At 39.7% G+C, this 133,975-nt stretch overlaps 1 protein-coding gene and 1 long non-coding RNA gene across 2 annotated transcripts; both read right to left on the reverse strand.

Moving 5' to 3' along the window:
* Positions 1-51,982: 51,982 nt before the first annotated feature.
* On the reverse strand, positions 51,983-112,688 carry LOC106491159 (collagen alpha-6(VI) chain-like). Its single transcript, XM_067292182.1, has 39 exons — positions 112,647-112,688; positions 112,064-112,115; positions 111,152-111,739; positions 108,999-109,598; positions 107,692-108,315; positions 106,012-106,563; positions 104,618-105,166; positions 103,622-104,206; positions 101,052-101,627; positions 96,758-97,107; positions 94,397-94,475; positions 92,782-92,927; positions 92,595-92,687; positions 91,166-91,219; positions 88,699-88,770; positions 88,205-88,231; positions 86,005-86,049; positions 85,715-85,768; positions 85,397-85,459; positions 84,252-84,317; positions 82,975-83,028; positions 81,960-81,995; positions 72,607-72,669; positions 71,730-71,792; positions 70,669-70,731; positions 69,201-69,263; positions 68,702-68,752; positions 64,975-65,010; positions 64,773-64,835; positions 64,391-64,453; positions 62,089-62,124; positions 61,227-61,263; positions 60,635-60,646; positions 60,035-60,522; positions 57,374-57,464; positions 56,065-56,736; positions 55,154-55,247; positions 54,646-54,917; positions 51,983-52,717 (listed from the first exon to the last, which is right to left on the reverse strand). The coding sequence occupies exons 1-39, from the start codon at positions 112,686-112,688 to the stop codon at positions 52,545-52,547; spliced, it is 7,647 nt and encodes a 2,548-aa protein (XP_067148283.1). The 3' UTR covers positions 51,983-52,544.
* Positions 112,689-113,319: 631 nt separating this feature from the next.
* Positions 113,320-121,301, reverse strand: LOC136991401 (uncharacterized). Its single transcript, XR_010883599.1, has 4 exons — positions 121,239-121,301; positions 120,625-120,707; positions 116,913-117,029; positions 113,320-113,860 (listed from the first exon to the last, which is right to left on the reverse strand). It is a non-coding gene; the product is annotated as an uncharacterized lncRNA (long non-coding RNA).
* Positions 121,302-133,975: the final 12,674 nt, after the last annotated feature.

The raw sequence follows: 133,975 nt of genomic DNA on the forward strand, positions 1-133,975 counted from the left end.
TCACCAGGGCACCCACTCCATTCAGCAAAGGGCCCACATTTTCCCTAGTCTTCCTCTTGCTACTGATGTATTTGAAGAAGCCCTTCTTGTTGTCCTTGACATCTCTCGCCAGATTTAATTCCAAACGGGCTTTAGCCTTCCTCAGCGCATGCCTGCATACTCTGACAACGTTCCTATATTCCTCCCAAGTGGCCTGTCCCCCTTTCCACTTTCTGTAGACTTCCTTCTTCTGGTTGAGTTTTGCCAGGAGCTCCTTGCTCATCCATGCAGGTCTCCTACCTCCTTTGCTTGACTTCCTACTCATAGGGATGCAGCACTCTTGAGCCTGGAGGAGGTGATGTTTGAATATTAACCAGCTCTCTTGAACGCCCCTTCCTTCTAGGGCCCTAACCCATGGGATTCCTCCAAGTAGGTCCCTGAAGAGGCCAAAGTTTGCTCTCCTGAAGTCCAGGGTTGCGATCCTACTTAGTGCCCTGCCTGCTCCTCGCAGGATCCTGAACTCCACCATCTCATGGTCACTGCAGCCAAGGCTGCCCCCGACCTTCACATCTTCCACCAGTCCTTCTTTGTTTGTTAGTACGAGGTCCAGCAGCACACCTCTCCTCATTGACTCCTCCACCACCTGTGTCACCTGTGTCAAGAAGTTGTCACCAATGCTCTGCAGGAACCTCCGGGACTGTTTGTGCCTAGAGGCACCACCTATCGTTGGTGGAGGTAATAACTGAAATGAAACCCATTTTCTCTCCTTGTGATTTCCAATGCTCTTTGATTTCTTAAACTGAAGAGGTCAACTTCAAAACAGATACAGACTGTGAGTCAAAACAGATAATTAGCTATAAAACCAGTTATCCATATACAACTGTAAAAGTTGGGCTTTGGAGATGAGATTCAGAGATGAGAAGAAACTGAAATGGAATGATGTTACAAGGCATTTCAGCTTTACACAAGCTAATCTAAAACTTCACTGTTACAATATATCCATAATCCATGGGTAGAAAAAAAGCTGTAGTGACTGGGTCACTGGTCACTGATGTTACAAGAGACCTTGCTAACATAACTAAGAAGAAAGAAATTAACATTCTTGGGCAGACAGAAAAGAAAGGGACTGCCAAGGAAAGCAGGCTTTCAAGGATTTATAGAAAAAAAGAAGACAAGAAGAAGAACATGGCTAGAAATCACAGAGAAGACAAAGAACTGAGAATTATGCAAGCAAGCTGAGTCACAGACATAACTTTGCTCTCACATCCAAAATCAAGGATCGTTGATCTTACTGTTGCAAATGACCATGAGGAGAATATGACATCTTTGCAGGCCACTGGATTAGATGTACTCAAACTATGAACCAAAAGCACTTCATCCATGTACACATTTGGGTGAAAAGACGACACTGAAAGAATAAAACATATCAACTTATTTACCTTATTAAAATAGTGGACCATTGAATCTGAAATGAATTCTTAAATACCCAGATCAAGGTGAGTTACTGTAAATTGTAGAACTTACCATATTCAGGACTGCATATGGCAGAGACCAGTTTGTCTTCTACTGTCTTCAGAATGTCAAAATTTTCAAGTAAAAATACCAAGTCAGGCTTCCCACTAACCTCTTCAAGCTGAGATTTATCTGCACCCAAAATCCCAATAGACTAGATAGCAATGCCTGCTTCTTTTAGGGCTTTAGCTGGACTTTTAACATCATCTTGTGCTGCCCCATCTGTGATCATGATAAGTATTCTGTGGACGTTATGACATGAACCTTTAGAAGGCTGGAAATATTCAAAGATGAACTTCAGTGCTTCTCCTGTCATGGTAGAGGATGAAAGGGGATATATCCTATCAATAGCACTGAAGATATCACTTTTCATGGAATAACTATTGAGCTGGAACTCATCCTTTGGTATCTGGCTGAATTGAACAACTCCAGTCTGCACTCCCTCTGCACCTACCTCTGTTCTGTTCACCAGTTCTTTCATGAACTTTTTAATTTTCTAAAAATTCGCATCTCCAGCACTTTCAGAACTGTCCACTAGAAACATGACATCAGCTTTCATTTCTTCGCAGGCTACACAAGAAAAGAAAAAAGAAAGTTATAAGAAGCCAGACAAGAAAAATGGACTTAGTCTGGATGCAGGTGTTGGGGTGAATGGGTTTTCTCTGGAAAGGTTAGCAGCCTACCCAACATCTGATTTCAGTCTCATATGTATGCACTGCTTTCTCTGACTGCAACCTCTACATTTTTGGTCTGTCAATGTGCATAGATGTGTACAATCCTTGATTTGTCCCAAGCAACTTTGAAGAGAAGTGACTGCAGAGCTGACCCTGGAGCCTAACTCAATACTTGAAGATCTGGCTGGCCTGAAGGCAGCTGTTGTTGGGCTGCCAAGGGCATGTCACACATGAGGCACAATATCTGCTAGCAGTAATAGCATCACTGCACAGTAGCTTGGAATGCTTTGAATGAATTTAGGTATTTTCTTAACAGCAGTGTCAAAGGTCTTATAACAGCTCCCAAGTGCTCAATGGGAATCGGCTCACTGGCTTGATGTGGCTATTTTTTCACCACATTTCTTCGAAGGAGATTGGCTGCAGTGAGTTTCAAGAGTGTCTGAAAAGCAAAATTAAGCTTTTAAATATAGTTTCCAACAAAACCAACTTCCGATATCATCCTGCTAGTTGACATGGATCAGAAGCAGACCCTCAAAAATTATCCTGGCAGTCCTGTGTAAATATCAGATTTGTAGGAGATATGCAGGGTAGAGGGTCCACTTCTGAAACAGTTTATATGACCTCGATGAAAGTTATACTAGTGCCAAGGGGGGAAGAATGTTTAGACAGCCAGTGGAATTGAAAATCAGGCCCTAACAGTCTTTTCTGCTGTCAGATCAATAAGGAGGAGCTTTAGCACAAGCTGAACTCAGACTCTCCTTTGGTGCCTATAACTGTATACAGTGTGCTTTTAAGCATTTAGGGACATGGATTATATTTGGGTTGTTTGGTAAGATTACAGTGAATAAGGTTTAGGACAAAGTTCACAATTAGTTGAACTGCAGCATAAGTTCCATCTCAACCAGAATTCAGTTGCTGAACTGACAGAAAAGAAGGAAAAAAAAAAACAGTTGTTGCCATTAGGAAAAATTTAAGATAGGATATATGCTGTCCCTTTACCTATTCAGCATCTGAACAGAGAAGGTCATGAAAAAAGCCCTGGCAAATGCTAGAAGAGGATCTAAGATGGGAGGAAGATCAATCAGTAATTGGTGATTTACAGGCAGTATAAATGTCAATTCTCTACCTTGTCAAGGATGTATAAACTTGGTCAATGTGTTGTGTATGGTAGGAAAGATTGTGAACTCTCAAATAATCCCTTTAAAACAAAAGAATGGGCATAATAAAGGAAGGCCAGAACATAAACATCTGGAAAAGAGCTTGACTGAATTAAAGTGTTTTTATATCTAAGCTTAGGTATTAAATAATTAGTTTGGATGGGATGTATGAAGGATAGCAAGCACAGAAAGCACTGTCAAGACAAATTTGTTGTCACGGAACTGAGAAAGGGCAATGTGGTATTTGCCTGGTGCCCCAGGGATACTGTTGGTGGTTCTGACAATGACATTTCTGAACATAGAAAATTCCCTGTTTCCTATTATATCAGAGCTTTTCATCAGAATGACAATATCTGTGGAGCGAGGGCCTGAAAAATCAGAATATGAAAAGTTACTACTTACTTTTTTCCCTTACTGTTTTCTGTAACATTCCAATGTTCAAATTAATAGAGGAGAATGAAAATGAGGTACTCAGAAAATAAATTAAAGGTCTTTTTTTCTTAAATCTAGATTCTCTTTTCTTTACATATTTGAGCTTATTTCATAAACATAAGAGTTTATACATAGAAAAGACTAGAATAGAAGCAGTTCCTACAGTTATAACCAGCTTTCATGTAGCAATACCTAATAGAGTCTCCAGTATCAGAAATATCCTTAAGTGCAAGGTCTTTCCTCTTGTGCTACCTGCAACCATGAACAACATAGCCAGGTTCTATATTTACCACAGTTCATCAGACACACGGCAGCATAACTCATGCCAAAGACAAAGATAAATTAGACTCACAGTGAGGTTTTAGATTAGCTTGTGTAAAGCTGAAATACCTTGTAGACTAGAACAGCACAAGACCTCTGTGCTACTTGTCCTGCAGAGGAGCAGGATGGATCCACTGGCCCCTTCCCAGTTACAATATGTAGGACAAAAGAGATTTAACCCATTCAGAATAGCAGCCTGGGACGAACAGGAATGTGGGTTAAGGGAAGAGGCAGCTGCAGCTACCCAGGATGGCTTGAGTCTGGCAGCTGAGTCAGGTGGGGGGATTTCATTTCCTCATAACTTTCCAGGATTTTTTCATAAGCACAAAAATCATGGTGTACTCACAGGAAATGTTTCCAACGGCAGCAAAGGGAACACTCCAATTGGCTAGTGCAGCCTAAAAATGATCATTACTCCAATAACAAAGTTACACAGCTGGGTTTAATTTATCCTCTCTTTGCATTGTCGTAGCAGAAATTAAACCTGCATGAAACCAACATGATTCAGGACAGCACTAAACAACATATCTTTAAATGAAGGGTTTATCTCCATTAATTAAACAGTTTTGGAGGACCATGAACAATCTAATAGCATAGATCATGACTGAAGAGCCCTAAGGGTTTTAAAAGGGAAAATTGGAGATTAATGATTGTATTTAATGAAGCACATAGAATTAGTATTAGAATAATAAGGATATTGAAATACTAGGTGTCTGAGTCATCAAAGTCCGAAGCCAGGTAAATAGCAGGTACAATGTAAGAAGCATCTTCATATTTGCAAGGAAAGCCTTGAGCTTTAATTCTGCAGAAAAGAAAATTAAAACCCATTTATCAAGCACGAAAAGAACAATACAATATTATTTTGCAAAACACCAGCAGAAAGAAACTTACACAGCTGGGAAAAGTGTAATTCACTGTTGGTATGATGTTCTAAGGACCCAGAGGGATATATAGATTTAATAAATATAAAAACTGTAAAAGGTAAGTAAATAGAATAAAAAACATATTACCTCCTTTGTCTATGAAGCCATACTCTCATCGATAACTGTAATCTTCCCTTTCCAATCCCTAAGAACCTCCCAGCACACCTTTTAAAAATAATACTGGGAAACGCATTTGAAATCCTCAGTTCCTCTTTGACCCACTCTGAGGCTTCTACCCCAGTGCTTTTGTGTTATTCTGACTATCAAATCTATTTTCCTATCACATTGTTAACCTTCAGCCTTTGAGTCGGTAGTTGGAGAACTCCCTCTCAGTATCACAGTCGCAGTAGCACAATACCAGTATCTTGTTCTGCACAACTTCTAGAAAGCTCTTAACTTTTCAATCACTGAAATAGAGCACTGAGGAGGTAAGCAGCCGGGTTTGGCAGAGACCACCTTCATATATATGAGACTGCGTGGCTATTGCTTTTTATCAGCTGAATGCAGATCCAGCTTTTCCCTCAAGCAGTATCTAATGCACACAGCACTTTATCTGACATACCTCAGATCCCTTAATTGCAAAAGAAAGTCCCTTCAGCACTGATTACCAGGGACTGGGAAGATATCCTATGGAAAGGCTCACTCAATATATCCTTTTACAGTCTTTCCCCATGTACTCTTAATTGCTCACTGTCACTCACAGACCACTCAGCCAGATAGATTGCTAGTGATCCAAGATGGTATTTCTGACATTCTCATGTTTTAAAGGAAAAAAAGATCAGCTAGGAGATTGTATGAGACTCTCAAGAGCAAAAGGTAGCAAGTCACAGGCTAGAACTAGCTCTATTTTTGAGCTCTGTTCAAATGTCAGACTGACTTAAAGCTGATCAGAATTATTCTTGAGTGTATTTTAAGCTATCCTCAGCTTTTGTTACCTTTCTTTAAATAATCCAGACAGAAGAAAGTAAAAACTGAAAACAAAAGTAGACCAATTATGTGCATTCAGTTTGTAAGCTCTGTTTGGTAGGAAAAAAAGACCAGATTACTTGTCTGAGAGGAATTTAGGGAAATTACTTGATAACATGGCATAATGTTTCACACTTGCTAACCACTGTCCCATTAAATTTACAATGAGAAAAGTATATGAAACAAATTCATTTTGCTAATCCTGGGACATTTTGGAAATTCACTGTAGGTTTGAGTAATTCTAATTATCTGAATATGCCAATTGCAACACTTCCATCATAAGGTGTTGTTCTTGTTTTAGAGAAAGGAAGTTGCTGAATCATGCATGAACTCACTTCTCGGGTGATTTGAAACTATCACAGAAGCACAAAATAGGTGAGATTGGAAGGCACCTCTGGGGATCATCTAGTCCAAACCACCTGCTCAAAGCAGGGGCAGGTCAGGACCACATCCAGTCAGGTTTTGAATATCTCCAGGGATGAAGACTCCACAACCTCCCTGGACAACCTGTTCCAGTATTTAATCACTCTTACAGTAAAAAATTTGTTTCTTATGCTTAAATGGAATTTCCTGTATTTCAGTCTGTGCCCATTGCTACATATCTTTTCACATGATCCTGATCCTTTATTGCTCTAAAATAATGTTTAAGATGAACATAGGAGTTCATGATGATTAGTTCAAAGTGGTGATCTAACAGTTGCAGAGGACTGTTTAATTAAATGGATGCTGCCAGACATAAACAAACTAATTTGGAAAAGGAACAAGATGGCTAAAACACAGTTTAAAACCAAAAAAAAAAAAAAAAAAAGAAAAAGACCTCAAACAGTCAGTTAAGCTTGATGTTACTATGGCCTGCACAGTTTTTAACTAGGAGCACATCAGGTAGGACATACTCCCCACAGGAGTTACAGCACGAGGCAGTAACCTGACTGCAGGACTCTGCTCGCCACAAAACAGCTCTGCTGGCTGCGCTGATGGAAGGAAGAGAAATTTGGGGAGATTTTTCAGGGAAAGAGAAACAATGTCCAAAACAATAGTTAACAATCAGCTACAATATTTATCCTCTGCCACAGAACAAAACGTACGCTCAGGGAACAAACTATTCCTTCTCCAGAAGTGCTCCTATGAAAGTGTCTGGCCTCTGAGGGCACCCACAGGTCTCACTGTCCCTGCCCACCCCCCCGGGCCTCCCCCAGCCTGCTCAGCCCACAGCAATGCTGTGGTGGTGCCAGTCTCCAGCCCTGCTGATCCTGACCCCGACCCTGTCTCTGACCCTGGCCCAGCCTCAGCCTGGCCCAGCCCCAGCCCAGCCATGGCCCTGCCAAGATACCCAATGCCTGGGACTGCTCCTGGCCGCCCCAGCTGCTCTGCTCTCTCATGGGGTAGTGGGACAGGACCTGGCTGCAAGACCCAGCCCTGTCACCAGTGGGAATCCCCATAGCTCCTGGCCCCCAACCCCCAGGGAGCTGCTGGCCCCTGGAGCCCCCTGAGAGTTTGAGAGGTTAGAAGGGACAATGAACGTTAACTGTAACCACTCCATCATCCCCACACACGCTCAGGAGTTATCTTCTCCCCTGTCAGGACCAGGACAAATATGATAATGTAGGCTACTAAATCATGTGTCCATATGTTGTCATCAGCACATTCATGTGCCCTGAATCTGTACTGAAGTAGCCACATTGCATCTGCTCAGGTGTGGAGTGATGCTCCTGCTGAGGGCAACAGGGGCAGTGCGCCAGCATCCTCACCTGTGATTGAGCCTGCCACTCTTGATGTATGGACGCACAGGGAGCAGACCAGGCTTTCTTCCAGAAATGCATGGCTGAAAGAAGGCTCAAGAAGCTTTTGCTTGCTCCCTTTCAGCAAGAAGCTATTGCTGCCTTTCTGAGAGCTGTAACCAGACCATGCAAGGCTTCTAGACTGCCTGAGGACAGAGTTGATAGAGATGACTGAGATACCATAGCAAACACCCAAGAGATGGCAGCTTTCTAGACTACTTCTAGCGGCAATGGACTGTGTGAGCACTTTGGATACACTTTGGAATAAAGTCAGCCAGGTTAACTTTACTTATTCTCACCACTGATAAGCATGCAACATTTTGGGGGGCTTCCAGGGGTTTAGAAACCCTTCAGCGCTCAGCTGTGAGATTCCTCTTGGCACTTGGCTGTAAGCATGTGGCAAGGGCTAGCATGTGCCATGTGCAGGTACATGCAAGATTTGCTCATGGGCAGGCATGAGGGAGGATCAAGTGTTCAACTGCAAAACCATACAGACAAACCCAGAGGTCCTGGTGATCCACCAGGAAGAGGATGTGCCTGAAGCTGGTGCCCTCCAGTCCCATGTGGCAGCATCTCTCTGCCTGTTCAAAGATATCTCAGGAGTTGACAGAGGGGTGGCATTTAACTGGGGAGCAGTGGCTTTGCCAAAAATGGAGTTTTAGTGAGACTGAAACTATTTGTCAATATATGTTGAATTTAGAAAATAGTTTTAGATAAAAAGAAAGCACACTGGAAGAGGGGTGGAGAAAGATTTTAAAATTAATGGATGTTTCATTCAAAATTTTTTTAACATAAAAGTGTTTTTCATGAGAAGTTTCTGCTTCTTCTTCTCTGGCTAAAATAAAACCAGAAATTTCTGTTTCAATTCAATTAAAACAGATTATTAAAACAGATATTAAAAATTTTCAGCTCAGTGCAAATCCATTTTTCACCCTTCTAAAATTTTAGGCAGTACTGAAGGGAAACACTCCTCCCAGATTTTATTATTAAATCTCCTTACAGTTTTAAGGAATATACTAATCATTATGCAAAGACATCCACTTATCAAACAGCAAAAAATCTTTCTGTGTGCTTATTGGGGCCAAATTATTCTGCTATAATTAAAATGATATATGCTATATATATAACATATGGATCTGAGAGATATTAATCACAGGGCCTCTAAAAATTGTTGAAACTAATGACACTGCAAGATTCCACTAGGCTTTCACTTTTGACCCCACCAAGACACCATAAATCAGTATTTATCTCAAGAATCTACATCTGACTTCTTGACATCTTTTGGATTTCATTACCTTGTCAAGTAAAAGGAGGATTCCTATTGCTTTTCAGTGAATATTTTAAAGTGTTGAGCTGCATTAGTGCACTCACTGATGACAACAAATCAGTAATTTCCTGGGAATGCAATATCTCTACTATAAAAATACGAATTATAAAAATATGATTGCTCACTAAAGAAATCCAGAGCATAAAAATGCCAGTTTGAATATGTATATATAGATCTAAAGGATGCAAGGCTATAAAGGCAGAGGAGAGAGAAAGATTACATCAGGAGATCTGTATCGTTATCCATCTAGAAAAATCAAATAGTCAAGACATTTTTAAGGAAAAATCAGGATATCACTAACAGGAGAGTAAGATTTCAGACAAGATAAATGGAAGACAAACTGTGATGCTTACCAGATAAAAGGAGGATGCTTGTAAGTTCTAAACTTCATCCCCTCCAAAGTTGCGGAGAGACTCACATTCTTTTAAAGGCATCTCCACTGCTTGTCTACCAGAATAACCACCCAAAATTGAGCTACGCATCTTTCAAAAGCTTCCAAGTCCCTACAGATACTCTTTCCTCTCCCTTAAACAGAGATCTTCATTGCTAGGCTCATTGCCAGCAGCAGCCGTCAGGATGGAGTTCAGTCTTCTCTTCTTTATTCCCTTGAGTTTCCTGCTAATCTGGTTTGGCCATATCCATCTTTATTACTACTTCTTGCAATTTTGAGGAAGATATGCAAAGACTTTTATTTCAAACAACATTTAAAAAAATCCTTCTTTTTAATATTTTTATTTATGCATGGTTTTAGCAGTAGGATTTTTCAAACAAAAATTGCAAGAGCGCCTTAGTATCTGAAAATGAAATAAAATCAGGATAAAACAGTAGCAGAAGTGAAAGGACACATGAAGATCATGTGTAAAATCAGGAAACTCTCCTGGATGATTTGTAAAAGCAAATTTTGAAGAGACTCTATTTTTAAAAGTCAGCTTTTTGAAAGACACAGGGCAGAATGAAATGGCAATCACCTTGAGGAGACAGGTTACTTGACTTGCAAAATTTGTAAACCTTCATCTTTTAATAAAAAGGTAACTTATAAATGTTCAGGAGACACATCACATGGACACAGCCACAGCACCCATTTCCTCTTGGGCTGCAGATACAATGGGACACACTGGAAAGAGATCAGCAAGTGGGAGGGGAAACAACCGGAGTTTTGTAGAAAGAACAGGAAGGAGTTAGGATTATTAGCAGGCTGCTGGTACATAGCACATACAAATAATTTGGAAAATAGGCTTGACAAGTTGAGAGAGTCAGTCAACATTTCATGTCGCTGGAATTATCTTCCTGAAACCAATGCAAGGAAAAAGAAGAAATAGGCCCTGCAAATATCAAAATTGTAAGCACAAGCTTTCTCATATTAGGCAATAAAAGTCATGTTTTCCAGTGTTTTGGGTTTTTTTTGTATCTTCTCACAAAGATACCACATCTAGCACAATAAAAGTTCCATCTTGCTCATCCCAGAGCTACTTCTTAATACTCTATTACCTTATCCTTGTTGTGTAATTGGCTAGAGGACAAATCCTGTCCCAGGCTAACAAACAGTGCAGCTATGCACGCTTTTGTTCTTGGATTAATGCGACACATTGCAATGCAGCATAAGGCAGGCATGAAGCCACCTGTGATTTGAAAACCTTTTGTAGTACAATGTGAAGGAAGAATGAACAATATGAGGCAGATACTAGTCGCCTAGCTGTGCTTGTTAGGTATACATCCTATTTGCAGGGGATTCAAATACTCTGCTGAGAAATTAAATGTAAGAGTCTACCCAGAATAAAACAGCACTGAAAGCTCACTATGGTGGCACAGTGACAAGTGACCCACCACACTTGCTGTTGCATGTCTGTGACCTGACACAGGGCTGACTTTAGGGAGATACCTTTTTATGTATATGTAAGAGCTTCTACCAGAGCTGCCAATGAGGCGCACGTTTCATGAAGGGAACCTGACAGTTACATCTGAGAGCTGGGGAAAATTCTCATTATCACAGTTAGGGAAAAACATTTTTTTTCCTCCCAAAGCACATGTGTAAATTCTCAGTTTAGTGACCACAACATAATCATTTTCAGGCCTTCTAGGTCTGGAATTCAGCAACTATCCTGTTTCTGCAGCTAAAATCGTGGGCTGTTTCTGTTTGTCTTCAAGTAACTGTGTTCTTTTTATGGGAGTGAATGTTTCCCTTTTCCAAACATCTGAAAAGCAAAACAAACAAAAACATCTCCTTATGAAGGCAGGAATTAATTTCTTCTGCTCATTTCTCTCCATTGTCTGCATGCTCGTATTTAAGATAGCAAGTATTTACCTAAGGAAATCCTTTCCCAGCTCAGATACTTAAGCCTACAGACTTACTGAGCCCTCCTGCAGGACTCTCTCATTGCTGTGGAGCTTTGTAGTCGATAATGCCAAAACACACACCATTTTCCCCTCTCAAGGATATTGGAGAGAAAGAAAAAGGAAGAAGACAAGGATATGGAAACTGGAGGATCCATAAACTCCATCTTCATTTCATCTCTAGTCTGAGGTGGGTATAGAGGGTCTCTATACTCTAAATAATCTCCTTCTGAAGGACCTGAAATCCCTGAATGTGGCCTCCCACTGAACAACAGTGTGTCTCTTCGTATTCATTATAATTTTTCATGGCAACTACTGGTAAAACAGACAATTTTTAAATAAGCCACCACCAGATCAGGGTTTCAGCAAACATTGCTAATGCACTCTTAAGGGACAGTGGATAGCAGAAAATTGCATGGGAGAGCCATTTCCCCTCTTCATGATACTGATGAGTTTCTTCTTACACACGCTGTCTGGGGTGGGTATTCACTCCTCCAGAAGAACATTAAAGCTAGAAAGCATTCATGAAACAGCTATGAAGCATGACTTAACATCTGGCAGATCTGCCTCATAGCAAAAACCCTAAACCCCTATCCTCAAGAAACTCAATTAAAAAGAAAATTAAGAATGATTTACAGGACTTTTTCGACAGCAAGGTCTGCTCCTGTTAGCTAAGAACCTACTGTCTATTCTGATATCTACTCTGAAGCTCTGTTTGTCTTCACTTCAAACTAGGAAGCAGCATGGAGCATGGAACTCAGAGAAGACAAAAGGCAACTCTTTGCTGTAAGACTAGCTGGGAAGAGACATTGGGTAAGTAGAGAAGGCAGCAGGCTTTCCATTCACTTTAGAGAGGCTTTTGCCAGAAAATGGACAGAGGTCTATGAGAATCATTCATTTGTAAATAGAGAAGGAGAAAGCAGTGAAAAGATCGGCCTGAAGCAGGGGCAAGGGTGGAGAAGAGAGCACCCTCCTTCAGACTGGTATTGAAAAGATGGCTTAGGATGACCCATGGCTGGTTGGTGAAGTGGTATTACTGCCTGCCCTTCTTGCTTTTTTCTATCAAACACATATACCACGTTCACCCACAGTCCCCTTTGCCTTCAGCTGGGCTGAAGGGCTTTACATTTCTGAAAACTGTGCCTTGAAATTCTAGTTATCCCAGTTTTGTTTCTCCTTGGTGGGAGCTCTTGCTTATGAAGGAGTATATTTTCTATCAGCCTGCAACATTCCTCTTGGGTATCACTGAGGAGTGGATGGAGTAGCCTCTATGATGGCATGGTCTGCAGGCATCTCCTGTTTTTCAAAGCTAGGGATAAACACAGGACATGATCAGGACATGTGATGATAAAACTTTCACAGGCAGCTCCTTCTAAAACAAAAGAGACCTGACTTCCTTAAGAAAATTCCTCACAGCCTGCTGACAGAATGGAAGGCCTAATCATAAAAGAAATGTGGATAGGCTGAAATTACAATGTATTATGCTGAAAAAAAGAATAAATACTGGGGTGTTTTTGCCCCCTCAAAAGATACCATTTAAGAGAACTGCAACCTCCTAATACACAGAACAAGGACAATACATAATTTTTTTTAGTATCTGAACAATGTTCTGCCTGCAGTCACTTCTCCTGAAAAAAAAGTTTTAAAAAATTATTTATGTATAATGAAAAAATGTGAGTGAAGTTTAGAAATGCCTCTGCTTATTACATGTGCAGAAAAGCAACGGAATGTACACCGCTCTTGAGAAAATACATCAAGCTTCAGTAGGAATGAAAAACCACATTGATTGTTACAACTCGGTGATACTGCTACTATCAGCCATGTTCCAAGGCAACTTACGTGTGAACTGCTGCTACAGAAAACTGACAACACGGCAGTTACAAACAAGAGATGATGTTTCTAAACATAAGAAAACGGAAACAAGAACTCTCAGCCAGATTCTCTAGTTATTTTTGAATAAGGTATCTCAATTTTCCTGCTTTCTGCTCCTCTCTGGCTCACAGATAACAAACCAGCATGTGTGAAAGCTCAGTTTTTGGCTCATTGCTGCTTCTTCACATCTCTTAGCTGTAAGAGTGCTTAAAGCTGAGCAGCATCAGGGACTTCTTTTGCATCAGCATCGCATGGGAACTGAAGAACACTTTTCTGATGTGCCTACCAGTAGCCTTGCAAACAAGCAGTCCAGCTAAGGAATAGTATGGAAAGCCAGCAGTGTCACAGAAGCCCAGCTCCCAGGCACATGAAATGCTGCTAACAGTTCTTTGAAAGGTCTCACATCCCATGCTCAGGTGGATGTGAGTTCTTTTTTTTGTGTGCACCATTCTTTCCTGAACTTTCACCTTTTACTGCTCACAGGTGCCTGGATCTGGTTCTTTGAGGACTGAAAGCTTATTTCTCCTGTATTACCTTTATTTGAAAACAAGCTTAGCATTTGAGCATATATGTACCGCTAATATTTCTCATAAGCACATGAAATCAAGCGGCAATAGTCCCCCTGTTCATGTTCCAAAAAAATCCTCTAAAGAGAGTAAAAAGGCCTGTAAAGTGAAGAGTCACTCATATAGCTGTTTGCAATTGATTCTCTGCCCTGTCACATTCCATAATAAACAAATATTTCTAACACAAATAATCACTCAGTCCTAGGTATAGTATAGGTAATGTACATGCCTTGTAAGGCAGTCCTTGCAAAGAAGACACTTTCCACTCTTCCTGTGTTTCCAGACCAGCTGTCACTTAGAAAGTATTCTTCATATTTGTCCATTTGCCATATAGCTTTCTAACTTAAATAAATGTTTTCATAAATTAACATTTCCAATATAGCTCCTAAAGTCAAAAATAAATTTTTGTACATGTATTGAATTGTAGTTTGCTCTTACATCCAAAAATCAGTAGCCACCATATCAGAGGAAACATTATTAAAACTCATTTGTATAGTAAATTAACTACATGAATTCCTATTTTAAATCTCAGCATTTTGTTTTCCCAGGACAGTCATTTTAAAATTCTTATTCTGTGTTAGTCTCATCCAGAGAACTGGAAAAGGATTTTGGTAGATATTACCAAAGTAATATGACTATTGCAACACGCCTTCTACATATTCTGTCACACACTCTGTCATTGCAGTTTGCATATACGCAAGGTGAATGATAATACATAATACCTTTGCTTCTTAAGGCAAGCCAACATTTGGGCAAAACAAAGTCAAAGCAATCACTTCCTTACCCTCCATGTTCAGCATTCTGAAAACTGTCTTGAACTTTAATTCTAATGATTTAATTTTTAGGTCAAATTTTGCGTGTGACAGAGTGCCTCTTGCCAAAAGCTGCCTGGAAATGGATTTCTTGCTGGGCTAATTAGCTCTAATTGTGATGCCCCTGTTATCTTGCCAACCTCATTTCTCACTATAAATTGGTCAAATGCAGACCTTGACACAATAATGTGTAAACTGTAATCTAAAGTTAGTCGGGATGAGCCCATCTCTCCAGTAGGAAAGCCAGCCTTAGATTAATGCAGCTTTATGACCTTGCTGGCAGTCACAGAGCGATTGCCTGACCTGACCAGATTCAAGACCTGAAAAGTGCAACTTTTGCTATGGGGACAAGCATGCCTGCAAGAGCTCAGCCCCTGTGTCGCACTCCAGGAGGCAGCCCCAGGTGACACGACAGTGCTTTTCCCTTGGAGGCCCTGGCATGGGCACAGTTTCTGCTTCCCCCCCACCCCGGCTTTGCAGAAGGCTAAATCTGGCCAAAAGCATTCGCCCTCCTAAAATGGGTAGGAAAAAGGCAGAGCCATGCAACTACTCTCACTCTCCCTTTGTAAAAGCTGGGAGATGGGGTAGCAGATATATATGGCTCCCTTCTTAAGGGGATGCTGCAGCCATTTCCCCAGGCTGGAGCCATTCTGAGGCAGGATACTTCTGTATTGCCTTTAAAGTAAGGCTGTCATGCTGCAGCTTAGCCTGTGTTTATACGGCAGGGCTCTCGTTCTATGACCAAATACTGAAAAAGGATCATCATGTCTGTAAAAATAGATGCCTCTCATGAAAGCATATCACAAGACTGTTTTATTGTCCGAACAGTTATATTTACACCTGACAGTATGAGCTAAGCAACATGTATTCATGCTGAGGTAACACTGCCCTTAACAGCTGATTCATGGTTTCCCAAACCTGATTGCGATATTTGTTCCTCTTCCAAGCAATCCACTGTTACTATTGCTCTCTCAGGGCAGCAGACATCATAACAAAGTTACTATTAGAGAAAAAATTAGTGAGCGCATACTCCTTCCCCTGTCCTTTGGGGGGAAGCAGCCAGGACTAAGCTGAACCGAGAGCACATTGGATCTGCCAGAAGGTTGCTCTCATTTACACTAGTCAGACCAGTGCTGCAGAGAGACTCTTTCTCCCTGCCAAACCAGCCCCCTTGTACTTTGGCTGGGCCCTCCCTGCCTCTCAGCATGCCCCCAGCTTTCTCCCAAACTGAGGCTTCTTGCTCTAAGGGGATGCAAGACTAATGGTAACATACTGCAGGGACTTTGGGTGGAGATGATTTAGCTTGCACAGAGGGCGCCCTGCATATCCAAATGCATTGGCACAAAGCAGACAGCATAAACCAGATCAACAGCAACAGCAACTTGGAGAAAGCAGACAACACCTCAAAAAAATGCGTGTGTTGGGGGGTGGGGTGGGGGTGGGGTTGGAGGGGAGGAGAACTGAGCCCCAAGGAATCCAGAGGTAAATAGAGGCAAGAGCTGAGAAACTGCAAGGAGACTTGTGCTAGATAGTTCTTTCAGTAGGGGCATGAAGAAGCAGGCAGAAATTAATACATTTTGCTGGGTTTGGGCTGATTTTCTTTTTCTTAATACTGGGCTACAACATCTGAAGCTATGATGACCCAGCATGACTAACATGAGCTCAGGCCCAGGGTACACAGTGCTACTTGGCTTGAGAGGAGGAGTATGAGCTAGATGCTCACACTTACGAGCTAGCTCTAGCTAGTATGAGGCCTCAGCCAGACACAGAAATAGATTACGTTAAACTGGTGCAGCACCACCTGAGCTGCTTGGGTAAGTATAGAGGTGCCTTGTGGACACACTCCCTGTCATACATTTCTAGCCTCGTTTCATTAAAGGTGTGCAGCAGGTATGGGGTAGAGGGAACGCTGAACAGCCTTCAGGATGCAAAGGGCTCTGATAGCATGTCGACTCTCAGACAGCATAAAAGGGCCAGAGCCAGCCTGTTTTTCCTTCCTGGGGAATCCTCCTGCACACAGGAGCTGGGACAGGCTACAAAATGGTCGGGTCAGTTATGCTCCCCCCAGCACCAACCCTGGCCACGCTCAGCTCTAGCAAAGTGCTGCAGTCGAGACCCAGCTTTTGACTCTTCCTGTCTATCCTAGAGGTAAGGCTGCCCAGCTGAAGGAAATGCAAAGGTAGTGGGTCAATTCAGAGGGAAAACAAGCTTTCCTCACACCAATAGCTACTGGCTACTGAGGCCCCACTATGGGAGACTCCAGCCTTGGGACTATCCCCAGAATTCCCATATTGCACCCATTTTCTTTATGGAAAGGTTTTAGTCACACTCATTTGAGAGCCCGGCCCACAGGCAATAATCACAAGAGAAAAACAAAACTTCCTAAGAATTAGTTTAAAGAGAGTCAAATCACTAAGAAAGGATGAGTGGGAAAGGAGGAATTAAAGTTCACCACCACCACCCTTCAGATTAGAGCAAGCAAGTGAGGGTTTGGGGCCATATGCTGAATTCTTTGGTCTGCTTTGTTATTGCAAGTAGCTTAACTTCTTGTTGTCTCTGACCTGTCCTGTTGCAATAGGAATGTTTGTTTTAGCCGTGTATAAGCAAAGCACTGGTGCTTGTCATTTGCTTAAAATGCTCTTTCTGCAGCACTCCTGAGCACCATTTTTCCTCCAGCCTGCTATATTCTCCAGTGCAACACAATGCCATGTTTCAAAATGACCCCTCAAAGCTGATAAAATATTTAAGACGTGTGTTCTGATTGTGTTAGGTAAGCAAATGCCATGAGAAGCCTGACCATTAGTGAACCTGATCAGCCCATTCCCCAAGGACTTGCTGGCAGAACAATCCAGATCAGTCTGAACTATAAGCAAGTTGGGCAGTTGTCTATCCCCCAAAAGAGGGGAGCTTGGAGGGATATTTTGCAGGGGATGGAGGGATTAACAACCCGTATGCCCCACTGTGAAAACAAATACAGATCCAGATCCAGATGCAGAGATACAGAAATAGAAATAGAAATAGAAGTAGAAATTGAAAATGAAATAGAAATTAGAAATTAGAAATAGAAATAGATGTGTGCATGCATGCGCGCGCGTGTGTGTGTGTGTATGTATGCAGCAGTTCAAGCAGGTGTTTTCATAGTGCATTGCATTCAGCTGACAGCAAGTCAAGCTAAAAGAAGCAAGAATACTTGACATAACTGACCAGTTCATGTAGGAAATTGAGGCAAAAAAATAAAGAAACACATTAAAGCTGAGGCCCTCTGGATTATAAAGGTTAACATAAGGAAGCACAGAGCTAGGATTTGCATGGAAGGACTCTGCCCCCCCCCCCCCCACACACACACACTTTCTCTTTGGTTTTACTAATCATTCTCATTCTGTGTTATAAAGCAGCAGAACCAATTCCAGCCTAGTAAAAGCTTTTTGTTAGCTGCAAGAAGTTGTGCTGAAAAGACAACGTATAGCTGTGTATGAGAAAAAGGAACTGTCCACAGCAGGACATCTCCAAGGATTCAGGTTACACAGTATTGTGTTTTGTATCACAACATGGACTGTTGTTTTGGTTTGGCTTTTTTGTTGTTGCTGTCGTTTTGCTTTAGCTATTCCATGTGCTTTGATCTAAAAATTAAATCATTATCTTCAAATTACAGCATTCCAAGAGCAGGAGAAATGAATGTCAGAAGCTTTGGTTATGCTCATTAATACCACCATTTTTTCTAATGTAGGATTTCAAATTCTGTTCTAGGATCATGCTAAGGCTGCCGTAACAAGTAGATATAAGCCGACATTGTGCCTGCCTGCATAACAGTGTTTCTTATGATCTATACAGTAGTACAAGCCAGGAAAACTTTAGAAACTTTGAGGTTCCTCTTTATTACACTTTAGGAAATGCTGGAGATAATGGCCTGGAGCCACTCTTGCCTTCATGTTTCCCTTCATGACCTGAACACAGGTCTCAGAAGGGTGAAAACAGGCCTCACAGTCCTTGTGCAGCACTGTTCTGGTGTGAGTCCTGCTGGAGTGACAGTCCTAGAGATGTCTAAGGCAAACACTAGTTCTGTTGGATATATATGTATATATGGATATATATATGTTGGGCATTTCAATTTTCCTAGGAAAATAAAAGAAACAGGTTAATAAATTATTTATTTCCCTTGCATCTCAGATATCTTTTGGACGACGGTGTGTTCCAGGAGGAATACACAGAGGATCTCTGCAGCTTTACGTATTGATGGAAAGACCATAAAGAATCATCCTAAGAAGAATGGGGAAAAGGATGAAAAGACAGATGTAGGCTCTAGCCCTGTCACCTCTCCTCACCAGTCTGGGAAGATTATTTGTTTCACAGAAGAGAGCACCGATTACCACTGCTACACTCTCTTAAAGATTAGTCAACTTTTTAATGCAGGGTATTAAAACTGAGGGCAATTGGTAATCTTGCTCTGTTACATTTAATTAACATCGCTTTTAGGATGCTATTAAAACAAATGCATTTTTTTCAACAAGGCATTCTGGTCAGACAAGGACTCAAATTCCCTGAATGGGAAAGCAGATCTTCATCCTAGGCAGAAGCTCCTAAAGAGTTAAGGCTGACGAAATGGCTCCAGCTGTTTAACAACACATCTGATGAAGTTTAAAGCAGAAAAACATGTTCTTCCAATTTAAGTATTTTCCCTTGAAATGGATTTGGCAGCCATGATAATGCAGATGACAGGTTGCCTGTAAATAATAATGAAATATAGTATTCACAGGAAACGTAGACTATTTAGGGAATTCAACATACCAGTAAGAAAGAAGGGCAAATAATTGTCTTAGGGTTTTGTAGAGCCAGAGGAAAACCTCAGCCTTTTCTCTTATCTCATTGTTCTTCACCGGGGAACTCTAAATAATACTGTATTTCTCCTTTATTGAGAATTTAAAATATTATATAGGTCTTACCATAGCACAGAGTGCAGTGATTAAATCTTTGTAAGGTTTCGTTTTGAGGCCAAACACGAATATTTAGCACCTGAAACAAGCCAGAATCATCCACCTAGAAACAAAAAATAAAGATGGCAGGTCAGAACTGCTAGAGTACATACTCCATGGCTTCTTGCCGCTGGTGAAGCATAAGTTTAGTGAACAAAATTGGCCCAGAAGCCCCATTTATGGAGGCATGCACTATGGACAGTTAGTGTATATCTCAGTTCTGGTAATCTTATATGGACTTGTTCCTAACTATGACCTAAAATGAGATTAAATCATTTTTCTAGTATTAACATACATGCACAAAACCAAAAGTCCCATCTGAATTACATATAACCAAAAGCAATTTTGTATGATTTCCTCAGTGCAAAGTGCCAGGGCTCCTGCAAATTCCCTAGTTTTGAAACTAGCAGAAGACTTCAGATCTGTCTGTGTCTATGTTAGGTCCTCAGCTGACAGAGCCCAATGGAAATTCTGCATTCTCAAAGTGGAAAAATGCATGAGACAGAAAGATTGTCATATAGAAAATATTGTAACACAGTCAAAATTTCTGGCAATAGCTTCAGGTAAAAAAAAATTATCAAAAGTAAAGGCGAACTAAGCAATCTGAGCTGATGGCTGTGCCTTTAAAATGCAGAGAGCCCTTACAAAGTTGGGACCTATGTGAAACACTACTAAGAGTTTGTGATGTCAGATTTCCAGTCCTCTTTTAAAATATTGCTTCAATACTTGGATTCTAATACAGTTGTTTCTTCCTAAAAAGAAAATCAAAAAGCTACCAATGACACAAAAAGGAAGTCAAATTATGGGAAAAATCTTACATATTTCATAAACATCCATACATATGTTTAGATATATACCTTTATAAATATGCATTGCTTCCATACATTTATATATATTACTAAAGTGTGAATAAACTGTCATGAAGTCTGCCAATGAAGTCCAGCATACACATGAAGCTATGCACAGTGAATCTGAAAGAATTGGCAGGTCAGATCCTGCTGGGCTTGCTCTTGTGAGCAAGACATATGCACAAGACCAGAGAGATTCAGTAGGCTTCAGTCTCACATCTGTAAATCTCTGCGTTCAGCATGACACCTGAGGAAAAGGAAGAGGCTTCCTTTCCAAAAAACTCAGCTGCAATAGAAACCACAGGAATGGGACTAAGTCAGTCAGTCCTAAAGAGAAACACAGTCAGTATCCCTTTGGGGTTTTTCACATGAAGTCCCACTGCATCTAATACAGTCTCTTACTTACGCTATGCATGATGTGGAAGTATTTGTCCCAGAAACAATTATTTAATTATTCAAGTCAGAATCAAAAATAATAGGCTAAAATAATCTTGGGCATTACACTGTGAGTTTCAACCGTGTGTTAGAGAAACATCATAACTTAAATTTAAAAACTAACAGTTCTACTTTGTAAAGTAGGGAAGAAAGGGAAAAAACAGCTCCTTCAAATTCTCAAAATCCTTCTTATGTGGCAGTGTTATAATTTCTTCAAAATCACTTATTATTTATATTTTCAGCCTACATTAACAAAACCTAAATCAATAACTCCATATACTTAATGTAAAAATCTTTCATGTCACACTCATGATTCTTTTTTCATATACCCTTTCTTTTATTCCTCATTAGACAGAAGAATAATTTACTCCCAAACCCAAAGTTACTGTTATTGCATATTCTTTTTTCCATGCTTCCATAGAAAAATATCCTTGTTCTTTAACAGATTCTTTAATGCCAAGTACATGTCATTGACTTGGAGTCTTTCTATGTAAAACGAAATTACATGATTTCCTACAAAATTTTTAATACATAAATCACATTTTTTCTGTACGGCCATTTGGCAGCATTAAATAAAATTATCAGTTATAAAAAAAAATCTCAGTAATGAAATCCCTTCTGACATTTCTTCTTTACAGCAAGTGACCACAGTATAATATCTTGTCAGAAACTAGATGGCAGAATAACAAAAATTAATGCATACTTCAGTGAGTTTTCAGTATGTACCAATTCACTTTATAGGAGAAAGTCTACTTGGAGAACTTGTACAAAAGCCCTATTAAGGGGAATGTGACTACTAATAATTCTGAGCTTTATCTTTTAAAATATAAAAGACAAAGGTAGAATCCACCTTAGAATAGGCTTTGAATCTTACTTAGCTGCTCTGTGAGCACCCTTGATTCACCTCATAATTTGCAAGAGAAGCAGTTTGTTGGTTGCTTGATTTTAATGCCATTGTGATAAGAGCCATCTACCTTAACAGGATAACTCTTATTTCATAGAAAAATGAATTCCAGCAGATGAGCCTTTTGCTACTGTCAAGAAGAGAGAGCTTCTGAAATACTTTGCCAGGAAGGTAGAACTCTCAGTCCTTGGAAGAAATGACCATACTCCTCTACTACTCTGTGTACTCACATTTCATTCATTTTTAAGAAAGTGCACTCTGAAGGGACGATGAAAAGAAGCTTCAGTAAAAGCTTGCAAGTCCCACTGGCCTAGAAGCCAAGGTTTGTTTTTTAATCATCTGAGAAGTTCTAGTATCCTAGTATCTAGTATCCTCAGTGGTGAAAGTGGACGTTCTTTACCAATGTTTTTTCTCATCTTTATTAAGAACGTTTACATATAGTAACAGGGCCAAAGAAGGAGGTATGGAGCATGCTCCAAGCGCATTGGAAGAATTGTCAAAAACCTCCAGTGCTAAAACACTACTGTTTTATCCTCCCAAGAGTTAACTCATGAAGTCCAGGCAACAGGAAAACCAGAGTATTCCTAGTATCTTAACTATTCTTGTAGTTAGCTCTTGAAAAACTTAGCATCAAAACTGCCAATATCAGACATTAGTAGTGTTTTACATAAAGTGTGCAATATCATTATCATTTTTAAAGTTTTCTCTTTATATTCCTTGCTCCTCATATTTCATATAAATTAAAATTGAGGAGATCCTCATATGAAGAGCGAGAAGGTTTTTTAACTCTCAGTAATATATTTTGTATTAGAAGCCTTTTGCACAGTTCCAGCTTCTTTTGCTAGCTTCTTTGCCAAGCAACAAAATGTGGAATTTGCACCTATTCAGCATGGCCAGTTACTGCATAAAGCTTGCTGGTTGCACTGAGGTTATTTTTACTAAACAGATTTTGCTATTTCAGAATGAACCATCTACTGAAAGCTGAGGAAAAGATGGCCTGCTGTTCCATGATGGGCCTTGTAGGCTTATAACCAGATGGGAATAGTCCCAGTATATTAGAGTTGTAAGACATGCTGCAATAGGTAGGTTACTGGGCAAAAAATTTCTCCTCCCTCCATTTATAAAGTTACCTATGTATTTTATTGTCCACACATGTTATCTCTGCCATGGTCTGCTAAGATATGCTTACAAAATCTCCAGTATTTCCACATATTTCATTAGCATCACTGAAGATTAACTGACAGATGGTGGTTCGCAGAATTTGGATCAAAGTTTGATACAGATGAGTCACTACACTTAACAGCGTTATGTGTGGGATAAGTACGACCTAATATGTTTAAGGTTTCTTGTTTTAAACTAACTCTACTAGGCATAAAGAAGAAAAGCTTAGCAAATTTCTTACCAGGAAAGCTTGGGAGACATAGGGTGTGTATCCAAAAGCAAAAACTACTGGAAGGACTTCCACTGCACTCATCTCCATGACTGCTTTTTTAACAGAAGATGCCTTTTCAACTGGCCCATGGCTAAAATCCACAGCTATTTTTCCTCATGTTAGGACCTTGGAGAGTTCTCTTGAAACCATTCGTGGCAATGAATCTCATCGCGCTCCCAATATCCTGTTCACTTGAAGATCTCTGATAAGGAATACTTTTTAGTGCATTGAGAAGCTTATTCTTGTTGTGAAACTCTGAGAAGCAGACCAGGTGGTGGGTAACTGAGTCATAGGAAGTGACAGTGACTCTGGATCCCACTGGGCAGTTGCTGTCTCTGATTCTCACACAATTCATTATTGCTATTAGAATCTCTCTCATTTGTTCAAATACCTCAGGAGTGACAGTCCTAGAGATATCTAAGGCAAACACCAGTTCTGTTGGATATACTGGGCAATTCAATTTTTCACAGGTTAATAAATTATTTATTTCCCTTGCATCTCAGATATGGAAAGTAATGCATATAAAAGCCATATATGAAATGATATAATGCTAAGCAACATCTTGCACCTCATGGGTGCACAAAGGAAAAGAGGGGGCAGATAAAAATCTGTCCAAGTTTATATTGACGGTAGGCATAAAAAATACGAGTTCCTTGTTCTTATGAAGGGGTTTTACAAAGATATTTGAAAAATAGTGCTAAATCTTGTTAGCCCTATTTTTCAGATCAAGTAAGGTGCAGTGCAGAGAGTGGAAGTGCCTTTTTCAGCATCACCCAACCAGGACAAGAATAGTGCCAGGAGTAGAACATGATCTTCAGTTTTGTTTGAATTCTGACTAGTGCCACCTGCACCTGCGCTCAGAGCCAGCAGGATGTGAGCTGGCTGCAGTCCAGGGCCCCCTGGCTGGGCACATCTGCAGAGGCAGAACCTACACTAATGTGCTCAGAGCAAGCTTGTAACCATCTCTGTCAGTTTGCATATCAGTGTCCTGTATCACCTGCATACGATATTCCCTCTTAAAGCTCCTCTTGGGCTCAGCATGGGCCAACACTAACTCAAGTACTGCTGTGCTGCTCGGACACTACTGATTTGATATTATTACTACATCATTCTTAGGCAGACCGTTAAGATTTGATAATGCATGTGACACTGCTAGAATAAAATACATTTTGGCTTGTAATTACTCCGGCCACAACATTATGGCTAAAAGCAGAAACTGTGTTGAAGAAAATAACCTACCGGAGCATGAAAGAAAATTTAATTTAAAAATCACAGACGACAGCAGGGAACATAACTACAATATTGACTAGAACATTTGTCTAGCAACCATCAAGGGAGGAGATAACTGACTCAACAGTCTAGTCAAGTTCAGTGTAGGATGGATGAAAATTCCATTATAATTTCCTATGCATAACTGGCATCAGAAATATTTTGGGAATGGAACACATCAAGGACTGAGGGATATTGAGCCATAAAGGAAAAGGACAGTTAGGAAGCAAAAAATCAGAGGAGAACAATATTGAGATCAGAACAAATAAAGAGGAGAAAACTTTAAATTAATAGGTTTGATAAAATGATCTGGCAACTGAGCATAATGCAGTGGAAGAACTGGCAGTGTTAGGAACACAGAAGAAGATTGGAGAAAGGACAAGGAACAAAATTAATTTGCAGTGGTGAAGTTGCAAGACAGTTAGACTTATGAAGAGTCAGAGAAGGACAACACTGGCTATATCTCTCATACGCAGATAGACAGTAGCAAAATAGACAGAACATGCACAGGAACCAAACACCACAACATAGATAATCAGGGAAAAATTACAAAGGAGGAACTTACATTATTTTGGTATTGCCAACAATATTCTGACCAATAGGGTTAAATCAAATGATACTGAAACAAAATGAAATGGGGCACTAAGAAGTCCTGTAAACTTTTATTGCAAATAGAAATCTGTAGTACATAACAGATTTGAAGGAACTGTATTGTTCCTTCAAAGGAAGTTTGTAAAGTTCCTTTTTTGTTGGGTTAGTGTTCTGCTCTTTTGATGAGTTAAATCAGCTTACAGTAACATTCAGAAAAGCTGAGACAAGACATAGAGCGGAAATGAAGGGTGAGAGGTGGGGAGCAGGACTTCTGACATTTGGTAGCAATGAGTTAGTTCAAGCTGTGCCTTACTGTGAAACCATGTCTACCTCCTTTTTACCTTTATTGCCTAACTGGCCAAACAATGTCAGCAATGCTTGCCCTGCCTGCTTTTGTCATGGAACAGTTGTGACAGATTCATCAATGCTAGTTAAGTTCTTTGAAGCACTCAAGTGAAAAGTGTTAGAAGAGAGAAATACCAACTTGCCTGTGTTCTGAGCTGAGTGTTGCAGACCACGCATTTCTGTTTCAGAAGGTATTTACAGATAAATGTGCAAGAGACCTCCTAATCACAAAGATCAACATATGGGTATCCATATACATACATACATACACACATACATTTATGTATGTATGTATGTATGTACGTACGTACACACAAGCAGGGGTAAAGCTCCAAGTGACATCTGGAGGCAAAATCCTATCTACCCAAGGACCTACCACAAGATCATTTTAAGGTCTTCTCGCAGGGTGGTGTGTGGTATTTTTGCCACCTGTCACAGAACAGACAAGACCCACTAGAAAGTTTGTCTGACAGTATGTCAGGGCCCTGAGTGCATCCCCCACAAGGGGTGTGGTGCCAGGGCTCAGGGCCAGCTCAGAGCCAGCACTGCTGGGGACTGCCCCCTTCCCGCTGGCACCATAGGGAGAGGCTCCCAGGCAGCCCCACCACATCGTGGCCCCTGCCTGGCCATGGCAGATCCCGACTCTGATCCGCAGACCGTCTGCTCAGCCCAGCCTCAGCCTGGCCCCGTCACCACAGCTTTGCTCAGCCTTCGTAGGGCCATGTTAGACCCTGTTACCATGAGGGTAACCAGACCTGATCCAGACCCCAACCTTTGGGCCAGCTGCCCCAGCCTCAGTCCAGCCCCATCCCCACTGAAGCCCAGGGCTGGAGGCTGCCTCTGGCTGCTCCCCTGGCTGCCTGCTCCTTTGCTGGGGCAGTGGGACAGGCCCTTCTTGGTGAGGGCACTGCCCAGCCTGGCTTGTTACCACCCTCGGCTCCTGGCTCTCCTTCCCATAGGGAGGAGCTGCCCCTCACTGCTCCCTGTCACAGCAAAGGAGATCTGAAGTTAATATTCAGTCATGGAAACTTGGAGAAAAAAGGAAGAAACACACGAGAACTTGGGGAAATTAGGATAAAAAAATTAAATGGGGAATAATTGGGGATCATCACAACAGCAAATTTCTTCTAATGTAGTTTTTTATGTAAAAGGCACAAAAGCAAAGTGATCTGGAATAGTAGGTAGGACATTCAGAAATGGTTATTGCTTCTGATTAGTGCGACATACACAGGGACAGAGTGTGGGCAAGATTAGCAGCCTTTGAAAATCAAAGACAAAGCATTTAAAATCAATACAAGTGTGCGATCAGCACATCGAAAAGGAATCTATTAAAAACAAAACAACCCATAAAAGAATGACCTATGATAAGGTACTTGCCATCCTTCCTCTATACCCTTTTGATCCATGTTCCCATGCAATTCCTTTGTCCCCAGCTTCACCCTAGTTAATTGGGAAAAAAAATATTTAAAATAAAAACAGGCTCTTCTGATAAAAATGTGAACTTCTCAAGAAATTATGGCAGTATTTCCCTACTGAAATGAATGCATATGAAAGGCTGTGCAGGCAAAAAATTAGGCATTGACTCATACAAAAAGAAAAAAAAAAACCTACCAGGGAAACAGAAAATGAGATGCAGCTGTTACTTTAATATGGCATCATAAGATAATAGAAAACTTACAACATCACATGTGGAAGCACTTTTCTCTCTAGTCTGCCAAAAACATGTTGTTGACTGCAGTGTATTCTCTCTATATAATACCTACTGTGGCAGAAGTGTGCTGCCTCTAAAATGTGATTTATCTGCTTGTTTACCAAACCACACACTGATTTCCCAAGAGAACATTAAAGAGCCGGCAGTTCAATTTATTTAACAAACCTTCTATTCAATTTAACTGAAACAGAATCACACCCTAATTACTGTGCAAGTAAAAATATTGGAGAAAATATTAACAACCAATTTCTGGCAAGGATGTTGAAAATGTCCAGTGATAACAACAAGAACAAACACCTGTCCTAGGTATTCTTCCTCTATGGAGTAAAATATATGTGTCAGCAAAGCGGCAGAACCTGAGGCACTCCTGATCCTTTTTTATCCCGTACACAAACAGTCGTTCACCAGGAAGGTTTGTGTCAGAGATCTGACATTCGACTTGCCCACATTCTCTCCAAGCCATGACACTCAGCAGAATCATGCTGCTTTTGCTGTGGCTATAGCTCTGCATCCACATAGGGTATAGAGCCTATTAAGTGCTTTATTAGCAGCTTAAGCGGCTTTATTAGCGAAAACTAAAGTATAATACCGATTGCACAGCTCTGCCCTATTTGTGCTGTGGAGAAGAACCAAGTTCCCAGGTCCTGCTCTAAGTATCATAAAGTGGCACTTTCCTTCATTTCTTTGATCATCCAGCATTTTCATAGTTTTTAGAGCTAGATCAAGAGTTTCCTTTGATTTATACTTCAAATTCAGCTTGAAAAAAGACTCAGTCTCTTTCTGGAAAGACTGGTTTTTAAATTTGTGATCCTGAGTTGAGACAAAAAAAGTTAAATATTGACATTTTTTTCATGGGACAGAAATTTAGTGTTTCATTCAGCCATCATTATCTTATTGCTTAAATTAACTGAAATAAATTTTCCATTTGTCCTTTCTGAGCAGTTGTGGATTTGCTGCAAAAATCCAGATCACTTTGTTTTGCAAAAAAAAAAGGTGGAGAGACAAGAGATTTTTTTCCCAGTTAAATTTATTTTGGCATTTCAATATAAGAAACCTAGAATCCGTAATATACCCATAGGAATATTAATAGCTGGCATATGTCAAACACATGCTTATTACATAAAGATTGCCAGAATGAATTAGGCTTGATTTAGAAGTATCCAGCTGGAGACCAGCTTGTTATCCTACTTTATAAATTACCAATTAAATTATTTCTGTTCATGAAATTATTAATTCTCTTTTAAAAACTATTTCCATATAAAACATCATGTTAACAGATTGTTGAGCTTGCAGAATTTAGGTGCTTGAAAGTGAAGGAAGGCCAATATTTGCGCAAGATTTCTGCTAAGAGAATTCTTTATTTTTTCTCTCTGAAGGTTTTTGGTCCTGTGTCCACATAATTATCAGCATAGGGTTGGTCTGAATCAAGTTGATTTGACATGGTCATGCAATGCAGCAGAGCAAGACCTCCCACCTCCCTGTGCTTCAGCTGTAGGGAAGGCAGAAGCTGTGTTCCCCTCTATAAGGAAGCTCATCTGAAGCTTCTGGACTGGGTAAAGCCACTGGCTGCGTGTGCAGCTTCTGGATATTTGGAAATAGGGAAAAAAACTGCCTGCAAATACTATCTTTGCTTAATGGTTGAAGTGGCCTGTAAATACAAACCTTGATCAAAAGACTGCACAAAGAGCAAATTTACTGTCTGTTCTGACTGTAGGAGGGACAAAGGCAAATGATTAACAGGGGGGTTCCCCAAAAATCATTTCAATCTGGGCTCTTTCCCTCAAGTTATCACTCATGTAGGAAATCTGGGGCTTCCTTCTCTATGTCTTTGTGAAAGTTGCTCCTTCATCTAGCAACCAGCATCTGATTGTTACCCCTAGCAAAACACCTGTCCCATTTTTATCTAGTGCTCTGTGGCTAGAGGGAGGAGTATTGCAGATGCAAGGCTTCAGTAGATTACCACTTATGGTGCACACAGTAACAAAACTCCTTTAACAAGCCCAAATCCTACTTTTCTTCACAAAAGGTCAAGAAAATGTGCTCAACGTATGGAAAGTTACCTACAAAAATTAGTCCCATTTTTAAAAAGAAACGCAGAGCACAAAATCTGCCATTTTTAGAATGATGAATTTCTATTAGCTACAACTGAGTTACATTGGCATAAGCACAAAGCAGTAAAACACAGCTTATTTAAGGTAACTTATGTGAAAACCTCAGAACTGCTGAGAAAAAAAAAAAAGATACCTTTAGTCCAGAATTCCCAGGCAATCCTTGATATCCCTGTAACACAGAGTTTAGAGATAATTAAATTCACTGTATCATACCAGTGTTGATTTTTCATTGGCATTTGAAAGCAATAGGCTGTTGTATATGTATATGTATGAATATACACATTATATATATAATATGCACATGTAACTATACATACAAATATATATACATATATATATAAATAAAAAGTATACACACACACACATATATAATATAATATGTATATGCATACACATATAAAATACTACTGATAAGAATCTATTTAAAGTTTAACCTGTCCCGGTCATGAAAATTTGTGAAAAAGTGTAAAAATTTCAATGCACTGCAGCTAAAGGGAACCAATCTTAGGACATCAAAACTCTTGAAGTATGTTTCTAGTAAATCAGATGTAGGACAGGGGCAAGCAACTTGTCCATTGTGATACTACAAACTGTATTTTTCATTCCCAAACAGGAGATTAAACATGCTAACAAGAACTTAGTGTTGGCCAGGAGACATCGTTTTGTTGAGAAGCAATATGCCATTTGAGCAACATCTCATTTCTGCGTGAGCCCCAGCTCCTGGCTCTGCTGAGTTCTGACTCCTGCAGGAGCCTGGAGCTGATGCCTCTCGTGGCTCCCAGCTGCCATCCCAGAGTTTTCCCCAGCTGTTAGAGATCTGCCACTTCACTGGCCCTCAACTTCATCTGCCATTTGCTTCAGTAGCACAGAAATGCACTTTCCCTTGTTTCAGATGAGAATTTTTATAAGCACTGAGGCATCCTAGAAACACTGTAAGCTAATAACAAAGTGTAAAACACTACAAGTGTGTTGATAGTGTCAGTTGTCCCCTAGTTCTTTTATGCTGAGTGACTCTTAGACTGAAGGAACAGTATCTTATCAAGCACCATCAGTGCATAGGACTAGCAGATGCTATAGGAATAAACCTTCCTGCTTCGGGTTTCTGCACTACTCCTAGCAAAGGACTGGGCTATTTGCAGTGTTATCCACTTTTGGCCTAGCTGGTTGTTCTGTAGGATGCTTCTGTAGGAAAAGACATTGAAAATGGGCTGGTCAGGAGGTTTCATTCACTGTTAATTATTTACAGAGGATAACAATTCTTATTTTTTTTAATATGAAAGAGTCATGGTTCATTTGGCCAGTGTTGGATGTTGGATCCAAAATCTCTCTCTCTCTCTCTCTCTCTCTCCACTTAGAAATCATCTAAGTGATTTCTCAGGGTCAAGCTGTTAATGCTTCTGTCAGTGTGTGGTATAAGCATCTCTAGTTTGTCTTCTCATTCCCACACATACCTCACACACAGTTTCACCAACCAGTGCCACAGTCTCTGGCTCTTCCCAAGGAAATCACTGAGGCCAAACAGCTCACTTCTCATCAGAACCTTGTTAATGACTTTTTGAATAGCATTACTTGTGTTTCAACTGTTTGTCCAAAGAAGCTTAATGGTCCCTTTTGATGTATTCTAAATAAAAGACAACTTTTGCAGCCACCAGCTCTCATAAATTATAGAAATGTAAAACTAGGAGGAACTTGCTATGTGATTTGCCTGATTTTTCTGCCAAAACATCATATAATCCTGCTTCTGAAAGTATCAAGTTCCATTTAAAATCTAATGAGGCCTCCCAGATCCTATAACCACTACCAGAAATACATTCTAGGACCAGTATGAACTAGCTTCATCAACATGCCCAATGATGGCTCTTGGCCTTGGGACCTTATAGTCTAAAGTGCTTAAGGACACAAAACCCACAACAATCCACACTGATTTCAGCAATGCAGTGTTTGGGCTCAGGTGTGTTTAAATAGAACAGAATGAGGCCATGCAGAAAGAGGCTAGCGGAATGAGAACCTCAGTTAATCATAACAAGTGATAATTAGAAATATAAATCAGTAGTCATGCAGAAGGTTAGAGTTCTACCTTATATGGCTTGGGCTGAAATTCAAATATCTACAAATGGTGCCTGTTGTTTGCATTTCCCCCAGCTTTCACCTTTGCTGTAAATGGCTTCTAATATAACAGAGAAAATAATAACAATTTTCTTACGGTACCTCTTTCAGGTTTACCTTTGTTCCTTTACTCCCAGGTAAACCGTATGCAAAAGCACCATCTTCTCCCTGTAAAAGGACCATTTTTTTTTAAATATTTGCATTTGTACTCTTTTTGTGTCTATCTGCACCTTAGTTTACTGACTGGGTGTTAATTCAAGTGCAAATCATACTGCAAATCATTCAGACTTTTAGCAAAATCTTTATCAAGATATTGTGACAGAGTAAAAATAAAGTAAAACAAAATACTTGGTTTTGTTCTAGAGCAATGCCAAATACAAAAGGGAACATGAAAGCACTAGCTGTTTTCAGGCTTTTCAGCTAAGAGAAAGTCTAGATCTAAAAAGCTTACCCTGATGAAGAGCTCTGTGCAACTGAGACCAGAGCCATTACTGACATACATGTTGTGCTTGCTTGTTTTTTTTTCCAAAGGAATTTAAGTACCATACAAGCTGCAATCCAAATGCTCCATAAGAAACATGATAAAGCTTACTTAAACTTCAGCACATATTTGCTACCAAGATCAAGAGGTTGATCCTGCAGACATCCCCAGGACCTTTGCCTGGGAAAGAGTTATGATCAAATTCTGAAGGAGGATTTAACAAGGACAGAATAGGCAAGCAATTTTTAAATCTACTACATTAAGAGGGGGGAAACAAACGAACAAAATTAATCCAGTAATTTAACTAAGGGGACCTTACTTTATTTCCTGTTTCCCCAGGAATCCCAGGACTCCCTGCAGGATCCACGGCTCCTGGTTCATTCTGAAATAAACAAAAGGAGACAAACATTACAATATACATTAAGAAAACAGAGAAAATGGATTCTTTCCCAGGTTGGAGTTCCATTTTTATAGAAACTGACTGATGACATAAACTTTGCAGATTATATAACCATTACCTACCCCTCCTGACAATCCCACAAAGGATACGAGCCAGCAGGGTTTCAGGAAAAAGTTGATCTTTCAGTTAACACATGGAACAATAAATCCATATGATCGGCTTCTACCTCCACTTCAAGCTTCCTGTTTAATTCTGGGTTTCATCTGCAGTCCACAGTAGAACAGAATGACTGAGAAGGATGGAAACTAAATAGAAGAAAACTGTAGGTGCTATTCTATTACTTGCAAATTGAAATTAAGGGTATTCATAAAATCTGGCCTGAAAATCGGTCAGAAAACAATATCCTAGCCACTATTTTTTCCAGGAATTTAATCTAATTAGACATTTTGATTTAACAAGAGTCTGCTTAATCAAACTTTGCCATAACCTTTAGCATCTCCTCTATGAAACATCTCACTGCAGAATGACAACAATCAATCTTACCAGTTAAACACCTTCCTCCAGACATTTGGTAGGGATCGGTCAGCCAATGAAATAAAACTTAGCTTCCTGGTTGCAAAACAGCACACTCTACTGCTTCTTTCCCCTCCCTGATATGACATAAATGTTAGATACATAGAGGTCATTGTTACTTTGATTAGGAAAGAACATATCTGTTAGTCTCAATCCTGCCAAACCTTTCTTTTGTCAGTTCCAAATAAGTACTGTTATTTGTCCTTATACTCTATACTTCACAAAAATATCTTAACAAAATTGCTAGCAACTATCCATTCACATGGCCATTTACAAACTCCTTCAGGGCAAAGTATTGAACCAGTATTGCAGGAGTGCATCTACCACGTTGACAGCATGGTAACTTTGCTTGAGCAAACCAGGTTAGCATCTTGGCCTTGTATTTGTAGCCAAAGAGCAGTAGCTCCATTATTCTAACGCAAACCCAAGAAAAGCAACAGACATGGGTTTTGGGTGTACACCAGAGCAGAGAGAGATCCACCCTCCCAGCCCTTCACAGCTAGCTTTCAGAAGCTCTGACTGGAGCTTTCTGTTATTAACATGGACCTTTATATGTAACAGATCTAAAAGACCAAAACTGGTATGTTTCTTAAGAAACTCATGCATTTTTCTTTTTTTTTAAACAGGCTTAGAAAATGCAAGGACAAGAAGTCAGGCATCTCTTTTTCTAGTCAATACCACGTACTGATTAGAAACCTCAGAATAAATTCTAATGAAAAACATTAATAATGAACTCCCTCACTGGTTACTCACCCAGTACCTTACAATTAAGCAACATGCCATGTTTTCAGTATATTACTTACTGGAGGACCTTTATATCCTGGTCTTCCTTTCTCTCCTTTCTGACCTCAAATTCCTTTTTGTCCCTATAAAACACATTATACATGAGAAAGTCCAGTTAACACACATAAACTATTAGTGTGAAATATTACCTTGGTCATTCATAGCATTTCAAATTTAAGAAGTGCTCTAAAACAAATAACTTTTTAGAGTTCACTACCCTGAGGTCTTGATGCTTTTGCCATTTTACAGGGACATTTGTCTACACAGCCAGAAACTCAATTTGGGAATAAATAAAGACACTATGTGAAGAATGGGGGAAATTCATATTAGGCAAAATGACAGGTAAGCCATTCCTCAGAATACACTGTGACTGGAAGTCATAATAATAATGTTCACCTGAAGTCCTTTGTATCCTTGTTTTCCTTGCAAGCCATCCTGACCTCACTGTCCACAACTGCCCTGTTTTTAAAAGATAAGTTTTTATCTTGTTAAGGTTTTCTCATGTGACCTAACAAAAAGTAATACATTAGGATTTATTCTACTAAAAAACATTTTTTTTTCCCTTACATCTTCCTTCTATGGAATACATATTTTCTTGCATTTACAGATGTCAAAAAAATTCCAGACATTCTATGTATCCAATCTGATTTTCACACGTTGAACACTGCAGTCCCAGAATGAATTAGTAATCAATGCAGCAAAAACAATAAAAATTTATATATAATTATATTATATATAGTACTCCTAAAATCATGCAATAATGATGCACTTGAAATAAAATCTTGTACGTGGACAATATGCAAGGAACTAAAAAACATCTAATACTGTCATTTTTAGGAATGACTTGCTCAGCGCTCAAAGCAGTGCCTTCTGTTTTAACAGGCCTACTGCTGAAAAAATGACACAAACAAAGGAGAAATGCAGTTTTACGTATCTAACAATACTGATATGCAAGTTAAAAATAGCCAAAATTTGCAGTTTTATCTGGGAAATAGTTGTAATATACTCCTACAGATGTTTTAGTGCAATAGTATGAAGTATACATACACATCTACTGATGCAAAAAAGCACACCCACACCCACACACTTCCGTGAGCTTTCACTCAGATGTGTGGAAGCTGGTGCTATATATTGATGCTAATGCTTAGGGAGAAAACACAAATAGTATTTGCAAGTAAAGCTTGTTTTCTTTAGCTGAAGAACATGTCAACACTTCATTTTATTCAGAGGAAAGATTTTTAAAAATCAGTTTATGTGTCACTACATCCAAGGAGTTTAACTTTATATCAAAGGTCTCAATACAGTGAAATAGTAAATGAGAGGCATCTTTGTTGGTGTTGGATTTCATTAAATCTTTTAGTATTTTTGTTTGTTTGTTATGGTAGATGTCTGACTTGAAAGTATGTAAAGAAATTTATTTAGAAATGTTCTTCACATGGCATTAAAATACAGTGCAACAGTTTGGATTTCTATGATGCTGTTCCTAGAGCGTTAAGACCAGTCCTGCATACTTTATGCATGGATAGAACACCAATTATATCAGCACAACTAGTTATACAAAAAGATGAACAGGTTCAGGCTCCTGATCAATACAAAAAAGTATGTCTCAAACAGATCTATTGCAGCTACTTTAAATTCTCTTTCTCAAAATTCTTTAGAAAAATAGTAAGCTTCTACACTGGACATATGGCAGATATAAGAAAGGAATAGTTCTTACCTCTGGTCCCTGTTGTCCTCTTTGTCCTGGTATTCCCTAAGACAAGGTAAAAAAAATTGCCTGTGAAGCTTAGTCAGCTGTCATCTGAATGCTGTTTAAGTGTAAATAATTTGTTGCAACTATGTCATTAAACCATTTGAGGCTGAAAGCTAAACAAATATAAAATGTAGATGAGATATTCACAGCTTCTTACAAAACCCCATGTATTTTCTTGTCGGTACCTATGATGTATTAATACACAGAGGCTAGAGCTAGCAAGGAGGTATTCATATTCATGCAGGGCTTCCAACAGTTCACCTTTGAGGCTTCCTAAAGAAACAGAGCTGTGACTGAACTGGCTGACACTTCACTTTAAGGACAGTCTGTGGCATGATTCCAGCTTTGGCCTCCAGTTAAATTCTGGATGTTGCTTAAGAAAATGTATTTTTATTTAACAGTTAGAGTGCTCTACTCACCAAATTAAATGTCGCTATGAAAAATGCATGCAAGGTAGATGCAAAAAGGCATTCTCCTACTAAATTGAGCCCAAAAAATGATGAAAAATTTTTCATTTTCTTCACTATGCACAAGCTTCTTCAGTTAAGGAAGCTTACCATGTTGCCTACTGCTCCTAGCAAGCTGTCTGAGCATGTTGTCCTCTCTCACCTGTACATGGAAAATTTAATTTAATTTATTTAGCATCATTGCAACTTCTCACTTTTTCACAGGCTTTCTGATCCATTTTTGCATGCCAAATCTGTAAGATGACTACTTGTGGGACTCCCCCATGCCAACATTTTTTGTCAAAGTCTTTCAGTAAATGACATCTGCCATCAGAAGCGATCAGCTATGCATCATTAAATGGGCCTGGCTTACAGCACTATCTAAGCACTGGCAAACACCATTTTCCTTCTCCTCAGAAAGATTCCTGCAGGCCCACATTAAGTGCACAGGACTGGGGATTAGAGAGATCACAGATTTCTGCCTTTGCTTCTAGCTTGCTCTTTGATAGTAGGCAAGTCACTTCCTTGCTCTGCACCTCACTTTACTCATCTGTAACAATGAGAATAATGACACAGATTCCTTGTGAGGGTGTACTCCTGCTGAAAAGTACTGCACAAGAAGTAAGCATGTGTCCCAGGAGAAAAGGCTCAACCAGTCTTTTCACTCCCCCTGAAAGCAGCAAGGGCCACCCTCTCATGTCTCTCATCCTAATGACAAAGTCTGTTTTCAGTTCGGTCTAAGCGCAAGTGGTGCTGTTGCTTTTCCCTTGAGGCAGCTGGGCCCTACACCCATAGGCAATATAGTCTTCCCTGATTCAGGTGGAGGAAAGAAGAGTGCTTGGTTCCCTTGTTCTCCTCTTTGTTTCTTCCTCTACCCAACCATTCACTTAAAAATCCATCCTTAGAAAACCTACCTGTTACATGGGTGACTTCTGGGAAGATGAGGAGAATGTGAACTCCCATCTCTCCTAGAAGGGTGCATTGCTTCGAAGCCCAGGGTTTCAAGTATTGTAAAACATGTTAACCATCAACTCAGCACAATGGCCCTATTGCTCTTGCAATGCCAGGTCGTCCCTAACCTTGCACTCCTTTACCACAATTAGAGCAAGGCCAGATCTGTGACACCTGCTAACAGTCCAGCATAGCTCCACAGAGCTAATTAGTGTGGGCAAAGTAACATGCTAGTGAGATAGTCCCATTTCTAACACCTCAGTGTGGATTTTAGTGCAGCTCATTTGGAGCTTGCTCAAGTATTTCACAGCGCAGAGCAAGCCCATCACTGCAGTCTATCCATAATTGCCTTTTTTACTCATTTTGAACAGATGTTTATGCCAAAAAATCATATGGAAAAATGCTCTTTTATCCTCTGTAGGTGTAGTACAACTTTTAAGAATGACAGCAACAGAGTAACTAGAAAGACTGAATAATAACTTATGGACCATGTCCTCCACAGCATTTCTCAAGAATACACAATGAGTGCTGCTCTTCTCTAATTTTCTTCAGTTGTATCCTGATGTTATGGGGTTATCTAGTGTGCAGCAGTACCATATGGCATTGAAAGCTGTCTACATACTAATTGGAAGGGAGTGGCTCATGATTCAGACTAATATCCTGAGCTGCAAGATCTTGACACCCTGAATAGGCCAACGGAAAGAGGTTGCCATCATTTGAGTAAGACAGACACTTGTAAATGGTCTGCCTAACTCTGTACATCATGATTCTCCTATGCCTCCATAGTCATAAGGACAATTATGTCCCCAAATGAGTGGTTCAAATTCAGCCTTGGGGGCATGAAAATGTGTTAATATATGTTATATGTAATATTTAACATTGATATGATTTTTACTTTTAAAGTGTAATAGTAATAAAAATATCAGAAATATGAGTCTATTTTTTGTTTTCCTTAAAATCTTAGGTATGACTGCAGAAAGCACACTGTATTTTTTAACTAATTGTTATTCTAGCAATAAATAATTATTAGCAAGAAGCTAACCCTAAAGCTATCATTATTCTTGACTTGAGTCAAACCACAGGAAAAGCTTGTACTATTGCTGTCTAAGCTGTATCATGCCTGTGAATGAACAGAGGAATTGAGTCTGAGGCATTTGGAAGACTAACAGTCAAATCTTTCAGTTCATCTTCATTATAAGTTTTCCTAAATTCAATGAGAATTTGCAGGAGCATTAGTAGCAGCATTCAGCATCACTGCAAGGGTATGTGGAATGTGAGAGCATCTGGTTCATTATGTTACTTGGTTATTTTGGTTAAAGACTATTCAGTAAACAAGAAAAGTGATAAATGAAACACACAGACATACAAACAGTAATGAGCAGGTAATAATGACAAAGACCACAACTCTTCAGCCAGCGATGGATGAGCCATTAACAGAAATTCTCAGGCATAGGCTTGCAGAGGGTCGACCTGAACTTTGTAACTGTGTAATGAATATTGTAGGATATTTGAGGGGGCTTCTGGGATAGTTTGAAACTTATTATCGGATATCAGAAGGGGCTTATGGGATTATGTAAAACATTATGGGATGTTTGGGGAAGGGTCAAAGGCAGTGAAAGGGAAGGATCAAGGTAGATAGGGGAGGAACAAACATGGGCTTGTGGGCTCAATGTTTACAGTGGTACTTTTTTCTCTTCAGTGATATTTCTGGTCAAACACCTTCCAGATCTTTGTTAGCATCACAGCTGATAAACAGTTAGTTCCCATATCCATGACACAGATATATTTAAAATATTGCAGATAGCAGGGGGAACTGTGTAACTGGTAAACAGATACCTTATCAAAATATCACATATTTCTAAATCTGTACCTTTTTCCCATCTTCTCCTTCAAAACCTTTTGTTCCTGCTATCTCATTGTTCAGCCCACGGTTACCCTGAAAAATGGAAACATTTCCCAGTAAGAATGCTTATTCTTAAAAAGTCACAGCCCTATCTGAGATCTTGAAATAATTTAACATGTTAAATAAACAAGTGAGTCCTTAGTCAATGCATATGATTACCATCAACATTAGGAGGATTTCTGTTTGGAGAGAACAGATCAAATTTTTCATACTAAATATTTTAAAGTTTCTTTAGCAAAACAATAGAGAGATTTACATATACAAAGGGTTAATAAAAAGCCCATGTATTAAACATGCCACAGTCACTGCATTATGATGTGAACACACTGGAAGAACATCTCTTTTTTGTCCTGGTGCACAGGAGACTACTTCTAAAATCTCATGACTACCTACAAGAAGATGTCTGCTTCTAGAAAATAGTGTTGCACTTGAAGAAAATATACAGAATCTCCTTGAAAGCCCTTCTGGCCACGATCACCATGGGGTCCTGTTGGCCCTGGAGAGCTCTGAAAGCAGAACATAGTAAGAATCTGAAACAATCCTTTCATGCAGGGTTTACCAAGAGATGGTTCTCAGTCCCAACTTTCCAATCTTCATTTTTAAATGGTTTCACACATAGTTTCTTCCCATTTCCATTCCAAAAAAAAAGAAAAAAAGTGGCAGATCTTGGCAAGCAGTAATAGAGAAACAGCACAGTGCTCTACATTTTGTTTCATATTTTGCTGGCTTTTAACTAAAGAATTAAGTTCAAAATACTATTTGCAATGAAACAAACATGATTCCAAATATCAAAGAACTTTGTAGAATATATTTTGAAGAGCATAGGCTAACATACATTCCTTGTTTTAAGTGTGCTGGTGCCTCATCTGTGAATGACCAGAGTCTTCTGATAGCAGAGTCAGTCCTTTGCCTCTTTGGGCACCTGTGCAAGGGCAGAAAGGCTGAGACAGCTTCTGCTGGCCTCATTTCCTCTGGCAGCGAGATAGGCACCAATCAGTTATCTGAGAGCACTGTTTTCCACAGACACTTGAAACTGGTATCCAGTTGCTGCTGCCGGGAGTTCAAACTATACATGCACAGACCTGCTGGCTACCAACCAGTCTGCGATTCCTAATAGCAGCCATTGAAATGCAGAGGCTAAACTATGTCTATCCACCTGGATTATCACATTGTTTCCCACCAACTGTTTTTATCACATAGAACAAGCCAAAATGTTCAGAGTGCCTCTCAGGGTGTTTTTTTGCTTCATTTCACCATTCTAGAAATGGTCATCTCATAAGTCAAAAGACAAATGGTCAATTGTCTAGCTACCAAAGCTCCTACAATCCAGTATCTCTCATTGCCCTTTGAAGCCCTAAATTACCACTGATTTCAGACCACAAGGTAACTGGGAAGGCGAAAGGGCTGCCCCATGCTTTATGAAAAAAAGTTATCTGGCTTTGGCAAACACAGTTAACAAAAAACCTCTTGTCTCGTGTATATGAACCTACAGGAGAACTACAGGACTAGGCAGAGGTAGGGTGCATTTTATCTGTCTTTAGGCAAATAAAAATTAATCATATGGAGGAACCACTTGAGCTCAAGATAATAAGAGAAAATGCTGACCTAGAAGATTGTAGGATACAGATTTAATTATTCTTTAAGTTGTCTTCTAAATAAAGACAGCCTACAGAAGAACTTCTTTCTGGGTATATACTCTATTTAATAATACTTGCTGGCTATTCATCAGTAGTTTGCTCCTCTTACTGGAAGTCTTATAATGACTGTCCTGATGTGTGTTCAAACAAAAAATATGCTAATAACTAACTTGGTGATATCGAGCTACCCCTTGTGCTTGAGAGTTTATTAAATGCATTGCTCACAGGGACAGTTTTATGAAATAGCCATACTATTGTTCTCAAATCCAAACCCTGACCAATAAAAGATAACAAGACATTACCGGATAGCCAATGTCACCCATTTCTCCTTTCTTTCCAGGAACCCCAGGAGATCCCCTAAAGGTAAAATGTGGTATATTAATTCACTTCTATCACTCAATAACTTTGAGGTCAAGAAGGCAAAAGAAGGGAAATAATGTACCTCTGCTCCTCTAATTCCATCAATCCCATCATCCCCTTTGTCACCCTGAAATAACAAAAATGTGCATGAATGAATGGTTATTCTTCACACAACCAACCGCTGCATATTTACAATGTACAGCAAGAATGGGATCTATGTTACCTCCTGTGGTTTTTGATCATGAGCACACAAAAAACAACAACAACCCCCCCCCCCCCCCAGAAAAACAGAACACAGGAATCAATGCTTAAAGTTTCATTTCTCATATTTTCCCTAGGCACAACTATAAAATGGTTATTGAAGCAGACATCTGTGAAGCAACCTAAAAAGAAGTAACACTGACTTAGTGCTCACTGACATCTGTGTCAGAACTCTCAGAAACTCCATTTAAAGCAGGATAAAGCCCTGAAGAATACTGCATTTACAAACATGGACTCTCTAGAGATGCTAGTCTACTAACTAACCTCTTAGGCCTCAGATGGGTTTCCACAGCTGAAGTGACCTACGAAACAATTGGCATACAGAAAAAAAAGATTTGCTAACATAAAACATATGGTAAGACTGAAATTCAAATTGTTATCTTTAAGTTATATTAATACATTTCTTGCTAATGTTACATATAAAATAAACATTTTTCAGTAAATGAAGATAGTCATATGGTACCATTTTTCCAACAAATCCTCAAAATCCCTAAAAAGAAAAGAAATGGTAAAAGTTACATCAATATATAATGAAAACATTGAGGCTTTATTTTAAGTCACAACGAAAAAAATTTTCAGAACTTTTTTTTTTAACCTTTTGACCTCTTTTGCCTGGACATCCCATGCTGCCGTGTCTTCCTTGTGGTCCAGGTGGTCCTCTTGGGCCCTGAAAGAGGGAAAATAGGAATCTAACTGTTGATATTTATGTGAGGTTTACAGAAGTCAGCAGCTAATTCATCTGTTAGAAGGGTCTGGTACTGTGGTCCTGCAAAGGCTTCTTCTCAAGAAGTTTAGCCACAGTAAAATCCCCAGTTGACTGCAGATTAAAGAGGCTGCAACGACAGAGAAATGTGTGACCACAAGACTCTCATGATTCAATGATCTCAAATGAAAGATCAAATATATCAGCAATATTGTATCAAATGTTTGAATATTTTGAAGTTGATATAATTTTGACTTCTTTTTAGCCATATGTGTCATTCTGTTACATCACACTTACAGGTCCCAGAGCTCCTCCTGCCATTTTGATGAATCTGACTCCCATAAAAAGGTATCACTATGCCAGTGTATCTTAAATTTGAAACTGCATACAATTATGGAAACCTCACAGCGTAGAACTTATAAGCTATATTTGTGGGCCTGGCTGACAGGTTTTTCATGAAAAATTCCTTCCTGAAAAGTATGATGAAAGTAAAACATACACAATGTGATAATGCAGTCACACAGCTGCAGGCCTGAGTTTGATGTACTGCATCTTGACGTGTGAAAGAGTAAGCCATCTTCCAGAGCAATGCCTACAAATTATTTCAAACTGGCCAATGACACCAACAGAAACAGTTAGTGCATCCTCCTGAGGACTGTGATACACATCATTGATTTTCATGCATTATTGTAGTAAGATAGACTATTCCCTGTTCCTCCCATTCACAAAGCTAAAATTTATATATTTGTCAAATCTGATTACCTTTAAGTTAGCTTTAAATATTTACATTTTCAAGAAAATGATGACCCAGCTTTGTCATCATTGCTAGGCCTTTACAATAAATATGATTAAAACCAATGGATATGGTTCGTCTCCTACAATAATATTCTAATTGTTGGAGCTCTGTGAGATTTTACAAAAATTCATACATAACTACATCAGTATATATAATATAAGTAATCTGAAAGACTTTATTTACTTTTTTTAAAGAAATCACCCTTTCAAAATCCTGAGTGCATAGTGTTAGCCTGTGCATGTATGTGTTCACAATTAGACAGGAATATGTACGCACAATATATAGGGAGAAAGAGATAAAGAGAAAGCAAAAAGAAATTACTATCCCCCTAAACCAAAAACCAAGTCAAGTAGCTTCTATGGGAAAATCAGTATCACATTCAGAAACTCAAATCAAAGCTTTTGCAGATTCACATATTAGCAAATGAATATAAAGATGCAAATTTCTCACAAGGACAAAAAATGTAATTATTTTGTTGCTGCTGTTAAAAGAAAACTTTTGCTGATGATCAGAAGAGACAATTTATGGCACTTACCAGACAAAGGGAAAGGTGCGTGAACTGAATGTTTCAGACCATCACAGTCCCTAAAATGGCTTAGGGAGACAGATATTCTTTTTAGGGGTTTAATTAGTTGGCCATGTAAAATCCTCCCATAGTGTTAATAAATAGACAAATTTGGGTGGTTTGGAATCCTGTAAAAAAATTCATATTTGTTGTCTTCCCCTCCTCCCATTCTTTCTATTTTCCTGTCTTCACCTCCCACCCCTTTTGCTCCGGACAGTGAGCCAAGCTGGTCTTCAGGGCTGAGCTACTTCCAATAGCTGCTGAAGCAGCCCTGGGATTCACATCTGGCTCCTCCATGGCATCCCTCTCCTGGGATTTTGGCAGTGCGGTCACGTAGAGCATCCCTCAGATCTGTAAATCCGTAGCAGTGATGCAGTGAGCAGCAGCTCCTGGAGGGTGTTTGAGGTTGCTGATGCTCTCTCCCATGGTTGGGACTAATATGGTAACATGCCCAGTCACCAGATTTTTCCAGTCTTGACCAGACTGACTGGGGGATGGGGTGTTGGCACAGTCACATTGAAATACACCAGGGAAGACAAGTGGGTTGCTACAGAGATTCAGTGGCTCTGACTACATTATCAACAATGTGTTTTTTCTGGCCTTGCTACACTGCATTTTTGGACTGAGTTTCCATTTGTTTCACTTTACAAAATTCAATACATCTGTAATACCACAGTGACTTCTTGGAAATCAAAAGCCTGACTTCATGTATAGACAAAGAACAGTTGGTTGAAAGCTGCAGTTGCTCTGTGCCTCATTTAACACACAGCCAAGCGTGGCATTTAAGACTAAAACTGGGTGCTCTAATGGGAAAACATTGGCTTGCAAATCTATACAGAGCCTTTATTGTTACTCAAAAATATTTGTGTAGTTGCAGAGAATTTTTAGAGAATTGGGAATTTTTTTAATGCAATCTGCTGTTTCCAAATTTTATATCCACTTCAGATTGCTAGTGGATGATGTTGTAGGACGTAGAAAGTCATCCTTTTTAAGATAATTTCACAGGGTGATGGGACTGATAGCACCAACTACTTATTTAACTCCATTGATTTCAAAGGAGTTTGCGCCATGATAAGTGCAATTTGATGGTAAATTAGAGCCTTGATTTCTGAATTTTAAGCCCCACCCCACGCCCCAAGTTTTCCCAGAGCCTGAAATGCTTCCTAGATCCAGGAGCACCTGGGGCAGAAGACATGCAAGCCACATCATCTTCACTCATGGACCTCATCCAACCTAGGGAAAAGCATGGAAATACTCTCCAGGATGTTTACAGAGGAGATATATGTTCTCCCATAGTTGTGTTTCACCTTGATGCACACAGGGCCTTTTCCAGCTCCCTTTGAAATCTCATGAATATTTTCTATTGGCTTTCATGAAGTTATACTTATTTACAGCATGACATTTCTGAGAGAGAATTTTTCATAAGCCTATAAAACAACTTGTAGTGGAATATAGCTTCTGGATTGATTTTATCGCTGGTTTTATTTCTTTCTAAAAATAAGTGTTCATTTGTCACTGACCATTTGGCTGAGCCATTATGGAGTGCAGCAGAAATCAGATCTCAGAAGGAAAAAAAAACAGGTTTCATAGTATTTCATACTATTCTGTCTGTCTGCCGACATTATTCACTCCTTGCTCTCTAAAAGGAGAGCCAAGGAATTCATCCCATCTTTCCTGCAACTGTTTGTTCTTGCAACGAAGCATTGTCAACCTATTCTGTCTCAGCCACTTTAGGAGACATGTCAGAGAGCTCTGAAGCACTTCCAAAGCTTTCCTTGAAGCTTTTTTGCAAGGAGCAATGGTTGGTCAATGTCACAGGATGCCAGCAAAGAAAATCGTCTCTGTCCCTCCTGTGGTGAATGAGTCGGCTTGACACAGACTGGAGTCTCCAGGACTCTGAGCAGGTGCCATATGTTTCTGCTTCCCTTTCAGCATATAAGACACTGACACTTGTTCCACAATAATACAGGCCTGCAGCAAGATCAACTTGCGGATGCAAACCAGCTGGCAGAAGCTGAGACTGAACAGGCCAGGAATGGTGCTGATGAAAGAGAAAGGTACGTGGAAGAATTTGTAGCCACGATTCAGTCTTCTTGGATTTACTTTTCTCACCATTATTTGTTTAAGGCAATTTAGGAATAACAGGAATAAATTCTGATATAACAGTATTTGCCAGTAATGCTTCCTCTCACATTTGCTTGTCTAGGAGACTCTGCTATAGCTGGCTGATTTTGGACCAACTTTGGCCCAAAAATTTGGATATTTAGCATCTCTAGTGTAAACTAAAGCAATGAAATATTTCTGGAGATAAAGCCATCAGCTCTTACGAAACTCCAGCAAGGATACAGCCATGCTCTTGTCTCCTGACGAGCTCAGTCTCTGCTAGTCTCAGGAGTCTGGCAGAGTCTACGGGACTAACTGCTATCTATCACAGATCCTGGGAGTAACATAGGCTTAGCTGAGATGGGGGGACAGGATAATTACAGAATAATTGCAACAGGGTCTTTGATCACTAAAACACCTTCTTGCCAGGGCTGGCAGTCCTGAGTCTCAACAGTAAATATCCAGAGTTGATTCCTGATGGCCCTTTAGATCTGTCCTTCCTCTGAGCCACGGCTGCTAGCACAGACTGGCCTTGGGAACTCTGTGGACTTTTCTTATCACTGAAACCCCAAGAAAAAGAAAATCTTTAAGAACTTAAAGCTGTGATTTAAATTAGCTCAGAAAACTAATTAGAGAAGAGGACCATATGGCATTTTTTTTAGATTCACCTAGAGAACACTTGTTTTTTTTCTTCATATTAACAATGTTGCAGTAAAACCTTGCTCTCCCTTGCTGTGGATCTAAGTTAATTAGTTGTTCATATGTTCTCAGCTCAGTGCAGGCTCGCTACAGGTATTTGGAAAGATGCAATGTACTGCTTGTACCTAGCAGGATTCTTAATTAGGTAAAGACACTAAATAATCCCTGGTTTTCACAACCACATACCATATTTCTCAAGTGAATTGGAGATCACCTTCCATTAGACACACTCCAGAGCTAGTATTAAGATAAAAAAGGGGGAGGGGGGACTTGGAAGCAAGTAATCCTCAATTTTCCCAAAGGCCTTGAAAACTGAACTGCTGCCAGACATCTCTGGAGTGTGAAACACTCCTTCACCCAAAAGGAAGGAACAGCCTGGGCAGAAATGGGTCATACAGCATGCTTCACAACACTACCCAACTCCCATAAAATAGTGGATATACACTACAGAGATATCTGTTCTCTAGCAGGTATGTTCAGGTTTGATGTGAGGTGGACTTATGTCAGCTGCCTCTAAAGTTATTGCGATCTTTCCTCTGGCTTCATGTGAGAGACGTGGATGTACACCTACTAATGGGCTGACTCACAGAATTGTTGGAGAAGAGCACTGCTATATAGGGCTGCCAGACAACTTGCTACAGGGGTTCAGGGAGTGTCTGGATCTTTCCCTCTTTCTTCTTTCATTTCATGAGAAATAGCAAATTCCAAGAACAGAGTGCGTGCCAGATAGAAAAGGGCACAAATCACTCATTCAGAGCATATCACCATGTTTTTACCATCAAAGTGACAAGGGAGGTGGTCAAAATCAGTTTGGGGATGTGTAAGGTCAGTGGACACTGACCTTGCACAAAGCAGAAGTGAAGCTGCTGGGGGAATGCACCTGGATGAATTTGCACCTGCAGAGAAACCTCCTTCAACTGAAGATACTGATTGGCCCCAGCGCTACTTTTCAGTTGTTTTTTTTCTCAGTAAGAGCATAAAGAAAGCTGCTGCTAGATGCACTTGTGTTATTTTCAGCAAATCAATTAGGCCAAGGCTTCTGCTAACTCTTTTGGCATCAAACTTTGAAAACAAGTTTTCCCAAAGAGAGAGAATCAGTGCTTTAGTTCCTGAAAATGAAGCAAACTCAGACCAAATATGTTCTTAAATGCCCTTAGTTCTCAGTTCTTAACTGAGTTCTCAGTATGGGGTCAGTCATGTCCCTCCACTGGACACTCTTGAATTTGGGCTGTTGCACATCAATAAAGCGCTGCAGCCACCTCTTCATGGGCTTCATTATGTGTCCGTCTGTCCCCTGTTCAGAGTTATAGAAAATCTTGCTAAAACTGGTTGCTTTTGGCAAGGCGTGCAGAGCACTTTTTGAGTAAAGTGGAAGCAATTAATGTAAATGTTGTTCTGGCTACAATTAAAAAATATTATTTAGCAAGAATTTTTTAAATGTCTTTTATGACAGTAACTGGACACCAGAACACACAATGGCTGCTGGAAGCTTGCTTTCCAGATGGATTCATTCATGCAGCCTGACTGCAGCAGCAATTATACTGCAGCAACCCAAAGCATGGCTTGGCTCAGAAGGCTGATGTTTCAAGTGCTTATATATATAAGCATGCATGTATATATATGTAAATATATATAACTTGTTGAAAAGCAAGGGTGGGGGGTTTGTGTTGCACATCCTACCTAGCACAACACACAGTTACTTTATAATTTTAAAAGCAAACACAGCTCCTTGCAAGCCCTCAATTTGCTTTAGAGGCCTGAGCAGTTCATTCAGAGCAGCCTTTGGGTGACACTGTTTTTCTCTACCTTGTTCAGCCATGTTTCTTCATAGTTGCACATGCTTTACAGGAGAATTTTACTTGAAGGTCCTAAAATGATACAGGAGGCTATTTTGCTCCATTGGGGGCATGTGGAGTTACTTATTAAGTAAAACATATCAGGTTAAGCCTCAGTGAAAGAGGATTAAGTTAAGATGTTTTATACCCCAGCTAGGTCAGACTAAAAGCACAGGCACAATTCTGGAAGCAAAACTGAGAAGCAGCAACTTCTAACACACTGTGACTCAACTGTGTTTGACTCAAAATAGTATTTTAGGAAAGTTTTTAAATGAATGCAGAAACTCTCCATGTCCTGATATAGATTATAAATGTCAGCTTACTCCATCAGAAACCCTCCTTCACAGGACAAGCTCAAATGTTTTCCCTACCAAACCAAAATAAATACTACCTCCTGCAGCAAGCTGCTATACACATGCAACCTGTGGCCTCAGGCCCAGCAGAAAAGGCCTATTTAAGAGGAAGAGATAAAGCTTATTTCAAAGCAGAAAGCCCCAAATAGAGAATGAATGGTCTCCAATCTTTTAAAGGAGCAGAAACAGCTTGTTTTAACAGCAGGTGTAATAGGAAGCCCCTGGCAAACTGTTAAGAAACGTCCTCTTCTTCATGTAAGGCTCTCCCCTGGCTTCTTGCTTGACTACGTGTAGCACTAAATATCTGTTAAGGCTGTCAAAGTAATGATAGAAATGGGTATGGGGGGAGTGGAAAAATGAGACAGAAGAAGTGAAAATACTGAGAGCCCTTGTGGTAAAGAGAAAAGGGCTCCCTGACTGCCATGCACAGGTAAAGACTTTGTGTCCAATTAACTGGGCACAAACCACTGCTAATCCAAAGGTTTCTGATCACAAGAGCTAGTTTGTTTTCACAGCAAGATGTTTCAGCCTGTCTCTACAAGACCTAGCCTCCCATTCTGTTCAAAAATAAGCTTCTGCTGTATACTTTGGCAGTTAGCAAAGCGTTCCCACAGGAGCAGTAGCTACACTGCAGCATGTTGGGAAAGGGCAGCCAGCCCCTACCAGCAACTCTGCAAATGCCCAGGCTGTATGGGTCAGTGAAAATACCATACTTCTGCATCAATACTCCCATTCCTATTACAATTCTGCACCTATATTGCACCTTGCCAAGACAGGATGGCATTCACCCTGTATCAAGAGGAAGAACACAAGACTTACACATACACACTGGATTTATATTATAGGCAGGCTATGTACCAGCCTTGTTACAAAGGGCAAAATTTACCCCTTATATATTTTAGATGAGCAGAGCTCCTTACCATTAGAAAAGCTAGCTAATTCACACGTGGCATATGCAGCCAAACACTATAATAGAAGCCAGAAAATAAAACATAGCCAGAAAGTCTGATGCTTCCCCTCCAACATGTGCTTTGGATCTTTTCTCTCTCCAATGGTCTGGTCCCATTAAAGTCATTAAGACATGTATCAGCAGCTCAAATTAATCCAAGATGCAATCAGAAACCTTTTACAAGTTAATGATAGATTATGAGCATTTTCACAGCATTATCACCCTTATAAAAAATAAACAAACAAATAAGCAAGGGCATTATATTTACTCATTTTCATTGAGTGGAACTCACAGGAAGTGTTTTGGTCCCAGGAATGGCTGTTCTCTGTTCAACACCTTTACTTCCAGAGATCTAGGCATGAAAATTCAGCTACTCTGGATTAGATGAATATGTGCATTTGGATTGAAATATGACAGTATTGGGATTAAATTTAGTATATGTACATTCTCACACTCTTTTAACTATAGGCTATCTTAACAAGGGCCCAAACAAGCATAAAGATCAGAGAGGCTTACTATAGCAAAACTAAGTTGCTTTATAAACAGATTTGCAATTAAGTGAGTGACTTGGCTCTTGAAACAAGGCCTCCATATAAGAAGCTACTTCTTGTTACTTCTGAGGGGTTCACCTGTTTTCTTTTACAGTTTGGGAGGATTTTTGGAGGGAGCAGGGAGAGGTTGTCCTTAATCCATGCAACTGAGCAGCATGTACATCTCCAGAAGAGTGTTGTCATTAGAGGAAAGGATGTTAGTTCAGGGCAGATAGTCATATCACAGTACAAATAGTCATACCCCAAATTCTACCTCTAGCTCAGATCCTAAAGGCAGGTTGCTCTGGTAATGGGCAGCTGTGCCTATATTATTTAATCTGTCTTAAAAAAGCAGGGCTTATTCTCATGGGCACACTGACCTTGGGCTAACATATTTAAACAGCTTTGAAATTGAAGCCAGCTGAGTGTGCAGGCATACTGCTGCACAGGCTGTGTAAGCATGGCTGCCCAAAGGCACTTGGGGGATGGGATGGAAGAAGGGGATCCCCTAACATGGGGAGAGTCACTACATGCCACACCATACACCAGTGATCCTTTTACAGTTCTAGCATTCATTTATGCCACAGCCAATCCAAAAGAATATCAAGAGTTAAAAAAATGTAGATACTAGGTGCTCCACTACCTAGACCAATGTTTTGAAGTTTAAGCACCCATTGAAGTTTCTATAAGATTCAGCATATCTGAAATAGGAAAAAAAAACACCTGCAAATGCTGCTTGCTGGACCATTTGACACAACCAGCAGGATGGGAAAGGGGTCAGACAGTAGAACCCAAAACATCCTATGGTAGCTAGCATATTCCTCCCTTTGGAGAAGAGCCCAGGAGACTTATGCCAGGGATGAAAAAAGAAAGAAAACCAGGTTAGGAGGCTTTGAGGGTCATTCCTCAAAAAGACCAGCTAGCTTGTCTTATCTTGCATTGCTCCAGAAAGAAGATCAAGCAGCCTGTCTGAGGTAATGGGGTGGAAGATGTGTGTGTAGAAAGCATGAACAGGTCAGCCCACACAGCCATACAAATTTTTCCTTATCAAGGAAAGAGGATCCACACACCAAGATTCTCCTCTGAATGAAAAACAAGGATTTAGAGCTAACAGCAAGACTAACTAGCCCCAGATATCAAGAGCCAGCTGAAAGGAAGAGCGGGATTGCATGCAGCTGAGATCCATCAGGGGACTATACGTCTCTTGAGCAGAAGAGAAGAACCTCAGCTATCAGCAACTGTCTCTGATACAAGGGCAGAGATGCTTGATTTTTGACCTTTACTTTCCAACTAAGAGAATTATTTACTTATCTCAACAAAAGGAGATCATACCACCAAGAGACAGAGTTTTTGTGGGTCTCATGTTAAAAACTGAACCTGGTTCTCCAACAAAGGCAGACTCCTTCCCTTTGTGTACATCTGATTTAAGGAGAGGGAGCCATTCCTTTTGAAAGAGGAGAGAAACTATTGCCAACTATTACAAACAGAAAATAGCACTTAATTAGCAATATTAACCACTTCAAAATTAAAAGCCCTGTGAATAATGTGGCAAAAAGCAAACCCAGGTTCAATTTATTCCTTGACAAAATTATTAGACCAGCTCTAGCCCCCAACCAGAAACCTAAGTGGCCCTCCTCAAGTACCAAGTTTCCTAGTCACAAATGTAGTAAAAATATAGAAACAAACAGTAGAATATTTTCTATGCCATTGTGCTAATTTTAGCAGTTCCATTCTGTCACTTGCAAGAAAATCCCAAGGTGAAAGACCATAAGCTTCAACAACTCACCCCATTCTCACCCACAGTTTGGGTCAGTAGCAGTAACCCACGAGACATTTTGCAGACTTTTAAACCAAGGAGCACCCTTCCTCAACTGAGCTAAGGGTGGCATTGTCTCCTTTAGCAGTGAGTTGTTCAGCATTTTTATGGCTCTGAGGCTGGCAGGGCTTCACGAGAGTCCACTCTGTTCAAAGTCATTCCTCACAACAGGCTCCCTCTGGGTGACAGCCAAAAGCACCAGGCTTTGAGAAATCACAGCTCAGGAAATCCAAGTTCGTGTATGTTATGGTGACTCCCTAAAAGTCTGTTTTTAGGAATTCTTGGTCAGTAGCCCATGCAAATTTCTTAGAGATATCTTATCTACCTTACTGTAGACAAACACAGAAGCAGAATAGTACTCTAGGTGAGTACAGCCACCTCTACAAAGCGGCCCAAGGTGACAGAGTTAAGTGCACCATGGCTTCTACAGTTGTAGAATGGGCAGCAGCAGAGTTTGGGTAAGTCAGAGTGTGAAAGTCCAGCTAAGTCCCACTTTGCTGCAGGGCACTGCATTAATTATCTTTAATCAGAAAATGTCCTTGGGATTTTTTTCTTTCCCTCAAGAACAACCACCAAAATCTAATGGTCTAAAATGGATGAACTTGCCTAACCTTTGGCAGTAAGGGAAAGGGACCAATGCTGATTTACATGAGATGAAGAGCCAATCTATGAAAATATGATGACATCTGTTTGAAGAACTAATGGCATACACATTTCAGAAGGAATGATTTTATTCATGTTGGATTACTTGGAAAAAAAATTAAGCAGCTGAGAATGATTTTATGGTAGAAAAATCCTCTATATCAGTGCGAAGTAAGCTCTGGCAATTTTATGTCCTTTGAGATAAATGCTTTTTGGTACTTTCTCTAAGCAGGATAAATGCAAGCAAATGAATCAAAGCATTTTGACATTAGTTTCTTCCATCCGATGTTATTTCATGAAAAAGAGGTATTATTTTATTTTATTCAGTACATTTAAAAAGTGCACATTTTGGTGTTTATGGAAGAAAGTCAAGTTTCAATATTTTTATTCCTTTTAAACAATACACTATTGGCTATGAAAACAAGTTTCTCACTTCTTTTACATTGGATCAACCGAGCAATAGTTTAAACTTTATTTTCACTATTAAGTTACTAGATAAAAACTTTGCTAAGTATTTCTCTCACCTGAAATCTGGGAGTCAAGTAGTTAGTGTTAAGCATTTCCTTTTGAGCCCTTCTCCCCATCATCTTGATAGTGTAACTGAAGAATTAAGGTAATTTAACTGTCTCTGCGCTAGAAAGATTCTATACACAAGACTTTACATTCTTCTTGTGTTTCAAATCTATTTTTGTTGCCTCCACAGCCCCCATACCAAAACTGACCACACGTTTTCTGCGCTTTGTTGTAGTACCACTTCAGAACATAATCTTGACATCCTCCGCTATCCTGAAGCAGGTCACATGCATCTGGAAAAGGCAAATAAGAAATAGAGTCAATGAAAGAAAGAACTACCCTTCTTAGCATTGGAATTTCAGTGAAAAGTAACATTCAGTGCAAACTGGCAAATGAGAGAAGTAGTCTGTTCAAGGTCTTACAAAGATTCACTACGTATCCACCCACACACCCACAGTGTGAGGGTGGCCATGAGGCTCCTCTTACTCTGATTGATTTAATCAGAAGGAATTACTGAAACAACTAGATTTTCAGTGGCATAAACAGAAATGAAAAAGAGAAAAACTAAAAGGTGTTTAGTCTTCTAACGTAGAATTTTACTAAAATTACTGTAAAATGATTATGCCTCATCTATAGGGACTAGTGAAATGAAGTTAGCACAAACTGCTCTTCAAACTTTTCAGAACATCCCTCTGCTTTATTCCAAGTTTTTATCCCAGTACCCTTCAGTAAAATTTCATAAACGAGCATACATAGAAAACTAAATCATTCATGATAGTCTCTAAGCCAAATCCCAGAGACATATAGAGTTAAATCGTACAAATTTGCCAAAAAGTAGGTGAAAGTAGCACTGTTTGTAGCAATCTGCTATTCAGTGAGTAAGGATCTAATCAGCTTTCACCAATGTGAATTCAGAGTTATTCAAATGAAGTCAGAAGAGTAGGACATCAAAAGGAAAGCAAAAGAAGGAAAGCAAAATACTGAGAAAACTACCCAGCCTAGAGATTTAAAATAACACAGCCTTCTCCTCCTACTCAACTGAAAAACAAGAAAATCAATCAGTAGATCTATACAAGGTACATCTCTGGAAAGGAAAGCTCCAAAACTGTGCTACATGTTTTTAGAAGTAAACTTTAGGGGCGCTAATTACAAATTAAGATTGGGAACTTTTATTTATACCTGTCTTCTAAGCAGCTAATGTTGCACAACACCTGTGCAATGAGCCTGTTACCTTATGGGAAACATTTTATTTGCAAAGTGTGAACAGTAGCATACATTCATGCTACAGAATTTTCTATGTGACCACAGAGGTCATGCGCTGGTTAATGGAGAACACTGATTCAAGATGGTACACATGAAGTTAGGCCAACACCAGACCAATTCCGTATGTGTCAAGGAAGTCAGTCATGTACTGTGGATGTCTGGGCTTCCCAGAAGTACATCAGTTCTTAATTAAAGATCTGATATTACAACAGCTGTGCAAAAGCATTGGCCCTTTCATCAGGGATGGAGTTACCAGAGTGTCCTTAGAATCATTTTTGGTTGGGGAGAGATGAAAAACAGAGGGATGGGAGCTGTAGTGAGGAGCAAGCACACCAAAAGTCATACAGACACCACTGATTTTTCAACAGAAATTCTCTACAATTGTAGTCTAAACAATAACAACACTTGATAGTGCTAAAGGAATGTTGGTGAGAGAACTGAGCTCACAATCAGATTACCGTACCTACTGTAATAAATGGCAAATCTGCAAAGAAATATGCCTAATTAGGAGGCAAGGTAAAAAACATGAAGAATATCTTTTTGATAGGATACATCTAGTGGAGGGTCCAGTTCCTCCTGCAGGAATAGCCTGTAGCAGAGACATGCTTAGTTCCTCCATGTTGAACTGAGTTAGGAGCAGGAGTAACTCAGTAATTACAGTGCAACTAGGTGATTTAATATCATCAGCTATTTTTGTAAAAGAGATTACAAATTTATGTTACATTATTAACAAAAGTTGTAAATCAAAGCTAAAATCTAAATGACACCTACAATTCTGCCTTCAGTTACAAACTCCTAGTATATAGATTTGGACTGAATACGATCACATGGCAGCACAAAGCTTTGGAATATTTACTAAATGGACATGCTTCACACTGAGTAAACATTGAAATGAGCCCTTTGCAATTGAGAGTCTTTCTATTGAATTCAAAGAGTTTTTCATGCTCTAAAATCATACCGTAATCCTTATAGGCAGCCCTAGTTTCTACTGTTGCCTCTAAGTTTTCCTCATTCTCCTCCTGAGCTTCTCCATACTCTTGTGGCTTTTTTTCTTTAGCATCCTCTTGTGTGAAATACTCATCCTCCTCATAATCATATCCCGTCTTTGACACTGTGTATCCAAGTTCTGTGGTAGTTGTTATAGTTTTCTCCAGGACTCTATTTTCAGTTGTTTCAACTTTTTCCAAACCATGACTGTAACCAGTTTCATCTGAGCCAGGAAAAGGCACCCTTCCAAGGAGGAGAAAAAAAGGGAGGGTTAAGCACTAGTAAGGCCTTGAAAAATGCATCTTGTTCATTCCTTCTGAATTCTGTGAAAAACTTTTTTGGTCCTGATACTGTTTCTATTAAAGGTAGTTGGAATGTAACTACTAACTCAATGGGAGAAAATTCTATATTGAGAGATAAATGTAAATACACAGTTTTATCCCATACACACTGAATAACTTTAATAGGCAATTCCAAACCTTTCAATAACAGATACTTGCTGTTGCGTGTCTCCCCGATCTAAGTTTTCACACTCTTCTTGAAGTTCAGGAGAAGGGTAGCTGTTCATTTCCCCTATGGGGAAAGCACAAGAAGTGACAGCTGAGTTTTAAATTCCTCCAAATCCCAGTAAGTTTGATAAAAAAAGTACTATGTGAAATTTTTGTTGTGGAATATGTATCCTTCAAATAAATAACATATGACACCTACAAGGACTGGCACTATGACCGGGGAAATGAAAACGACGTAAGAGATGTGGTATTACTTTGCAATACACTATTTATCCTTCCGTAGAAACTTTGGTGCCTGTAAGTATGCGCTTCTGATGGGGATTTCAAATCAGTGACATCTTCATTCTTCATGTTTCTCTTGTATATATTTCAAAGCAACCAATAACTGCTAACCTGTATATGCGTGTCCTGGAAAGTTCAGAAGTTCTTTCTCTGCTCTACAGAGGAGGAATAATTGCAGGAAAGAGACGTTAAGGCCAGATCAGCTAGATGTTTGAACTAAAAAAAAACCTAAATAAGCACTAGCAGCTGAGTAAATCTGGACCTGCCACTAGTCAGAGCAGGAATGAAGGCCTAATTCAGGAACAGAATTGTGGTTTCTTGGCTGAAGAGTGGAGTCAATTAAGCCCCACATTAAATGCAAACTAATGGGGAAAATTTTTGTAAGACTTTGGCCTAAGGCTCTATTAAAATATAATGTTGTTCTGCAGTTACTGGCATTTCCATTAGTGTCTAGCATCTGCTGTGAACTACAAATGAAAGACCAACTAGTTAGTTTATGACTAGAAACTGAATGACAGTGGATGCACAGACTACTTTTGTCTAAACAGCATTTCTCATTCTTTTCATAACATAAGCAAACCCTGTTGGATGCTACTTACGTTGTAGGAGATTTAGGAATGCCCGGCTAAACCTCTGAGCATATGCCATCTCGGATGTTGAAACCCTGCCCAACGACAGCAAGTGCTGCTCTGTGGGGGAGCTGGACAGCTCTGTCAGCTCACTCTCACTCACATCACTGCCAAGCGCTAAAGTGAACAAGGTGAATCCTTGGCACTTGACTCCAAGTGAAATCTCTCTCAGCCTCTCTCTGTCCCATTTGCTAGTTTTGCTTCCAACTATTGTAAATATGACCCTGTGCTTTCTTTGCCTGGGGGCTTTAAAAAATATATTTTCAACTGTCCACTGTAATGCAGAAGCAATGGCTGATGGTCCTTCCATTTGGTGAACAGACTCTTGGATATGTTTCTTCATCAAATCTTTCTTGTTGTATGTGACTAGATCAAACTCCAGGGCCACGGGGCTTTGGCTTCTGTTAGGCAGGAAGCCTCTGGGAGCCTGTTGCACCAGTGCCACTCTGGTGCCTCCATATGTCTCACTTGGCTGTGGGGCAATGACAAACTGATCTAGCATGTTGCTCACAAAGTCTTTGGCTCTCTGAAACTCTTCACTGCTGACACTGCGAGAACTGTCCATGATGTAAGTGATATCCAGATCCATCACAACAGGAGGAGGAATGGGAACCTCACAGTTCGTACTTGGTTTGCATTTATCTAGAGAAGAAGAGCCAATAGGCAACAAACTATTTAAAGAGTACAACAAAAGCAATGGTTTAGAAAGAAAACTCTACTTTACTTCTTAAATTTTGATTTAAAATTCAATATGGCAATCAGAAATTTTGTTGTAAGAAACAATGGATGAATCTTGCTGAATAAGGTTTTGAGATATGATGGGAAATTACTCAGGTGTGAGAGCAAAAAGTGTTCCTAAAGTAAAACTTAAGAGATAAGAGTTCCCTCGAGTAATTTTCTTCCACTGAAATCTAAACAGGACAAAGGACACTGAAACAAACTCTTTTTAATCTCAGACAACTGCTCATCTTTCCTAAATATTATTATCATTTAGCAGCTTCTCCCCCCCTTCAAAATGTAGAATTTACAGTAAATGAGCCTGGTTTCCCAGAACCATAAAGCTATTTTAAGTGCATTTCTGTTATAAAGAAAATGCCAAATATAATAATTCATTTTGCATAGCTGAGACAGGAACCAGTTAAACAGCTTTTGTGTTTTTGAGCTTTGAACTCTTTCTATCCATATTGCCCAGAAGAATTATTTTAATGAAATCTATAGGATTTGTTATTGAAAAGATAAAAAGACCAATACAACAGCTGGAATTTGTAAAAAGTCTTACCATAGCAAAGAGTACAATATGTGATGTTCTCCAAACTTTCACTCTGTTGTCTTTCCCAAACAAATAACTGAAATCTTCTAGTATCATCAATCTGTGTTTTAAAGCAGACACAAAAGTAACATTATATACCCAAAACACAGATCTTTTTTTCTCAGTTCTTAATACTTAATGTCTGTACTATTTTTCTGCTGAAACAGCCACTGTCCCTATCTTGGGGGTTTCACTGCTATTGTAATATCAAACAGGTACACAGAAGACTTTTCCAGTTGCCATTCTGGTTGCCCTGGAGCACTTCAGGAATTAACATTGGCACCTGAAGTATGAAGAAATCTAAACACTGAGAATGGAAAGAAAACAACAGAATCAATCTCTTCGAGAAATACATCAGCACCCAGATAAGCTTAGAAGCTTTTGCGGTTAAGAAGTTGTATTAGCAGTCATGATAGTGGTTTTCTAGGCTTTTCCATAGTCCTCCTCTGCTGCTCTGGCAAGTAAGGAAATCTCTTCATGCCTACAGGTTTATCTCCACACTGTGCCACAGAGATTGCTGGTTAGTGCAGCTGCTAATGCAAACATATCTCTGCCAGCTGTAGTGATCCTAACCAGAAGACCATTATACATTGATGAGTTAGTGATCCACATAACAGTTAACCTGAGTAGGCACAGGCCTGTGCTGTGCTTTGCTGCACTATGTTGCACCTATAGCTTGGCCTTCAGGCCTGTGTTGCAGGGAGAGTTAGCCAGCTAATTGTAAGGAAGAAGCCTGAAGGCAGCTCCCACTTTGCACTAATGATTATACCACCTGCATGACTTTGTCTTTATCTAAATGTGCAGCAACAAGTTCTCATGTGAACCTTCTCTTTGACAGTAGAAATGATTAATAGAATCCTTTTCTTTTAAGAAAATCCTATAAGAGCTCAAAAGACCAAATGTAAGGTAATCTTTTGACAGACAGGGTCTGCAAGGCATGCTGTGCCTGACTGAAGGCCCATTTGATGCTATACAACTTGGGGTTCCCAGTGTCTGAAGGGACGTAAAATTATCTGTACTATCCTCATTTTCCTTATGGTGTTAGCTCCAACAAATGGCATTTTTCAGAGCTACTTTACAGAATCTGAGTGCCTTTTTTACTGAGATCGTGATAAACACTAGTCCTTGTGCATTGAAATAGAGCACAACATTAGCACAGTTCATTAGCCAGCGTATCGCATTAAGGCAGTTAGTTATACTCGTAATAGCTCATTCAAAGCTAGCTCTGGTATTTCTGCACAGTGTTGCACTTAAGTCCTCTGTCCACAGTCATTTTTATACTTTGTCTTTCTGTTCTTCCTAGATCCTAGATTAGGCAGGAATTAAGATTGGTGATGACTTGTTAAGTGATCTATAATCTGAGACTCCTAAAGCAAGCTAACCAAAGACAGCAAGTATCTCAGGCCAGTATAATGAGAAACATCATGAAGACCAAACCACCTCTGAACTGCAAAGTGCAGAAGGCCATCTAAAAGAAAAAGCATTTTTTTATTTGCTTGGGTGGCAGGGGGAGGTTGATTGCCATGCCACCATTGTCATCATAAAAGAGAACTAGGTAGTGAATTTTTTGCCTTTCTCCTTGTCCAACAGCTGCTCTCAGCTTTGCTTTAAAGCTGGCCAGACTCCTGCTGCCCAATATTCCTCTGTTCCCTAGCATGTTCATGGGCTGTTTATAATTGTGTTGTTTACTTGTGCGATTCCTGGAATAAAAAAACATGTCTTAAACATTTGCAGTAAATTAGGATGAAGCTAACACTTCACAGTGGGACTATTCTGTTTGTTTGCCAACCTGTATGTTCTTTCATTTTGGAAAGCATTACAGCAAGGGTAAAATTTATAACCTTTGAATTAATGTTGCCTTATCCTGCCAGTGTGAACATTCCTGGTGCAGGCTAAGCATAAGTAAATACATAAGTAAATACAGTTTCCTTCTACAAGGATGATTTTGAAGAAACAGCAGCTGGAAGAAACTTTACTTTAAAATAAGTTAAAACTGAGCACAGATGATCCAAAAATAAATTGAAGAGAAAGAACATGGAAGACATACTACCAAACCTTAAAGAAAGTTAGATTTTTTTCCTTTGGCTCCTGGTAATATGCAATACGTATTTTTTCTATTTAATATCTTTTCTATATGAAGTCATATTATAAAACAAAAGGTTTTATTTCTTCTCTTGTACTAATGGCAATGTAGCTATTGAAAGGGGTCTTGTTCAATTTAGTTTTCTTTGGGAAGATAAACTCCTGTACTTGAAGTCTTCCACTATTGGGTAATAGTGGAAGACTTCCTAGAAACTAGTGCCACGGTTTGGTAATTAAATAGTAGATGTCACAACATCAGAAAAGAATGCTGCATAAGAAACAAACTGAAATTAACTCAATGTTATTTAAATTACATGATTTGGCCTAAAACCACTAGTCATAAATAATTCATGTGCAGAAAGAATCAGTGTTCCTTTGTTAAAATAGTACGTTTTAACATACCTCTTTCTAATAAGGGATAGGATCTAAACTTTTCCTGGAGAAGTAACTAGTTTGAGAGCATGTTTTAACCAAATACTAATAGCTATTAAGCAAATAGATGATTGATTCTCACTGAGAGTTTCAATTTTCTATAGTCAATCTACTTACTGAGAAGGCACGCCTGATATTTGGCACTTCACTGAAGGCAATAACCACTGGAGTGATATCCAAGGCACTCAACTCAAGTGCAGCTGTGCTGATGACATCATCATCTTGCGATGGACCATTGGCAAAAAATATGGCAACTTTTCTTATGAGGATGCCGTGACGAACCCGTTTAAAGACGTTCCTTGCAACAAACCTCATGGCTGCCCCAATATTACGTTTTCCAGTGGATCTCTCTAGCGGTACTCTCCGGACTGCTTGCAGCAGCAAGCTGCTCTTTTGGAATTCTGAGAATCGGATGAGATAGCGCGTGTTGGTATTGAAAGACACAATGGAGACACGAGCGCCTGTTGGGCAGTTGCTTTCACTGATCTTAATGGTCCTAAGCAAAGACATGACAATGTTCCTCATTCTTTCAAATGCAGCTGGAGTAACATCTTCAGACATATCAAGGGCAAACACCACTTCAGTTGGATAAATTGGACATGTGTCTGTATTTTGAAACAAAAAATTCAGTGTGAGAGCCTTTCCAAAATTCAAACATTGCTGGTTTTTTCTTCAAGTCCATGAAATAAAAGGCATAGAGAGGTCTGATGGGCTTACCTGATGAGCAAGCTGGAATGGAGAGATGGAGACAAAATAAATTATTTTGCACTCATATTCATGAAAATAGTGACATATTCCCTTGCTTTCATTAAAAAGCCTGATCCACAGCTCAGACAACTATCAGAATCTGTCAGTTAGGTACAACCATCCTCCTCCACAATCAAATACTCAAAATAGTGCAGTTTCACTGAATGAGATTTAAAGAGACTGTTCTGGGTTCTGCTGAGCAGAGAAGGCTGAGAGAGAATGAACACTCCAAACTGGGAACAGAGGAGATACATAAATACTGTCTTCTCTCCCTCACAGATTCTCCCAAAGGGGGTTTGGCATAATAATAATAAAATAATTTAAGCCTAAATGAGGACCAGAGAAATTTGTTAGTATTTTCATAATTGACAGGAAAAATGAGCAAAAAGTGTAAGCTTGTCTTACATACCTGCTGAACCACCATCACAGTTAACGGCTACTAGTCACCCTTAGCCTCAGCCAGATTCAACCTACCAGCCTAAAGGGTTTCCAGTGGAGGCTATTCCCTCTAAGAATGGTGACTAAATGGATTCAGAGATAAAAGAAGATGCTCCCTACTTACGGCAGTTTTCTCGTGTAAAATTCACAAGTTCACAAGGCTGCAAGAGCAAAACCAAAAAGCAATTAGTGGCAAATCCCAGTCCATCCCAGGCTGGGAATCTTACTATTGGTTTGAGCTAAAGATCAGATCCCAGTGCCTGAACACACATCTCAGTTCCTCCCTATTTCAAATAGTACAGTGGACTTCAGGCTCTTCTCCTACTACAGAAACTAAGGTTTTTTCAGACGTGCTCTGTGGACACTTAACAATACCCTAGAGCATGAAATAGTCATTTATCCACTTTTTGTTTTATGCAATAATCTGATCTAGAAGGTCACAAGGAGGTCACAGGGCAATGGTGCCTCCAAAGGAAAACGGGCAGGAAATTCTAAAGCAACTTGCTAGGACATAGAACATATTTACAACAGTATTGCCTGCAGGCAACTGTCCACATAAGGGTTAGATGAAGCCTTTACTCAGGCATCTTCATCCTATATGGGGATCAGGATTCTGGAGAAATTCTGCCCTGCTATTTCCAGTGAAAACAGCTGTGGCTGAGGAAAGGCCACCCTTTGTAAGAGTAAAACGTAACCCTAAGCCTGAGCTGGTGTGTAAACTAATCTGAATGAAATAACAGAGAAAGGAATGTTTATAGTCAAATAGTCTGTAAAAGTTTGGACACGGAATAAATCCATGCTCACAATTGTTTCTCATTCCTTGATTATTTACAAGCAGAATGATCCACTCTATGCTGACAAGTATTTGAAAAGGATGTTATTTTCTAACAGTTAACAGTGCTCATTGAGGTCCATGCTTTGAATGGAAGAAAACTAAAACCGTTAATTCCATGCAGTGTGCCGTTAGCTCTAACGTAATTACTTACTTCCATTGCAATGGTGCCTCTTGGTCCCTTGGTACCCTGAAATAAATTAAAACACGCCCAGAAAACCAGCCTCTAATAATGTATTTCCATCACGGCACTGAAGCCCAAAGAAAATGCAGGCATACAGTGTTCCCCTGATAACCATTTCTGAGTTAGAAATGTGGGGACACGTCGTCACCAGCATGGATTTCTGTGGACCTGTTCCTGACATAGGTGCAGACTACTTCTCAGTAGGGCTTTCCTTCCTTTTTTTATGAATGTTCAATATTTGTTGCTCTTGAAGACCAATATCATTAGGAATTGGATCTTCCTTCTAGTCAGCAACTTCTGCTAGCAAAAAATGCTGTGGTTCAGTTATCTATACTTTATGTCCCTTTCAGCCCCTGAAAGGCCTTCTTGCCCACTCCTCTCACAGGGCAGAATCCCCACAGTTCTTCTGCCTCAGGTAATCCTGCAAACCCTACACCCACCACAACTGCTCAGCAGGTCTAGCTGGCTTTGGCTACTCTGCAGCCTTCTCTTCAGGAGCTGTGTGTGAATGCCAGTACTCCAAACATCCTTTTTCAAAATAAAGTATTGTTTGACCTTTGTAACAGAAATAAAATACAAGAATAACTTTTCTTTTTTAAGGCAACTTGAGTGTTTTCATCATCACGTGCAATTCAACCAGGCGGCAGGGCCACTGAAGACTTCCACCTCCTCACAGGTGGGCTGCAGTACCGTACACCAGAAAAACTTGAACTCTGCATCCCACAACCTTTAGCTAATCCCTCCATACCATGATAACACAATTTACCAAAATCATATACCTCTTCACCTCCCCGAATGACAACCTCAACTCCATACTTGTTGCTTCACCCTCCATTCCCCCCTGCCTTCCATCTCTTGCCTGAGTTCAACTTTCCTCATCTCTTCTCCTCTCCTTCTGCCAGCCCCATCACAGCCATTCCATGCCTTTTTCTTCTTGTGTTTCCCAGCATGTCCCAACTCTGCCTTAGTACTATGGAGCAACAATTAACTGTGAACTGCCTGAGCCTTAATGAATGGTGTTTGCAGCAGCTGATCAGTGGTGACTGAGCCATAAAGATATGACCCGTATTGAATAACCATACGGCTGATAGCTGATGCATCATAACAGGAGGAATGGGTAAAACAAGCCTGTTTTGTCTGGACCTGCCTACTACCTATACCTGTTCCTGCAACTCTCTCTCTTCCACTTTTCCCAACATTCCCGCTTCCCCCTTTCATGCACTGCTACTACAATAATCCCTTCAAGCCCCTACCTTCTAAGCCCCCCCCCCCATGTCTGCATCTGAAGAGGAGATCCTGAGCTTGCAATCTCTCTGCGGACTTCCTGGAGCACGGATGGGCAGGGCCAGCAGCTGCCTGGCTTGTCAGCACACAGGGGCTGTCTGCCTGTACTGTAGGGGAGGGTGAGCAGCCAAGTAGCAGGGAGGGCAGTTCATTCCAGCTGCAGCTCCTGGCCCTTCTCGTGCCCAGCACCATAAAATAAAGTGGGCCAGATATATTCATTGACCAGCACAGTATAACGGACAAAAAAATTATTTTATAAGCTGCATGTATCCTGTGGGCCATGTTATACAGGTAAAAATACTATTATCAATATTGTTCCATATTTAAACTAAATGAGTAAGCTTAAGAAAGTTTAACAAAGAAACAATTAATGTTAGGGATTGTTTCTGGGCACCATGGAGTGGATTTGAAAAACTGCTGCAAGATAAAGATAGACACATACAGGGATTTTCTAAAGTGCCTATAAGGTTAGTCCGAATTCCTGCTGACATTTGTGGTCCTTTCCCCTGCTGGCATACAAAATACAGCTTTTTTGCTGTACAAAACGCAGATCACAGATACCAGAGGAAAGCATATTAATACATTTGTACATAAGGATTAATAGGTTACAGTAAATATAAGCCTTAAATAGGTGCCTGTAATTGCAAATTTAACTTTAAATGGTTTCACATTTTAAATGAAAAATGTATTGGCTTTCAGCAAAACAATCCTGTTTTACATTTTAAAGTATTCTCTTTTTTAATTAGATTTTTATCCAGCCTAAAGATGACACCAAATACTGTGGATGAGGTTCTGGCCTGCGTTATATCAATACAGTTCCAGTTCCAATAGCAGGTGCCCTTGTGCATACACATCCACAGGCAAGATGTAGCTCTATACAACTGCCAGGCTGATTAAGTGTATTTTATCAGATGAAGCATTATTAAATACGCCATTAAACTAAGAGTAAATTTAATATTCCCTTTTTCTAAAAATACAAATACGTTACCATAGGTCCTGGTGGCCCTTGGTCCCCTGGATCTCCAAAGGAACCTGGTGTGCCAGCATTACCCTAAAATAGAAACACTGATTTTATTTTTAATTGCTTCACACGGGCAGATTTTCAGCATAGAAAAGCTTGTATGACTATCATTGTGAGCTGGATCTTGCCTTTACATAATGATGGACTATTATTCCTACAAATTATTAGAAAGCAATGAATACCTCTAAAGACTTAGACCTGCATTCTCTCCAAGACCTCTTGCCCAGGATATGGCAAAAAAGGTCAGAGTTGGAACCAATTTCAGAATTCTGCTGTTCAGCAAACACTCAGGATCTGGGGACTTTCCTTATAGAACTCTTCAGAGACTTAACAGGTTTATCATTCTTACCCCTCTACCCCTAACTCCTTTGGGTCCTTCAGCTCCTGGGATACCTGGATCCCCCTCTTCTCCCTGAAAATTAATGAAATCCAGAAGTTTATAGGAAAGGCAACAAAAAAAGGAAGGAAACAAAACCAGAAAAGCTGACAAGCCCTTCCAAACAAGAATAAAACAACATACAAAGAAAGCAAACATATGCCCATTCTTGTACCTTTGTACCAGGATATCCGATGAATCCAGATTCTCCCTGCCAAAAAATATGAAAAGACTTCATAAGAATCTAGGACTTTGTGATCTCCTTAGTGTTTGATCTCTTTAATTCAAAAATAATTATGAAATTATTCTTAGCATTCCAGTCAATTCAAGTTACAGTGGCTACTTCTAAAGCCTACATTATCATCAGATGACACCATTTTAATCTGCTTATTTAAAGCAAGAGCATTTTAAGAATTTCCAACAGTTGCCATTTCTCAAATAAGTGTTTTATCAAATCTTATTTATGCCTCCTAGTAAAATACAGTAGAATTCAGGTTCAGCGATCATGACTACAACATAGCATTCAGAACTCAGTCTTTAAACGTGGTTTCAAAGCATTGTACCCTCCATACTAAGCAGTGATTCCATAATGTTTTGATGGCATATTAGAAGTCACTTACTCATTAACTGTTTTCAGTTAGTTTGGTTTTTGGTGTGCTCTTTGCTTATGTATGAGAAATATCAGAAATCCCACAAAGATCAATCAGAATTGAAGTATATTTTTCCTTGACATTAGAGTAACTAGCAGAATTCACAATGCTTATGTACGTCCTTTTTTTTAAGATTTCCCTCCCGTGAAACCGGCCATGGTTGTCAAACATCGCAAAACAATCAAGGGTTGCTCAGTAGATTATCACATAACTCTATCCTAAAATTTACAGAAATTTGCATGCACATAGACACCAGATTGGACTTAAGAGAGTGTAATTTACAGCAGTCTTTACAGAGACTATTTTAAAGGCTCTTTTCTTAATTATTAGGTGGAAAACAACTTTTTCTGGATCATCATTTTGGGGTAAATTGTTTTTTTTAATTGCTTTAAATTCAAGCTCTGACAAACTTTGTGCAGATACATCAGTGTATATAAGTCAATCCTTTAAAACCATGAATAATGACAAGAAGATTTAGAAGAAACTTTTGTTCCTCGTGTCTTATAAAACAAGCACAAGGAGGATGTTCCCCAAAATGAACAAGTGGGAGATTCCAAGAGATTAAAAGTACTGATCTGGTATGTAACATATGTGTAACGTGTGGAGTTCTTCCATCAGAGGAAATTTTGGTAAGGTTTACCTAAGAAGGTAAGAAAAGGGATTAGGTATTTCCCTTGGATAACAAGAAGTATCAAGAGTCACTTTAATAATGAGCTATTCTAGAAAGAGGAGCTCATCAGTTGGAGAGGCTGCTGGGAAGCTTTTGTATCTTTTCTGCTGCTTCTGCAGCATTCTGCTTCTCCCACAAAAAGTAGAGTAAAACAGATAGGCCTCAGATGATATCTGCCAGACCACTTCTGTTTCACATGCAACAGGAAAGGATTCCATGCTCTTTGCAAGGGGGATTGCAGCTGTCACCAACATCCTGACCATTTGCTCTAGGACTGACACATTGGTGCTGCTTCCAAACTTTTCCCTCTCTTGCTCTTCCCTCCAAGTTCCAGGCAAGTTACTACATCAGGGACTGAGACAAAATCAAAAAAAAAGAGAGTGTCTGTGCAAGGTTTCACACCTGTGAACAAAATCATGTCTAAATACATCAGAGAAACTTTCTGTTAGGGGCCTGAGCACATCCTTACCATCCCATGTGGTGGTTTGACTGCCTGGACCCAGGGATAGTGCAGCTTATGTCCTGTGGGGAGAAGCTCCCAGACAGCGCTGCAGGGAGGCCACAGTCAGGGCCAACCCCCATGTCTATGCTCTAGCTCTAAGCATGCTCTAGCATGCTCTAAGCTGAGGTTTTCCCACTTGGCCCCCATCTGAGCTAGAGTTTTAGCTGCCTCACAGCCACACTTGTGACTGGCCATGGGCTGCACTGATTTGGACCCAGACCCACAGGGTCCGGGTCAAGCTGACTTCCCAGTTTGACCTTGGACGAGCCCATCACTATGGACTTGCCCAGCAAACACTGGGCTGTGTCTGACCCTGGTTGCCATCCCCAGGCCTGCCCTGCTCACCTCACTTGGGGGTGGTGGGACAGGACCCTTGTCGACAAGGGCACTGCCTCTGCCAGCCTCGTTATCATGCTGGGCTCCCGGCTCCCTTAGGAAGTAGTTGGCTCTCAGTGTGCCATGACACTTCCTAATGTAGATGAGTAAGCAAGGATCAGGATATAGAATATTTAACTGCTAACAAAAATGCATTCCAAATTTCCAGGAGTCACTTCAAGTGGAGTCATGAGCAGTCTAATAAGAGCTCAACTTAACAACAGAAGGCCTGTAAAAAAACGATGAATTATTTAACTGAGGTATTTCTAGTAAGAAATGTTAAGTATTCTTTTCTCTTAACAGAAAGAAGTAATTGCACACAGAAAATTTTGCAAAGAAAAGGTCCTGGAAGTTATTTACCTGCTTGCAATCAAAGTGCAGTGATTACACACATATACTGACTGGCTAGTCTCAGCCCTACCATTTTAACACACAACTTATTACCAGTATAATGGCTATATTTTTCAGGAAGCTATTCCTTTCTTTTCCTTTTTTTAAATTTTGTTTATTATTTTTTAATGAGAAAGTTCTTTAGCACTCCCATAAAAAAGACAAGATCCAGCAAATCTCATTCTAAAACTGAAATATTCTTCCATGAATATGTAAATTGTTTTGATATACAATTACACTTATCCAGCTATTTACAGATTTTATTATTACTCAATCTGGTTTAGTGTAACAAATCCAGAAATCATTGTTTTCACAGTGGGAATTCAGAAAATATTGCTCATAGTCTACATTTCTTTTCCAGACTTAATAGCAATGAAGATTAGAAAAAAAGTCACTGTATTTTTTATGTATTTTTGTATTTTATATTATTTATATAAATAATTATTTATAATATTTTATGTATCTATGTATTTTATATAATTACTATTACAAAATGATGGGGGATTTTTCCCTCCCAAGACAAAAGAAACTGAGGTAGACAATGGCACCAGCTCCATTTTGTTTAGATCCTCCTTCCCAAGCCCGAAATTAATTACCAATATTTGGATAGAAGTTTTAAACATACAAATGATCAACCATTAACCTACTGTGGGTCACTGACTGAGTCATTCAAATCATAGATATCTGTGGAGTTATAACTGATTTTGAGCCCATGCTTTCTGTGTAGTTTTTATTTTAGCTGGATTCTTGTATGTTTTTAGAGGAACTGGCATTTCACTGTTTTTTTTTCAGGGCTGTGAAGGGAATGATGAGAATTTCTAAATAAGAATTAATTCAGAGGTTAATCCCCAGATTTTATTTGCTGAGCATATGAGCACAAGGATGAGTATTTTACATTAAAACAGCAAGGATGTCCTCCCATCCTGGCAGTTAGGGAATCACTCCTCTGATAAAAGAGGGAGTGAAAGAGTCCAAGGTGGCCTTCTCACACCCACATTTACCAGTAAGAATGGCTAGCCTGAATTAGACTAGTCTAGACTGAAGTGGGTAGAAAGCAAGTTGTACTATGAAAAATACAACTTTGCCCCCATATGCTTACACACATGCACATACACACTGTCCGAGGAAAGAGTAAGAGAGAAAGGTTATTCTCAAGAGAGCAGGTCCCTCCCAGTCATTCTCAAGTTATGACATCATCATCTGCTAGTGTCAGAATGGGGGTATAATTCTCATTACGGATATGAATATGGATGGTCATGTTAGAAATGACCTTGCAGAATGGAGACTATGAGATGTTCTGACTCTCTAAACTCACCTTTGCTCCTTTGCTCCCTTCAGGACCAGAGACACCTCTGCCATCCATGCCCTGCACAGGGTGAATATACCATCAGTTAGATTTTAATAGAGGATTAGATTTACATCCGATTCCCTCCTGGCCTAAAAACCTCCCATTACAATGATGTGCCCAGCCTCTTTAGGCTGATGAGGTAGGGCAAACTGCCACAACACAGTCTAAAACCAGTGGCAAACGGTGGCAAAAGCTGTGAAAAGAAAACATGGATTAAGACCATGCTTCCTCTCCACTGTATGGCCTACCTCTGGTATATTCTCCCTCTGTCATAGAGAATCTGAGTGGAAAGATATTCTCTCTAACCCACAAGGAATGTGGCGTCTATAAGGAAACTGAGAACCAAATGCAAAATAATTTTAATTGTACCAAAGAGGGAAAACAAAAGAAGAGGGAATGGACTGTATTGACTCAGCTGGATGAGAGTTAAACCACAGAAGCCCTGAATTAGGACAAAAAGACTCACAGGCATGCCCCTCTGTCCAGCTGGTCCCACTACACCCTTCTCTCCAGGGTCACCAGGCTCACCCTGTCACAGTTGAAATACAAAAACCATTAGTTTGGCTTATCCAGCATCATTCTTCTTTCTGAAATGGGAGTTTGTCTGCTCAGCTGAAGTGTGCTCACACCTTTTATAGACAAAAAGTGTTCTGCGACAGACCATGTTTGATGGAGGGTTCTTACAGGTGAAACTGGAAAGCACCGGTCAAATCAGAATGTGCTGAGCACTGATGCAGCTAAACCCCACAGGTCTTCCTTCAATAAAAATCCCACTGTTACTAGGGATTCCTAATGGTGAGAGCATTTTCTGAGAAAAGTTATATTAATGGAAGTAGGAATTCTACCAGCCTGAAGAATCTGTTGACAGCAGAGTACATTTTTCAGGCAGTCTGTCCAGCTTGTGCTCCTAATTCTCTCACAAGTTTTCTTTTCTTGGATTCCTTTTTTGCCTTTCCCTTCCTTCATGAACTTTCTTCTAACAAGAACCCCAAAACTAAACAGCACAAAGCCAGATTGAGAAAATGGAGTGTATGGTGGAGCACTTGACAGACTCTGATTTATTCCAGTAAGAAGCAGTTTTTGTTATTGCTGCCACCAAAGACACAGGGATTAAATTCTTGTGCTTGTTCCCACCTTTCTCACTGTTTCACTACATGTTTTCAGGCAATCATTATGGTACCTTCCAACACCTCTTTGTCACTAAAGGTAATAACACACTGAATGTAATAATCCTTCAGAGATACTGAAAGGCTTAGTTAAGTGGTATTAGTTATGCCTTTTAGGTTCTTAGATGTAACAATACCTAAAATCGGTCCGTTTTAGTTAATAAAGTAAGTCTCTCATATCAAATGCACATTACTGAAAGGAAAGCAAGTGATAAAGTGTGTTACAAATAAGTGAATCATAATGTGGACCACCTAATTTTATAAGTCATTTTGTCTAACTTCATGTTGACTTAGTTATTTTCAACATATTAATTCCTGTGTAATAGACATCGTATTAGTCAGGACTTCTTGGACTGATTAAGAATCTTCTGAAGAAAAAGGTTAAAATAAGCAGCTAAACTTTATTAGCTGGTACATGTCTTCCATGGGTTGGACAGAGTCTAGGAATCATAAAATAAGTTCAGGGGCCTGCACTGCCATATCCTGAGTGCATTTTGTGAGAAGCTAAGCCCCAGTGAGAACCATGGCCACAAAAGCAATTAGGACAGCAGTCATGGTAGCATTAGCAATCTCTTAGTATAGCTCTGACACCTGTAAGTTTACCTTGAGCACATCACTCTCTTACAATCTAAAAATGCCTATAAAAATATATTATTCTTCACATGTTCCATAGGAGCATCACAAATTTTGGTTCATGCTTCTTTAGTCAGATTTTTGAATGAATGATGCTGTGAGATTGCTGCAATTAGGTACTTTAAAAAAGTTTACCTTTGCTCCCCTTGCACCTTTCTTCCCAACAGAGCCAAGTGGGCCTGGGGGTCCCGGACTAGCCTACAATCAGAAATATCAGTAAAATGATGCATGATGAAAAATTCAAGGGCTCATTGCACGCACCTCAAGGGTTCATTGCCACTTGCAATTGCTATAGTATGAGAATAGACATCTAGCACATTAACAGACTTCCCCAAAGCTTTTGAGGGCCATAGTAAGAGTTATGGGCCAAGCTACTATTCCAGTTATTTTCTGTTTTCTGTATGACTGCTTTAAAATTCCCAAAATATTACTAAGTATGACATAAATGCTATTTTCCATCTATACAGATGTTTAAGTATGATAGTGAATAGACATGCATGAGTGCACAAACAATATGAATATTGTTATACATAAATGTATACTGTTATATATAAATATATAAATGGCTGTGTAAGCATGAGCACTGTTACATGACTGAAGCAGATGCCCAAGGCCGGATGAGTCAGCCACATTCCAATCCTGAGTTATACTGGTGTAATTCCAAAATAATGCCCCAAAATCACCAGCATCACACAAGTGAGAGGAAGATCAGCACTCAATAGGCATTCAATAGTTACAACTTCATCATACCTTAGCCTTAAATCTTCTTGGTCATACTCAGACAAAACTATCGACCAACCAATTACCTAGCTTTGCTCTCAACTACACCACTGTACATCTGGACCTAGATGTGCTGCAAGCCATGATGTAACTGCTGATATACGCTAGAGAATTGAAAGTGGAATGCAAAACTAAGGTTTTGCATTGCAACCATAGAAAAAACTTGGTAATATTGAAGTTCTCTTCCTATTAACCCACCTAAACTTATTTTCAAGGCTGTTATTTTCCATAATCCAGATTGGTAGTAGTAAACTTCTTCATATGGCCATTAGTTTCCATAAATACTATATTGAAAAATCATCCATTTCTTCTTGTTTACATAGGTTTTAAAAACCAACCAATTAGAAGAATAATACAAACACTGAGAAAAGAAAACCCCCAAGGTGCACAGCAGGGATATGTTATTTAAAGCTAACCGGAGGGGCTGGCATGCCTTGTGGTCCTGGAGGTCCTCTGATCCCTTGTGGTCCTCTTGGGCCCTGAAGTAAAAAAGTCATTTAAAAAAAAAAAGTCAGTCAAATGTTGATTACCTTTCACTAAAGATTAGATTGCTGGAGTGACTAGAATACAAATGCCTATTTTGCAAGATCCTCTGCAGAGGTGAAACTTCTGGCTGCTTGGCTGTAGGGATATGCCCATGTGAAGCAGCTGATATTGTCACTGCATGGTAGCCATATTCAGAGAGCCACTTAGGCCCCTAAAATATCAAGGGTGACATAACCAGCCCTCAACCAACGAGACACTTGCTCCAGATGCCTATACAGTCAGTGAATGGAGCATCTTAAAACTGAAAGCTACGGTAAAGAGCTTATGGCCATAACTCTCTTCAAAATCACTTCACCAACCAAATTTTTGAAACACGAAGTTTTTTCACTGATCTTGTCAATCAGAATGTCATTTTCACCATTTCAATGCACCCTGGAAATACAACAGATTCAATCATGCAACACATTCTATGTGCTTATTGCTAACTATTTCTAATAAATTCATTTTGAAGATATCTGCTTGAAAATATCCTGTAAGCTAGAGAAGTGTTGACTAAATTACTTATTACTAACATTCATGGTCCTCTTTCAATTTCGGTATAAGCTGCACCTACATAAACTGAAAGAGAAACTTGGCACATTTAATTTATCAGGGTCACAGAGGAAATTTGCCAGTGAAGAATTTTCCTCATAATATTTTTAGCTGAAATAAATAAAGCACTCCAAAAGAAAAATAAAAGATCAAGACTGACAACTCATTTTCTCTGCAGCTAACATACAAAAACAACTCAGAATTTCTTTTAGCTACCTGTGGGCCTGGCAAACCGGGGTTTCCTGGGTAACCTGATTCCCCCAGATCTCCTTGCTCACCCTGCCGGAACAAAAACAAACATATGAACAACAAAATAACAAAAACAAGAAAACAGATTAGCACCTTAGATGTGTATATCAACAGATACTCATTTCACATTTGCGCAGAATATTAACTGATAGAAGGCTTTCTGTGCTTTCAGGCAGCACCTTCTGCTGAACAAAAATCAGTTAAAAAGCAAAGGGCTAAGTATTCTTTTTTTGATTTAGGATCTGTGATGAACATAAGATCTGCATTGGGAGAGGTCAGTTCTATTTGCTTTGCATTTTGATGGGTGTAAAATACACCTTTGTGTCAGCACTATTGCTGCACTACCTTTGTCCTTGGCCACAGCAGAGACTTTGACAAGTCATAAAGTCAGGGCCACAAAGACAGACGCTCTTCACCTTATCCATGGAGAACTACTCGGGGAGGGGGGCAACCACAACTTCATAATTCATCCCAGAATTAAGTACCTTTGTATTCCTCAGCTTTCACTCTGGTCACTCAGTGAGGCAAGTCAAATCTTGAAAAAATAACTTTTCAAGCTCTTCAGCTCATGGCTATTAAAAGTTGCCAGCTATGAATGAGTCAGTTTAGCTGACATCCATAAGAAATATTTTCTCTGTCTGCTGATCTGAGTAAAATAGAGATGCTTAGCACCAAGATATTCTAGGCCTCGCTGAAGGTTTTCTTTCACTAGAGAGATTATAAAGATATATCTGAAGATTCTCAGGAAGCTGACAGTTCTGGAAAGAATCTCCTGGAGAAAACCACATTCAAAAGGCTGTACTCCCTAATTCTCCATGACATGAATGAAATGAGAGAGATATCAATGCAAAAAAAAATAAAGAAATAAAATAAAAAGAAATAAAAAAGCCAGAGTAACAATACTGTAACAGGGGACATCAGTCAGTAGACTGATGCCAGGCTTAGGCCTGCTTTAAAAATTCAATAGAAATAGATTTTCACAAAAATTGCTTTGATTGCAATGCAAACAGAGAGAAATAGAAGAAATCTTTTCTTAGGCACACTGTATTGGATTCCAAAACCAACAGACACTTTCCAGCTTCTTCAATGAACTTTGAATCAGGCCTAGAATACAAGTTGTTCCTTTTTTTTTTGCCTCTCTTATGTCTTCCTTTAGTTTATTATCCTTTCCTTCCTATTTGCTTTGCTTTTGTAACACTGCACAAAGACTGCAGTGCTGTTCTTGCCCATGACAATCATGTCTCTGAAGCTATATCACACCTTTTGTTTCATCTGTCCACTGATTATTGCTGTTCATAATGGTAATTGCGTTTCTTTATTCTTTTAAAACTATTATGAAAATTTAGTCTCCCTTTCATCACAAAAATCAATGGATAATTGGAGATGAAAGTCCTGGAAAAATGTCTTTTCAGGTTATCATGAAAAGTGGTATGTTCATGCTGACTGCAAGGGAAGTTAACAACTTTGTCGAAAGAAGCCTCAGTTTGGTGCCTTTTATTAACAATTAAAAAAGGTATAAGTCCTTATACATTAGCTGGGGGAATTCTGTCCCACTACCTGTAGCCTGATTATATCATTTGTCCCTAAGCACTTTACTGGATGGATTAGCATAGGCTCACTAATATCTGCTCATCTTAAAGAACGATCCATCTGCATTCCATTTCAACAGCAAAACCTTCCTGGTCAGGCAGAATTGGCCATGCCATGTTTCCTTATAGAACCAGACCCTGCGGTCCACAGAAGGACCCTTGAAGACCCTGCAAACATTAGGACTATACAGTTCTGCTTCCTGCCCAGGGATATCAGGAAGCCTGAACAGAGAAGCTTTTAGCCCTATGTCCTGTGGCAGCTTTGCAACACCGTCATGCAAGAGAAGAGATCTCAGTGGGAGGACATGACACCCAAAGTTTTCCCAGAGGATGGATGTCAGTACCACAGAGCAAGAGTCTACTGCTCCCCTCTGGTTTCCACAGGGGAGGTAGAAGACAGACTAGGGCAAAATTCTCTTTGACATTCAACCTCTTCAGTGAAAATGTTATATACATAAGCTGTGATCTGAGCATGGGTTGGAACCCAGTCTTTAATGCCTACTGACACATACAATGTTTTTTCTTATGCTTTTAGAAGTCAAAGATGATCATCAAGCGATTAAGTGAAAACAGTTGCAAAGTTCCTGTTGCTGTGATGTCCAGTCATCTCTGTTTCCTTCCATATTAAAAACAGGTGGCCTCATAACTGGGGAGGTCACAAAGATGAAGAAGGTTGCTTCAAAAGGTTCATCTAATTCTACATTCTGTGATTTTACCAAACAAGTTGATGTTTTTATTTTCTAAGCACATCAGAATTCTAGCGCTCACTAGTACTACGGAAAGATAAGGGATAATCTGTTTCCTGCAATTTTTGTCATTTCATTCTCATTACTTACTTGGATTATCGCTATTACTCACAGAAAAATGTAAACTGAGATTTTTAGAGTCCCAGCAGCAAAAAGGTTATAAAAAAAAAAGTACAACAAACTTAAGAAATCCCTTAAGAAGGGGTTTCTGAGCTATTAAGCAATAGGTGGGAGGTGGATTTCTGCTATAACTGATAGACTGGATTGATGATTGTTTCATATTTTAATTTAAAATATCTGAAAAAAACATGCAAAGGAACTTGTGAGACAGAAATAGGAAACAGTAACTATAAAAAGTCAGAGTCTTTCAAGTTATGTTTATCCGCATGAGTAGCCAAAGCATAGTGCTTTCCCTCTCTTGGTGGGCGGAATCAAAGTCTTCCAGGGTTTATTCCTACCCGGGATATCCTAGACAGCAAAAGATCTAGACTCTCGAAATGAAATCCAAATTGGGCTTTTCAGAAACCAGATGGGGCAGAAGTTTCAGGACAAAGTTTAATTGCATGCTGCATGAAGCCGAGATGTAACTGGAGCATGGTTTGAGGAATTTGCTGGACTCTCACTTCTGTCTGTCATTTCCCAATGGAAAATTAATTTGAATCAGAGAGCTTGCAATGTCAAAAACCTGTGTTACCTGACTACAGCACACAGTAAGGCAGTGACAAACGTGAAGCAAAACTCTGCTGCTTCAGAATTGCAGGAGAGGGGCAAGAAGACTAGAAATGAGAGTCAAATCAAAGACTGTTGCTGAAGACATATTATTTCTGTAAAAGATCCTCCCGGCAGGTCTGTTTTCTTTGCTGAAACTGATATGTTCTACTCCCCCATTATGGCCTTCAGCTTAAATGTTTCTTGTTGCTGCAGAAAAAGCACTTTGTATACACAAAAGTTTAATGAAACGTCATGGACATGCTGCCAGATTAAGAAAACGGCAAACACTTCAATTTACACACTGTTCCCACAACCAAAAATGTGAGAAATATACTAAATGCAGCAAGCTGAGCAAACTGTTATGACCAGCAACAGGATGTTTTGTACAGGCCAAATATGTGCTCATATTGTGAGCTTTGAGAAAGGCAACAGGGCTTTGGCTCAGACTTTGAAACAGTTGCTACTTGAGGCCAGAGACAAGGAGTGTGTGCACTTCATCCTGTTTTGTCTTTGGTATTAGGACTACTGGAACTGCATCAGTATGAAATTGTGCTGTTCCTCTGGGTTTATTTTCACTAAGGTAAACAGGAAATCTAAATCACTGCACACATGAGCAAATCTGGGAAACTCCTGGTGGAACCAGGGGAATGAACAACCAGCAAGTGGAAAAGAAATCTGAGCAGCCAAAGGAAATCAACATATCTGCTGAAGCACCATGCTAAGCCAAGGTGTATACCACCTTCTTTATTTGTGTTAGCAACCCTGAAGAAAGATTGGGTCAAATGTGAACTACTTGTGCTATAACAATGTGTTTTCTGGTATGATCGTATAACCTATACTTAAGAAAGAAAGCAACAGGATAATCTTGTAAGTCATGCTTTTAGATGTTCTTACAGTCTCATTGCAGGGAAATATTTTACCCTATCTTAAGAATTAAAAAAGAAAGAAATCATAGAGTTTTCTCAGGTTCCTAGAATTTTACTTTTACTTGCACTAGTCCATTTTCGAATACAGCTGCCTTCAGATTTGCTTTGATAACTGCATTTGTGCCCTCCAGGATGAGGAGGAGATGGGCATGGCTGCAAGGGGAGTACCTGGGACAACAGACCCTGTGCCTTGCCAGAACGCCCAGAAGAAGCGGCAGGTGATTGTCGTGGGGGACTCCCTGCTGCAGGGGACGGAGGCATCTATCTGCCGACCTGACCTCATGTCTAGAGAGGTTTGTGGCTTGCCAGGGGCTCGCGTGAGAGACGTCATGGAAAGACTGCCAAGGCTTGTCCACGCTTCGGATTATTACCCACTGCTGCTCTTCCATGTGGGTGCTAATGACACCAAGGGCAAACTGGAGACCATCAAGCAGGATTTCAGAGCTCTAGGGATGGTGGTCAAGGGTCTGGGAGCCCAGGTCATCATCTCCTCAATCCTGCCAGTGAGGGGGTGGATGAAAGGAGGAGATGGACTTTCCAAGTTAACGACTGGCTGTGCCACTGGTGTTGGCAACAGGGTTTTGGTTTCTACAACCATGGGACCCTGTTTGAAGATCGACAACTGCTGGGGAGAGATGGGATCCGCCTCACTAAGCTGAGCACACGTGTCTTTGCCAACAGGTTGGCCAACCTGGTAAGGAGGGCTTTAAACTAGGAAAGACGAGGAAAGGGGAGAGTTATAGTGCCAGGGTAGTTGGCAAAAGACAGCTCAAGTCGGGATGCCTCCAGCAGGTGAATGCAGCCAGGGAAGTGCGCATGGGATGTGGCTATGGAGGATCCTCTTATATCCCTCCTGGGAAACCTGCATGCTCGATCACCTCTCTGAAATGCCTGTACACCAATGCACGCAGCATGGGGAATAAACAGGAAGAACTAGAGATCTGTGTGCAGTCGCAGGGCCATGATCTCATTGCCATTACAGAGACATGGTGGGATAGCTCGCATGACTGGAGTGCTGTCATGGATGGCTACGTGCTTTTTAGGAAAGACAGGCCAGGAAAGCGAGGTGGTGGAGTTGCTCTTTATGTGAGAGAGCAACTGGAATGTATTGAGCTGTGCCTAGGGGTGGATGAAGAGCGAGTCGAGAGCTTATGGGTAAGGATCAAAGGGCAGGCTAATAGAGGTGACACTGTTGTGGGTGTTTACTACAGGCCACCTGATCAAGAAGAGGAAGTCGATGAGGTCTTCTACAGACAGGTGGAAGTAGCCTCACGATCCCAGGCCCTGGTTCTCATGGGGGACTTCAACCACCCTGATATCTGCTGGAAAGACAACACAGCTAGGCACAAACAGTCCCAGAGGTTCCTGCAGAGCATTGGTGACAACTTCTTGACACAGGTGACACAGGTGGTGGAGGAGTCATTGAGGAGAGGTGTGCTGCTGGACCTCGTACTAAAAAACAAAGAAGGACTGGTGGAAGATGTGAAGGTTGGGGGCAGCCTTGGCTGCAGTGACCATGAGATGGTGGAGTTCAGGATCCTGCGAGGAGCAGGCAGGGCACTAAGTAGGATCGCAACCCTGGACTTCAGGAGAGCAAACTTTGGCCTCTTCAGGGACCTACTTGGAGGAATCCCATGGGTTAGGGCCCTAGAAGGAAGGGGCGTTCAAGAGAGCTGGTTAATATTCAAACATCACTTCCTCCAGGCTCAAGAGTGCTGCATCCCTATGAGTAGGAAGTCAAGCAAAGGAGGTAGGAGACCTGCATGGATGAGCAAGGAGCTCCTGGCAAAACTCAACCAGAAGAAGGAAGTCTACAGAAAGTGGAAAGGGGGGCAGGCCACTTGGGAGGAATATAGGAACGTTGTCAGAGTATGCAGGCATGCGCTGAGGAAGACTAAGGCCCGTTTGGAATTAAATCTGGCGAGAGATGTCAAGGACAACAAGAAGGGCTTCTTCAAATACATCAGTAGCAAGAGGAAGACTAGGGAAAATGTGGGCCCTTTGCTGAACGGGGTGGGTGCCCTGGTGACGAAGGATGCAGAGAAGGCAGAGTTACTGAATGCCTTCTTTGCTTCAGTCTTTACTGCTCAGGCCAGCCCTCAGGAACCGCAGACCCTGGAGGCAAGAGAGAAAGTCTGGAGAAAGGAAGACTTTCCCTTGATCGAGGAGGATCGGGTTAGAGATCATTTAAGCAAACCTGACACCCACAAATCCATGGGCCCCGATGGGATGCACCCACGAGTGCTGAGGGAGCTGGCGGACGTTATTGCTAAGCCACTCTCCATCATCTTTGAAAGGTCATGGAGAACAGGAGAGGTGCCTGAAGACTGGAAGAAAGCCAATGTCACGCCAGTCTTCAAAAAGGGCAAGAAGGAGGACCCAGGGAACTACAGGCCAGTCAGCCTCACCTCCATCCCTGGAAAGGTGATGGAGCAGATCATCCTGGAGGCCATCTCCAAGCATGTGGAGGAGAAGAAGGTGATCAGGAGTAGTCAGCATGGCTTCACCAAGGGGAAATCATGCCTAACCAATCTGATAGCCTTCTCTGATGGAATGACTGCCTGGGTAGATGAGGGGAGAGCAGTGGATGTTGTCTGCCTTGACTTCAGCAAGGCTTTTGACACTGTCTCCCATAACATCCTCATAGACAAGCTCAGGAAGTGTGGGCTAGATGAGTGGACAGTGAGGTGGATTGAGAAGTGGCTGAATGGCAGAGCTCAGAGAGTTGTGATCAGCGGCACAAAGTCTAGTTGGAGGCCTGTAGCTAGCAGTGTCCCCCAGGGGTCAGTACTGGGTCCAGTCTTGGTCAACTTCTTCATCAATGACCTGGATGAAGGCACAGAGTGCACCCTCAGCAAGTCTGCTGATGATACAAAACTGGGAGGAGTAGCCGATACCCCAGAGGGCTGTGCTGCCATTCAGAGAGACCTGGACAGGCTGGAGAGGTGGGCAGAGAGGAACCTCATGAAGTTCAACAAAGGCAAGTGCAGGGTCCTGCACCTGGGGAGGAATAACCCCATGCACCAGTACAGGTTGGAGGTTGACCTGCTGGAAAGCAGCTCTGCGGAGAAGGATCTGGGAGTGCTGGTGGACACCAAGTTAAGCATGAGGCAGCAATGTGCCCTTGTGGCCAAGAAGGCCAAGGGTATCCTGGGGTGCATCAGGAAGAGCGTTGCCAGCAGGTCGAGGGAGGTGATTCTCCCCCTCTACTCAGCCCTGGTGAGGCCGCATCTGGAGTACTGCGTCCAGTTCTGGGCTCCCCAGTACAAGAGGGATGTGGCACTACTGGAGCAAGTCCAGCAAAGGGCTACAAAGATGATTAGGGGACTGGAGCATCTCTCTTATGAGGAAAGACTGAGAGAGCTGGGCCTGTTTAGCCTAGAGAAGAGAAGGCTGAGAGGAGATATTATCAACATGTACAAGTATCTGAAGGGAGGGTGTCAAGAGGATGGAGCCAGACTCTTTTCAGTGGTGCCCAGCGACAGGACGCGAGGCAATGGGCACAAACTGAAACACAGGAAATTCCATCTGAACATGAGGAAATACTTTTTCACTGTGAGGGTGACAGAGCACTGGCGCAGGTTGCCCAGAGAGGTTGTGGAGTCTCCTTCTCTGGAGATATTCAAAACCCGCCTGGACGCGATCCTGTACAATGTGCTCTAGGTGATGCTGCTTGAGCAGGGGGGTTGGACTAGATGATCTCCAGAGGTCCCTTCCAACCTCAACCATTCTGTGATTCTGTGATTTTGTAATTTTCACCCTGAGATAAAACAAGATATCTTTTCCAAGAATATTACCTAAAAGTTCACTCAACAGAAGGGCAGTGATGTCTTTAGCAATTACAGCTCTGGAGATAGCTCCTTTTCATTGTGGCTCCACAGAGTATAGGTCTGGGAAAACCAGGGCTTCAACCCAACAGTGACATTTGTGATAATGAGACAATTTTCCCCAAGTGATTAAAGGATCTTTCTGGAAGGATCAGTCAGCATCCATGAAGGTTGATCTGTTCCTTATATCCCATACAAGCATTCATACTGCACTATATTCTCTTGGAGATCTATTTGGGGAATTCAACTGTCTTCAAAATCTTGATTCATTTCTGGAACTCTCTCCCCTCTGTTTTCACAGAAATAAAATCTTCTACATGCTTTGAGCTGGTTTTCAGAGCTGCAGTTAACTCCGTGTTCTGTTTATATATTGGGAAACCACCATTTAAAAATAGCTTTAATTTTGTCTCTGCTGCATAGCTGAACTTCCTATAAAGACAGAAATTAGTCAAATTACGTACTATCTGGGGCTCTTTTTGAGGTCCAAAAGCAACTTATGGACTCTTGGCGACTAAGGGATTGATTGTGTGCTGGGCCAGAAGTACAAGTCTTGAAAGAGCTACTCACTTCAGTATTTATAATGCCACACAAATCTGGTTTGATTTTGTGCTGGATTTAAGAAGCTTAAAATGAAAGATCATTCTTCCTTTTTCTCAATCATCAGAACCTGCCTTTCCATAACTTTATACTTCTGAACTAATTGGTAATTTTTTTAATAACTTATCAGGCAGCATATTATAATCACATAATTTTAGTCCTTCTGAAGATAAGCAGAAGGGGGAAAAGCTTTGGCTGAACAATGCCAATGTATATGCATTATTCCCTTGCATATGAATGTGTCATAATTTCTAATGGAAGCTGCCAATGTCCCTGGTGAGAATCCCAGACAAACTCTGTGGATTCTGGTTTTCTGAAAAATCAAAGCCAGCATAAGTTTTGCATGAGGATATTTTTCGGCAGTTTGATTCCTCTCTATTATAACACCACCACGCAGGACAGCTAGCCTAAAGGTCTGAGGAATATCAGAAAGTTAAATCTTTTCTACACCCCCTATGAAATGGAATAATTCTCTACAGAAGAGAGTTTTAGAGCGCGCAGGTGTGTGTCCTTGCACATCTGCGTGCATGTAGGGAAGCAGGAGGAAACCATTCAACTTTCAGCCTTGTGCTTCAGGAATGGAGCCTGACTGCTCATTGTTTTCACCACTAGTGACTGTCTCTCTTCCATTTATGTTCCCAAATTTGCCTTAACAGTAAAAGAAAATGACCTTTTATTTCCATGAAAGCTTTGATTCTCCTTTAGAGTTCTAAAGCCTTCAAGTCAGGAGGGCCTCTAGTACATCCATCTGAGAGCCAAAGGGTGTCGTGGCTTGAAACTGACTTTTGATTGTTAAATAAAATTGAATTCAGTGTCTTGTATCACGCTGAAATTTCCCTTTTAAGAGGACCAAAAGCTCAGGCTGGATATGTGGCTGGACATGTAGTTGCATATAGATAGGGAGCACCAGTGCTAGCCACTCACCTTTATGCCTGGAGAGCCTCTTCGACCTTCGGCACCCTAGGAAGGAGTGGCACAAGAGATTACATCCAGAACACTGAGCAATATGTGAAACATCTGCTTATAACCATATACGTTCAGCTTATGGAAATCAGATGTCATTTTCAAAGAAAGGAACAAAAATCCCATTTGTTTAAGGTAAAGATGAGGAAACAGTGAATTTGGGCTAGAAAACCTTAAACAAGTAGTACTATTATCAAAGAAAATGCTTTAGACCCGTAGAAAGTGCAGAGGGAAGACATCCTCCCACTCTCCCATAGCCCCCCAGCAAAATTCTGGAAAACATCTTCCCAGCCCACTGCCCCTTGGCTAAAAATTTAGCAGAACAAGAGCCCTCTCCTCTCTCTCTGAGCCAAAAGGTCAGCACTGCTTCCCTCCACATACTGCTCAGCAGCACTAGTGAACATGACTGTTAAACCTCAGCATCACTAGAGTCTTCTAGAATGTTTCTGCAGCCTGGCTGTGGAGCGATCAGCATCCCAGACATTAGCTTTAGGATCCTTTCTGACAGACTACAAAAGGTGCCTTCATACGTTCCAGTCTCCAGTAGATTAAAAAGAGCAGCTCAGCTGCCATTGAGCTTATATAGGCTCAGATGGGCATATGGAACTTACTAAGAGTCACAGGAAGGAAGAGAGGATAGATTTATCTATGCTGAAATTTCCAATCAATTAAGGCTTACAGAGAACGCTGCCTCATCACCAAGTATTGGGCTTATAACCTCACATGAGTCAGATTTAGATTTTTTGCTGGACAGTATATTCCTGATTAAAAAAATATCCAATGTAATACACATGAGCTGCTAAATTTGAAGTCAATTATTTTTTTGCTATGTAAGTTTTAGAAGATTTTTTGCCTGTCATTTCAGCTGTTTTAACTATGGGAAAAAAAGAAAGGAGAGGAAAACTGGTCTTCTCAATGGGAACTTCATTGTGTCTTGGATCAGTTACTTCCACCCTATATTGACAACTGTTCTTACATCAGCACCAGGATCACCCTGCTCTCCTTGGAGTCCTTGTGGTCCTGGATCCCCCTGCAAAGCAAAGGAATGAACAAGCTCTTTAAATATTTTATCTTATTCTTGTACTTGCACATTCTTATTTTTATGATTCTTCATTGATTCTTTTCCTAAAGTAATAGTTCTCCTAAGTAATTTCATTGCAATCAGTTGTATTATGCTAAACATTTGATCTTTGTTTTCTGAAAGTTGTTCATAAACAAAAATTGTAAACAAGAGAGATCAAGCTTGCTTTAAATTTCTAATACATCCGATACTAACAGCTGATATTTGGTCAAGGCTTTTGTGAGATCATATTTGTTGACTTCAGTCTTTCAGTTGAACTTCTCAAGACAGACTGATTAGAAAGTAGTGATGTTTATTGCCAAAGTGTCATCAAAATACAATTCTTCTCTGGAGAGTGAGCTTTGTAGTTTTTCTGCTACTTTCAGCACACTCTGTGTATACATATATGTACACATAGGTATGTTTGTCTGAAAATACACGCACATGTTTCTTCAAACTGAATCAAATTTCTACAAAGGGATTTTTCTCACACTTGGCTAGGTCTCACCCTCATAAGCTTTCATCCATGATCACTTGTATACTATTTTTCAACTATATATCTTTTTTTTTTTTTTTTTTTTAGAAACTAAGTATGATAGTAAAATGGGCTATGATTTTTTTGTTATATTTCTTTTCTTGCAGTATTGTTCAAACATCTCATAAAATTCAGACATCATTTTATAAGCACGTATAGAAGCACTTATGTTCTAATACAGGCCAGAACAGAGTTCATCTGCCACTCCAAGGAAACAGCAGTTAGATAATAAAATATGTATAACATGTTGATATCCAATGCATTTTCTCCCAAAAACATTTTCAACAAAATCCCTATAATCCATGACTAGAAGTGTCTCAATTTGTTGATGTGAGTTTGTGCTAGAAGAACATATTTATCCGTATTTGCCAAATCCAGGCAAAAATTGCAACATATCTTCCCTTAGATCTGACCCAGTTTGACAGTCTAGCTCATGAAAATATTAACATAGTCTTCACTACAGTCCTTTTTAAATTATTTATTTACTTATTTTACAGTATCAAGAATTTCTTAAAACTTTCTGTGTTGCAGACATACACTAAAGACAAAGTATAAAACAAAAGAAAAGAGCTGCTTGGTCATTGGACAGCAATGTCCCATGCCAGCAAACTTAGCAAACATCCAAATCCTCTCTCTTCGTAATGCAGAACATGCTTACCTGCTGTGCTGGGTTTCCTTTTTCACCCATAGGACCAGAAACATTATTGCTAATCCCAGGATCCCCCTGGAAAAGTCAAGCAGAAAGCTCAGCGTTTTGTGTGACCACACCTTTACTATTGTAACTACAAAGGCAGGATATGCAAATAGGATTAATGAGATTTGTCTTTGCAGCCAACAAGAAATGCAAAGACTATTTTAAAAGAGGATGTTTGCAAGAACATTATGCACGCAGTCCTGCAAAGTCCTCAAGTTTCTTTTGCAAAGATGTGAAGAGAAGTATTGTCAACGGGCAACAAATTAAACTCCGAGAACATGAAGCTGTTCTGGCTGCTTTTGTATAGTTAACTGAGCTAAGATCATAACTGACTGGTGATTTTCAGCAATGGGTTGTCCTAGAATGGAGCTGCATTCAGGCACTTAATGCTGCAGAAAGGGCAGCTGGACCCAGACAGCTGAAATTCTGAGCTTTCAAAGAGACCATGCTACTATGACACCTGACTTCTTGTATAAGCATTAAAACAGAGGAGTCAACATGTTATCTTTGATTGTTTGGAACAGAGGTCTCCAAGATGCATGTGAAAAGACAAAGTTATGATACAAGAAGTGTTATGCCTCCACTGAAATCTTAGTCCCCAGAAACAGCAATTTATATAGGGTTTGCTCTGGAGTATGCAAGGAAGAAATGTCAGCATGAAAAAGTAACTTTCTCTTGCATCATTATAAATTTCTAATCAAGAATCAGTTCATGGGGTTTTGAAGTCATTCAGAAATCCCTCTGCAGGGCAGGAAACACCAGAGGACTAAATAGCTCCAGAAGGAGCTATGTTGCCCACAGTAAAAAAAAAAAAAAAAAAAAAAAAAAAAAAAACAGAAGGGAACAACCAAGAGACCTTCGGCTTAAACATCTGCTTCCAAGCAATGTATCAATACATCAGTCCATCTGCAGCCAGAGAATTCAAAACTCCTGGAATACACTGTACTCTTTGCAAAGTGCTGTGCTGTCCTCCTGGACATGATCCTTCATGAAGGACTCTTCAACACATACTATATTTCAGGTAAGTCCATCACAAAATCAAGTCAGAAATCAGCATTCGTTGCAATGAAAGCCTTTTCAACCTACCAAAAATGAAGGAGTACACTTACATGATCTCCTCTTAGACCAGGCTCTCCTCGCTCACCCGATTCTCCTCTGGGACCTTTTCTGCCCTTAAGTCACAAAGACAACACAAGCAATTAGGGTATAGGTACAGACAGTATCTGAAGTACAGGAAGGCCGGATAAGTGAACACAGATCTGTTTAAGTCAATGGAGCTACACTGATTTACACCAGGGAGTCACATTAAGTTAGAGAATAGGCATCTGGTAAAAACAAGTCACAGGCATTACAGACTTGGCATTATATTTTGGAAAGATGGCAGTGGCTTCCATGAGATCTAAACATTACTATAAAGGATACCTCACCTGTTTTCCTGGCCTGCCTTTCTCACCAGAAGGACCAGGAGATCCACGTTCTCCCTAGACCCGCAAAGAGTAAAAAAACAGAAACGCAAATAATTAATGGATGTTCCTTCTTACAAATGTGGTTCACAAATTGTCTAGCAGGATCCAATTTCTGTCAGATATGCAACTCCAAACATTAAACAACTGAATTTTGTTCAGGTTCAAAGCCCACTCAAAGCCACCACAGTCTGTACTTCTGAACCCGGAGGTAAGCCTCTTTAATTGCATTACATGTTTGAAGCAAAGACTACCTGTTCTCCATCAGTGCCATCAAGTCCATTCTCACCATGTTCACCCTGTAGCAATATGCAAGAAACATCCTATTAGCATCAGGAAACTTGCCTGTTTGGACAAGGAGAAAGTCTTTATACAGAAGGAGAAATGTTCACCTGCTTTGGGGAACTTGAATAAGAAAAGTGGTTATTAATGGCTAGCAAGAATAGCCAAGAACAATAACTAAACTAAGAAATAAAGAAATTTTAAAGAATTATTAACTTTTAAAATAATTCATAGTTAAGAATAGGTAATATTATGAACAATGGTTATTAAAACTATAGGTCTCTGCCAGGATTTAAATTCAGCTTTGCCATCGGTCAGTTTTTCAAATATTTTTCCAAGCTGCAGCACTCTCACAATCGACATATATTCCAATATACCGCTCAGTTTTTAAGGATACTTTGAAGTGCCTCTTTCCTCTTTCTCTACTGGGATAAAAATAAAAGCATTAACTGTGATGTTCTTAGTTGTAATAAAGAATGAAATTAGCAGGGACTACAATCATTTTAATACCCTGAAAGCTGAAAAGGTAATTAAGAAATCACTGAAAGTGGCACAAGACCATGTTCTAAATGCTAGTTAAATCAACAGGAGTCTTAGTCTGATAGAGCCTACAGATACAACTGTTTTGTAAGTTTTGATGCTAAATTGAATGGGTCAAAAATACCTAGTAAAAGTTCCTGAGAGAAATTTCATTTATTTACAAGAATTTTGAATGTACTACCAGAAAAGTTAACTGGCTGTACATCTTGATATTGATGTTCATAAACAAGCATTTCTTGATTAAGTATTCCAGAAAAATGTTGCACACTAAGTAAGCAATCATGACTTTTGTTCCAGTCTTAATTTTTCCCTCCCTCTTTTCGTACCTCAGCAAACCTGGGCCAAACTTCACAGTATTAAATAATCTGTATTGCTTTTTTTTCCAAATCACTTTATTAAAACGCTTTGCAGCCTTCAATAAATGGCCTCAACCTTACTAGGTTACCAGTATTGAATCACATTTTTCTACGCTGAAAGTTTTGTATTTTTAATTAAAATAAAATTAGTGGATATAGTGACACAATATAATGAAGAAATTTCATTTTTCTTGGATTTCCCTACGGTTTGTGCTCCTGAGGTTAGTTGCTCCCGATACATCCCACTGAACAATTCAAATTGAACAAGCCAAAATCAACAACTGTTTTAACTCTCACTCTATGTTTCAGATATTTAAAGAAGGACAAATAAGTTAGGGAAAAGACTAGAAAATGCAATAGGAAGCAGTAAATACATGGGAGGATTAAGAAAGTCAGTAAAGGGCAGTGCTTCAAATAGAGCTGAAAAACGCTCCCTGAACTTTCCTGCATGTGTAGCTGCTCAGGTTTGGAAGTAAATGGTGTCGAGGAAAAATTTAGGACCCTCAAAAACTCAGGAGGGTTTTTGTCATCAAAACACCCGATATAATGTGAATTCCATTTTCACTGCTCTGGCTTGCAACCTAACGTTGTTGTTATGATCTTTCTCTTCCAGACTTCACATTGTATTAACAAATTCGTGACAATAACTTTTTGATGAGCAGGTATGTTTGAAAGGCTAAATTAGTGGAGTTGCAAGATCCATGGTTGACAAAAACAGCTGACAGGGAAGTTTGAATAATGAAAAAGTGTCAATAATGACTCAGTGAAAATGATGTCCAAAACCACAATAAATATTAGTCACAATCTTTTTCCCCCCCTTTCTGCTCTGCTTCTTCAACATTTAGAATAAAAGATTCAGCTGACTTAAGTTTAGTCACCCAAAACTTATGTGTCTAGTCAAAACTAGATAACTAGGGTTTCTTTAATCAAATGAGACAGAGAGATAACAATCATTCCCACCTCTGTTTAACACCTGAATGACTGCCTTGACAGATGATTCAAATTGCTAGTAAGTACTCTTCCTTTTCTGGCAACTACACTAAATCAAATATGACTGCAACCATGTTAAAAATTCAATACAAATAAGACTGCTGTTTTCTGATAGTGTGGCACCTAACAGCTTGCACTTAAATCCATTTTTATACCAACATAGGAAAAATACATGAAATACCCTGATGGTTTTACACTGTTTTCCTTCAGTGCTGGTATTTTCATCTTACAAAATAACATGAACTGTTCTCCTTACAGAAAATTGGTCACATGTAAGATCACATACCTGGCTTCCCTGATAGCCTCTGGACCCCTGAAATTAAAAGCAAACATGGATGAAATTTGGTGAAAGTATTTTTTGAGCTTGAGAAGCAGCCTGCTGCATAGAGGCATGTGTGGGCTCAGTATTTGCAGTCCATAAGCGAAAGACCTGTATTGTCACATAGGGAATTGAGCCCTTTCCTGTAGGAAGATGGCGCAGCCATCATTTTCATTCCTGTCCTGTGAAGCTTTTTCATTTTTAGCCAAGGACAGCTTGGAGCTGGTGATGGAAAAGCAACTGGCAAGTCGCTGAGTCAGCAAACTCCCTAGCCATTGGACCGTGCTGTGTGTCTGCAAAGTACCTCTTGAAAGAAGACAGGAAAAATTCTCTGCTATTCTGACAGCTGGGTCTTGCTCTTCACCCACACTCCAGGAAAATAGCCCAGCGATTTGTCCTCAGTACCGAGAACAGGTTTGTGGGAAACAAGATTAGAAAATTTTTCAAAGTGACATACTTGCCTTATGACCTCTGGCACCTGAACATCCCCTGTCTCCTTGAGTCCCGTTGAAACCGACTGGACCTCTCTCCCCCTGAGGAGCAAGTGGGAATATTAAAAGTCGTCCATACAAAGCTGGTCACTGGTTATGTCATAAGATAAGATTAAGGCAAGACAGAATTAAATATCACCACTCACTACAGTAAGGACACACTTGGAAGTCACTGGAAATTTTTATACTGGCTTTAAAGGGCTTTGACTTATTCTCTGCAGAGATCACTCCACTACCAGTTTGAGTTGCACTATGGTTGTCTGCTCTAACTATCACACCATGTTTAGACTGCAGTGCCAATTTCTGACTGAAATATTTGTACTTGAAGGTATAGCACTTCAGTAGTTTGTTTTTTAACCAAATATTAAATGCCTTCCCTCTGGTCACTGATCTTTGAAGGCTTCTATTCCCTGTCTCTTAGGACTGAAGCTTTAAAAAATACTAGAAAGAGAGCAACATCTCTGAGCAGCCCCTAAAGGTTTTTCAGAACCCCTTAAAATTGCTGCCTAAAAATGTAAACAATGACAGAGTAAATGAGAGCAAACACAGAGCAGGCATGACAGCTCCCATGCTAGTATGCAAAAGAAGATAAACCTAGCTCAGCAAAGCAGGGACAATTTCTACACTTTCTTTTCTCCTCTTTTACAGAAATGCATCTCTCTAGATTTGCAAAGATACAACATGGATCACATTGTATCTTCAGTTAGAAAATGGTGCTACAGCACCACACCACAGTATGAAAATCTAAAAGTTTGAGCATTTTGGCCTGGCTCCATGGCCTATGTGATGCTTTAAGACTAATTTCTGAAGTGAGTACTATGGCATGATAAACCAACACTGTCAAGCATTGTTTCCTCAGTCTCTTTCCTCTCCTTTTGCCATCTTCTCTAATCTATTATCAGCACAGTCTGCCTTTTGTTATGTATTTTATTACACTCAGTTGTTTTGGATGCTTCAAATTCTTTCAGCAGGAGAAAAGGTTAGCCCTTAGTAGGGAAAATGTGCAATATGAAATTCACTTATTGGCTTCACTTCCAGGAGTTAAAGGAACTTTCTGAAAGTGTGGAGATGACTTCTCTTCATCCTTCCACAGTAAAGAGAAGGAAAAGGAAGGGACCAGAAAATTCAGGAACAAGATTTCTGTCATGCATCTTTTGCACCAGATTGTCCTGGATTCTCAGAATGTCAAAAATAGAATTTCAATTTCCCCCCAAAAAATTCCAAATTATTTTCACCCCAGACCACTGCAAAAAGACAAGATTTAGAATCTACTTTCAAATCAAAATGCAGTGGTGAAAAATTAGTGACACTCCTATTTCAATGTATTCAAAAAGTTTTACATTAAAAAAACAAAAACAAAACTCAGGGTTTGAACTTGAATTCTCATTATGCCATGGCACTCATATCTTGCAAAGGATTGTGAAAACAGTTCTGTTCCTGAGTCAGCAAGACAAATATTTTTAAGTCATCCTAGAAATCGCTTATATGAAACTTCATTATGTCAGTTAGCAAATTAGGCCCCTGGTTAAGAATAAAAGATTTCTGTGAAAACAGTTCAAGTAGCAACAACTTTTCAATGAAACTGTTAAACGACTATCACAACATGCTTTCTTGATAATCTCGGATGAGAACTGTTCTTTCCCATTACTGCCTTTTTCTGAACAGACAGTTGGCTTGCCCCAGGCAGCCTCACCAGGGCAAGTTCGGGTTAGCTGATCTATACTGAGAATAGGAATTACTCCAATGTGGATTGTATACTTATGTACAGAGAAAAATCCTAGGCTTGTTCTTCGTTTGCAGGCTTTTACCCTGTAGTTAGGAGTGATGTTCAAGTCATAGGCTGCAGTGCTGTAAATCTACTTCTGTGTTTAGTGCTAAGGAAATTCTCTGTTATTCTTTGGAGAATTTTTGTTTGTTTGTTTGCTTCTAGAAGCAAAAGAGGAAAAAATACTCCCAGTGGGCTGGGGTTTGGTTTATGTACATTATGCTGACGTTTATGGCAGGATTAGCTCACTGCAAAGGATTTGGGAAATGCATCAAAACAATAATCACATGCTACAAAACTTAACTTTGTTATCCAGTTATAAGTTATGCATTCATGCTAAGAAGGGAAGGGATGGTCTTTTCTGTGAGAACTGTCAGCACAAATTCTGGCTACAGTCTGTCATGAGAAATGAGTATATCAGTTAGCCATAAATCTGCCAGATAAAATGCTGTTGGATGATTCTGTCTAACCAATTCTGATTCTGGATTAGGAGCTGTCACTAACTATGGTAAGGTAGAGGTGCACAGAGAATTGAGCCCATATATTCACCTTCAGACACATGCTGCTTAGACACACTTTGGATTAATATTGATGAGCACTGAATGAGTAAGTGCAGACAGATTCAGGCACCAACTAATATCATTTTAGCAAGAAGAAACAGTGTATACTTACAATCCCACCTTCCTCACCAGGATGGCCAGGAGATCCTCTGTAACCTGTACTTCCCTGAAGACAGGAACATAAGACATAAGTAATACTGTTCTCCAAGCATACTGGCTTCATTTGTATCAGATTACTCTGCAGATGCAGACAGAAAAAATTTCTTGAAATCTAGATCTGCTTATGCTGGCGAGAGCAGGCTCCATCTATGGACAGTCCTGTATACTTGACATGATTGTGAAAAGAATAATTACAATAATAATCAATAACATTTCTGTACATTATTTCAGGAAACTGTTTGCTTAACAGAGCTCACTGGAATATTTGGTCATATTAAACATCCTTCTTGGGGGGTTGGAAAAGGAAGAAATACATAGTAATGAAATTTTAAGGTGAAGCTATAAAAGTATAAGGAGTTGAATACCACTGAGAACAAAGAAATCACAATACCTTACAAATAGTTTAGGAATATTGTAGTTTTTGTAGTGATGCAAACCTCACCCCCTCAGGGGGGAAAAAAAAAAAACACAACAACTTGAATGGAGTGAAACTAGAACAGACAGAGCCAAGAGACTTCTAGGAATAGAAACAGACAAAAATGTGAGCACAATAATCCAGAAATGTCTAAATAAAACACAAAGGTGTTAGAAGATTGACAAGAGCAATGGAAGAAATCAGTACAGTGGTCTATGAATAAATATTAGAACTACACCTTTGCTAACAGATAACCAATAATGGATTTGACTACAACCAGATAACTGAAAAGTGTGAACGACAAATATAATTCATTTAGAGTGTCACTGGAATAAAGTAGAAATAATGGAATGAAAAGAATAATGGACAAGTGGAGGTTACACATACTAAAAACCTTAATAATGAGGTCTACTAGCATGCTGTAGAAGTGAAATCTGAAATGCTTCAAAGGCTTACAAGACACGATATAAAGGTTAAAGCAGATAATGTGACTTTTGAAAGTGCTGTGTTGGATGAGGAGAGGAAATAACCAGGACACACAAAAAAAGGATGGGACTGGCATCTAGTGAAGAAGGAATTTTATACTCTCAGCTTAGCAGCTGCAAGTTTCTGGTTCACAGCAGCTGATAAGGCCCTTGGTTAAGCAGAATTTATTCTTAAAACCCTTTCCATTTTTCTGCTGCTGAACTGGTGGAGGAGAGTGCTCAGTGATCATCACCAAAAAATCTGCAAAGCCACTTACTATGCATCTTACTATGTATCATTATACTGCTGAATGATTTTCGTTACAAAAACATTTTGCAACAGAACATGCAGCAGAGAAATGATCATATTGCATGTTTCTTCTTTGTCTGTCCTAACAATAAGGGTTGTGAGCACTTGCATACTCACACTGAGTTTTTACAAAAAAGAAAACACCTGGAAAAATAAACCAATTCTTAAGCAGTGTCTATCTTAGCTCTCCTACCTTCCTTCCAGGGTGTCCCCGGCCACCATGATCACCATTTTCTCCAAAGCATTTACAAAAAACATTACAGCATTTCCTTTCTGCAATAATATCCTGAAAAACAACAAGCAATATCTCATTTATGAATGATAGATTACAAAACAAAGCCTGCTCTTTCTTCCTTTTGTTTATATCACAAAAGACTTACGAGGTTTCTCTGCAAGATGCTTGCAATATCTGTAAATCCAACACTCAGAGGTTCGTTGTATCCAAACCCTCTGCCAAACTCTATTTCCCGAAGTTCAGTCAAGTTCTGTGTATTGTCCACACCAACTATTAAAAGTGCATCAAGGCCTTCAACATAAGCACAGATTTAAATTATTGAATGCCTGAAATATATTAATTGACACAATGATTAGATATGAGAGCAGTTCTCTAAAAGACTCCTAATAGATTTCATGACTTCAACTCAGTATGCTGAATGAAATCAAGCCATTGAGAACAAAGTATGAGAGAGAAATCCAGACCAGTAATTTTCCAATTAACTTCTCTTTCCCAGTTATTAGGCTGGACTGACACTTTGGCCTCAGAGCTAACTTCAGTGCCAAGACAGTTGTATTTTTCTGCAGAAGCCAGAGGTGGGTCTAACTCAGCGCCTGCCCCAGCTGCTCTCCAGATGCACTCCAGAGGCTGGGATCATCCCAGGCCCTCTGCAACCTTGGGCTGGCTTCTGGCATCATTTCCCAACCATGGACAAATGAGTAAGGGAAAAAAAGGGGAATCAGAGCTTTGTACTTGGCCTAAGACATTTCCTCAGTTGGGGGACAGCCTCAGAGGATTTCTGTCTGCCTCTACTTACTGAATTACATGTTTATACAAATGGATTTCAGGGTTCCTCCTGTTTCCATTTATTTGACCTTTTCTGGCAACAAATAAAGACGCAATTCCACTTTATCTCACAACTGAACTATATTTTTGCAACACATTTTAATTGGTCTTTAAAACTTTGTTTTCAATGTAGTTAAATCTTTGGCCTTTCTATATTATATTTGTAAGTGGAGTAAAATATCTGCACAAGAAATTGGGTTTGATGCAGAAACCTAAGAGCAGAACAGAAGGAAATAGCCAAATGGTGCTTGAGATATTACCAAGTGAGGCCAGTTTTCCCCTTCCTCAACTGCTGTTTCTCTTCATAAGATCTCCGCTCCCCTTTTCCTCTTAGATGGAAACCTTTTTTCCTTGCTTTTCACTCTCTTCACCACCTGCACTCTAGGCAGTGGGAATTTTGTACCATGTAGTGATCTGACCAAAGGGGCTCCAACCAACAGCTTCTGTTTGATGGAGAAGCGTCAAAAAGGTTCAAGCCGGAGGAACACAACAAAAGGAGTCATTTTCTGTAGCAAAATCCATTTGAAGCCTCATTGCCTCCTGAAGCCTTCTGTCTGCCCTAAGCTTAGGGTCAGTCTCTGTTTTATTTCCACTTCAGGTCAGCATTGCCAAAGGTTCTGACGTAAATCAGAAATACAACTTAAATAACAAACTGCAGGATTAAAAAAGTCATCTGCCTTCATTGAATATACACAAAATATTGGCTCAAGAGTACAACTGAAGATGAAAACCCCCTTATGAATACATGGAAGAGACAACGGTTATGAGCCATCATGAACACTAGTTCACATGGAGAAGCAAGCATTCTCCCAATGACTCCTGAGCAATGCCGTGATCTTGGAGAGTCACGGTATGTGGAAAAGTTGCAGTGGAGGAGCAAGGCACTGGCCAATGGGGCAGTAGGAGGTTGGAGTGTCAGTACTGTGCAACAATACCTTTGAGGCGAAGGGAGTTGGCTGCCTTTCTTAGATTTTCCAGTGAATCATCCAGCCCATCCGAAAATATTAACAGAACCTGTCAGGAAAAGGAGCACAACCAGATCACTTGGCAAGAGATATTAAACATGGGGTCACTATAAAAATTAAAATTTGCATTGAAAATTGGCTATGAGATAGTTCAAATTACAGTACATCATGTACAGTACATGTCTTAGGTATGCATGTCAGGAAAAGCACTGAGGAGCAAGGAGAACAGCACACAAAACCATCTTTTCTCTCACAGCACCCTCATTTGAGCGGTTTGTCTTGCTGACCACAGTTCTTAGCATTGCTATTAGTTGTATTATACCTGCCACTTTCCTAGTGTGCTAGGCTGAAGGCCAATTCTGCTCTGACTTATCCCTTGAAGAGTTTTTTCTTATGTCACAGGAGTTCTCTTATATGTGAATGTGCACAAGAATTTAGAGCAAGCAGAATTTCTTTTTCTGGAAAAAATTTCCCTTCTGCAGCCCCCAGTTGGATGTGTCATCTGAGCCACACCAGGGAGTCCATCCTCTCAGGGTACCGTCTTCCCTCCCCACAGACTTTTAGGTCCCCTCACTTCTTCCCACACAAGCACAGTGCACCACCCAGCTCCAGTCCCTGCAATCTTTTTCCTGTTAAGGCATAAGGCTTAGCTCACTCTTAATAAGTATGCTAACATTGACCCTCTGTGTTTGCAGTGGAGAATAGGACCGTAACTAGGCAAATACATCACAGATTGCTGGAAAAAAATTGTGGGCCTGGGTTTGGTGATTTTCTGGCAATCTTTTCAATTTAAAAATATGGTGGAAAAAAAGAGGGAGGTGTTAGCTCATTTTATATATATTTGTGTGTATGTATACACACACACACACACACACACACACTTACAAAGCTTTTACTTATATAAAGCACTTGCTGGAATACATCTGAGTCTTGCTCTGTCAAAAATGCTGGAATTAGGTCCAGATTCTTTACTGAAAATTAAGTAACAAAAGAAGAAATGCAAGCAACAGAATAATCACTATACCTGATGAGCTTTATAGCTGATAAATTTTATAGAACAAGCATGTTATTGCTCAGGACCCTATGAAGATTAAATTGTGATTTCATGTCCATTCTAAAATCTTGTATTTACAATTAGCACATAAACAGTATCAGAAAGGAATATTAATCCACTGTGAGATTTACACTCTATTTCTAGTAATAATGCATGAGCAGAAAGGAGCCTTGCTTAACTCTGATCCTCCATAGGAATTTAACAGAATTGGCAATTAGGAGAAAAAACACTGCTTTTATTTGTACAAACAAAATCTCTCTAGTGAGACTCAACAGAAGCAGTATCTCATATGGCCATGTTCCCCATCCAGAGGAAAATGATATCTTAAGACATCTTTGGGAAAAAAAAAAAAAGTTAAATATGCTGAAAAATATAGGGTGCCCATTTTCATCTGAAAACAGAGGAACTTGTAACAATACAGCTTTCCAGGAACACTTCTCATTAGATTAAAATTAACACTTTAAAAAAAAAATTAAAACAAGGAACATGGAGAAAATGCTTGATGTATTTGACAAGGGCTGAACTGTCCTTCCTCAGTAGAAATATCTTCTTGGATGGAGACCTTAGTAAGCGATCATATCCAAACAGCTACTACTGGACATGCACTGTGCTTTACTGAGTCAGTGCTTTATTAAAAATAAACTGTCAGGGCAATGATCCTGAAAAATTATAATGTGATTTAATTTTCATTCAGCTAAGTGGAAGGATCCCTATTCACTTCAGCAAGACTGGATCAAGCCCTGTACTTCTCCCTTCACCTCATTTCAAGATGGATGAGATTAACAGTGTCTATACCCATTTTTCTGATTGCCAGTTATCCCTGGGCAGAAGTCGACTTTGTTTTTTGAAATTATTGATAAATTAGCTACAGAAGTTAACCTCTGTAAACAAAGTTCTTGGGTTATATTTTCTGTGACTTCTGCTTAGAGCTCTCACTACTCAGGACAGGGAATTAGGATCAGGATTTGGAATTTCTGAAAGAGAACTGTTTCCACTACACAAAGTGCAAAGAGATGCCAAGAAGTAAGAATGTTTCCTGTGTGAATGCTTGTGATCATATGTATTAACCCAAATGTTCTGGTTATCATCTCACTGCAGAAATGCTCAGGGAATAGGAATTGACATATGCAGTTATAGGAAGATGAAAGAAAGAATTTATTAGACTCGCCAATTCCTGAGCTACCTTTTTCCCTCGAGTATTCAGTATTAAAGTCAGCAAACTTTAAACTGCATCAGTTTTTCACCACAGAATCACATACATTCGCACATTAATTTACCTTCACTTTAGCAGAGGTCACACTAAAGAACTTCTCCCAAAGTGCCTGTAAGATGTCTGCATTAAGGTAGGTGTCTATAGTAGTCTGTGCATCTAAGAACTTCTGGATGACCTCTTCATTATAGTCTTCAAAATCAGAGTCAAAGACAAATTGGTTGGTCTGTGCCAACACTTGGAACTTGAACTTAACGTTGACTGGAGAGCCAAAATTACAGCTGACATTTGGCAGCGATTTCATCTGGAGTAAAAGTTTGGGGAGGAACGTTTGTAATTTCTGTTTTAGATGCAGTATGGATACTGGCCATACGTGCCGCAAAATATCAATTCCTATAGAAAGATCTATGTTGCAGTCTGTGAAGAAAGCAGAGGAAAATGGAAACCATCAACATATGCTATTTATTATCTTGTCTTTTGTCAGAATCAAGGAACTTGAACAAAATTCAGTATGATAGATTCAAAAGCAGAAATCAGAATCAGAGAAGCAGGTTTTCCATAAATATAAATTGCTGTCAGCCCACCACTTTCAGTACGGCTATGTCACTTGCAGCTGCTGAGGACTGACACTCACACTGCAAAACAGCCTAACAGATTAGGTCCTCACCAAAGGCCTAATCTTGCAAAATGCTTCTATGGGCTTTGCTATTGGCTGTGAATGTGCAATACATATTCCAATTGCAATGGAAAGCTTGCTGGCTGGCTGCGCTTCATCACTTCATCACAAGATCAGATGATGCACATAAATACAAAGCAACAGGCCAAAGAAACAAACCTAAGAAGCAGAATGCAACATCGTATGCCCACTGTGAATAACAGCTGCTGTAAAGTAAGGCCCGCCTCAGTTATGGAACTGCTTGCACAGCTGCTGAAAACAACAGCAAATATTGCAATGTGGTTATTTTTTCCCCCTAGATCACACTGCCCTGGTCAAGCAACTAAATTATTTGGCTAGTTTCTTCTGTACCTTGAATCTTCATGTTTTATGTTGAAGTTTATTCTGTGCCCCTAGCTGCATTATCATCAATCGTTGTTGTACCTTTGCAAGGAAGTCTGAGGCATGCAATTTTATCCATAAAACAGTGCACTCCCTAATTTTGTTCCTTCTTCATCCATTGACCCTGGAACACTTTTTAAAGAGAGAGTTGTTTCCCATGTTTGCTAGTTTAGGCTAGTCCTTATTGACCATTTTTCCATATAAAGTTCACTCCAGTTCTCTGTTTTTCTCTCTCTCATTCATAGCTCCCTTTGTGGGGGGGGAGCCAAGGAGATGCAATAAATGAATGCAATGGAGATAGCACACATACAGACCCTAGAAGAGAAAATAATGGGAACTGTTTGGGGTTTTCCTATTTGCTTCAGTCACAACAGAATCAGGGAGAAAAGGCTCAGGAAAGGTGAACAAGTGTTCAGCTATTTATCATTTCAAATAAATCTGGGTATGATTTCATCTCAGAGTGTTTGGCCATGACTATGTTTCAGTATTTCCTCCTGTAGTACAAACTGCCCTCTAGAAGGCATGATCTGCTGTTAAGCAGAATGAAAATCTTTAAATACAAAAGGTCATAGTGAAAGAGTTTTCTTGGCTATGAAACCTGGCTTGCCTTAAGCCTTAGAGTAGCATAAGAAATCTATACAGCTTTTGTTTGTTTAGGCAACAATGTGAAAAAACTTCTCCTAAATAGCTAAATACATCTCTAAATATATATATAAATAGACAGACACATATATATGAGTCAGGCCCTTTAGCCAGGCTGTAAGAGTTGCACATCTGATTTTCAAATTCACAGAACATCTGTGATGGAAAGATCACCATCAGTTCAGGCACTTGTGTTATTCTACTTGTATATGGATGTTTCTGATTAAACATTTCCACGAACATTAAATTTAGAGGATTTTTCTTCCAGCATGTGCTCATGCCTAGCACACACAAAGTGTGTTTTCACAACAAGGTTTTTCTGAGATCTGAGTCTTTTCAACCACATAATTTGGAAGGAGTGCAAAAGGCAACCATGGTCTCACCGGTTTAGTGCTGACAATTGATCACGCAGACTGCTCAGCTCTTAACACACTCCCAGACCCCTGCCACTGCCCAGTGTACCAGCAATAATGATACCAAAACAGAAATAAAGCATTAACTTTTGTGCTGACATGCTGTGTACGAGAACATGTAAAACACTTTCCTGAAGGTATTCTGTACTCTGCAGATGATCTGTATTTATTTGAAGGAGTAAATACCTGCTTTGTGTAGCTAATATCTTTTTTTTTTAATCACCTATTCTCCCCCATACATCCACATTATTAAACTGACCCCTCTCACTGCTACCAAAGGTATCTTTTTTCCACTGTCGATCTCCCATACCTGCAACTCAGTTCTTTTTAATTTTTAAAGTCTGACAATTTAGAAGAGGGTGACTGGAGAAGGGTGGATTTATTACAGGAAAGAAGGTCAGTGAATACAGGTAAACAGAAGACAGAGGCCAAGACAAAACAGGTTTCACATGGAAATTGGTCATTGTTTTACAAGACGAATTTATCCAGAACTTAAAAATAAATACGTACATCAGTGAGAGTAAACCCGATATGTTTTCCTCAACTTTTTATCTCTATAAACAACTGTGCCTGTATAGATCAAGCTTACTGCTCCATCTCCTATTAAAATCTCCCTGTCCTCTGGCCCTGAAACAACAGGAGGTGCTACTGCATCCGCCGTGGTTATGCTGTTCCGTGGCAGCACACCCCACTTGCCCAGCAACAGTCTCTGCCTCTGTTTTTGGAAGCCAGGAGCTGCCTTGTCAGCTGGAGGCTTGTGCAGCTCCAGATGGGAGAAAGTGGGGGTGTGCAGAGTTTACTCTGATACAGGCCCAGCTATTCTTCTCCCTGAAAACTCTCATTCATACAACGAGCAGTTCCCAGCTTTGGCAGGGCAGGCTCAGCTCTCTTCATTTTGCCTCCAACACTCCAGCAAAACAACAGCCAGTTTTGATGTGTTTAAGAACTCACAGGCCCAGGGTGTAGCAGAGGCAAAGCCTCCTTCCCCTGTTTGGCTGTTGTTACAGAAAGCCTCCGACACACAGTGTGATCACCAAGATGTGCCTTTCTGACAGTGGGTTTGTGATCACTAAGGGAATGAAGCCTGAAAAGTTGGGGAGGACCAGTTTTAGAGCATGTATCCAACACATGTAAACCATCATATATATAGTGAAAGTACAGGGAAGACAACACAAAGGTTTAAAGGACAGTCACAGCCCCTATGAGACTGAAAACATAGGAAGGACAGAGAGAACTGCTCTAGCATTGTCTCTTCCTGCTTCTCCCAGTCAATGCCACCCACTTACCCACAGCTGGTCACCCTCACCTTCAGCAGAGGAAGAGCTCAGCTTTTCGATTTGTCATTCACTACATGTTTCTCTTGCAACTTTGCAAACAGATCTACAGTTTTATCTTTTACTACATAACTGGCATGAGTACATTAGAATTTTAAAGACCAGGGCGTGTGTGTTTCTTGCTCCAACCTTCCCACACAACAAGGTGATTGATACTGCAGCAGCAAGTCAGATTAAACTCAGATACAATAGCATCTGACATCTGATAAAAGTCACTGCATTAATCAAAGGCACATCTGATCCTTTATTTTCTTCGGGGTTGGGAGCCTCTCAGTCTGTGGAGTATCCTTGGAACAGCAATCAAACTGCTGTTACCACCAGGAAGATGTAGTAAGAGATATCACATTCTGTTTCCTATATAAAGGGAGCCTTTTGCTAGGGTCTCAGCATTATTGTGGATTTGCTCTTCACACCTTGCCAGCACCTCCTGCCCTGCAGGTTGGATTTGCTCACACAGTCTCTCTGCAGTGTCTTTCTGTTGGAAATAAGTTTTGTCAACAGCTGCTGCTGACAGTTCCACTGAAGCAATAAGATCAGATTCAGCTGTAGATGACTCAAAGTTAGGTTTCTGAAGGTTTTAAATGCTGCTAAATTGGCTATTTTCTCTTTTGTGATTAGGATATCTAGGGTGCATCTGCTCTGGCTCCTTTTAGACACTGAGAAGCTATGATATGAGTGCTAGATGTGAAGCACTGCCTCACCTCTGAAGCCATTTACTACAGCAAAGAGTGTAATGGTTCTTGACTGAATTAAGGTGTGAGCCAAGAAAGTTGCAAGGCTGAGTAACCAGAGCAGAGCTCTTTGGTAAAACAGTTGCATTGCTTCCAAGCTAGCTCAGGTACCTTTACCAAGGACCGTACATAGCCATATGGATACACATTCTTATATACCCAACAAAAAGTTTATGTTGCTTACCCTGGCTAGGAGAATCTCCAGATTCACAGACCTCATCAACAATACTCCTCTTGATGGCTCTCAGTGCATCGAAGTTCTCCACTGTGAACACTTTCCTTGCATCACCAGCTATTCGAAGCAGCTCAAAAGAGTTTATAATCCCTATGCCAACTGCAAAGACATGTATCCCATCACTCCTCAAAGCCAGTGCTGCATCCTCCACCGTGTCATTAGAGTGCCCGTCTGTAATCACAACAAGGTTCTGTGAGACTCCTTGGCTATTGCGGCCTCCGTTGGCAGGCTCAAAAAGGCTCTGGACAAACCTCAGCCCTTTGCCAGTGAATGTAGAGGACCGCAACTGCTCAATGCTGTCGATCTGTTCTTTTATGATGGTGTTAGTATAGAAGTCATTAAGAGAAAATTCTTTTTGGGGGTCTTGGCTGTACTGGACTACCCCAACATGTACTTTTTCCTTAGAAATAACAAAACTGTCCACAATTTCCTTCATGAAGGTCTTCATGACAGAAAAGTTACTTTTTGATATGCTTCTTGACCCATCTATCAAGAATACCAGATCTGCCACTTGATTGCTGCAAACTTAGGGAAAAAGCAGAAAAAAGAAAAAAAGTTAGTGAAGGATGTAACCTGGACAGTGTTTAGTCTTTTGCTTGTGCTCTTTCATGTAAAACTCTAGTCACATGAGCTAGTCACAGACAGGCCATTCAAGGCCAAACGATCATTTATCTTACTTCAACCCTTCATCCTCTGTGCAGTAACAACTTGCAAAAGAAATCAGTTCTTTGTGCACCATCTAAAAGGTTGGGAGAGACAAAAGACAGAGCTTATGACTGAAGTCAAACCCTCAGCCAAGAAAGGTCAGACTTTAACTACCCCACTCACTACTCTATCCTCTGGTTACCTGAAGGGCCACTGTGAGGAAATATCACTTGAACTGCTTGACTACCAAGAAGGAAGACAGTGTGCCAGTACCCTTGAAGCTGAAGGAATTCTCACACATCATTTTCATTGCAGAAGCAGAGCTACTCAATGTTTTGATTGGCAGCCTCTATTTGAGTTGTCAGAGTGACACTTCACTGGATCTAAAAATTGTTTCTTTGTTAGAGAGAACCTGATACTGTATGTTGTGCAGCAAGAAAAAATGACAGGATGTAAGAGAAGCCATCTTTCAGAGCAAAATACACCAGGGAAGGGAAGTCTTTCTACAGGTGTTGTAGCTGATTTGATAAATGGCAGTTCCAAATACAATGGGTCCTTTTCCAAGCCCAAAGTGTATTTGATAAGAGACATGCTGGGAGGCATGTGTCGAGGTGGAGGGAATCACCCACTTTATACACTCTTATCACTGATGGCCACACTTTCAGTAACTAAAGGCCCTTTGGATTTTCAGCAGACAATGTTTTTGCACGTACTGGTTACAGCTCTAGATGCTCTTGCTGCATTTTCACATATGCAGTCCTAAGTGATATTGTGATATTTTTCTCTCAACACAGGTGAACCTCTAAATCTTGAAAATTTAGCTCTCAGAACTTAATTTTTACACAGTACAAATTATCCACCCAAAAATCAGACACAAAATTGTAGAAATTATTAGAAGTTCTCAGAGCGATCAGAACAAAGAGTACAGAAAAGAAATGTTTTCGTTAAGAATGTACAAAACTTTCAAATGGACAGTTCTGGTGCAAGCCTGACAAGAGGAAAGTTTTTGTTTCTCACAGAGCCATAGTGCCTGCCTTTACCTTGGAAGCACAAGAATTTATGTCCTTTTTATTTTGTTCAAAAAAGAGTGAAGCAAAAGCTTTAACTCAATAGCATTCCCTTGCTGGGATGTAACAGAGTAACAGCTGAATGACATATCCTATCTATTCTAACACTTCAGGAAATGCACAAGGCATCACTGCACAGAATCCTGTTCATTTAGGTGACTATGGGAAAGAAACCAGAAAAGGGAAATGAGTGGAGAGGAGCAAGAAACTCTTTGTCTTTGAAGATTAAATCCAGCAACTTCAACCCCTTTTCTGGCTATAGATCAAAAAACAGTTGATTCTGACCCATAACATCTCTCTATGCAGGGAAAAACATCATCTCATCTCCAATGAACCTTTAACAATAAGCTAATAACACTGACATTGCAAACTGCATGTCTTCCGGACAGAAAAGGAGAGAAATAAGAAGGGTGGGAGAGGGCACACCGACACAGAACCCTCCCTCTTGAAGAGGGCCTCTGTATAGCGGGGGACACAGGTTCCCACTGAAGTGGAAAGGGTTGCATTCATAAGGAACTGTCTCTATTATGTGTGGAATAAAAATAGCCAAGAAGACTTAGATGACATCCGCCTCCCTTTGCCAGCATAAGCAACCTCTTGAAAATAACTGATGGAAGCACATCAGTAGAAGGCATCTTTTGGAATTAAATCTTGACACATTCTGTATTTCAAACAGGGAACTGTCTTAAACTTTTCCACCCATCCTCCATTGTTTCCACAGACTATTTTAAATACTGTTCCTGTTTCAAACAGCCTGCACCAGCTGTAGAAAAAGACATAATAACTCTGTTCAAAAGTCTCCTTTACCTGGCTGAGATTTCTCACACACTATCTGCATAAGGTTTTTGTGTATGCTTTCCAGTGAATCATAGCTCTGTGCAAAGAAAAATCGTTCTTGATCTCCAGTAATCTCTTGAAGTTCTGCTCTGCTTGTTGTGCTCACTCCAACAGCAACTAAGTTGATTCCATCTTCCTTCAAAGCTCTTACAGCTGCAGGAAGGTTGGCTCTATCTGATGGCACAGTTGGTTCATCAGTAATAAGAATGAGGATCCTGGTGACAGCAAGAGAAGATGCACGCCCACCATAGTTCACACCAAATGTCTGCCTGGCAAAGCTCAAAGCTCTTGCTGTGAAGGGCTGGCCTGGCAGAGGCTTCAAGTTGAATATTGCTTCTCTGATCTGAGACTTGGAGAAGTAAGAATTCAGTGAGAAATGCACCTCCTGTTTGGAGCTATACACCAAAACACCAAACTGAACTTTGTTCACTCCGACCACTGAGTCATTAAGTACTGCTTCCATGAGACGCTGCACATTCTTGAACTGCAGGTCTGTAATGCCAGATGATCCATGCACTACAAACATGATATCAGCAACTTTTGCCCTTTTGCACACTGTTATAAGTAGAAACAGAGGAAACAAAGAAACAAGGTTAGAATTCTGTCTCTTCCTCCCCCATTCCTGTGCAGGGATTTTTGTTCCCATATTACAGTTGAAAGCAGAAAGTGCAGAGATACTGAGGAAACCTAAATAGAAATGCTTAGGTGTTTTCCCTAAGGAAAAAGGAAAATATTTACCTATCTGCTCATGAGGAACAGAATGAGATTATAGCCTACAAAGAAAACAGGTCCGTATTCTAATACCACCTTTCACGCCACTGTAACTGCGTATTATCATGGGGGGGGGGGACGTTAGGTTCCATCATAAATATGGAAAGCAAAACCTATCCTTATAAAGACTTAACAGGAAAAATGACAAAAGGGATCTAGAGAAAACATACAAAGTGGGTTACCACCATCACTTACAATTTTCTAGATTGCAAATTTCAAAGCGAATATGCTTTCCCAGGAAGTCAAGGTTATTCTCAAAGAACACTTTGTCTTGAGTGCCAACAATCTCCAAAAGCTGGGAATTGTTTGCCTTTAGCATGTCAATGGCATAGATGGTGATACTTTTGTCCCGTATGGCCCTGGCTGGGATTTTCACTGGATCTTGGGATTTCCCATCAGTGATCACTATTAAGTACTGTTTCAATTCAGGACGCCCTCCCCTATATCGGTCAAAGTAAGAGGCAGCAAAGGTCAGCGCTTTCCCAGTAAGTGTTCTTGATTTAATCTGCTGCATTTCCTGAATGGCTCTCTGAAGATCAGTCATGGTGCTGTATCTGTCAAGCTGGAACTCTTCTCTTATTTCAGAGCTGAACTGCAGCAAGCCGATTCGAACATTATCAAGCCCAACATCCACTTTGGTCACAAATGACTGCATGAAATCCTTCACCTTCTGAAACTCAGCTGGACGAATACTCTTTGAGCTGTCCACCAGGAAAACAATGTCGGCTCTCAAATTCTTACAGGCTAAGAAATAAAGGAGAAAAGAATAGGTTAGTACCACAAATCTCTTCTCACCTGCACTTTTAACATCTAAGTTGCATCAACATCCGAAAAACAGTGAATGACAGAACAGGCAGACAGATTTGTCTTCAGCAGGTCTGCCTGAAAGAATTAAATCCAGATAGTGCACAGTAAATTTAATAGCTAACATATAAACAAAGGCTGGAGCCTACTGGAGATAATGCCTTTGTTCATCATATATGACCCCCTATGAACCAGTGAGTGTGTTTCAAGAGAGAGAATTCTGCCACTTGATACATAGTCAGCTTCCTCCATGACGGTAAGTATGTGGTACAGTAAGGGATGCACATGATCACTGGGTAAGAATACTCTGCACATGCCAGAAGAACATTCCGTGACTTGGGTATTGAAAATCAGAGTCTATCTCCCTGTGAAAGACAATGTCCTGCAATGCTTAAACTACTCATCTGTTTAGAACCACAAGGATCCTGGTGTTAGACTGTAGGCAATTCAGGACAGGCATTATCACTGCATTCCATATCTGTTCTCACAAAATGGGACTGGCACATGCCAAACGTAAGTACTTAGATTTCTACACTTGGGCACATTAAGGAATTTCAACTGCTGTTATTTAGTATCATTTAATTTTGTTCAGTGATTGGTGAAAACTGTACCTTGAAAGAGGGTAACCTAGCCTTGACCTGGCAGTCTGAGATCACCCACACACAAATTTCTGGTTATTTCTGTTTATGTAGCAATATCCTCTTCAGTATAACCAAAATTGTATGAGCATATTCTAATACTAGGTGCTTGGAAGGGATCCAATTGTGCTGAGGAGAACCTCTTACCATTTTCTGAGCAGATAGCTCGCACAATGTCGTGTTTAATAAGCTTCAGGGAATCGAAGTCGTTCACAAAGAATATTCTGTCTTTTGTCTCCACTATTTCTGCCAGCTCTTTCCGAACAGCTTCTTTGATGCCAATGGCATATATAACAATCTCTTGTTGCCTCAACTCTTTTGCTGCCTGATTCACCTTATCTTGGGATTTACCATCTGTAATCACTATCAGGGTCTGTGGAACATTTTGCCTGGCAGCCATTCTGAACAGACTTTTCATAGACCTTAAAGCATCTCCAGTTCGGGTGCCTCCACCTATTTGATCAATATTCCTAATTGCCTCTGTTAACCTCGTCGTTTGGTTATGCTGGCCAATCATGAATTCTGTCCTTGACTTGTCTGAATACTGAACCACGCCAAAGCGAACACTGCTGGCCCCAACTTGAAACATCCCGACCATCTCATTCATGAATGTTTTCATGTCCTCGAAATCAGATGGATTTATGCTGCCAGAGCCATCAATCAAGAAATAAATGTCAGCTTCCTCTGTGTACACACAACCTTATTAGTGGGAAGAAAAGAAAAAAAAAAGTTATGGAACTTTTGACACTTTAAGAAGGAGTGAGAAAATTACTTAATTACATTCTAATCTCCAAAATAAGTCACTAAACATCAAAAATAATATTTGGCTTGGGAAAAGCCCTTCAGTCTAAAAGCCTGTAAAATCTTGGGTGTTTAAGAGATTGAATTAGAGATGATCAAACTTCTCTACACCAATAAAATGTGTCAAGACAACAAAATGGAAGAATAGAACCTATTATTGCTGGCACTGGATAACAAAAAGATAACAAGCATGGTCGGATAACAATCAGGACTGGAATAAAGGTATTAAAGGGTATGAACTGTTGGAGAAAAACAGAAATAAAAGTAAACATAGTGGGGTACAGTAACAATGTGACAGCCTGTAAAGACAAAAGAAGGGAAAAAATAAACACAGAAACAAGGCTACTTTGAGAATGGTAAGATAGGCATTCTGGGAACAGATTGGGTACAATTTAGTTATGAATAAATAAATATTACCAGAATTTATATCATTATGAGACTAGCTTCCCAGAGCAAACTATTAATAATGGCATGGCTCAGCTATTCCTGGAGGTGACAGATGACAGTGTGCTTCACTAGTCACAAAATTTGGAGGCAATATCAGCCAGGACATGATTTTGGTAAGCACAAAGAAAATTAAGGGAGAGATGTCATAGAAAATAGCCTGGATTCAAGTAACTGAGAAATGATCCCATTTAATTTTAATGGAAGATGTAGAAGTACATTCATTTATGAGATTTCAAAGAACAAATGCTATTAAGCTGTAAGAATTAGTATGGACAATTAACCTGAAGAATCCAAGGACCTGAGTATGAGGGAGACTGAGGATTTGCTAAACCGGAAGGGTCAAATGCCTCCTGGCATGCCTGTCCCTAACAGAGCAGGAATATACAGGGAACAGTTCCAAGCAGGGCAGATCTTACCTTGAGACTAATGGTGTCTCCATCCCCACCAGAACTCTACAAACCTCACTAAAACCTTTGTGAATCTTATTTTCCCTCTGCATTAAGTGCAGATGGAGCATATGCCTGCATCAAACCTGGCAGCACAACATATTTAAATGCGAATTATATATGTACTTCTTACCTTCTTTCAGATTCCGCAATTGTAATGGGGCTACAAAGGTTTTTGTCACAATCTCGTTACAAAGTCGTTTTTTTATTTTCCATTCAATATTTGACAGCTGTAGAAAAAACTTCAGGCTGATGACATGTTTCCTTGGGGGATAAGTTGCAATTTTATCCAGCTTGCTACTCTCTGTGGTATTCTGGATGCCCACAGCATAGACAGTAATACCTTTACGCCTTAGTTTAGATGCTGGTTCAGTGTAATTATCCAAGGATTGGCCATCAGTGATAACCACAGCAATTTGCTGCACTCCTTGTTTTTTCCTGCTACCTGCTTCTTGAGTAAAAACCTTCTTCCTCAGGAATTCAATAGCTACTCCAGTGTATGTTTGCCCACCTCTATATGGTAAGTTCTTCAGGTAGTTCAGGATTTCTGATTTGTCCTTGAATGTGTCCAGGCTGAACTCTAGCCTTGGTTCATTACTGTATAGCACTAGCCCAACTCTTACATTGCTTGGGCCAATATCCAGGGCATTAACAATTTTTAACAGAAAGGCCCTAATCAGCTGGAAGTTTTTTGACCCAATTTTGCTGGATTCATCCACCAGAAACACAATATCTGCAATAGTCGCACTGGAACACACTAAAAGCAAAGCAAGTAAAAGGAAGATAAGATTAATGTAGATCACACTGTGGGATAAATGGTGGGTACAGTTGGAGTAGGTTGTTTAAAAAAAGGATCATATGCAAGACGGTGCTACAATAAGACACCAAATCTTAATCCCTATCAGCCTTAACAGCTGAGATTTTTATATTGGTTTTCATGGTAAAAGACAGCCCTGAAATAAACACTAGATCTTAAATCCTTTCTTGTCCACACTACAAGGAATTCTGCAAGACAAATACCTTTTCTCACCCTACTGCAGAGTGACGGCTAATCAGAACACCCCAGGACATTTGGGAAGTTGTTCTGTGGTTAAATACAAACTCTCCTATGGCCATTTTCTAGAAACAAAATTTAGGCAAAGTTGTTGCCTTAGTCAGAATTGGCAATTTCGCTACAGCCAACCCCTCAAAAGCAAAGTCCTGTTCCTCTCAGTTAAAACACTAAATGCTAAACTGTGCATGGGCAAGTATTGCCTCAAGACAACAAAAGGTGGTAAATATTTTGCCAATCCAACAACTCTTTAAAACACAATCATCAGCTGTTTTCACTCTGCTCTTCCCTCACAGCTACCTGAGAAGTTGCTCTGGATGGGTTAGATGGGTTACCGATGGGTTAGAAGTTACTCATGCTGCTGTTTTTTCTCTGGTGATACACCATACCTGCTGGCACACTTGGATCAAGGTCATAAAGCTTCTGAACAGAGGCTTCCATAACAATGTCAACAGCTTGCTGCATGAGATCAATGCTCTCTCCTTCGTAAATCTGGTAAGCCTTGGTGGAGGGGGCTCTCACCTTTGCTTCTTCCCCGTCAGAGCTTCCAACATCAACTGAGACAACTTTTACCCCCATCTCTTCTAGCGCCCAAGCTGCCTCCATGATATTGTCTCTGGACCCAGGGGGTGTGATGACCACTACAACTTGTGGAGTGCCTTCACTGAGCCGGCTTCCAGCACCATCCATGAAAAAAGTTTCCTGCAAGAACTCCAGGGCACTTTCAGTCTGCAAGGAGTCTCCAGCAAATGCAACACTATGCCGAATGTGGTCAAGTACCTCTTCTTTATTTTCATATGTGTTCAGTAAAAACTCCACCTGTCCTATCCCGCTAAACTGGGCTAGGCCAATGCTGTACTTGTTAAGCCCAACATCTAGCTGGCTGACTGTCTGGGAGATGAAGCGTTTTACTTCCTCAAAAGTTGAAGGCGTCATATTCTCGGTGGAGTCAATAAGGAAAATAACATCAGCATATTGTTTTGCAAATGCTGCAGAGAGGGGAAAAAATGTTATAAATGAGTTGCAGAAAGGAATACTGTCAACCTATACTCAGACTTGGCTTTGAATATAAGCTAAACTGCAACTGCAAATACTTTGTTGATCTCCACAATTTTAAGCTTAGACTTCAGTTTTAAGTCTACAGCATACCCCTAAACATGTGATATAACTGCTATAACTTTATGTCTTACCAAATTAAACAAAGAATTTTAGTGAAACTAACTCTGCAAAAAATGTCTTAAGAAAAAAAATTTGGAGAAACTCTACATCTGACACTACTGAGAGAGTTTCATCTTCCTCCCACTTAATCTTCTATTTGTGACAATGAAAATGAGATTGCATGCTTTATCATCCCCTTCTTTTGATATTCCACTAAACAAGGTCTTCTACATCACCACTGGAATCTAGTTTGCATCCAAGAATTGGATCCATCCAAGCACTTCAGAATATATTCACCTTCATAACAACCCCATGAGAAGTTGTTTCAATGGGCTGACAGTTCTTTTGAAAATATTGGAGGAGGCACCATAACACGAACAAAGTGATTCTAGCTCCTCCTATAGTCAAAGGAAAGAGAGGTGCATTTCCAAAGGGCAATTCAGATGCAAGGCAACTGAAACTGGGCCTAAATGCATCCTTTGATGTAGCACAGTTTATGGTAAAGAAGGGGATTAAGGCCAAGTGCCTAACTACCAGCACTGTCTCTAACCTCTAATCTTTCCTTTTTTGATCAGCCAGTTGAGAAACTAGTGGGGGAGCCTGATCCCTGCAAAACCAGAAAAAAGTCATTTAATTTTTAAACATAGTTACATTATATTTTAAACATTTATAATTGTTTTTAAACCACCCAAATCTTGCTTTGATTTTAATTTTACTGCCAAGCCTCTTCTATATCCCTCCCTCCTTCACCTTTCACCAATGACAGATCGTCTTTGACAAAACAGGGAAAATACACTCCCTGTGAATTGTGCTGCTCAGAAAATGTATGGAAAGGACGAGAAAACATGGCTTCCCTTCATTTTTGCTACTCCTAGAACATGAGGGGAAAGTCACCATTTTGGAAGCAGGTTTTTGGAAGAATTAAAAAAGTGTCATCAAAACAAGCTTGGTCAAGAAATAATTTTCTGTTAAACTGTTAGGTGACATCAAAACGAAAGAAAATGTTTTCTTATAGAAGGTTCAGCTAGCTCTAATGAGATGGAACTGAATGCACTTCACAGATTCTGTGAGTCTGACCCTGATTTTCTTTACAATAGCCTAAGGCTCTGTTCACAGAAAGCACCAAGCATAAGCTTATCTTCGTATTTTAACAATTAAACCTTATTGACTTCAACACAGACAATTAAAAACATGTTAAAAAGAATGGGGTTTCATCCTGAACTGGGACCTACCTCAAAATTAGCCCCATTGTTTTCAATGGAGTTACATGATGGAAACTGACATGTAAACCACGTCAGAATCAGGATCACTTTTCTACACCTTATTTTCATAATTGCACAGTACAAACAACTGAAACAGCACCAGTATAAGGACAATTTCTTACCTTCCATCCGGCTTTCAATTGCAAAGCAGAAGTTTCCCAAAAGTCTTGTGGAGAGGTCTTGAAGATCATCAAAATTACCAATGCTATACAGAAATTTACTAAAAGGTTTGCTGGCTATTTGCTGCAGCTCAGTTTTATTGTGGACACCAATTGCAACAACGTAGACAGAGATGCCTTCCTCTCTCAGTTTCCTGGCAGGCCCTTCGACTTCATCATTGGATTCTCCATTGGTGATTAGAATGGCTACCTGTGGGATGTAATCCTTAGCTCTGCTACCAGCAGATTCAGTGAAATACACAGCGCTGACAAAATCCAGAGCTGTCCCTGTGTAAGTTTCTCCCCTCCTATATGGCAAATCTTCAATTTGCTTCAGCACATCACTTTTCAATGAATACTGATTCAGCAAGAATACTCGATAAGTCTCATCACTGTACTGTGCCAGCCCAACTCGGATCGCATCAAGGCCAACATCAAGGCTGGAAACCAAAGTGGAGAGGAAATCCTTCACTTTCTGAAAGTTTTCCTGGCCAATGCCTGTTGATGTGTCCACTAGAAAGACAATGTCTGCCAAAGTGGCTTTTCTGCAAGCTGCTCAAGAAAGATGATATAAAAGAATGAATTACTATTAATTGCTTCTTCTCCTGCCTTTTTTTTTTCTTTTTTTAAATCAGCAAAGAGGGAACGACTTTCCTTTGTCAACCAACACCAAAACAGTTTTCAAACTGAATTTTACATGTTATTATTCATGAAATAAATTAGAACTGTGTTGCAAGTTTCTGCCTTTCCCTTTCTCCCCTCCCCTTCCCCTCCACCCCATAATCATGAATATTTCAAAGGCAGACAGGTACTCACAGTTTATCGCAGTTATTAGGTGATATTACTGAAAGCTAGTTAAAAATACATTAAATATACATGAAGTTAAAGCCCATATTTTGGTAACAAACTGCAATTCCATATAGTTTGCCTATGAAAAGCAAAAATAAAATAAGAAAAAAAGAAAAAGGGAAGAAAAAAAGGGTTCTTTCAGAACATATCATGGGCAACCTGGGTGACTGGTCCAGCTACCTCCTCTACCATAGTACAAAGCGCCTGTAGAATATTGTGAGAGAGTTCCTGCAGAGCAGCAAAATCTTCCGCTTCATAGACATACTTATCAGCTGGTTTACTAGCTATTTCTTGAAGCTCAGACAAAGCAGCATCTTTAATACCTATGGCATACAATGTGATTCCTGCATCTTTGCTGTGGCTGGGCTTTGAATATTATCTTAAGTCTGTCCATCCATTAGCACCACAGCAAACTGGGGAACCCCTTCTTCCTTTTGGCTGCCTGAACCTACTATAAAGTGGTTTTCTAACTTGATCTGGAGGCTCTGCCAGTTCTGGCACTCCCTCTTTTTTTACTGTAATTTCTGTATCTTCTGTAAGAAATCTTTCTTATTATAGTAAGGGTTCAACAAGAACCTGGTGTGTGGCACATCACTGTATTGAATCATACCAACATGGATTTTTCTTCCCTATTATCAAAGCCATTGACCATCGTGTGCAAGAAGTTCTGCATGATCTTGAAGCTCTTTGTCCCTACACTCCAGGATCTGTCTATGAGAAAGATGATGTCTGCCATGGAAGCTTCCCTGCAGACTGAAGAAACTTTCTTTAACTTTCCTGTTTCCTGAAAAAGGTAATTTCACCTCCTGTTTGTTTTTCAGAATCCAAGATCTATCAGCCTTTTACAAAAAATCCTTCTATCTAACCTGGTAAATTCTTGGTATTCATTAGTTCTTTCTTTTCCTCCATTCAGAGGGGCTGAGACTATGTCCATCTGCAACTCCATTCTTAGGCAGAGGGGAGAGACTGAATTCACACCAGCACAATTTCCACACACAGCCTTCTCATAAGAACTACTATGCAGTGAATGCATACAGTAATTGCTCTACACACTTCTGTAACTAAACTACAGCGATAAGAACGTGTTGACCTGCTGTCAAGTAAGCTCAAAGGAAAAGTTCCTCGTGCACTTTGAGCCCACACTGCAAGCACACATTATTAACAAGTATTTATTAGCTTGGAAAAATCACATTGGCTTGAACAGGAGGACGAAGCACATTTGCTTGTAGTAAATACTGGGCTCACATTTCCACACCTCTCAAAAGTATACAACACTACTTGGACAAGGATGAAATGGTCCTGATTTCCCCCAAACTGACAGACATGCAGGAAGTGTTCTGCAACTGGACAGAATACTTCCTCAAGCACATTCTCCAAAACTGACTACCAAAATGAAAATGGTGAGCCATGTAACATATTGCACTTGACAGTCTTGCAGATAACACCTGATCTGGGCTGCAAAACTTTTAGAGAAAAACTTTTTGAAAATACAGAACATCAACATGCATGAACAACAAAAAACTTTAATGAGCTGTTCCAGTTAATTTTGCTGGTTTTAGGACACCTCTCCTATTCTAGTTTAAATATATGCTTCCTAAAAACATATTGTAGCATCCCTAATTATACAAAGAATAAACTGTCATCAGTTTTTCATATCTCTCTAGCACTGGGTATAAATGGGAAAAAAGGAATTTTGCTATTGATTTTGATGTGAAAAAGAGTCATTTCTTTAGTGGATTACCAATCTGCTCTGCACCTATAGAGCAGCAGGTGGTTGCAAAGAGAAGAAGTAGTGGCTTCCAGGCATCCATGTTGAGAATATCCCTAGAAAAAGAAACAAAGCCAGTGAGAAATACAGAGCATAACTTTCTCAGAAGGAACTTTTTAATTGTGGGGGAAAACGGTAAGCGCATTTTAATCATTGATGTTTTCTAGTTGCATACAATTTAACACAGCACTTTAAATTCATATTTTCTTCCCTCAGCGTGTAACAGAGGTTTTGACCATGGAGCCATTACAATTTAACACCGATATACAGGATATACCCAAAGTGAACTGTTAATGTTCTGCTCTCACACACTTATGCTTTGTTCTCACTGATTCATACAGCTATATTTACCGTGATCAAAAATTCAACTGAAAGCAGCTCTTCGCAATGTAAGATTAATGGGCACTATGCTTCTAAGGTTCCCCTCTAGCCTTGAATCTCCTCATACACCCATCTGTTTAAAAGAAAACTTTGTTGATGGCCTTTATATAAAATAGGCATAAATGATGAGAACAGGCATTCCTTTAGAAATGAAATATGTCTGTTGGCCAACAGTGAAGACACTTGCTGTATTAAAATGCCACAAACTAATGCTAATGGAAATGAGAATGAAAAAATCTCTCTCAGCAAGAAAGTACACAATTAAGCAACATATTGAGCACAAGCACTCTAAACAATGGAGAATGATATAGTTTGGAAAAACTTTTGAATTGTGGAACATATGTACACTAAATAGCTTAAAGAATAAAAAGAAATAATGAGCCAGAGCCTTGGAGGCTGAGCATGCAAGAATACATGCATATGAAAACATTTCATATGTTTTTCTCTGAGTCACTGATGCTCTCTCTTCTTTCTGACTGGTTCCAGCTGCTTCTCCCCTAATTCTACCCTCACAGTCTGTCCCAAATAAAACTGAGCTGTAGAGTACAAAGCACAGAATGTTACCAGATGGAAGGAAATACTCTTAACAAAATCCACGAATACAAAGGCCAAATGCTTCTCTGTGGTGACAGGAGTAGCAAAGAACCAGGCTGGTTAGGTTTGTCTAGCAGGGAGGATAAGAAAACCAAGTGTAGTGCTTATTAATTCTATGACCTTCAGTTACTGAAGTATTTAAAATAGGTGAGTAAAAGATACCATCGCTGCATTTCAGCCTGACAAGTCTTTCCCTCACCAGTCCTGTATAGCTGAGCATCTGAGGATGTCTTTTTCCCCACTATAGGGGAAAAAATAACTTGATAGAGATGCTATCCACGTTTTACTTCTTTCCTGTGGATGTGCATGTCAGAAGTACTGCTGTTCAGCATCACATGTAATCTCTTCCTTAGGCCTCCAGAACACAGCTACTGACAGCAGAGATTCTGCAAAAACTAGGCTAGGGAGAAGGGCTGAGGAACTAGTCATTGAGGAGGGTGAAGCAAAATTCAGCAATTGGGATAGATGGAAGAAGTGTTTTCCCCTGACACTTGGGTTCCTCCACAGCCCAGGTCCCAGGCCCTCTTATGCACTAAAGCCCTTTCACCCTGAGGGGCGCTGTAGAAAGGAACTCTACAAAGAGGGCAGCTTGAAGCCTTTTCTTTCCTTCTTGAGGGGCTTCCCACAGTGGAGCAGAAATGGTCTCAAAGCTTTGTGTGCAGTATTGAGGCGCTTTAGTGACACACTCAAAATTCTGTTCAAGCCCCCCAACACCTTTTTCAGGGGTACAGCTTTGCCACTAAATTTCTTTGCCCAGATTAACCATACATCACTCTGGGCACTAGATGAAAGCTGGGGTACATAAAAGACTTCGCCAAGTGGTCTTTACATGTTTACAGTTCCAAAGTGGTGGTGCAGGATACTCTGTAATATAGTACAGATACTGCTGCTTCACAGTAGTATGTGGTTAAACCCCATAGCATTTATGCAATACAAACTTCTTGCTCCTCAAGCATGGGCAGATGAGTGCAGAAGCTATTAACCAAAGTGCTGTAACTAGTCCCCTGCAAATCATTTTCTGGCTGCTTAATTAATTCTTAGCTTCTTCCTATCACAGCCTAGAGGAAACTGCAGGACTGAGATTGTTTGCACAAACTGTGAATACCATTTGCCTGCTGCTTGGTGGTTTGTGAAGATGAAAACCAGATCCTTGTAAAAATGGATGATGGAGAGTTCTGGGTTCTGGAGTCAGGACAGAGGTTCTTCCAAGAATGGGGGTCACTTTGAAATTATTTCTTAAGGAGTTGATGCTTATGAGTGCTGTTAAGGAGCTGGTTGGAGATGCTCTATTTTTCTTTCCTTCCTCCCTTTTTTTTTTTTTCTTTTTTTTTTTTTTAAACCCATCAAGGGTGACTGAAGGGCACCATTAAGCTGACACCCCAACTTCAAGAAGTGCCATTCACTCTTCTGAGTGCTACCCAGGCAGATGAAAGGAGAGGAAGTTTGAGGAGTTGGGCATGAAGGAATGAGCAAAGTCACAGCTGGAGCAGAATTATTGAAGCAAGCTAACTCTGACCCTGGCCAAAATCAGCAGCTGCAAAGTTTTGCTGACCCTGACCTGTTAGGCCACAAGACGTGATCCAGGCAGTACCATCTCAAAATCATGTAAAGGCTGCAGACCACTGGTTGACGAAGTATGACAAGGATGATGGAGAAGGAACAGCATAGACATTAAAAGCTAGCTGAACCTCACAATTAGGAATTTACAATCTTACATAAAATTGAGAAAGAAGTCTTGACCTGTCACTTGCAGGCACTCTCATTACATACTGCACATAATAGTAAAACATCGAGAACACCTGCCAGTGAAGATTATCCCTTAGAATTACAACTGATGGTGGAACACTGTGCTGTCAACAAGAGGCTGCAAGCAAGCTAAGACTTTTAGACAAATGATTTAATATATTGAGGGTAGGTCTGAAGAGAAAATAGGGTTGAAATGATTATCACTGCACATAATGCTTTAGTCTTAGCATAATTTTACATAGTACAGAAAATAATAATAATAAAAAGCATTCACCTGGAGATTAACTAAAGTCAGCAAAGTACAATACAACAGCTCACATACAGACATGTCATGGATCACATAAAAACAAAGGCAAAGAATATTTTCATAGGAGGTCATATTCTCACCAATATCCAATTTCTCCTTTCAGCAACATTCAAATGAATACACTGCTGGCTATCTATGAAAAATATAAGCAGAGATGCGGTAGATCAGCAGTTCAGAATTAATGACAATAGCCAGATCTGAAGAAAGACCAGTAGAAAAAAAAAAACACAGCTTATAATAAACCTATTAAACTTGGTCTCTTAGAAAGAGAAACAGTTTATTTCTGCTCCTGCCAATAGAACAGCTGCACAAAGCTGAGCTCAATAGAACAGTCACACAAGAAAGTTGTGTTTGTGTATCCCTGTGACTTTTCTGATGCTATAAAGCATTCCACATTAAAAGAAAAGAAATCAATACCTACAATTTAATAGGCAAAAGGAAATAAAACAGGGAAAAAAATCCAAAAGGAGAGTGGAAAAAGAAAATATGGAATGTTTATGAAGGGGAAGAAGAGCTCAGATGTCAAGACAAATTGTTTCACTTTGCAGCACAGACATATTTCAGCTCATCCTGTGAAATCGTTAGTGAGCACCTAAATGGAAGATCACCTAGTTCATTTTCTTGAACCAGATAGTGATGCAAGCTTTTGCAGCTTCTGCTCATTGTAAGCCAGCCTGGAAATGGCCACAAGGTCTTTGAATATGTCCTAAATTTAGAAATTATTTCCACAGCTAAACTGTTCTAAATCGACCTTTTCAAAATTGAGGATTTTGAGGAAGATGAAGCAGACATCTTCCATCTGTGATTTATACAGCGGCATGATGGTGGTCTCTGATTCATTACCTATTCCTTTCTTAGAAATAAGTAACAATTGTTTATTTTTTTAATGCTATTGAGCAATGAGCTGACATGTTCATGAGAATATCTATTTTAATCCCCAAATTTTACTTCAGGGGAGAGGTCTTACATTTTACATGACAATTGAAATAACTTGGATATTATCTTCAACTGCCACTGAGTGGCTCAGTGACAGAAAAGACCTCCCACTGTGGTTACCCTAAGAATCTTATTCTTAATATATAGCCTACGTTAGAGACATATTGGGCTGGAGAGGTCATGGTTATTGATCTTTACTCATGTAAGGAGTGGGGGCAGGTTCATGTACTTCCCATCCGCAATGTCATGCCTGATGATTCTTTACAGAGGAGGCAAAGAAGCAGGTTGCAGAAGTCAATTTAATCTCCTAGAAAAACACAAGTTTACCCTAAAAAGCTGCATGAGTGAAACATAAGAAAACTTGACCTCAGAACCACAAATTAAAATCTACCATGAGTTCCTTTTCTCCATCTACAGGTAAGTTTCCACAGCAAAATCAAGTTATTGTGAGTAGCAGTTGGACCCACATCTAGACTAGTTTCATCTAGTTGTTGCAGATAAACTATAACAGTGAAAATACAGTAATGCAGACTTTAGCAGTCAGAGTATGTACTCAGGGTTCCCTGAGAATTTATATTGCAGCTGAAGGCCACTGGACTGTTCTTGTTCCATGTTAAGTATGTTGCACAGGTGTGCTGTCATTTTACCACAGGTACTGTCCTTAAGCAAATACTGTAAAGCTCTGTTGAATACTCCTAGTAAGAGGAACACATGTTGTCTCCTCTCAGGGAAGCACCATTAGAGAATAAACATCACAGACAGCAATATTCAATCAGCTAACTTGCAAGAATGACTCAGGTCAGCAACTTTGTCATGCAAAATATATTAGCTATAAGCTAGATCAGAGAGAAGGCAAACCTAGAGGAGGATAGGACAAACCTGGAAATCTTAACTGAACGTTTGCTAAAATATGCCCAAGACTCATGGTAGAAAAAAAGTTGATGATGATTTGTTTAGTGAAACGGTGAGGCGGAGAGGGAGAAGGAGTAATGGGCTTTATGGGAATTAAAGGGGTGTGATTAAGCCCCACTTTCTGGAAAATGAAAGCAGCTTTTAAAAGCTCAGAAGTGATGCCTTGATAAATAGCAGTAATACAAACACACCATTGCCACTAAAATAACAGAATATTTCTTGTGGTGATGCAGAACAGTACAACATTTCAAAGAATGAAATGCACAAGAGACTTTAGAGACTGTCCCATGCACGGAGGTCTGAAGCAAAGAAAATTTGCTGAAAACTAAAATAGAGATGGAGAGGCACAGACTGATTTATAGATATTATCTACACAAACACAGTTCCTGTTGACTAAGTCTTTGTGGCAGTAAATTCTGGTGGGTTTTGCTTCTCTGTAGCTATAATGTTGGAGATTTTCAGAGCAAAACACCATGAGTGCATGGAAAACTCAAGAGCGGCAATGCCATTGTGCTTCAGGGGTGTATGTGGCTGCTCAGTCATACATGCAAAATCCAGCTGCTGTTTTAGCAAGGGGCTAGGCTTTCCTCAGTAATGCACACATTCAAATTTTGTACTGAAGTCTAGCTTTTACTATTACTCCATACACCATAAACAGTGACTGTTGAGCTATGCAACTACTTCTGTGCCTCCTAACATAGTTCCTATTTGTCTACTTCAGGTTCTTTCAACCTCACGGCTCAGTGTCCCCTGCTTTTAGGGTCAATACCATACACCTGCAACACATTTCCCACTCTTCCTATACAGTGGATGCAGATGGGAACATATTTCTAACTAGATATTTATTTTCTCCCTTCAGTAGCCCCAGATGACACCAGTCTCCTTCAGGCAGCTTCTTTAAATAAACAGGTACATTGCAGTTTCAAAACACACGCAGACTAGTTTTTCTACTTACACCATTTATTTTGCCTTATCTTCATGAAACCACAGGGACATCCAATCATGCATTACATGCTGCATAAACAAAGATAACTATGCTTCCTACCTGGATTCTTAATTATTTTCTAAACTAAAATGAAATAGATGATTTCATGGAAAACTTGTGTCATACATCTCATAGATATGGTGGTCAAATTCTAAATAATCCACTCAGAAAAGATATGCAGTATCACAGAGCATTACCAGTTCTGCCTACTAAGCTAACAATCTGTTAATTCCAAAAATTATTTGAACATAACAAGGTATATGCAAGGTTCTATCATAGGCTATCTAAATATGCATAGCTACAGTTATTTATACAAATATATATATACACACACACGTAAAAGCTATGTAAGATAATAAGACACCAATTCTCAAAAATCTGTCTACTTTAATATTCTATGAGATTACAGTATGATAATTATTAAAAACCTTTAGAAAACAGTACACTTGTTCTACAGCCCATTTTACTGTCAGCATTTTTCCTTCTTGTTTGTTCCCAGAGACACACTAATATGTATACAATAAATCTCAAAGGAAGAAACAGATCAACAGCATTCCTATATTCCTTAAATGTTTCACAAAGACTGCTTGCAATTACATTTTGCTTCTCTTTTTTTAAGTGACTAATGTCCCAGTTTTACCTTCAATTGCTTCAGTGCTTTATGCATGTGAAAGAAAGCCATTCTGTAGACATTTACTGCCAGAAGGAAATGCAGTCAAATGTTAATATACTTAAGCACACTATCAAAAGCATGCAGGTTTCAAAGCAGCATCTGTCTTTCACCTATAATTTAGAACCATGTCACATACATGCAACCAGTCGCATTGTCTTGCACAACCCTCCTGTGTGCACATTTTGTCTCTTTTGTTTGCGCATATACAAAGAAAAGAGTTCTTGTGACAACTCCAAATTCTATTTTTGCCAGTACAAATGAATGTAATCACATAGCTTTCTCCTACCTGCTGAAGCACTCCAGTTGGATTTCTTCAACTCTTACATGCCAATTTCATTCTTCAGGAAGTCATTTGGAAAAGCCTGAGCCCTGGAGTACAACAGACGGACAGCTTCAGCCCACATATCCAAGTTAGTTATCTCTCTTTTTTCCACCTTTTCCTCCCCTTAAAGCAAATTTAAAGTCTGGATTCCTCCTGTGTGACTTCCCTGTTTTACCAAACAGTAAAATCAGGGGAAATCTGTTCCACCCTGACCTCACCACTCTCCTCATAATGTTCCTGTATTGAACTTTTGCCACTAAAACATACTAATACCAGAAGAAGGATAAACATGGTTATAAAAATAAAAAATTAAGTAAAATATTTTCCAAATGTCAGCTCTCCATGTGAACAAGGAAATCTTTCAGCAGTTAATTCTCCTCTCTACAGGCATTTTTTTTCTACATTATATTTCTTGTTAGCATTGAAATGTCTCAGCAAGAAAGTTGCAGCTTCACCGACTCCAGGTTTCTCAGAGGAAAGCGTAGTTTCCCAGTGATTCCAAGTACAGCCGCATGGCCAGACACTGACTCAAGCAGCAGTCCCAAGGAAAAACAAACTCATCCTAATGGGCAATTTACCTGTCTTTGGAGCTCAGTGTAACCACCATGAATTTACAGGCGATCCAGAAGGTGCTTTTGTCCAGAAAGACAAGAGGCCACAGCTGGAAAGGATGTGGCTATAAGAATGGGATTCTCCCCTCCCTCCAAGGGAGTGTCTACATTTAAACCTAACTGGAAAAACTGACTGACATTAAAAATCATTTTCATTTGCTGTTAGACTTGGTGTCTTTTTGCCAGCTAGTGGGATCAAGGTTTACTTGCTGACTTGATTCTGGGGAATAGAGATGGTCATGATTCGCCATTTCAGTATTTGGTGCAGCTTCTGTATGCTTGTTTTCTTTCTTCTTTTCTGAATAGAACTTAATGATTAGCATGTTATTTTTCTGCAAGTATTAAACATTCATTATATCTGTATTTTTCCTGCTGGTTTAAATAGCACAAATTGCAAGGGGTATGGGTTAACATAATTAAAACTATGAACCCTGATATCCTACAACTTCAAAGAGCTCTTACCTACCCATAAATTAAAATTAAAATTATAGGTCATCTCTTCGATGAAGAGGATTCCCCAAACCAAAAGGGTCTAACAGAGAGCCCAGCTAATTATGATGCCTCCATATCTGATGCAACCATATCTATATAGTCCCTCCTGAAATCAATGTGTTGAATGTATTGAGCACATATTTATATTCCCTCAGAATCAGGACTGGAACTCTCAGAACCTTTTAAAAGTCTTTCCTATTTACTTGTCTTCCCCCTACTTCAACATGATCAGCCTGCACTTCCCAAAAAGCAATGTCCTTTCTCCTCCTCAAGGAAGAGATAAAGCAGGCAGAGGAGTGCACCTGTCAATGCTGCCTGCCAGGTTTCAGAATGAAATTTTCCATACGACTCGGACAATAAAATATCTGAACTTTTTTTTAATATATATTTTGCTTTTGGAAAATCTCAAGTCCATTTTTCCCCAGAAAGCTAAAATTTATCATATAATAAAATAAAAAAATGAATACCTGAAAATCCAATTAGCTGGAAAACAAGGTCTAACCAGAATATTGTTATCAGATCTAACACCCTTGCTGACTATTTTGGCAACCTGACAGGCTTCCATTTCTCATGTTCTGTAAATACAGTTATTAATTATCAGATCTTAGTTTCATTGGCTATATTCCCAGCTGAACTTAATTAAAGTTTCCCTTCAGGAGTATGAAGCTAGTGAGACTATTTCATGCTTGTCATTAAAGTAGGAATATTACTGTATACAGGAGCATGGCTTTAGACTTTTCTCCTGTTTGTTTTCCTCAGAAAAGTCAGGTCAAATGTTGCATTTTACCTTTCATCCCAGATGGGAGAGAGAATTTGAAAAATCAAAGGCTGTATATGGAGCTGTGAAGCTGAGGAATTAACTTCATTGAATAAGTTCTTACCTAGCAATGACTCACTCCGCTCCATAACAAGCTCACTTTCAAACTGCTGCCCATTTTGTTGGTTGGTCTTGTTAAAAGAAGGGAGGGGGAGATCCCACGATACTTTGGGATTATAAATATATACACGTTACAGATTATATGTATACATTCCACAGCAAGATGGGTTTGCTTGCTGCTGAGGGATTTGTTAGAAGGGAGTAAGGGAGGTCAGAAGAGCTCCTTGGCATGAGAGGCACTTTTCCAAAATCAGAAAGTCCTTATGGGGCAGGACATGTATTTGCTTCTGATGCTTTTCTCTAAAAACACATAGTAGCATGGCAGTACCAAGGATCAAGTTTGTTTGTTTATGGAAACAAACAGAAAGGTGTCCAATAAAAAGCATTAAAGCAGGAAACTAAAGCCATTTGAAAGGGCTTGTAAAATAGATCAGCTAAACCCCAGGATGATACAAGAAATCTGTAATATCCTAGCCAGTTCCTTGACTGGAAAGTAGACAAACGTGAATGGTATAAAGGCTAAGAATATCAGCTTTACCTACATGTACTTCACTGACTCATTTAGAAAAGGATATTAAGTGGACTAAGTAAAAGCATTTCATTCATGAAAGCATCTTCTCATCAAAGCCAAAAGTGCTTAAGAGAACTGGCAGATGTGACTGTCCCACTCCCAGGAGTACTGAGTGGGAAAGCATCCTATCCACAGGAGTGGATATTCTAAGCCAGCCTCATCTGGAATAAGTTATTTTTATAAAAAGCCTTGCTTTAGAAGAGAAATAGTGCAATGCAACACTGGCACACAATTCATCATTAGCCCAGCTTATGCTTAATGTTACAGAAGACTTTGAACCACCAGTACATTATCCACTAACATATGCTAGACATACCTTTGGAATAGGACTCCAGCAGTCCAAGCTTGCTGGTGGTGGCAGGATGCAGGTTCCTCTTTTATAAAAGTTTTAACTAAGAAAATTGTGAAATTACAATAGTCATGAATGCAAAAGTTCTGCTACATCACTTGGCTAACAGAACCTAATTGTTGTATCAATTATAATGTTGGAAATTATGCATAGTTTTACCAGCATCTACCACTCTTCATAGCAGGAAAACACAAAGCTAAAAAGAATCAGGAGTATTGCTTTGAAAAATATCTTCACAAGATCTGCCCAGAAAAAAACATGGAAAACCTGTTATTCTGTAATTACAGAAGTGATTTATATCTCCTCCTTTCTCCCTTGTTCGAGGCATTGGTTATAACCAGTCTTTTAAAATAAGTAACTAAAAATTAAACCAAGCTTTCACTGAGATGCAAAGAAAAAAAAATCTATCTATCTTGTAATAAGAAACAAAGAAAGCAAGATGTTGTTCATCTTAAGGTCTCCTCTGAAACTTTCCAGTGTTTTTCTCATTGCCATATTTCTTGGACAACTGAAAAAACAACAGTTCTCATCCTGTCTTTCCTGACCAGAGACCACCACAGCTACCTCCACAGGCCCCGTCACCCATAATTAGTCAAAACTCATCATGTCTTATCAAATAAAACATCTTAGTAATATCAACAAAGCAGAGGTTTTAGACCTAGGACATATACATTTCTGAGGCATCCCAGTATATCAGGAATTGCTTGTTCTAGTCTGAACTATTCTGAACACACCTTTTGTTTATCCAAAGTCTCTTTGCTTGTCCATTGAAGCCAACAGGATTTGTTTGACTGAGGGATGCTGCACCGGGCTCTGAATGCATGGAAGAATCATGTAAATGATTCTTTGCAGGCAAATCAGATCTAAATAGTTTTATGGCTATCATCTTCACAACTACAGCTATTGAAAAAGTGATGAAAATTAGGTAGCATGTTTTATATATTCCCACATCTTGAGAAAAAAAAAAAAAACACAGTAAATGCTAGTAAATGCTAGTAAATGCTAGTAAATGCTAGTATGGGAAGCTGACACTTTCTCAGATGCATAACGATAGAGTTCTTATACAGGTCACTTAGAAAAGGCTTTTTGTGACCCTCACAACATCGTGCACTAGATATAATGTAAGGAGATGTATATGCAAACATTCATCATTATTCTTCAGAAACAGTGTCACAATATTAGAGCTCTTTATAGGAAAGATATTCTGTTTTGCAAGGAGTTTAGAAATTTTAAAATGTGGCTTCACTCTAAACAAGAGTGAAATACAAAATTCCAGTTTCTCCTTAAAGGGAAATTCCTTTGAAAATAATTTTACAACCATCAAAATATTGCATTTTCTCAAAAGGCAGTGTCCACTGATTTTTGTGAAATACTATTATACCAAGCTTTTAGGCACTGAAATGAATCAAAATCAAACAACCTGTTTTCAAAATGACATAAATAGAACATTCCAACATCCTCAGTCTCTTTTAAAAAAATTAAAAACTCAGAATAAAAAAAGAAAAAGAAAAAAGAAAGTAACCTAATTTCTTGAAACATTTCCATTTCAGTGGAACCAAGTATTCCAAAAGAATATGGTTCTGCCATGTTTTCTCCAGACAGGTCTAATTACAATATTACCTCACACTAGGTACAACGTAAGTACCCCTTATGTAAGGTCACATTTGTGAGACCAGTGTAACGAAGACAATGCAATCTTAGACCACAGCTTGCTTCCACTGACATGTGCTTGGTAGACTCTGACTGTAACATAGGGTCTAAACCAAAAGGCCACGTAAATGATGGAGGAAAAGTAGGGTAACTCAAAGCCAGGAAGTTAGCCTTAGGAAAAGGTGAGGATCAGTAAGAGCCACAGAGACAGGCTTAAAGCAGAGGTGTCACCATAGTTTGGGCTGTTTGGGACTCCTTCCTGTTCCCTTTCAAAGTCTTTAGGAGTTTCAAAATTGGTTTCCAAGAGGCAGCAACAGGCCTCCTCAATGCTCAGTAGGTAGACCCTGGCTTTCTCACTTCAGAGTCAGTTGGGGAATCGGACCCGGTGATGCCCATGAAAGTATCTTTATGGAGTACTCTTTTGGTGATGTGCACCTCACTGGGGATTAAATAACACTGTGGCTCACCATAACTGTAACTCTAAAACTGGTATAGCATTAATATAACTGAGCTTTGTCAACTTATTCACAATTCTCATTGGGTTTATTAAATATAAGGGTTTAAATAGCAGATTGCAAAATTATTCTAATCAGTGAACATACAGAAGTGGATTCAGACAACAGACTGAGTAGCCTGCCAGTGTGATTAATGTGTTGCTCTAATCAGTCTTAGTCTCACTGTGTCTGATTATTTAACATATACAACATACATTCAGTATCTCTCCTCCTTCTTGTTTAGAATCTAATGGCTCTGTACTAAACATTTTCATTAAAAATATTTAGACTTCAGTCTGTCAGAGGATTTTATTGCTTAGAACTATCCAAGTAGTATATATGATAAATTCTCCATATTCGTAAGGTTATTAAACTACATTCCAAAACTCTGAAGCATAAACTAACCATAGAGTCTCTGCTGTGTTGTAGTTTAGGTGCAGACTGCTCTAAGGTCAAAGCCTTTGGACACACAACTGCAAGACTGTATTAAAGTTTTGTTACCCTCAAACCACTCTATCCACATACTGCTGTTCTTGTTTCAATCCAGAAGGATTCTGTATGGTTTAGATATAAGATACACTATATGTCAAAATGTATACTGCATTAATATGTTATACTTTTTGCAGAGATTGCAAAGCTTATTATACAGAGGTCTGTACAGGAATTTTCCTAGCTGGAAGATAAAATACAAGATAGGTTTTATGCAAAATAAGATTTTGCAAGTAATTTACAGTACCGTCTGAACTGTAGCCAAAGATTGGTTCATCTTACAGTCACTGACAGGAACTAGAGTTTCAGTTTTGATTTAACAGGAAAATCCCAAATACTTTTCTAGGAATAAAAGCTTTCTTCATGCCAGCCCTATTTTATTTCAACTGCCAAAAATACCAAACCCATAGTTCCAACCTTACATCCTTTTGCCACTGATGTGAATATTTAATATTACATTAATGTTCTATATTTTCTTTCCTTTATAGGAATAGAAAGGATCTGAGGCAGTGCTTTGCAACCGCTGTATCTGAAGTAGTGATTTGTCCTGGAGATGAAACCAACAGTTGTGAAACATGCTGTTTCTATTCTTCACAGAACAACAGGTAAAGTGCTATGTTTGAGATTGTGAAATGACTTTGTTTTAAAGGTAGCAAATATGCACAATGCAATGCTTACTGTTTTGTGGTCCTCCTCTTTGGTATACAGCTTTAGAGGCAACTTTTTTTTTTTTAATTTAAAATGTAAGCTGCACATCTATCATCCCTTCAAAACTCTTTCCTGTGAATGTTGCAGATGTAAATGTCATCTGGAAATTCTAATTTGTAATAAGAGGTAATTACTTAAATCATCTCCCCACCCTGCCCTCTGTCAGGAACAATATAGTTGCTGTCAGGGTATTCACCTTTGTTCTGAGAATTTTTCATACTCCTACTTTTTGTGATTAATTAGAGTATATTAATACCTGGGTTAGAGAAGGAACAGGCACACAGCAGTCTGTGTGCATGAGAACAAGTGAAGGCCTAAAGCAAAATCTTATGTATATCTTAATGCTTAAAAAGAGAACCGAGCTTTCCCAGATTCAAGCAGAGCTATGTGTCTACTTAATAGAGACTGATCAAAGGAGGTTCCTTTCAGTGATTTGTAGAGAGGAAACAAATAATCAACAAGCATTTGTTACAGAACTATTCTAAGAAAAAGGGAAGTGTTTTCTCTTTAGAGCACTTGTGTAACTCAAAGTTTATACAGCTTGTGCAGAATTGTCCATCAGGATATGTAAATCTGTGGATCAGCTGTTCTTATTTCCATCTATGCCAACTGCCTAGTTTCCTAGTACTGATAATGCTTGCAACAGTCTGTCTTTAAAATAGTAGTGTGTGTAAGGGAGCATATCCATTGTAGCGGTGTATCACTGATTCTAGCACGATTATCCATAGGAAGTGATAACCATTTCATTGAAAGGTGGCTGGCAGGAGAACAATAGACTATGCTAACATGATCAAAGTGCAGCTAGAGCATACATTAATGTTTCCCAGACAGAAAGGCCAATTTGACCAGCATAAATAAGATTCAATGACTATAACATGTTTGATTATATATGTTTGTATGGCAAAGAATCGGGGCGGAAGGGAACTGTATTCTAAAATACTGAATATTCTACAATTAGTATGCACAGTGTTTTCTCTGCATGTCTTCTTGCAGTCAATCATTAGTGCTATTAATGATACTAATGAACGACAAGCATGGTTTGAATTACAGTGGTTCTAGCCATAATTTAAAGGCAATATAGAAGGTGCCTGAAAGCAATCATGTCTGTGACCAGTTTCAAATATATCCCTAGAAGGTGTAAGTGGGGTAATCTCTCCTGGTCTCCCTCTCCAGTTGAGTCTTATTAAAGTCTTTAAATTGAAAATTGGCTAAAACCCTGGGAAAAGGGTACCTAAAACCTCTATCACAAATGACTCAAGAGGCTCGAATGGATCCTGAGACACCTAAGTTTCTCCATTCTTCTGCAATTGGCAAATTCCTGTGAAACCTACTGGCAAAGTATGGGCAACTCCCTCTCAAGTGCATTTTGTTTGTATAGGATATTAGAACCCAGCATTACTCTCCAACTTGCTCTGTTTTTATTCTGAAATGGTTACAATGTTGATGATCCACATGGAGGGATGGGAAGACCACAGATTCTACTACAGAAATTCCTGATTTTTTTTCCAGGTACCTTTTGTTGAAAACCTAGAAAATGTGAAACACATTCATGCAAAACTTAAGTCACACACTCCAGCTGAAATGCTGTAATTATGTTGGGCTTAGTATACTCTGTACTGACCCCCTGCCCAAACTTGTGAACCTACATTGTGATATTCTCTTCAATGACATGATTACTTATTCCAAAATGAATGTGACATTTCAGAGTACCTATCACTCAAAGCAAAGCTCTTATTGACATCAGTTGAAACAAGCCATACCCCAGAGTATGAAATTGGACAGTACACACACAATTAGTGACTACCTGTGAAAAGTCTGTCACATGATTTGTCAGTATTACACGGAAGTACCTTGGTAGAGGCAGGAATATCATTTGAGTTTCTAGAGCAGCGACTGAGATGCTGAGTTTTCTCTTCCTTCAGAGCTCTGCCCCTTTTGTCGCGATAAATTGGGGAAGAATTGTACAGATAACCTCCTTCACTACATCTTTTTTAATCCATAAAGCAAGTTCTTCCTGTACATTGAAAAACCTGTGTGGGAAATACTTTGAGATAATGCAATTAAACACTGGTTCATACTGTATATTCACAAGAAGCCAGCCACAGAATTTGGCTTCTACAGCATCATTTACAAAAAGAGTGAACCGTTTCCTTAGGACCACACACACATGCACAGCAAAGCAACAACTATAGCATCACTGTTTTCCCCTTGAGCTCTACTAAGATTTCCTGGACAACATTTCTGTTTGACTTTACAATATGCCTTTGCTTATTTACTGACCAGAACTTTTACATGAGCAAGTATCTTTACACACCATATTCTTACTTCAGGAGGTTGTTGGTTCAGTTCAGTTGCACAAGGGCTTCTAAAGGAATGCTTCTACTTCTTCATGTGTCAGGAAAGTCAAAAGATCTGCCTCCCAAAATATGAATGCAATGCACATATTCTTAAAGAGTAAGGACACAGATTCCATAATCTGGAATCTGACACACTATATTGCCATATATAATGATAAACAGGTATTTTAACTGCAGTTCAGTCCCTTTTTAAAAGCATACTAATTACTTTTAAACACTGAAAGCAGGGCTCTTGTGACCCTCAAAGATGAGCATGAATATGGGTCTCAGGACAACCTGGTGATGCTGGCCTCAACAGATAGTAAATAGCCCCTTCAACAGAAGGGAGACAGCAGTAACTTCTGTTTAGCCCAATCTATTGGGACTTGTTTTAGTTACGAAAAATGGGTGTAGATGCTGCAGAAATGTCTGAGATGTCTCAGATTTAAATTTGAAGGAAAATACTGAAAGCTCTCTTGCCTAGATCAAAGATACCGATTCAAGTAAAATTCCCTTGGATTAACCAAAGGAGAGGAAGCAGAAGTCTAAGTCTTAGAAAAAAATAAAAAAAAAATTTTTAAAGAATACTTCACTTTCTATGATATCAAAATAACAGAGTCTACCAACATATCTTTTCGCTTAAACAGTACACCAAGCCCTTAATTTACCAGCTATATATAGTACAGCTATATCTGGATACAGCTTTTCTTTCTGATTCTTTCATATTTAATGGATGGAGGATGGAATAGCACAACACTTCAGAATCAGTTTCATAGGGGTTATATTGTCCCTCATCACCTTTTTATAATGTACTCATCAAATGTACCATTTGAAAAAGATTTCCTGGCTTCCCACTCCCTACTTAATTATTCTAGTCTCAGGATACAGTGTGTTAGCCACATGCTGGAACACACACACACACACAAAAAACAAAACAAGCAAAAAACCCCTCCCACATGCAATGTCACAGAAATAAAGGACTCCTTTATGTTCTACTGAAGCTCACAGAATGTTTCTAGAAATCATATTGTTGTCAACAGCTAATAAAAGAATCCCAGATCTTTGCAGTCAACAAATTATGCATTGTATTCCTGAGTTTCAAAGTGTTTTGAGTGTTTTATGAGGGAATTAAAGGTTCATCTATTTTTAAAAAATTGCCTGAAAAAAGTTAAACAGATAGACAAGCAGAATAGAAGCACTGAGTGTGCCCATAGCTTCATGTGTATCCATCACAATTTCATACAAAAGATATGACTTGCATGAGTTAACTCTCTCAACACAATCTCACCTGTTGTTTAGATTGATAAAAGCCCTATATCACTTATTCTTCCAACTACTAAAGCACATGATCTCTGCAACTGTATCCTAACAACTTAAAAGCATAGGTATAACTACTAGCGTAACCAAAATATGTAGAAATAAAAGCAATGAACTGGAGGATAATTTGGGGGTCGTTTCAATGCCACATTTTTATAAAACAGCCAGAAAAAAATGGCCTTTCCAACTGCTCCCTCAGGGTATTTCCAGTACCTTCTCAGAGATTTATTGTGCTGCTGGGTATCTTTAGCACACTGTCAGACCACACTTGCAAAGGTGCTCTTTCCAGATAGGAAGGACTCTGATTTGGGGCAACCATTCTAAAGAAAAGTTTTCAGGAGAATCTGTTCCTTCTGCTGCTGGGACAGCAGGAAGCAGTACTGTAAAGGCAGCATGAGAGGATCTGTCTTTATTTCTTCTCCCAGTAATAAACATGCACAATAATTCTGTTTACTGAATGCACGTCTGTTTGAGCTAATCCACTGATGTGTAGCCTGAGCAGTCATATAAACTTAATATTTTGCACCTGTGGATCCTGAAAGCAGAGAACAATGTTCCTTGTCAAAGTCTTAAAATAAAGTATAAAGCTTTCATATTAGCTGAGGGAGGCTCCTGCATAGATTTTCTCTGGAACTCCTTCTGTCCTCTTTAAGGTTCTAAGAACAACACGAACAGCCCTTAGCACAACTAACAAATAAACCTGCTATGCTAGCTATGCTATTGCCAATAATTTTCCCAATCATTTCTGATGCCACTAACTCAGCCTGTCTTTATTGGCTGGGGCCCAGGATTAAGCTTAATATCTTAAACTGTAATTGCAGATGGGTACAGTCAAGAGTGAACTTTCAGTCCCATTTCCTCTCTGCATTTCATAATCTGTAAACACTAGATTTGGTCTAAAATTGGCTTACATAGCCACTACTCTGCAAATACTAAACCCCTAGCTAGGGTTTTACTAAACAGGGTCTTTCACTAAACTGTTGCCAAAACACAGTGTAGATGTCAAACACGCCCTGCTAAGACAATCAAGCCTGTCCATAGGGCTTTCCAACATGATTCACATTCACATTATCTGATACCTATGAAGACCAGCAAGACTAGGGACATTTTTTGATTTCTTACTCTGTGTGTCTGTGCAAGAAGATCACCTCTGATTTCCTCAGCTCTTATATCTCTTGTACCAGTATTCACATTCCAGAGGAACCCAAATTGCTACAAATTCTACGAATGTGTCCAAGAAAGCATCATTTCAAGCATACCAGTCTCCCCGACTTCAGTGGTGTTCTCTTCCGAGTTAGATCTGAGACTGAAAGTTCACTCTTGACTCTGTAATGATGCCTGATCTCAGGACCACCAACTTTAGTTTCAAGTTGAAGCTTGAAAAGGTGGTAGTTGATTTAAGAAACGAATCACTGAACTAGAATGAAAGGCTGTATATTTTTTTCAATGCCTGAAAGGCCGAGGCTTCCACCAATTCAGGATCCCCCTGTGGTTCCTACTATAAAAACAGCCTCTGCTTCTTTCAGAAGCGTGCAGTTAAGCCAGACAGCTTGTTAGGAAGAGAAATGAAATATGATAGGTGTCAAACAGCAGAAGAGACTTATTTGGCTAGGATTACATGAGCATCTGAGATAGCACTACAATGCAAACTTCTGGGAAAGCTACTATCATTCAGCCCCCCTTCCTCCTTCTTCCCGCTTATAAACAAATGTACATGAACACTTTGTGGAAAGTGAATTTCAGATCTGAGGATTATGTTCCTGGAAACCTAATTCCAAGGGCCTTGCTTGACAACTAACATCTCAAAGGCCAGTGCTAACCTACACAGCTTCTTCGTCCCTTCCCACTCCCAGCTGTGCCTTCTCACTCCTGTCTTCCAGAGCTCTGTCAGCATAAGCATTCACACAGTCACACAGGAAGCTGTACCATGGAAGTAGCCTCACCGTCAAAAATCATGTTTATTTCTGCATAGGATATTTCTCAGCCTGATCAGTTCTGTAAGCCAGTTCGCTGCCAGGCTACAAATGTAGTTGTGCCTAGTGGGCAAAACCCTGAGACAACAGCAAGCTGTCATAGGCAGTAAGGTTTTGGGGACAGAGATTATTTAGATCAGCTTAAAGAGAAGGCATATGGTATTAACATCACTGCCTCTGATAGGTATTGTTGTTCCTGTCTCCCGTAACTCACTCCTCACTAGACATTCCTATTGCTTAACTTTCCTCAGACCCCTCCCTGAGCAAATTTCATCCACTAAAACATCAAAGGACAAGACAAAAAACAAAGAAAGGAAAAAGAAAAAAAAAAAAACAAAGAACTTTTTGCCATTTTAGTGAGCAAAACTGGCAAACAGAAGCCTCTGACAAATGCTAGAGTCAGTGCAAGGGAAAAGGGGACAGGACTGCGTGACCTCAAGTAGAAAAAGAGAGAAAGACCACCAGAGAAGAGCATGGGACATGCAAGACCTCCCTTTTTAAGCAGCAAGCCACTGATTCAGCTGTCCCTGGAGCTGCAGCATAAAGCATTATCAATTAAGAATTAGCTACATCATCTCCAATGCAAATAGCTCATATATCGTGCATACGCACAACTCAAAGGAACAAATCACCAGCCATCTGAATAATGTCCATGAATCTTGAGAGCACTTGGTTAGCTCACTCAGCATGTCAAGTAGATCAGCTTCAGGGACAAGTGAAAGACCAGCACTAGTCACAGAAAACTACCAGATAACAGAGGTGGAATTGAAGTTACAGATAATCCTACTTTTTAAAGGGCAGAGTAAGACAGAGTTCGTACATTCACTCACAGAACTCTTCCCCTCTGAGCTACCTTGGATGTGGCTTGTGGCTCTCTGCAAGGTGAGGAACTTGTTATGCAGCTCTGAGGACCAAAAAAGTTAACCACTCTGATGATTGATAAAACACTTCCCAGTCACCCAGGTGCTGTTAGTAATTACCTCAGAGTATAAATCAATACTCTCAGCACTGCCCCAAAGATGCAGACATGTGGAACTGTAGGCACCTGTGAGAGGGAAATTTTTTTTTCTTTAAGCATACAATCTTTTCAAAAGGATCTTTCTCTAAAGTAAAATATTCTGCAGCACAAATTATTGAGATTTTAGTCATTAGGAACTTTTTACATGTCAACATACACTTGCCAGAGACCAGGGCTCTTAAAAGAATACTGTAGAAGATGACAACAGCTCGATGAGACGGTTAATTACACACTGCAGTTCTGTGAAGAAGCAAATGGGGGACACCGTATGATACCCCATCATATTTCATACTTTCTGAACAAATCCACATCTCAAGCTGTTTGTGGCAAAGGTTCTGGAATTTCACAATAAGCCTGTTTCCAATCACTAAGCAATGTTTAAGGTTTTTTTGTTTGTTTGTTTGTTATTTTACAGTGGAATATAAAGCTA

This window comes from Apteryx mantelli, chromosome 2, assembly GCF_036417845.1.
Source record: "Apteryx mantelli isolate bAptMan1 chromosome 2, bAptMan1.hap1, whole genome shotgun sequence".
Lineage (NCBI taxonomy): Eukaryota > Metazoa > Chordata > Aves > Apterygiformes > Apterygidae > Apteryx > Apteryx mantelli.

Coding starts and splice junctions, on each gene's coding strand:
- LOC106491159 (XM_067292182.1), bottom strand. CDS start 112,688: ATGGTCAATGGCTTTGATAATAGGGAAGAAAAATCCATGTTG. Junction 92,928..94,396: donor CAACTCCCTTCGCCTCAAAG/GTATTGTTGCAC, acceptor CTTATGTTGAAG/GCCTTGATGCACTTTTAATA. Junction 69,264..70,668: donor AAGGTGCAAGGGGAGCAAAG/GTAAACTTTTTT, acceptor CAACTGTGACAG/GGTGAGCCTGGTGACCCTGG.